Raw genomic sequence first — 144,179 nt, 5'->3', positions numbered from 1 at the left:
ATATAAATACATTTACTAAGAGGGAATCTCAAAAAAAAAAAAAAAAAGACTAACTAATGATAAACCCTATCTGTGATATCATATATGCAAAATGTATGTACCTATATTTAATATAAATGTACTAGCAAGATATTTATAATATATAATAAAAATGATAAGCCAAGAATAAAGTGTGGAATGTAATCAAAACCTAAAGCTATATCTAAATGACGTGCAGAAAGTATATATATAAATATGTGTAATCATTGGTCCAACATAAAGATACACTTGTATCCTATAAATAAGTCATCTGATCATGGTAATCTGATAAGTAATAATAATATTAAAGTGCTATACCGCTAATGTAAGTAGAAAAAAAAAAAAAATGTTACACATGGCGAAATACTAAACAACCACTGTGTAGGATAATGCAAAAACAATCAGCAACCCCTATCTATGTGTGATGTGATATTGGTGTGAAAAAGTGTCAATGTGACCTAGCCTAATAAAGGCCAAAAAAAAAAAAAAAAAATTACACAATGACTAACTAATGTTAAACCCTATCTGTGATATCATATATGCTAAATGTATGTACCTATATTTAATATAAATGTACTAACAAAATATTTGTAATATATAATAAAAATGATAAGCCAAGAATAAAGTGTGGAATGTAATCAAAACCTAAAGCTATATCTAAATGACGTGCAGAAGTATATATATAAATATGTGTAATCATTGGTCCAACATAAAGATACCCTTGTATCCTATAAATAAGTCATCTGATCATGGTAATCTTATAAGTAATAATAATATTAAAGTGTTATACCGCTAATGTAAGAAAAAAATATAATAAAAAAAAAATATATAATAAAAAAAAATTGTTACACATGGCGAAATACTAAACAACCACTGTGTAGGATAATTCAAAAACAATCAGCAACCCCTATCTATGTGTGATGTGATATTGGTGTGAAAAAGTGTCGATGTGACCTAGCCTAATAGAGGCAAAAAAATATATATATATATATATTGGTATTCAGAATGCTGCCATATCAAGGTTCTCATTGAGCCCATCTGGTTGGAGAGTACCTAATCTTTTAATCCAAAATGTCTCTCTTCTCCTAAGGGTCATTAGAGCATTGGGACAAGATTTTGAAATCATTTCAATAGGTGTTATTTTGATAGGGTTCTTATCTTTTTTTGGGATGAGATAAACAATGTCTGGAGACGCTGTGAGATTTGGCTTTTTTCTTAATGTTATAGGAGTGCTCTCCCCATCGTTTTTTTACCTTTCTGCAGGTGCGACCTAAATACTGGGCTCCACATTTACAGTCAAGGAGATATATCACAAAAGAAGTTTCACATGTCATGTGACTCTTAATTTTAAAAATTTCACCCGTATTCGAGGATCTAAAACTAGAAGTCCTATGACAAATATTGCTGCACATGCCACAGCGTTTCCTATAACATTTGGAGACTATATTCTTTTTAATTAAAGACCCAACATTAAAGATGTTGGAGCCTACATCTTTAACATCTTTAATGTTGGGTCTTTAATTAAAAAGAATATAGTCTCCAAATGTTATAGGAAACGCTGTGGCATGTGCAGCAATATTTGTCATAGGACTTCTAGTTTTAGATCCTCGAATACGGGTGAAATTTTTAAAATTAAGAGTCACATGACATGTGAAACTTCTTTTGTGATATATCTCCTTGACTGTAAATGTGGAGCCCAGTATGTAGGCCGCACCTGCAGAAAGGTAAAAAAACGATGGGGAGAGCACTCCTATAACATTAAGAAAAAAGCCAAATCTCACAGCGTCTCCAGACATTGTTTATCTCATCACAAAAAAGATAAGAACCCTATCAAAATAACACCTATTGAAATGATTTCAAAATCTTGTCCCAATGCTCTAATGACCCTTAGGAGAAGAGAGACATTTTGGATTAAAAGATTAGGTACTCTCCAACCAGATGGGCTCAATGAGAACCTTGATATGGCAGCATTCTGAATACCAATATATTTTTTATTTATTTTTTTTTTATTTTTTTTTTGCCTCTATTAGGCTAGGTCACATCGACACTTTTTCACACCAATATCACATCACACATAGATAGGGGTTGCTGATTGTTTTTGCATTATCCTACACAGTGGTTGTTTAGTATTTCACCATGTGTAACAATTTTTTTTTTTTTTTATTATATATATTTTTTTTTTATTATATTTTTTTCTTACATTAGCGGTATAGCACTTTAATATTATTATTACTTATAAGATTACCATGATCAGATGACTTATTTATAGGATACAAGGGTATCTTTATGTTGGACCAATGATTACACATATTTATATATATACTTCTGCACGTCATTTAGATATAGCTTTAGGTTTTGATTATATTCCACACTTTATTCTTGGCTTATCATTTTTATTATATATTACAAATATTTTGTTAGTACATTTATATTAAATATAGGTACATACATTTAGCATATTTGATATCACAGATAGGGTTTAACATTAGTTAGTCATTGTGTAATTTTTATTTTTTTTTGGCCTTTATTAGGCTAGGTCACATTGACACTTTTTCACACCAATATCACATCACACATAGATAGGGGTTGCTGATTGTTTTTGCATTATCCTACACAGTGGTTGTTTAGTATTTCGCCATGTGTAACAATTTTTTTTTTATTTTCTACTTACATTAGCGGTATAGCACTTTAATATTATTATTACTTATAAGATTACCATGATCAGATGACTTATTTATAGGATACAAGGGTATCTTTATGTTGGACCAATGATTACACATATTTATATATATACTTTCTGCACGTCATTTAGATATAGCTTTAGGTTTTGATTACATTCCACACCTTATTCTTGGCTTATCATTTTTATTATATATTATAAATATCTTGCTAGTACATTTATATTAAATATAGGTACATACATTTTGCATATATGATATCACAGATAGGGTTTATCATTAGTTAGTCATTTTTTTTTAATTTTTTTTTTGAGATTCCCTCTTAGTAAATGTATTTATATATTCATGTTGACACATCTAGTATTAATTACTTGTTATAGGTTATTCTTATTTGAGATTTGCTCAAAATGGTTTGTGTTACATATGAGAGCTTTTTTGTTAGGGCAGAGAAATAAATGTCACACTTTAAAGGAGGGTACAATGTAGATATAATACCAATTAAGGTCTATAATACTAAAGGAAAAATATAGATCTATTGTGATATAAAACATACATGTGGTCAGGCATATTATGTGATTATATGTAGAATAGAGACTATTAAAATACATGTATCCTGCTTATGTTTTTTATGTGGGTATATTATATTGTTGTACATATTGTGATTATTTTATTTTGAGGTGTATAACAAATGTTTTTATTGTGATTGTTATATTATTGTTTTCCATTTTTTATTTTTTAATCTTAATTTGAAGGGTTACAAGGTTATTGCTATTGTCTATTTTGGGTATGGCAATGGTATGGAGGTTAATACAGAGATATCTATTCTTATTTGGGATTTGCTCATAATGGTTTGTGTTACATATGAGAGCTTTGTATATAGGGGTTTCCATGCCTACCAACTGCTGACCTGTGCAACAGGTGTTCACACTTTAGAAATTAATTAGCCTATCAGATTTAGTTTTATGTGTTCTATTGTCTTTATAAAGCAAGTGTTGTTAACATTTTAACATAGCCTGAGGAAACAGCCTGCGGTGGCTGAGAAACATGTCGCTGTTTTTAAAATAAAAGTTTTTAAATATACACTTGCTTTATCACAATTATTCTGCTCCTGTTTGGGGGCAGAGTGTGTGTGCTAGTTCTATCTTCCAAAGTGGTGATTTTCTGCATCCTGCAAATTGGATTCCACAGTCCACTGGGCGGCTGAGAGGTCCCAGTACTGCTGATATTGCACCTGGTGGTGCTTTGTTTCCTGTAAGTACAACCTTGAATCCTTTTTTATCTGGTGTACAAACGTTACTGGGCTATGTGTGTGCCTTTTTTGCCCTTATAGGCATCATAGGATAGGCCCTCGCCAAGGATCATCTCTATCTGGCTGGAGACACCAGTGAGCTGGACCACTGTTTGATGTTCCAGGCTGCCACAATAGCACCATTTGGGTGCGCTACGCTTGTGAGTATATTTTCTATCCTGCTGATGTTTTGTATCTGACTGCCGTGACGTTACTAGGCCATGTTGGCGCCTCTGTGCTTCTTTCTCTTATAGATCACGCCACACCAGGATGACCGTCCTATGACAGAGAGCTGCCTTCTTTCTTTTGGATTATTCTTTGTGTGGACATTTTGTTATTTGATTATACCAATATAATCTGGGTCCACTTGTGAGCATATCATCTCTAATAATCTGATATAAGTGTGCTAGGTTTATTGTATATTCTCTTAATTATCTGTATATATCTGCTTACTGTTTGCTGCTTATTGTTAGCGCCCCCTAGGAGTGTGGTGTATGTTCTATATGCACCACCCTCCTTATATCTAGTGTTATACTGTGTATGCATTGTAAATATTTCACATTCCAATTTTCTACACATAGAGTATGTTCTATGTATTTATAAATAAATATATATATATATATATATATATATATATATATATATATATACTATAAAATTATCTATCTATCTCTATAGCAGTGTTTACCAACCGCGGGCCTCAAGTACCCCCAACAGGCCTGGTTTTCATTATAGCTGAACCAGTGCACAAGTGAAGTAATCAGCTGATCAGTAACCAACCTGCTCTCATCCATAAGCTGATTATTTCACCTGTGCTCTAGTTCAGCTATAATGAAAACCAGAAATGTTGGGGGTACTTGAGGACCGCGGTTGGGAAACACTGATCTATAGGTATAAATATATATTGTACCAAAAAAATTATATATATATATATATATATATATATATATATATATATATAAACATTTTTATGAATACATAGAACATATTCTGTTATGTGAAGAACATTGGAATGTGAAATGTTCATATTTTCATGTCGGTTTGCGCGAGAGTGGGGAGTTTTACCACCTCCCTTTTTTTTCTCCATTCACTTCTATTGGGGAATACGTGAATGCACACGCAATATTCTAAGTTTGTCTTTTTGCACTAGTCGGTTAAGCGCAAGAGCGAAAACATATTTCTTTCAACCCAACAAGCGCAAGAAGCTTACTTCTAGTGCAATTAACGCTCAAGCGGGAATGTTAATTAGTACTCCACTCGTAATCTGTCCCATAGAGTTTCCCAGACAGGGAGATGAGGGGACTTTTTGGGCAGTGACACATCAGTGTCATATGGGCGGAGCCATGACAGGAGGAATGTAGCTGAGCATGTATTGGGCGTGGTTAGGCTTATCATGGGCAGAGTCAGAGCAGGGCATTAGACCTGACAGGAGAAGCTGAAGAAGGAAAAATGGGCAGACCTCCCAACCTGTGACAATCCTGCAAATATTTGGGTCAGTTGAGCGGTATGGCAATAGTATTTGTTATATTACAGCATCCAACCTCAATGTTTCACAGATCATATCACCATTAAAATGTTTCACACAGTGTCGCTGATGTCACAATATCTTAGCACTAGAAATAGTTAGAAAATACAAGATTATTAAATTAACGTGACATATTACTCTTTTTTTCTTTTCTTTTGTGTGTATGAAAAATTGGAGTAAAATTGTTTAAATTAAAGCTGTTTGAATTGTTGAAAACTAACAGGAAATGCATGATTATATGCTCATTTGGCTGACATAAATGACTCCCGCTGAAAAAAAAGCTCTGTATTACGTTTTAATATGTTCTCTGTTGGATAGAGAGCATCTTTGAGTATCATGCCCCTTAAATAGAACTCAGGGCTGCACTATCAACCAGTAATAATATTTTATTTCTATTCTGCTTGTCAGAATCAGTCAAGAAGCCAGGAAATTATGCACAGTTCTGCTGTATTAGCATTTTACACAAAGGTAATACAAAATCACAGCATTTAATAGAATACAAATACTGTACTTTGCCAGAAACATTTTGTAATATTACAAAATGTTCCAGCAAGTTAGGGCAAGACAGTATTTTATATCTTTGTGACACCCATTAGAACCTTCCATATGAAATACATCCCCTTAGGCAGAACTGTTTTCACTTTCTGCAATGAGATTTTTTGATGAAAAAAAAAATCTGCAGGTGATTTTGAAATGAAATTTAAATTAAGCAGTTACATTAAAGCACCAGGTGTGTTGATTAACTAGAAAATAAAGCAAATTTTTAAGTTTTAGAATATATTGCAGCAGTTGAAAACTGCATTGCAAATTAGCTGCAGAGAAAAAAAAAGAAATTTTGTTACAGGGATAGTCTACTTGAAAAATGTTATTACCAATTCCCCAATTTTGCTTAACCAACACCGTTATATTAATATACTTTTTATGTATTTGGTTAACTTGTATCTAAGCATATACAGTCTGCCCCCTTATCTCAGTGCTTTTTACAAACTTTCAATTCAGTCATTTAGTGCTGGTTCATGCATAACACCACGGCAGTGAGCACAATATTATCTATATGGCACACATGAACTTGCGCTGTTTAGCTGTGAAAGGTAATAAAATGCACTGAGACAAGAGGCGGCTTAGAAATTAGCATATGAGCCTACCTAGGTTAAGCTTTCAACAAAGAATACCAAAGGAACAAATCAAATCTGATGATAAAATTGCATGCCCTATCTGAATCATGAAAATTTAATTTTGACTTTACTGTCCCTTTAAGTTTAAATAACTTGTTTCACTAGAGGCATATATGTGCAGCCACCAAGCAAACTGTTAGGTTTTATGTCCCTTTAATAAGAAAGCAATAAGATACTAATTTAAAATAAAAAAGCTAAAATATTGTTTGCAACATTTTATATATATATATATATATGTGTTTTTTTTAGGTCAGTTTTGGTAATGCATACCTCTCCATGTACAAAACAGACGGCTAGATTACGAGTTTTTCGTTATGAGCTGTGCGGTGCTAACGAGCAGATTGGTCTCACCACTCACTTACCTGCAGCACTGGTATTACGGGTTTTTACAAACCCGGCGTTATTAGGAAAGAAGTGAGCGTTGAGCAAAATTGTGCTCCTTACCGCACTCCAATACCAGCGCTGCTTAAGTCAGCGGTGAGCTGGTCGTACGTGCTTGTGCACGATTTCCCCATAGGAATCAATAGGGAGAGCTGGCTGAGAAAAAGTCTAACACCTGCAAAAAAGCAGCGTAAATCTCAGTAACTCAGCCCCATTGATTCCTATGGGGAAATACATTTTATGTTCACACCTAACACACTAACATGAACCCAGAGACTAAACTCCCCTAATTTTACACTTATTAACCCCTAATCTGCCACCCCCGACATCACCGCCACCTACATTATTCTTATTAACCCCTAATCTGCCGCTACGGACACCGCCACCACCTACATTATACTTATGAACCCCTAATCTGCTGCCCCCAACATCGCCGACACCTACATTATATTTATTAACCCCTAATCTCCCTCCCCCAATGTTGTAGCAATCAAACTACACTTATTAACCCCTAATCTGCTGCCCCCAATGTCGCTGCCACTATAATAAACATATTAACCCCTAAACCCGCCGCACTCCCGCCTCACAAACATTAGTTAAATATTATTAACCCCTAATCTGCCGTCCCTAACATACCTGCCACCTACCTACATTTATTAACCCCTAATCTGCCACCCCCAACTTCGCCGCCACTATACTAAATGTATTAACCCCTAAACCTAAGTCTAACCCTAACACCCCCTAACTTAAATATAATTACAATAAATCTTAATAATATTATATTATTACCTATTGGCTGTTCCAATCAGCCAATAGAATGCGAGCTCAATCCTATTGGCTGATTGGATCAGCCAATAGGATTAAACTTCAATCCTATTGGCTGATTGCATCCAATAGGATTTTTTCTACCTTAATTCCGATTGACTGATAGAATTCGATCAGCCAATAGGAATCTAAGGGACGCCATCTTGGATGACGTCACCTAAAGGTACCTTCATTCAGTAAGAAGACTCCGGATGAAGAGGATGCTCCACGTCGGATGTCTTGAAGATGGACCCGCTCCGCGTCGGATGGATGGAGATAGAAGATGCCATCTGGATGAAAACTTCTGCCTGTTTGGAGGACCACTTTACCCGGCTTGGATGAAGACTTCTCCCGGCTTCGTTGAGGACTTTGGCCCGGCTTGGATGAAGACTTCTGCCGCTTCCTTGAGGATGGATTTACGGTCTTCAGAACTGTAAGTCGATCTTCAGGGGATTAGTGTTAGGATTTTTTAAGGGTCTATTGGGTGGGTTTTATTTTTAGGTTAGGGTTTGGGCCTGCAATAGAGCTAACTGCCCTTTTAAGGGCAATGCCCATCCAAATGCCCTTTTCAGGGCAATGGGGAGCTTAGTTTTTTTTAGATAGTATTTTATTTGGGGGGTTGGTTGTGTGGGTGGTGGGCTTTACTGTTGGGGGGGTTGTTTGTATTTTTTTTTACAGGTAAAAGAGCTGATTTCTTTGGGGCAATGCCCCGCAAAAGGCCCTTTTAAGGGCTATTGATAGTTTAGGCTAGGTTTTTTTTTTATTTTGATAGGGCTATTACATTAGGTGTAATTAGTTAAAATATCTTGTAATTTGTTTATTATTTTCTATAATTTAGTGGGGGGGGGGTTTGTACTTTAGCTAATTTAAATTATTTAATTGTTGTTAATGTAGTTAATTTATTTAATTATAGTGTAGTGTTAGTGTAACTTAGGTTAGGTTTTATTTTACAGGTACTTTTGTATTTATTTTAGCTAGGTAGTTATTAAATAGTTAATAACTATTCTACCTAGTTAAAATAAATACAAACTTGCCTGTAAAATAAAAATAAACCCTAAGATAGCTACAATGTAACTTTTAGTTATAGTGTAGCTAGCTTAGGGTTTATTTTATAGGTAAGTATTTAGTTTTAAATAGTAATAATTTATGTAATAATATTAATTTTTATTTAGATTTATTTTAATTATATTTAAGTTAGGGGGTGTTAGGGTTAGGGTTAGACTTAGGTTTTGGGGGTGGCAGATTAGGGGTTAATAAATGTAGGTGGGTGGCGGCGATGTTAGGGACGGCAGATTAGGGGTTAATAATATTTAACTAGTGTTTGTGAGGCGGGAGTGTGGCGGTTTAGGGGTTATTATTTTTATTATAGTTGCGGCGATGTCCGGAGCGGCAGATTAGGAGGTTAAAAATTTTATTTTAGTGTTTGCGATGCGGGAGGGCCTCGGTTTAGGGGTTAATAGGTAGTTTATGGGTGTTAGTGTACTTTTTAGCACTTTAGTTATGAGTTTTATGTTACAGCGTTGTACCATAAAACTCTTAACTACTGACTTTTAAATGCGTTAGGTCTCTTGACTGGGTAGGGTGTACTGCTCACTTTTTGGCCTCCCAAGACAGACTCGTAATACCGGCGCTATGGAAGTCCCATAGAATAAAGACTTTACGAAGTTTACGTAAGTCATTTTGCGGTAAGGCCAAAAAAGTGTGCGGTTCCCCTAAACCTGCAAGACTCGTAATGCCAGCGGGCATAAAAAAGCAGCATTAGGACCTGTTAACGCTGCTTTTTAACCGTAAACACACAACTCATAATCTAGCCGAGAGTAAGCTGCTCCGAAGAAATCACTGAGAGCTTGCTCGCTCAGGGTGATTGACAGTCCCTTCTCTTGCGCGATTGGTAACGTATTTTACATGAACAGTATCAGATATATATATATATATATATATATATATATATATATATATATATATATATATATATATATATATATATATATATATTTCAGAATAAAAAGTACATTATTTTCTATGCGAGGAACATAGGAATGTAAAATTAGCATTTTGCACATCGTGTTTCTTAAAGGGACAGTCAACACTAGAATTTTTGTTGTTTAAAAAGAAAGATAATCCCTTTATTACCCATTCCCCAGTTTTGCATAACCAACACAGTTATAGAAATACACTTTTTACCTCTGTGATAACCTTGCAGCTAAGCCTCTGCAGACTGCCCCCTTCTTTAAGTTCTTTTAAAAGACATGCATTTTAGCCAATCAGTGCTGGCTCCAGGGTAACTTCACGTGCATGAGCTCAATGTTATCTATATGAAACACATGAACTAATGCCCTCTAGTGGTCAAAATGCATTCAGATTAGAGGCAGTCTTCAATGTCTAAGAAATTAGCATATGAACCTCCTAGAATTAGCTTTCAACTAAGAATACGAAACAAACAAAGCATAATTGGTGATAAAAGTAAATTGGAAAGTTGTTTAAAATGACATTCCCTATTTAAATCATGAAAGTTTTTTTGGACTTGACTGTCCCTTTAATTTAGATCTAAACGCGGTTGGTTTATCGCACATGAAAACTTAGTATTCTTAAGGCACGTTATTGAAATATTACATATAAAATATTTTTTAAAATGACTAAAAATGATTAAACATACTGTAAAATATTCTAAATAATCCATAAAATATATCTATTTAGTTTACTGTATGTTTAATCATTTTTAGTCATTTTTGCAGTTTTCCAAATATTCATTTGCTGCACTATTCGGTATTCTTTTAGTTTAAAAGAAACCCAATACGAAATATTCCGGGAACATTTACATTTGTTTCTTTGCTACACATGAAAATAGCCGGCTAATCCTGACCCTTCACAGATCCTTGGGCTTCGCAAATACAAAGCTTAGGTGGCGGATCCCAGAGCCTGTGCTAAAGGAAGCAGGGGCGGAACTACCATTGGTGCAGCGGAACCAGGGCCCAAGTGCTGGAGAGGGTTCATAGCAGCCAGTCTATACATAGGTGTGTGCAGAATGTGTACAATACTAATGCATAGGAGCCTTTTATTAGTGCAGAATGCAGGCTTATATATCTCTCTATCTATATCTCTGTATATCTATTTCTATTCTATATCTATTCTATCTATCTATCTACAAAATCATTATACTGAACAGCATGTATAATAATATTGCTTACTACTGGGTTGGCATGGCAGAGGGCCCAAAAAATATTTGTACCAGGGCCTTCTGTTGAGTATGTCAGCTACTGAATGGAAGTAAACTTCTTGTAGCCCAAGGCATAGCATGATACTTTATACATTCTGCTCTGGAGTCAGTCTCCCTAATATTAAATAATTGTCCTCACTTCTTGACCATTCCATGGTAATGGTGATTTCTGTTTAATTGAACTTCATAAACTTATATCTCAATACATTTTAAACCTAAGTACATCATGCATGTGGGCTCCAGCTGTTAACTTGTAAATGGCTGACAACTCCCCTTGGTCTGAATGACCATTATAAAATATTGGCTACATAACGTCAACCATATCTCTAACACATTTTATTACAAGGACAGAGACTCCTATTTTGCTAAATATCTTTTCACTTTACTGCAGACAGCATTTTAACGGACATTAAATTTAAATAAACAATAAAGACAAGAATGAATAAAACATATAAACCAATGAGAACAAATTTTGAAATGTAATGGACAAAAATTACCAATGAGAAGAGTCCAGCAATTCATAAAATGACCAGTAACTGTCAAATCTTCCTCTTTTCTCTTTGCTGCTCAAGAGATAAGTATATTGTGTTTTATTGCATTATCATAATAAAACTAAATGTATTTTTGTTATTTATTTCTGTTGTTTTTTGTTTTATTATCTTGTATATTATGACTCCTAATATTGATGAAAACATTAAAATTTTTAGGCAATAAAAATATGAATTTAAGAAGAGGTCCTGACAGATTTTTTAAATCTTGTCAGGATAAATTGTTAGATACCTTAGGTCCTGTAACTAAGCTCTTTGAACTATCCGAAGAGGCTATTTCATCTGATTCTATGCTAGATCCATACGTATCTAGGGAATGGATACAAAGATTGGTTTACCTTTTAGGGGATGTCAATACCTCATCTACTCAAAGGAGAAGACTTCTTTTAAGATGCCTTGATCCAAAAATTGCAGACTTTGCCCTCACTGAAATGGGCCCTAAAGCTGATGGCCTCTTATTTGGTGATGCTGGTTTACAGCAGCTTAGTTCTTACGTTAATACATTTAACAGTCTTAACAAAATTAAGACGAATACTAAAAAGATTTTCTACCAATCTCAACCTTACAATGTTTTCCCCAGGGCTGGAAAAAGCAGGGACCGCTTTTCCAGCCGCTATTCAAATATTTCCAGGTCCCACTTCCAGAATTCTGTCCCTTCCACTTCCTCACTTGCAAGCTTCTTTCCATCAAGAAGCAGAACATATTTCAACAGAGCTTCCAGGAACTTCAGGAATACTAGGAGACCATTCCAAGGTAAGTTCTCCCATCTGTATTTCCACAAATTTTTCCTATCTAAAAATAGGTGGCAGACTTATGTATTTTATAAAAGAATGGCAAAAAATTACATCAGACCCATGGGTTATTCAAGCTGTATCCGGCCTTCCATTAGATTTTTTTTTTTTATTTTTATTTTTTTTCCAGTTTAAGTGAAAATTTTATTTCTGCTGCTAGACTGGACAAATTTTATGTTTTTTTTTTTTTGTTTGTTTTTCTTTTTAAACCATTTTTATTGAAGGAAATAAATCAGTATACATTTAGATTTAGACAAATACAACTGGAGCATGTTATCAAGTCATGTATACAAAAGTCAAACATATTATAGTGGAAAACATTTCTCTATCTGACAATGCACGATATATTGATAACTGCATATGAGTACTACAAAAACTACTAATGTACCAGGATACCGGCTCTATCTCATGATATAAATATTTATAAAGGCTATGTACAGTCTAGGTCTGAGCTAACGTCGTATTCAAGTATTCCTCCCACAAAAAGTGTATGGAATGGTAATCATCTTTTCGATGTATTTGTGTGTAATGGTATTTTTCTAGCTCTAGATTATGTGTGACTGTTTGCCTCCAGACTTCTATTGTGGGTAGATCTGTTTTTTTCCAATGTAACGGAATTAATCTTTTGGCTGTGTTTACCATTATTGTTAGAAGTGCTAATCTTAACTTACATTTTATCTTAAGGAAGTGATTGAAGAGCAAAACTTTTATCTCGAAGGGTATAGATACATTCAGTACTCGTTCAACCTCCTTCCTAATTGCTTCCCAATAGTATTTAGCTTTCGGGCACTGCCACCAAATGTGGTGTGGGGTTCCAATTTCCTGGCAACCCCTCCAGCATATTGCTGGGGTGTTAGGGAATAGCTGATGCAAACGCGAAGGTGTATAGTACCACCTGCACATAAGTTTGAGGTTCATTTCCAGAATGGAAATCGAAGAGGAAGATTTGCTCATATATTTGAATATATCGTACCATGTTTGCTCTGGTATCGGGCTATCAAGTTCTCGTTCCCATTTGTCAACATAGGATGGTAGCGTTTTATAACTAGACAGTTGAAGTTGTTTATGCACTATAGAGAGTATGCCTTTATTTGGCAGTGGGTTAATGCACAAATTCTCAAAAGGGGTTAAGGGACGAACAAAATGCGGCTTAGATGCGTGTGTTGAGAGAAAGTGTGCTAATTGTGAATATGTTAACCAATTTTGCAGTCTGGGTCCACACCTGGCAACGAGGTCTGTTTGCGATTTAACCCTTCCATCCCCATACAAAGCATGGACCGGAAGGATATCATTGATAGTTACCAGTTGTGGCTCAAGTATACTAATATTGAGTGGGGATGTTACATTACCCACTATCGGAGTCAAAGGGGATTGCGCTGTAGAAATGCCTTTATGCTGTCGTATGATTTTGTCCCATATTTTATACGTTTCTCGGACTGAAAATGGGGTAGCATCTGAAAACTCTCTCTGGTTGGGGGTGAGCCAACAGTTCCCACATATATTATCATGACCTATTAAATGGTTTTCTAGTTGGACCCATTCTTTATTTAAAGCATGTTTACACCAGTCTACCACCCTGGACATAAAAGTGGCTATTCTATAGAGTTTTATATTGGGCGCTCCAATGCCTCCAAGTTCTCTTGGTCTATATAGTGTAGCTGTGGCTATGCATGGGCGTTTGTTTGCCCAGATAAAGGTATTTAATGCTTTCTGTAGTCTATGAATTAGTGAGTCAGGGAGGGGTATAGGTAAAGTTTGTAATATGTAAAGTATTTTGGGCAATATAATCATTTTGATTGCATTAAGTCTCCCCATCCATGATAGAAATGTTTTATTCCAGCTTCTTAACAATGAATTAATGTTTAAAATAAGGCTTTCGTAATTTAAAGTTACAACATCTTGGATGTTGGGGGTTATGTAGACTCCTAAATATTTAACTGCTTTGCTCTGCGCCTTATATTGAAACTGCTGCTGCAGGCGGGCTAAAGTAGTTGGGGTGAGGTTAATATGTAGCAGTTCAGACTTTGTAATGTTTATACTAAAATTTGAGTATTTCCCATATTCTTTTAAGGTATCCATGAGATAGGGGATTGTAGATTCTATGTTCGTAAGGGTAAGGAATATATCATCTGCATATAGTGTGATTTTGTATTTGGAGTCCTTTAATAGTGCTATTATTCCTTATATAAGATGCCAGGATTTCTATTGATAGGACAAAAAGGAGGGGTGAGAGGGGACAGCCTTGTCTGGTTCCGTTATTAATTTGAAAAGGGTAGGAGAAGGAGTCATTTAATTTAACTTTTGCTTGAGGCGCATTATATAGTGCAAACAGTTTCAAGATTAGTTCTTGGTCAAATCCAAATTTTAGTAGGGCTTGTTTCAGAAATGTCCAATCAAGCCTATCAAAGGCTTTCTCCGCGTCCATAGAAATGAACGCGGAGGGAACCTGATGTTTGTGTGCATACACCATAAGAGCCAAAATTTTTGTGGTATTTTCTCTGGATTCACGTGTAGGTGTGAACTCCCACCTTGATTTATATGTATCAAAGTTGGAAGGATCAGATTAATTCGGGTCGCAAAAATCTTTGCGTATAATTTAATGTCCACATTAAGTAGAGAAATTGGGTGAAAATTTGCTGGTGTGTTTGGTTGTTTGCCCGGCTTTGGGAGCACCGAGACCTGCGCCTCAAGCATTGATGGTGGGAACGGGTTTTCCTCTGAAACCTCATTAAAAAGTTGGACCAGGTGGGGGATAATGATAGAGGAAAAAGCTTTATAATATTTAGCTGATAGGCCATCTGGGCCTGGGCTTTTCCCATTAGGCAGGTCTGATATTACACGCTGAAGTTCCTGTGTGGTTATGGGCCTTTTCAGGGTTTGCAGCTGTTCTGAGGTAATCTTGGGGACCTGGCAGCAATCAATGTAGGTGTTGAGGTTAGAAAGGTGTTCCTCAGTCAGGGGGGTTTTGGAAATATTATAAAGTTCTGTGTAGTAATCTTGAAAGACTCGGAGAATCTCTCTAGTAGTGTAAAGAGGGGTCTTACAATTTGGTCTGTGTATTTCATAGATAAATGATTTGAGTCTTTTCTTTTTTAACGCTTGCGCTAGTAGCTTACCTGCTCTATTGTTCTCATAGTAAAATTTACAGTTAGTTTTTTTGTGTAGAGTTTGGTACTCAATTTCTAAAAAATTATCTAATGCTTTTCTGGCATCAAGGTAATCGTGCGCTAATAGGTGATCGTTGGGTTTGCATTTTAATGCATGATCTAATTTTGCAAATGTTTCTGTGAGTTCTGCATATTGTTGGCGAATGTGTTGTTGGTGCTGAGCCTTGAGCTTTATCAATTCTCCCCTGATTACACACTTATGTGCTTCCCATACTACATATTTGTTTGTTACTGAGTTGACATTATGTGTAAAATAGTCTGTTATAAGTGAGGATATTTTGTCGAGGGAGTTCGGGTTATTCAATAAGGTTTCGTCTAATTTCCAGCTAAAGGGTTCTGTCTGTGTTTCAGGCCATGAGAAATTTAGTGTTACTGCGGAGTGGTCCGACCACAAGGTTGGTGAGATCTCACAGCGGCGAACATTGGCCAGGCCCTTTTGATTAGTAAATATATAATCCAGTCTGCTATAGGATTTGTTAGGAGCAGAAAAAAAGTATAATCCCTTTTCTCTGTATGTATAAATCGCCATATATCATATAGATTGAGATCTTTCAAGTTTTTCCACAGAGTCATGGAGAGTTTTTTGGATACCAAAACTTTGGGGTTTGAACTATCTTTTTGTGGCTGTAAAGGGGTATTGAAGTCCCCAGCTAAATATATAGGGCCAACTGCTAGGTCCAATATTTTCTTAAATATGTTCTGAAAGAAAGGAGCCTGCTTGATGTTTGGGGCGTATACGTTTATCAATGTAACCGGTCTACCGTATAAAAGTCCCGTTATCCCTAGAAATCTGCCATCCCTATCTTTGTTTATGTTGGTTAGTGTGAATGGAAGATTTTTCCTAATTAATAAACTTACTCCTGCTTTTTTATTAGGCCCAGAGCTATGGTAATGCGTTGTAAATGTGTTCCCAAAATATTTGGGTTCCTTATTATACTGGAAATGCGTTTCTTGCAGGAAAAGTATATCAGCTCGTCTTTTGGATAAGTCTAGTATGGCTTTGGAGCGTTTGTGGGGTGAGTTTAGGCCTTTAGCATTCTGTGTCATTAACGTGAGTGAACGTGTATTTTTACTTACAACTGGCGACATCTTAACCTAAGTAACAAGCATAAGCACTTGGTGATTGGCACGGCACCTGGTACGTAGTCTGTGCGTTGTGTCATTAGGAGAACAGCTTTTCTGTAAAACAAATCCACTAATAAATAAACAACGTAAACAGTAAATACAAACAACATAAACAGGCAAACATGATGTTGAATTGTAACTTGAACATAAACTCGATACTCTCTTCCTAATATAGGGCATACTGAGAGTGATGTTGGGGGGTTTCAACAATAAATTGTAATTGCAAGCCCTTTGTCATAGCTAAGTGGAAGTTATCTATTCTGGCTAGTTAACATTATAGACTATAAAGTCACACAGTCTATAAACTTATGTAATCATCAGGTAGACAAACAGACAAACAAACAAACAGCATGGGTATTCAACATTTCAAGCATTCAATCCTCATTAGGCACATATGAATTTTGCATGCCCGTATGGGCTCAAGGTGTTGTACTGGAGTGACTTGGACTAGAGTCATTGTTCCTTTGTGGTGTAGTGGTTGCGGCTTTCCCTTTCTTGGCAGGTACCATGCGCTAAGCAGGAGTTTTTTCAGGCGGGCACCCAGCGGCAGGCAAGTTCCCACCTGCCGCAGAGACCGTCTCCACTGGATCGAGTCCCAGAGACAGACAAAAAGCAGAGGTGTCCCCCGGTGTCTTGCAGGTGAGTCTAGAATTGTTGCTGAGAACCCATATTTGTGTTGGAAATCCCCATCTATATGGGATCTTTTTGTTTCGCAGATACGTCGTAAGGGGTGCAAATTCTTTCCTTTTTTGCAGGGTTTCATATGATAAGTCTTGATAAAACTGAACAACTGTACCCCTGAATCTAATTGGCTGGTTCTTTCGGGACTGATTCAACAGCATTTCCTTCTCCAAGAAATTTTTAAACCTTATAATTATGTCCCTAGGTGGTGCTGTAGCTGGAGGCTTGGGGCGAAGGGACCGATGTGCTCTCACCCATTGTATGTCAGTGGTGTGCGATGATTCCTTAATGTGCTGAAACAATGCCTGTAGGTATACTGGGAAGTCACGGGGTAAAACATCTTCAGGTACTCACCTGATTCTTAAGTTTTTTTCTCCTACTGCGATTCTCCAAATCTTCTAACTTTTCCTGAAGGCTATATATAATGTCTTGCTGTGATGAGACTTGTTCAGTTAAGGCATGTACTTCCTCTTTTAGTTGATCATGATTACTTTCTAGTGATTCCATTTGAAATCCCAGAGTGTGTATGTCTTGCGCCATGGTGGCCAGCTCTTCTCTAATACATGTGCGCACTATGTTTGCTATGTCTTGCTTGGATGGCAAGTTATATAATAGTGAGGCCGAAAGTTGTGACTCTGGTGTTTGAGAATGAAGATTTTCATCTTGTAGAGAGTCTGGATTAGGGGATTTTCCCCCCCATGCTGGCGTGCGTTCGCACGTTGTCAGCCGGATCTGCAGCTTGTAAGAAGGAAGACATAGTCAAAGTCTTAGTGGCAGTGGGTTTAGTAGTCTTGTCAAGTCTAACTGTACGCCTAGACGCCATTATTTCCGTTATGGGTATTCAGTTTGTTGCACTATGTCTGCCCCAGAGTAGTTCTGCTGAAGCTGTCTAGTGCTCCACTGTTGTAGCTCCTTGCTGTATAAGAATATATCCACAACTGCAGTATGCAACAAAAGTTCGCTCTATAAGCAATTAGAGCAAAGTGTAGAAAGACTACAGCTGCCGTTAGAAATAAAGTTTCTGAGTCTCTCCTTGTATGTTTATGGCTGCACGGCCCCTCTAGTTCTCTCAAAAGGAATCGATGGACTGATCTGGGGAGTGTTCCAAATTCAGTTTAGTTGGGCCTATGCTGTCTTACTGTGCTTGTTCTAGGTTTTGTATCTTAAAGAGAGTTCAAGTGAATGAGGTACCATTTAAGCTGCGGTCTGCAACGCAGCCGCCAAAGATTTATAACAAGGATGTGTTGCGGCTCTCCCCCTCCTGATCGCTTTAATACTGTACTTGGTCAGGGTCAAGTGATGTAGATATTGCGGTCGCCACGTGGCGTGCTTACTTACCCTTCTATGTGGCTTCACTTCTCCTATGTCGGGTACCTCGCCTGTTCCGGTTGAACTCCAGAGTAGCCTGCTTGGCTAAAGGATGGCTCCGGTAAGCGAGAAGTAATAACAGGCTGTTCTCCTTCATTGCTCAAAAATTTCTCTTGTGGCTGTTGGGCTTCACTTCCGGTTGGGAGCGCTGTGAATTTGTTAAATCTGATAGTTACCACAATCTTGGCCGTAGCGTTATGTAAGTCACCTCATCGTGTACCTCAGAGGTTTAATATTTATATCCCATGCTGTGTCGTCAAAGTAGCTAGTGTGATGCCAGATTTTTGAGCTTCTCAGGGATGCTTGTACGGAGCTCCGGATTTACACCGCACTCATGGCGGCTTCCGGCTCCGCCCCCCTCCTTCCATTAGATTTTATTCAAATTCCCTTTCAAAACTTTCATCCTTTCCCAATAAAATTTTCTACAGAAGATCAATCCCTTCTAGATTTAGAAATTTCGGAGCTATTGGAGAAGAATGCAATAGAACTAGCACCTTCTCCAGTAGACTCTTTCATCAGCAACCATTTTCAATGATTCTCAGGACATTACTTTTTGTCAAACATCAACAGATCTCTCATCTAATAATATCCCCCTTTTGGCAAACTCAAGTTTGGTATTCTCCTAGAATTATCATTTCTTCATCCAGTTCTACTTCCATCCAGGTCAGATCTTCTAACAGATCCTTCAGACCAATTTCATCCTCTGGTCCTTCAAGACAAACTTCATTTAATCGCTTGGATGATTTCAGGGGATCCTGGTCTGGCGATGGATTATCGGAAGAAGCTAGACTCCTCCTTCAAGATTCCTGGGCCCCTGGAACCAAAAAATGTTATTTATCCTCCTGGCTTAAATGGTCTAGCTGGTGCAATTCTAGACACCTGGATCCCATTTCAGCTCCTTTAAATCAAGTTATTAATTTTTTATCTTCTCTTTTTCAATCGGGTTTAGCTTACAGATCCATTAATGTAGCTAGATCTGCTGGACATGAATTACTTAATAATATCCCTATAGGTCAACATCCTACTATCTGTAGACATTTAAAATCTACTTGCCTTAAACGTCCTCCTTCTTCTAAATATTCTTTCTTTTGGGACGTAGATTTAGTTATCTCTCTTTTTAATTCCTGGCCTAATAATGAAAGTTTAACTCTCAAACAACTTACAGTTAAATTAACCACTCTACTATGTCTTATCTTGTAAAAGAGTATCTGACGTTAAAGCTATTGATTTCAATTCCAAATCTTTTTCACCTCAGGGTGTAATTTTTTTCTATCTCTCGTAGAACTAAGACCCTATCTTCATCTATTTTTTATCCTTATTTTTATGAACATCCTAAGCTTTGTGTAGTTCTTTGTCTCAAAGAATACGAACAAAGAACTTCTTTTCTTAGGTCGTCCTCTCATAATCAACTTCTTATTTCTTATGCTCCTCCTCATTTACCCGTTTCTTCTCCTACTATCAGTAGATGGGTGAAATGGGTTATGAATCAAGCTGGTGTTGACAATAATTTTTCTTCACATTCAATAAGAGGAGCTTCTGCTTCTAAAGCATTTTCCAAATCTGCTTCCCTTCAAGACATTCTTAATGCTGCCAACTGGTCATCAGATTCAGTTTTTAGACAATTTTATTTTAAACCTATTCATTCTATTCCTTTTAATTTAGTTTCATAAGTTCTTTGCTTTAAACTAGCAAAATAGGAGTCTCTGTCCTTGTAATAAAATTCCGATTATCCTAGCTTTGTGAAGGAATAATCTAGATTTTATTAAAGAGACAGAGACGAGTATTTTCCCCCCACTATTTATTATCTTTGTGTTTGTATTATGATTTTACCCTCTCTATATTAAAAGCTTTTTATTATAATTATTAACATTGTTTTATTATGTTTTTGTTTTAGTGCAAAATTCCTCTTCAGGTTTTCTGGGAACCTTCAGATTATACTATACGAATACTGCAATCAACATCTCCAAGATTTGATTTATCTACAAGCAAGTTTTCTACTATTCCAGACTCTAGGAAGTTCTTCAATCAAAATTGTTTTTCTTCTGTGTTCCTGTTTTTATCCATCCTGATGTTTCTGGGAGTTTTGTATTACTTTTCTGACAATATTCTTAATGGTTTTCGCAAAACAAAGATCAAAGAGGAAGATTTGACAGTTACTGGTCATTTTATGAATTGCTGGACTCTTCTCATTGGTCATTTTTGTCCATTACATTTCAAACTTTGTTCTCATTGGTTTATATGTTTTATTCATTCTTGTCTTTATTGTTTATTTAAATTTAATGTCCGTTAAAATGCTGTCTGCAGTAAAGTGAAAAAGATATATAGCAAAATACGCGTCTCTGTCTCTTTAATAAAATCTAGATTATTCCTTCACAAAGCTAGGATAATCGGAATTGTATGCTGTTACTTAGTGTATCACAAAGCTAGTTATGTTAGAATGTTAGAGATCCTATTAAAATAACTCCTTCATACAAGTTTTTGCACATCTTTGGTACTTTTTTCCAGGTTTGAAATTTACCTGGCGTTTCACTTGTCTATGGTTGGGTGCACCAAAAAATGGAAGATTTAGGGACTCATTTGTAAGGAGATCACACAGTATGCTTTCAACTTTATTCACTAGGTATAATCCTCTTCAATGAGGTTTTTAACTGTTATTTCCCAGTATACTTGTCTCCACCCAGGCATCCAGACAGGATTCTCTCCCTCTTTGAGATAAAGCTGGAGAAACTCAAAGGAAGGGCACCACAGAGCTGACTTCCCCTGTCTTTTAAGGTTTTCTAAGTACGATTCTCCTTGTAGCCTTCCCCCCCCCCCCCCAAATGGTTGCTACCCCTATGGCCAGCTAATACTCTCACAGAGGCACAAAAAATATGTTGTGATCAGTGACATTTCTAGGGGGTTCTCAGGCTCCTACGCATCTTTATTGTTTACTTTAGCAACCCTGAAACATAAAGGTGGCAGCTATCTTAAACAGTGTAAATTTAAGCAACAAATTAATATGGGAGTGAAAGCTCATACTTACTGAATCAGACAGTTCCATAGGCTGGGTCAGCATTGGTGGGGTTAGGTTCACAGGTGTTCTTTGGGCAGAGCTTTGGAGCCCAGGGCATTACCAGGTGGTTAGGTTGTGGCTAGACAAGATAGAGATAACTGAAGATGAATGAAGCAGTGGTATGAATTTTGATTGGCTGCACTGCACATTTTTGAAAACAAAAATGCTTTGACAAATGAGCAGTGAGTTGAGCAGGGCAGTAGGCAACTTCAGGGGTATAAATAACCCCAGAAACAAATGGTCCTAGATTAGAAGTGGAGCACAAAAAACATAATTTATGCTTAGCTGATAAATTAATTTCTTTTATGGTGGTGAGAGTCCATGATGTATTACTCCTGGGAATTACTCTTCCTTAGATCTAGTTGGAGGCAAAGATTTCCAAATGCCAAGAGCTTTATAAAAACACCTCCCACCTCACATGTACCTCAGTCCAGTTAGCACTCAGCCTCCAGACTGGGCCAGAGGTGCCTTGTTTCTGAGTAGAGGAATTAACCTTTTGTTCCCAATTTTGATGAAAGGAGCTAAAACGATTGGGAGCATTAGATTTCCCTCTAGACTGCTTGTCTTTAGGAAGAAAAACCCCTTTACCACCAGTAACAGTAGATATTATAGAATATATATATATATATATATATATATATATATATATAAACCAGAACAAAACAGTTTCTTTCCCTGAAAAGAAAGACAATCTGAATTTTGACACCATGTCAGCAGACCAGGATTTAAGCAACTAGGCTCTCCTAGAAAAGACTGCTAAAGACATGCTTTTGATATTGATCTTCATAATATCAAATACAGCATCACAAATGAAAGAATTGGCGTCTATGAGCAAACCCAAAATATTCTCACTAGTAGAGTCATTAGAACGCTGTATAAGATGAAGCAGCAGCCATATCAGCAGTAAAAATAGCAGGCCTACGCAAATACCCTGCTTGTAATTTTTTTAGAAGTACAATTTTGTTTTTTGGAAGTATTATCTTCATTTTTGGAATTTTGCAAATACAATACATTTTTTTCTTTTGGAAGCACAATTCTTTTTTTGGAATTACACCTCTCACATGTGTCAAAACACTGTCAAAAATAAATCTAGTTCCCATTTTGCTAAATGACTTGTGATGTCACAGCACATTCCTCCCAACTGTCACGATTTCTGCGGGACAGTCCCGAATTTAGGGGTTTGTCCCGATGTAACAGCCTTCAGTTCCGCTTCTACTTCATTATATTCTTATCCTGCTGAGAGGAAGGTGGCCGGCAATCTGAGGACCAGTGGTGACTTACTCTCTGCAGGAGTGTTTTCAAAAGATATTCATTTTTTATTTAATTATTTATAATGTAAGTTTTTTTTAATTATTATAAGTGTATTTAAAAGTCTTCCCTGTGCGCAGGCTAGAAGGAAGAGCTGCTCATGGGCTTTTGAAGGAGGAGGAAGGAAGTGGGTGGAGCACATGCTGTCCCATGTGAGCTGAAGAGTAGGAGTCAGTTATGAGGCTAGAACATATTCTTATGCAGTTTTGTGGTAAGAAACTGATATTTTGTATGCTACTATTCTATTGCTTATTTGTTATGGGTTCCAGCAGGGTTCAGCTCCCTCAGAAGATGTTTGAATGCAGCAGCTGAGAACACTGCACTCCTGCATGCGGTCAGTGAGGGATAACTACACAATCCACAAATATACTGCTTTATACTGACTTAACAGCACTTATAGCAGCTAAACCTTGCTATCATGTACAAACAGAAAAAATACACTGTAAAAAGTAAAGTAGCAGCTTTAATTTCTTAGAAATATTCCTTCTGCTGTCAGAACGTTTGCTTCAAGCCGTCTGCACACATTACTAGTTGCAGACTGAGGGAGGAGGCTTGGTGGAGTTACCTAGGCAACTAGAAAGCGCCCCCCTGGAAACAAAAGTCAGTCCGTGTCTGCAGATCATCATGTGAGCAGATCTGCATGCAGTGAAGTTTGCTTTCTGTTCTCAGAGCAGCTGCATTGTATCAGCAACAAATGTAACCTAAAGTACTGCTTATCTCAGACTCAGTGTAAAAACAAATCTCACTGCATACAGATCTGCTCACTTGAACACTGCTCCTACGAACAAATGCAGGGTAGTTATTTTTGCTAGTTTCCTAAGGATGCCTTTCTGGGGTGTTTAACCCATTCGTCGCCGTCGACAGTTACACACGCATCCTTAAAAGAATGTTGGCTGCGCGTGCATGCCAAAAGAATCCACCTGGATGCAGCGTAGGCAAACGAAGCTTAAAAAAAACCTAAAACGCACAACCGCACGAAATAACGAAAAAACACGTAACCGCCCACAAGAAATAAAAAAAAAAACACATAACCGCCCACACGAAGTATAACAAAAAAAACTAACTTCCCGCACAAAGTATTAACAAACAGCTAAACCACCAACCCCCACACCGCTAAATAATAAAGTAATTAACCCCTAATCCGCAAATTAAACACAAATAACATAATTAAAATATTAACCCCTAAACCGCCAACCCCACATATCACAATAAACCTAATTAACCTATTAAGTATTAACCCCTAAACAGTCAACCCCCCACATCGCAATAAACCTAATTAACCTATTAACCCCTAAACCGCCAAACCCCCACATCACAATAAACCTAATTAACCTATTAACTTATAAACCGCAAGCCCCCCACAACGCAAATAACTAAATTACTAAGCCTCCTAACCTAACATCTTCTAAATTAACCCCAATACTAAGTTACAATTAAAATAATAAAACCTAACATTAAATTACAAAAAAAAATAATCTAAAATTACAGGAAAAAAATAATAAACAAAATTAAACCTAATACCTATGAAAATAAAAAAGCCCCCCCCCATATAAAAACACCCCCTAATCTAAACTACCAATAGCCCTTAAAGGGCCTTTTGTAGGGCATTGCCCTAAGTTAAACAGCTCTTTTACATTTAAAAAATACTAAGTCCCCCCTAACAGTAAAAAAACCCCATCCACTAAACCTCCCCAAAATAAAAAAACCGAACACTAAAAAAACCTAAAACTACCCATTGCCCCTAAAGGGGCATTTATATGGGCATTGCCTGTAAAAGGGCATTCAGCTCTTTTACAAGCCCATTTAATCCCTAATCTTAAAAAAAAACAAAAAAAAAATACCTAAGTCTAGCCCCCAAATAGGTACTCATCGTTCCAGAAGTCCGGTGGAGAAGGTCTTCTTCCAGGCGGCTCCACCATCTTCTATCTTCATCTAGAGCGAAGGCAGCGCGGAGGTGCAGAGCTGGCTTCCCTAATGCACGGATCCTCAGCGGCGGTCTTTAGCAGTGGCGGTCCTCATCTGCGTGGAAGCTCCTCTTCATGCGATCTTCCTTCACACACTGAAGATTGAATGCAAGGTACTCCATATTTATTGGAGGAATACCTTGCATTCCTATTGGCTGAAATTTTTGAAATCAGGCAATAGGATGAGAGCTACTGAAATCTTAATGGCTGATTTGAACAGCCAATAGGATTCACAGTAGCTCTAATCCTATTGGCCGATTTCAAAATTTCAGCTAAAAGGAATGCAAGGTACCCCAAATTGATTGCGGTACCTTCCATTCAACTTTTAGTGTACGCCGTAGATCAGATGAAGAGGAGCCTCCATGCCACTAAGGATCGCCGCCACTGAAGACCGCCGCTGAGGACCGCCACTCCGGATCTGCGCATCGGGGAAGACTGTGCCGCACCTCCGCTCCTCCTTCTATGAAGATAGAAGATGATGGAGCCGCCTGAACGTCGGACTTCAGGAACGGTGAGTACCTATTTGGGGCTTAGGGGTCAATTTATTATAGTGCGAGCGGACATGATACGATGTAGCATACGCTGTTGGCATTTATCATTGCACCAGCAGTTCTTGTGAACTGCTGGTGCAATACCGCCCCCTGCAGATTCGCTAGCAGGGTGTGTCAATCAACCCGTTCATATTCGATCAGATTGATTTCTGTCCGCCGCCTCAGAGCAGGCGGACAGGTTCTGGACTGTTGCTTCATAACTTCTGTTTTCTGCGAGCCTTCGCACGGGGCATCAAGTCAATTGCCCTTTTAAGGGCAGTAAAAGAGCTGAATGCCCTTTTAAGGACAATGCCCATACAAATGCCTCTTTAGGGCAGGGATAGGCAAGGTGTCCGTACACGGACACTGGTGTCCGTGACTAGCCCTTGCAGTGTGCGCCACAACCTTAGTATATCTTTTCTTTCTGATTAAATAATAGGAATTAAAAAAATATGTAGTGTGAATAAAGTTAGTGTCTTGTCAAGAGACTGCTAGCGATATTGGGTGATAAGTTATAGAATAAATAAAGCCTGAGTGAAATACTGGATGTGTATCTGCATCTGTATAATAACACCCGGCTTTATACAAAGACACAGTAGTGACACTGGCACATGCGTATAGCCAGACAAAGGCTGGTTATGGGGTCAGTGGTATCTGCATCAGTATAACACCCAGCTCTATATAATGACACAGTAGTGACACTGGCACATGGGTATAGCCAGAGGAAGGCTGGTTATAGAATCAGTAGTATCTGCATCAGTATAACACCCAGCTCTATACAAAGACACAGTAGTGATATTGGCACATGCGTATAGCCAGACAAGGGCTGGTTATAGAATTAGTGGTATTTGCATAAGTATAATAACACCCAGCACTATATAATGACACAGTAGTGACACTGGCACATGGGTATAGCCAGGGGAGGGCTGGTTATAGGATCAGTGGTATCTTAATCAGTATAATAACACCCAGTGCTATAAAATGACACAGTAGTGACACTGGCACATGGGTATAGCCAGAGGAAGGCTGGTTATAGAATCAGTAGTATCTGCATCAGTATAACACCCAGCTCTATACAAAGACACAGTAGTGATATTGGCACATGCGTATAGCCAGACAAGGGCTGGTTATAGAATTAGTGGTATTTGCATAAGTATAATAACACCCAGCACTATACAAAGACACAGTAGTGACACTGGCACATGGGTATAGCCAGAGGAGGGCTGGTTATAGAATCAGCGGTATCTGCATCTGTATAATAACACCCAGCACTATATAATGACACAGTAGTGACACTGGCACATGGGTATAGCCAGGGGAGGGCTGGTTATAGGATCAGTGGTATCTGAATCAGTATAATAACACCCAGCACTATATAATGACACAGTAGTGACACTGGCACATGGGTATAGCCAGGGGAGGGCTGGTTATAAGATCATTGGTATCTGCATCAGTATAATAACACCAAGCACTATATAATGACACAGTAGTGACACTGGCTCATGGGTATAGCCAGAGGAGGGCTGGTTATAGGTTCAGTGGTATCTGCATCAGTATAATAACACCGAGCACTATATAATGACACAGTAGTGACACTGGCACATGGGTATAGTCAGAGGAGGGCTGGTTATAGGGTCAGTGGTATCTGCATCAGTATAATAACACCGAGCACTATATAATGACACAGTAGTGACACTGGCACATGGGTATAGCCAGAGGAGGGCTGGTTATAGGATTAGTGGTATCTGCATCAGTTTAATAACAGCAAGCACTATATAATGACACAGTAGTGACACTGGCACAGGGTATAGCCAGAGGAGGGCTGGTTATAGGATTAGTGGTATCTGCATCAGTATAATAACACCCAGCACTATATAATGACACAGTAGTGACACTGGCACATGGGTATAGCCAGAGGAGGGCTGGTTATAGGATTAGTGGTATCTGCATCAGTTTAATAACAGCAAGCACTATATAATGACACAGTAGTGACACTGGCACATGGGTATAGCCAGAGGAGGGCTGGTTATAGGATTAGTGGTATCTGCATCAGTATAATAACACCCAGCACTATATAATGACACAGTAGTGACACTGGCACATGGGTATAGCCAGAGGAGGGTGGTTATAGGATCAGTGGTATCTGCATCAGTATAATAACACCCAGCTCTATACAAAGACACAGTAGTGACACTGGCTCATGGGTATAGCCAGAGGAGGGCTGGTTATAGGATTAGTGGTATCTGCATCAGTATAATAACACCCAGCACTATATAATGACACAGTAGTGACACTGGCACATGGGTATAGCCAGAGGAGGGCTGGTTATAGGATCAGTGGTATCTGCATCAGTATAATAACACCAAGCACTATATAATGACACAGTAGTGACACTGGCACATGGGTATAGCCAGGGGAGGGCTGGTTATAGGGTCAGTGGTATCTGCATCAGTATAATAACACTCAGCACTATATAATGACACAGTAGTGACACTGGCACATGGGTATAGCCAGAGGAGGGCTGGTTATAGGATCAGTGGTATCTGCATCAGTATAATAACACCAAGCACTATATAATGACACAGTAGTGACACTGGCTCATGGGTATAGCCAGAGGAGGGCTGGTTATAGGATCAGTGGTATCTGCATCAGTATAATAACACCCAGCACTATATAATGACACAGTAGTGACACTGGCACATGGGTATAGCCAGACAAGGGTTGGTTATAGGATCAGTGGTATCTGAATCAGTATAATAACACCCAGCACTATATAATGACACAGTAGTGACACTGGTACATGGGTATAGGCAGAGGAGGGCTGGTTATAGGATCAGTGGTATCTGCATCAGTTTAATAACAGCAAGCACTATAAAATAATGTTTTTAATTTCAAATGTACCTTGGTGTCCTTCACTAAGTTCTGTACTTTGGAAAATGTCCGCCACAGCCTTTGTCTGTACCTATCCCTGCTTTAGGGGCAATCGGTAGCTTCGGATATTTTAGTGTTAGGTTTTTTTATTTTAGAGGGGTTGGTTGGGTGGGGGGTTTTAGGGGGTAATTTGTATTTTTTTTTAAGCAAAAGAGCTGTTTATCTTAGGGCAATGCCCTGCAAAAGGCCCTTTTAAGGGCTATTGGTAGTTTAGTATTAGATTAGGGGGTGTTTTTATTTTGGGGGGGGATTTTTTATAGGGGTATAAGTTTAGGTTTAAATTTTTTTATTTTGGATAGCTTTGCTTATTTTTTTCTGTAATTTTTCATTTTTTGTAACATTAGCTTGGGGGTTTGTATTTGTTTAACATAGACTGCCCTCTGGGCGGGCTTATCGCCCAGTATTTACATACACACATATGCATACACACATATATATAAGAAACATTGTTTGCCTTAAAAATCCAGAGTGCAATTTAATTCCAGGACTGATAGATAGATAGATAGATAGATAGATAGATAGATAGATAGATAGATAGATAGATAGACAGTATGTGTGTGTGCACGTATGTACTGTATGTATGTGTATATATATATATTGGAAATAGATTGATTTTCTCTTTTTCATAAGAATTATTATTGATCACAATGAATAGCATCAAAAAGTTATGTATTAATTTAAATTAAGGCATATCATTTTGTCTTGCATTGTATTCTTTCTACTTCTGCTAAATCTATTGTTAGAGTCTGTTCTCTACTGGTCTGGTATTCAATAAAATATTTACATGAAAAAAATAATAATAATTAGAGCAGAAAAACAGCCAAAACTAAAATATGAAGGCAGCCATGTAGGAGTTAACATTCCTAGGGCTGGCCTTTGAACCGTGATGTAGTGATATTACTGGTTTGTTTGTTTTCACCACAGTTGAGTTGAACTTCTTCTGCAAAAAGCACAATGAATGCTTTTCTCGAACTCGTTTTGTTGCTGCTCACGATTATCTATTCATACTTAGAGAGTTTGGTTAAACTCTTTATTCCACTTAAGAGGAAATCTGTGAAAGGGGAAATTGTTTTGATCACAGGAGCTGGTCACGGCATAGGGAAGATTACAGCAAAGAAATTTGCCAAGCTACAAAGTGTGCTAGTGTTGTGGGATATTAACAAGGTGAGATGTATACTTTACTAAGACCGATATGATTTTTTTATTGTATAATACTAAAATGCATGCTCTTAAAAGGGACATGAAGCCCAAACATCATCTTTCATGATTCATGTGATTTTAACCAACATTCTATTGTAACATTTTCTTCATTCTCTTGGTATCTTTTGTTGAAAAGCAGGGGCGTACGCTCAAGAGCGTGCATGTTACTAGAGCACTATATGACAGCAGTTTTATAAGAATGTTATTCATTTGCAATATTCCTAGGTGGCAGCACTATTTCCTGCCGCATAGGGCTGCAGATGCCTACCTAGGTATCTCTTCAACAAAGAATATCATGGGAATAAAGCAAATTTGATAATAAAAGTAAACTGGAAACTTTTGTAAAATTGCATGCTCTGTCTGAATCACAAAAGAAAGTTTTTGCGTTTCGTATCCCTTTAACATTTGAATATTGTGTCCACACAATAAAATAGAGGGGGAAATCATTTTAAAGCACTAAAGGCAATACAAAATATGGATGACTGTCCTGAAGAGCTTACAATTTATAAAAGACGCAGAGTACTTAACTTACTTAAAACAATGCACAATCAATAGGGCATATAAAGAAATATATATTAGTTCTTAAAGGGTCAGTAAATGTAAAAAATAATGTTTTATAATTCTGCACATAGTGCAGGATTATGTAACATTATCTTAGCGACAGCTTTAAAACTCAAAAGATTTGATAGATTTTAGCCCTCAAAGTTGCACTTACCTGGTCTCCTCTCTAGGATCTTGTGATCGTGTCTTCTTTTTAAAAGTGGTTCGCCAGCGCGCTGTCCAATCACAGTGCGCCCAATCACGCTATTGAACTGAATGTAGTGCTCTGTTCTAGTAGCGGGAGCGAGCTACATTTAGTTAAATACTGTAGTTCTATGTTGCAGAATTATGTAACATTATTTTTTACATTTACTGTCCCTTTAAATACAATTTTAGATAGAAGGTAAAGTATTCTAAACATTATTAAACTATATTATTTTCTCTAAGATGTATTTGTTTGTCAGTACCTTGAATATGTCAGTTACACTAGATTTTGGAAATAATAATAAAAAAAAAAAACTTAAAGTCCTAGAAACAACTTCAATAAAAGATTGTTTGAAAACCCCCCCAAACAAATACAATTATATACAGTAGATGTAGTTGAATGGTGGCTAAATGAATGATTGACAAACTATTTCTTTATTCAGCTAACCTTTTTTATTCTAAAAGTAATACCATCACTTCTCTGTGATTTATATGTTTTATTTTATTTTCAAAGTTAAAAAGAGTTATGTTTTGGGACATGTATTTTTTTTCGTATCTAGCATTTCATACATATTCCCTTGAACTTTGAACATATGACATTGCTATACAGCTGTGGTTACAGCAAAGGCAATGAATTCAAGAGATAGACAGATATCATAATCTCAATAGCTGGATAACTAGATAGAAAGATAGATAATATACTTATAAAATAGACAGAGACAAGCTGGTACAGTAGACAGACAGATAAATGGATAGATAGATTTTGGGCTAGTTATAAACCTGTGATTATATGACTATGTGCTTAAAAGGACAATCAAGTCCAAAAAAAACTTTTATGTTTCAAATAGGGCATGCCATTTTAAACAACTTTCCAATTTATTTTTATCACCAAATTTGCTTTGTTCTCTTGGTATTCTTAGTTGAAATCTAAACCTAGGAGGTTAATATGCTAATTTCTTAGACCTTGAAGGCCCCCTCTAATCTAAATGCATTTTGATAGTTTTTCACCACTAGAGGGCATTAGTTCACGTATTTCATGTAGATAACATTGAGCTCATGCATGTGAATTTACCATGGAGACAGCTCTGATTGGTTAAAATGCAAGTCAGTCAAAAGAATTTAAATAATGAGGCAGTCTGCTGAGGCTTAGATACAAGGTAATTACAGAGGTAAAACGTGTATAATTATAACTGTGTTGGTTATGCAAAACTGGGGAATTGGTATATTACTGATATATGCTATGTATGTAGATTAGTGTTATATGCTATGTATGTAGATTACTAATATATTCTATGTATGTAGATTACTGATATATGATATTTATGTATGTATGTATATGCATGTGTGCATATATATATATATATATATATATATATATATATATATATATATATATATATATATATATATATATATAGGTAGAAATGTTTTGTAGTATATGCACTCTCACCAACACACTACAACTTGCCAGGGTACTGTAGCCAGGTATGTAGAAAGTGAAAATTGTAGAAAGCACTCACTGGACTGTAGACAGCAGTTCAAATCAAAAGTTTATTGTGACGTTTCGGGACTAACAGCGTCCCTTCCTCTGACCTAAGCTTGCTTAGAGGAATGTGGCTGCACCTCACCAATGAGGCCCAATAGGCCGAAACGATCGTCTGGGGTTGTCATGTTCCTTGTTCAAAGGAGAATTGCCTGGTATTTCGGGGCTGGACTGACCTTAACTGGCGGGATCAGACTGATATGCTTCAGGATAGTTTTCCAATGTGAAAGGCACACTGGTCTAAAAGAGGCTGCTCCAGGGGGTAAATCGCCAGAGAACTAGCTGATGAGCTGTTGTTCGTTCCTGTTAGAGCGCTTCTCTCTTCTGTATGCAAATTAATTATGACCCTGGGGAAGTCTCCCTATGGGTGTTAGGGGCAACCAGATATGGACCCCTTGGCCAGTGCTTGCTTAGAGGAATGTGGCTGCACCTCACCGATGAGGCCCAATAGGCTGAAACGATCGTCTGGGGTTGTCATGTTCCTTGTTCAAAGGAGAATTGCCTGGTATTTCGGGGCTGGACTGACCTTAACTGGCGGGATCAGACTGATATGCTTCAGGATAGTTTTCCAATGTGAAAGGCACACTGGTCTAAAAGAGGCTGCTCCAGGTGGTAAATCGCCAGAGAACTAGCTGATGAGCTGTTGTTCGTTCCTGTTAGAGCGCTTCTCTCTTCTGTATGCAAATTAATTATGACCCTGGGGAAGTCTCCCTATGGGTGTTAGGGCAACCAGATATGGACCCCTTGGCCAGTGCTTGCTTAGAGGAATGTGGCCTGCACCTCACCGATGAGGCCCAATAGGCCGAAACGATCGTCTGGGGTTGTCATGTTCCTTGTTCAAAGGAGAATTGCCTGGTATTTCGGGGCTGGACTGACCTTAACTGGCGGGATCAGACTGATATGCTTCAGGATAGTTTTCCAATGTGAAAGGCACACTGGTCTAAAAGAGGCTGCTCCAGGGGGTAAATCGCCAGAGAACTAGCTGATGAGCTGTTGTTCGTTCCTGTTAGAGCGCTTCTCTCTTCTGTATGTATATATATATATATATATATATATATATATATATATATATATATACACACACACAGATACACAGTATATATATATATATATATATATATATATACATACACACATACATACATACATATACATGCACATATATACACACAGGCAGTCCCCAGGTTACAAACAAGATAGGTTCTGTAGGTTTGTTCTTAAGTTGAATTTGTATGTAAGTTGGAACAGGCACTTTTTTAGGTGAAACTCTAGCCAAACATTTTTTAGTTTTGGATAGCATAGGGAAAAGTTTGTTTTGTTATCGGTGCCCCTGTTCAGAAAATTTCACATCACTTTCTGTCCTATATGATAGATACATTTCAGCCTTGTTCATCCTTTCATAATGTTAATTTTAAAGGGACAGTCTAGTCAAAATCAAACTTTCAGCATTCAGACAGAGCATGCAATTTTAAGCAACTTTCGAATTTAATCTTATTTATTTTTCTTTGTTTTCTTAGTATTTTTATTTGAAAAAGCTGGAATGTAAGCTTAGGAGGTGGCCTAGTTTTTACAACAATTAGCAAGCGCTAATCCAGGTCCTGAACCAAAAAAGAGAGAGAAAAAGAGAAAGAGAGACTTAGCTGAACACATCTGGTGTGACAGTGACAAGAGATTTCTCTGTAGCCTCCAATCACCAGCTAGCCCCCAGAAGTGCATTGCTGTTCCTTGGCATACTTAGGTATGCTTTTCAACTAAATATACCAATAGATAAAAGTAAAGTTAATAAGAACAAGTACATTTAAAAGTGACTGAAAATTGCATCAACTGAATCATGAAAGTTTCATTTTGGATTTCAAGTCCCTTTAATGATGTCACAGTACTAGTATATTAAAGGGACATGAAACCCACATTTTTTTCTTTCTTGATTCAGATAGAGCATGTGATTTAAAAAAAACTTTCCAATTTACTTATTGTTTTGTTCTCTTGGTGTCCTTTGTTGAAAAGGACACCTAGGTAGGCTCTGGAGCTATTGATTGTTTGCTGCGCAAATATGCCTCATGTTATTGACTCAAACAATGCGTACAGCTAGCTCCCAGTAGTAGATTGCTACTTCTTCAACCAAGGATACCAAGAGAATGGAGCGACGTAGATTATAAAAGTAAATTGGAAAGTTCTTTAAAATGATATGCTCTGAATCATGAAAGTAAAATTTGGGTTTCATGTCCCTTTAAAACAATTTAAGGCTAATGTTAGGTGCCTTTTCTTTCAGACCATACACAGAAAAACACTAATAATAAAAAAGGTATAAAATAGAAAAAAATAAATGTTAAACATAAATAAGAATAATTAGTAGAACAATAACCCAATCAGGGCTAAAAAAGGAAATTAAAAATGACCCATGCAAACACACATTTAGGGGCATATTTAAGATTGTGCGAGCGGACATGATCCGATATAGCTGATCATGCCCGCTGCACATCGCTAAATGCCGACACCATACGCTCTCGGCATTTATCATTGCACCAGCAGTTCTTGTGAACTGCTGGTGCAATGCCGCCCCCTGCAGATTCGCGGACAATCGGCCGCTAGCAGGGGGTGTCAATCAACCCGATCGATTTCTGGCGATTTCTAGCCGCGGCCTCAGAGCAGGCAGACAGGTTATGGAGCAGCAGGCTTTAGACCCTTAGTCTAAAAAGCATATAGCAAATTATATACATGCAGATGGGATAGTTATTTATCTCCTGAAGTGTAAGTGGCACCACCGTACTGCAAATTTTAGAAGCAGTGAATTTGATCATTTGGTGAAAAAAATGCAACTTAAAGGGACAGTACACCTTGTAATTAAGTTTCCGTGGTGTTGCTGCAGAATACCATATCAGCCAAGTCAACCTTTTTAAACCAAATTTACATCCTATTTACTGCAATTAATTCTTCTCAATAGCCAAATTCCACCCACTATTTGCCTTATTTGGAGGAGCCAATTTGGGCTTTAGCCTGCAGCCAACAAGGCTAGCCACAGTAATACATTTATTATAAAGTACTCTGTTTTGCAGTTGTTATCTGATGAGGCACAGCCACAGATATATAACAGAGTTAACCTTGACAGGTCAGCAGGGTGCTTTTCGTGGTCTTAGATAAATTACACAAGAAGGGGGCAAAATAAATAATGAAAATATAATGCAAAGTTGTTTCATTACACATAACTAAACATTATATATACAAATCTCATTGGGGCCTATGTATCAAGCTTCGAAAGGAGCTTGATGGCCCGTGTTTCTGGCGAGTCTTCAGACTCGCCAGAACAGCAGTTATGAAGCAGCGGTCACAAAGACCGCTGCTCCATAACCCTGTGGCGGACAGGAATCGCAACAATTCAACCTGATCGAGTACCATCGGGTTGATTGACACCCCCCTGCTGGCGGCGCTGATTGGCCGCGAGTCTGCAGGGGGCGGCCTTGCACCAGCAGCTCTTGTGAGCTGCTGGTGCAATATTAAATGCGGAGTGTATTGCTCTCCGCATTCAGCGATGTCTTGCGGACCTGATCCGCACTGTCGGATCAGGTCCGCAAGACATTTCTTAAATATGCCTCAATGTGTTTACTGTCCTTTAATTGTAGTAATGTGTTAAGAGAGTGCATCATCTGTATCCTATATAAACTTGAGTTTAAAGTGGGGAAGTGCAAGCAAACACAAATTTAAAAAAAAAAAAAAAACACACACAACTTGTCCAGTATTTATTGGAATAACCATTTTCAGTGGCTGCAGTGTCCAGTAAATTAGATGTAAAAAAGGGCTCTACTGTTTAGATCTGACTTGTGGTCTGATTGCGTGACTATAGCGATTCTGATTGTGTGACTATAGCGATTCTGATTGCGTGACTATAGCGATTCTGATTGTGTGACTATAGCTATTCTGATTGTGTGACTATAGCGATTCTGATTGTGTGACTATAGCGATTCTGATTGTGTGACTATAGCTATTCTGATTGTGTGACTATAGCGATTCTGATTGTGTGACTATAGCTATTCTGATTGTGTGACTATAGCGATTCTGATTGTGTGACTATAGCGATTCTGATTGTGTGACTATAGCGATTCTGATTGCGTGACTATAGCGATTCTGATTTTGTGACTATAGCGATTCTGATTGTGTGACTATAGCTATTCTGATTGTGTGACTATAGCGATTCTGATTGTGTGACTATAGCGATTCTGATTGTGTGACTATAGCGATTCTGATTGTGTGACTATAGCGATTCTGATTGTGTGACTATAGCTATTCTGATTGTGTGACTATAGCTATTCTGATTGTGTGACTATAGCTATTCTGATTGTGTGACTATAGCGATTCTGATTGTGTGACTATAGCTATTCTGATTGTGTGACTATAGCGATTCTGATTGTGTGACTATAGCGATTCTGATTTTGTGACTATAGCGATTCTGATTGTGTGACTATAGCTATTCTGATTGTGTGACTATAGCGATTCTGATTGTGTGACTATAGCGATTCTGATTGCGTGACTATAGCGATTCTGATTGTGTGACTATAGCGATTCTGATTGTGTGACTATAGCTATTCTGATTGTGTGACTATACCTATTGAGGTGTCATAATAAGTAATAACTTTATTATTCGGTTTCTCCATAATTAGAAAGGCGTGGAGGAAACTGCTGCAGAATGTAGAAACATTGGAGCAGTGGTTCATACATTTGTGGTGGACTGCAGCAAACGTGAGGACATATCCACAGCAGCTGACAAGGTAAAGATACAATATGTTAACATTTTAAATATCCATGTTGTGATCTTAGTCAAATATCGCCCAGCGCCCATACATTTTATAATATAGTAGATTGTTAACCGTATGACCCAACAATTTAAAGAGGATTCTGGGACAGGAAAGAGGACTTGTGGGTCACAAGAGGAAGTGTTTGGGTGTAATGGTAGGAGCAAGGCCACAAATGTTTCATGGGCAGAGCTGGAGAGTTCCTTAAAAAAATGGCACATTTACCCTGGTCAGAAAAGCTGCAGGATCAGCATTACAAAGAGCTTAAAGGGACAGTATACACCGATCTTCATATAACTGCATGTAATAGACACTACTATAAAGAATAACATGCACAGATACTGATATAAAAATCCAGTATAAAACTTTTTAAAAACTTACTTAGAAGCTCCTAGATCTGTTAAAAAGGTAGCTGGAAAACCCACTGCAAGTGGGAAATAGCAGACACCCCCCCCCCCCTCTTTTGCATATGAAAACACCCTTTACACAAACAGGAGCAAGCTGGAGTAGGTAGCTGAGGGTATTCTCCTAAAACTTTGGGGCTTGGTTAGGAGTCTGAAAATCAGAGCAATGTTATTTAAAAAATAAGCAAAACTATACATTTAAAAAAAAAAAAAACTGTATGGGCTATATAAATGGATCATCTACAAAACATTTATGCAAAGAAAAATCTAGTGTATAATGTCCCTTTAAAGGACCAGTAAATACAGTAGATGTGCATAATCAACAAATGCACAATAAAAAGACAATGCAATAACACTTAGTATAAGCTTCAAGGGGTCGATCCGATAAAAATCGTCGCCCGCAAAAGCCGGCGACGCCAATAATTGCGCGGTTTTGGTATCCTATATACGGCGTAGGCTAGAAGTTACGCGCGTATATTTCTGCCGTCGCCCGCAGTTTTTTGGGCCATAGGCAGGTATACCAAACCCGCGCAGTTTGGTATCCAATATGCAGCGTAAGGACTTACGTGGCGAAAATGGAGAAAACTTACTCCATTTTCACCTCGCCACAAAAAGCAGCCGTAAGAAGCCTTACGCTGACTATTGGAGCCCCGTAACTTCCTAAACTGGCTGCTAAAATAAACCTAACACCTAACGCATGCGCAATGTCTATCTCCCTGTCAACCGCGATCTGCTAAAATAAACCTAACACCTAACGCATGCGCAATGTCTATCTCCCTGTCAACCGCGATCCCCCCCCGAAATCCCTAATAAAGTTATTACCCCCTAAACCGCCGCTCCCGGACCCCGCCGCCATCTACATAAACTAACCCCCTACTGTGAGCCCTAAAACCGCCGCCATCTACCTTATCTATCCCCTAATCTGACCCCTTACACCGCCGCCACCTATATAAAAATTATTAACCCCTAAAAACACTCTATTAAAATGATTAACCCCTAATTTAATCTACCTACCCCGCCGCCAGCTATATTATCTATATTAACCCTAAGTATATTATAGTTAATATAGGTATTACATTATATATATTAACTATATTAACCCTAATATATTAGTTAATATAAATACTATAGTAACTATATTAACTATATTAACTCTATCTAACCCTAACTAAATTTATATTAAATTAATCTAATTCATTTATAAACTAAAATATTCCTATTTAAATCTAAATACTTACCTATAAAATAAACCCTAAGATAGCTACAATATAATTAATAATTACATTGTAGCTATGTTAGGGTTAATATTTATTTTACAGGTAAATTGTTAATTATTTTAACTAGGTATAATAGATTAAATAGTTATTAACTATTTAATATCTACCTAGTTAAAATAATTACCCAATTACCTGTAAAATAAATCCTAACCTAAGTTACAAATACACCTACACTATCAATAAATTAATAAACTACAAACATCTATCTAAAAATACAATTAAATTAACTAAACTAAATTACAAAAAAAAAAACACTAAATTACAAAAAATAAAAAAAGATTACAAGATTTTTAAGCTAATTACACCTATTCTAAGCCCCCTAATAAAATAATAAACCCCCAAAATAAAAAAAATTCCCTGCCCTATTCTAAATTAAACAAATTTCAAAGCTCTTTACCTTACCAGCCCTTAAAAGGGCCTTTTGTGGGGCATGCCCCAAAGAATTCAGCTCTTTTGCATACAAATACAATACCCCCCCCATTACAACCCACCACCCACATACCCCTATTCTAAAACCACCCAAACCCCCCTTAAAAAAGCCTAACACTACCCCCCTGAAGATCTCCCTACCTTGTCTTCACCACACCGGGCCGAACTCCTGATCCGATCCGGGCGATGTCTTCCTCCAAGCGGCAAAGAAGAATTCTTCCTCCGGCGATGTCTTCCTCCAAGCGGCAAAGAAAATTTCTTCTTCCGGCGTCTTCAATCTCATTCTCGCTCTTGATCGATCAGCCAATAGAATGCGAGCTCAATCTGATTGGCTGATTGGATCAGCCAATCGGATTGAACTTGAATCTGATTGGCTGATTCAATCAGCCAATCAGATTTTTTAACTTAATTCCGATTGGCTGATAGAATCCTATCAGCCAATCGGAATTCGGCGGACGCCATCTTGGATGACGTCATTTAAAGGTACCTCATTCCAAGTTCAGTAGTCGGCCGGGATGGATGCTCCGCGGCGGCGGAGCGAAGAAAGAAGATTGAAGATGCCGCCGGAAGAATGAAGACTTTGCTGCCGCTTGGAGGAAGACGTCGCCGGAGGAAGAATTCTTCTTTGCCGCTTGGAGGAAGACATCGCCGGAGGAAGAATTCTTCTTTGCCGCTTGGAGGAAGACATCGCCCGGATCGGATCAGGAGTTCGGCCCGGTGTGGTGAAGACAAGGTAGGGAGATCTTCAGGGGGGTAGTGTTAGGCTTTTTTAAGGGGGGTTTGGGTGGTTTTAGAATAGGGGTATGTGGGTGGTGGGTTGTAATGGGGGGGGGATTGTATTTGTATGCAAAAGAGCTGAATTCTTTGGGGCATGCCCCACAAAAGGCCCTTTTAAGGGCTGGTAAGGTAAAGAGCTTTGAAATTTGTTTAATTTAGAATAGGGCAGGGAATTTTTTTTATTTTGGGGGTTTATTATTTTATTAGGGGGCTTAGAATAGGTGTAATTAGCTTAAAAATCTTGTAATCTTTTTTTATTTTTTGTAATTTAGTGTTTGTTTTTTTTTGTAATTTAGTTTAGTTAATTTAATTGTATTTTTAGATAGATGTTTGTAGTTTATTTAATTTATTGATAGTGTAGGTGTATTTGTAACTTAGGTTAGGATTTATTTTACAGGTAATTGGGTAATTATTTTAACTAGGTAGATATTAAATAGTTAATAACTATTTAATAGCTATTATACCTAGTTAAAATAATTAACAATTTACCTGTAAAATAAATATTAACCCTAACATAGCTACAATGTAATTATTAATTATATTGTAGCTATCTTAGGGTTTATTTTATAGGTAAGTATTTAGATTTAAATAGGAATATTTTAGTTTATAAATGAATTAGATTAATTTAATATAAATTTAGTTAGGGTTAGATAGAGTTAATATAGTTAATATAAATACTATAGTAACTATATTAACTATATTAACCCTAATATAATTAGGGTTAATATAGTTAATATATATAATGTAATACCTATATTAACTATAATATACTTAGGGTTAATATAGATAATATAGCTGGCGGCGGGGTAGGTAGATTAAATAAGGGGTTAATCATTTTAATAGAGATGGCGGCGGTGTAAGGGGCTTACATTAGGGGTTAATAATTTTAATATAGATGGCGGTGGTGTTAGGGGCTCACTTTAGGGGGTTATAGATATAATATAGCTGGCGGCGGGGTACGGGAGCGGCGGTTTAGGGGTTAATAACTTTATTAGGTGGCGGCGGGGTACGGGAGCGGCGGTTTAGGGGTTAATAGCTTTTTTATTGTTAGGCTAGTGAGGGGGGATAGCGGATAGAGGGTTAGACGTGCGGGCTATGTTAGGGAGGCGTGTTAGACTTGTCGGGCTATGTTAGGGAGGCGTGTTAGACAGTGCGGGTGTTTTAGACTTTAGTCAGGTTTTATAGGCGCCGGCAGTTTCTAACGTGCCGCAAGTCACTGGCGACGCCAGAAATTTGTACTTGCGCAGATTTCTGGACATCGCTGGTTTGTCAGACTTACGGCACGTTAGCATCTGACGGCGACTTATATGGGATAGCTCGAGTTGCGAGCTGAAACTGCCGGCGACGCCGGTTCCCTCGCTTGCGCCGCAAACTGCGATCTATCGGATCGCGCCCCAAATGAGTAGTAGATTTGTTTCTGACAAATTCCAAACTCATGTCTTTTTTCCACTACTCCTGTATCATGTGACAGTCATCAGCCAATCAAAAATGCATATACAAATTCTGTGAACTCTTGCACATGCTCAGTAGGAGCTGGTGACTCATAAAGTGTAAATATAAAAAGACTGCACATTTTGTTAATGGAAGTAAATTGGAAAGTTGTTTAAATTTCATCCTATATCCCAATCATGAAAGTTTAATTTTGACTTAACATTGTACAGCAAAATGTGTGTTCTTAAAGGACCATAAAACTCAGCATTTTAATATTGTATAACGTTTTATTATTAAAAATGAAACATTATTGCAATATACATTTATCATTTATTTAGCTTCTTTTTGCTGTAAAATACATCTGAAAAATGTACTTGTTCCACTTTCTCCCATGGAGGGTTGAGTTAATACTTTTAGATAATAAATCTGTGAGGTTTTGTTGACGCCCCCGGGCCCTCCACATATTCTCTGTACCAATTTGTGAATTATCAGTTTTGCATCAATAATCATAATAGAAAAAGTATTATTTGCAGTACCAGTGAGCATACAAGGTAGTTTAGGTGTTAACATTATAGTGTATATATAAATACAGTATATATTTAGCTATTAGATAATGATTAAAAAGGAATATATGTCTATTTATTTTAAAACCTAAATACATTTTTTACTAGTTAATTAAACTGAATCAATGCTGAAACAAAGTTAGGGATTTTTTTTTATATATTACAAAAGTAAAAAGTTAAAAGGTTGAAGACAGCAAACTTGTCTACAAGAAAAAAAAACAAATAAGGTGCATTATCTCAGTGGTTTGTCCTTGTCAGGGTGTAAGCACAAATTTAGACGATTAATAAATAATTGTAAATAGAAACTAGTGCTAAACCCTGTATTTAAATCACACTTAGCTGTCTTACAAAAAAAATAGTAACTAATTATAAATCTGAAAACTAGCACATAACCCATGTACACCTGATATTATTAAAGGCCATGATAACCAAATGTTGAAACACTTGAAAGTGATGTAGCATAGCTGTAAAAAGCTGACTAGAAAATATCACCTGAACATCTCTATGTAAAAAAGAAAGATATTTTACCTCAAAAATTCCTCAGTAGCCACATCCCATTGTAAAGGACTTCTAAGCAGCAAATCAGTATGTCTGTCCCGTGACAGACAAGGAGTGAGCTTACGTGCACACTCATCTTATTTCCCTATTCAGTTTAAGGAAGTTTACTATGAAATCTCCTGAAGTTAAGTGAAATCTCATGAGATCACAGTAAAGTTCATGACCTCAGCACTGCTGATGCTGATTGGCTGCTGTTCATTTCTTCATTTTTTTAAAAATGTTTTACCTGCAGCTGGCTGCAGCTGAGTATAACTTTTTACACAGAACTTACTCTGCTGAGCTGAGGAGATTGTGAGGTAAAATATCTTCATTTTTTACATAAAGATGCTCAGGATATTTTCCTGTCAGCTTTTAACAGTTTACTGCATCAGTTTCAAGTGATTTAGCATATGAGTATTATTTCCCTTTAAGTAAACAGTCATACCAGCCACACAGGTAAAAACACTCTGAGGAAGCGTTATTGTGAAACGCGTCAGGGGTTTTTAGGAGAAGCTTTGTCTCTCCTTTTTAAACTGCTTACCTTCACTATGATAATGTAATACCTATTTTCTCTGAGTGTTGGAATAATTAAATATATTTCATTTATCTGCAGCAAGACTTGTAGTGTAACATTAACAGTAAATATGGCTCCCGGATTGTAGGAGTCTAGTTTATAGTAGTCAAAAAGCCAATGCAGTAATCATAATAGTGATAAAGAATATACACCCACTACAGAATAATATGTTGTTACTATGAATATGTATAGTATTCAGGTTTAAGTGTTTTTACCTGTGTGGCTGGTATGACTGTTTGTTTACTTAATAAATATCAGGTGTACATGGGTTTATGCTAGTTTTCAGATTTATAATTCATTACATAAACTGTATTTTCGTAAGGCAGCTAAGTGTGATTTAAATACTGGGTTTAGAACTAATTTCTCTACTTGTATGTCTAATAGAAGAGGGCAGGCTACCCCAAGTCTCTTTCCTTAAAGGGACATGAAATCCACATTTTTTCTTTCACGATTCAGATAGATTATACATTTTTAAACAATGTTCCAATTTACTTCTGTTATCAATTTTGCTTCATTCTCTTGGTATCTTTTATTGAAGAAGTAGCAATGCACTCCTGGAAGCTAGCTGAACACATTTGTAAGCCAATGAAAATGGGCATACAAGTTTAGCCACCAATAAACAGCTAGCTCAAAGCTCCTGAGCCTATCAAGATATGTTTTTCAACAAAGGATACCAAAAGAATGAAGCCTATTAGGCAATAGAAGTACATTGGAAAGTTGTTTAAAATTGTATACTGTATCTGAATTACGAAATAAAAAACATGGGTTTCATGCCCCTTTAACTGCACATGTGCAGAGTTCATGCTTTATCTGCATATTAGTTTTTGATTGGTTGGAAAGGGTTCTTTTGTTCTGGTGGACAGGGAAATCAGGGAAAAGAAAAAACATAAAATAAATATGCTCATTTGACAAAATAAAGCTACATTATTCATTGCAATAATCTTCTCAGATATAAAAGTCCATTCGTATGCAGCTTACAATTTGTGTTTAATGTTCCTTTCATTTCTCATCATAATAGCTGCAGAGGGAATCATACTCGGTCAAATGCATGAAGAGGAGGCCTTCTTATCTTATCTCTCTTTCTACACAAAAAAACAGTATCAGGGGCAGGCTATTATTATGCAGCTGGTGCAGTGGCACAAGGCCCCAAATGCTGGGGCCTATAGTAGCCAGACTATACATAGGTGTGCCTATGTAGTCATTACTTGTGTATAGATACTGATCATTCTTATACTGCGCAGCATGTTCACTATTAGGGGTATATTTATCAATGTGCGAGCGGACATGATACAATGTAGCTTATCATGTCCGCTGCACATCGATAAATTCCGACAGCATACGCTGTCGGCAGTGGCGTAGCGTGGCTTCTCAGCGCCCAGGGCAAGGCAAGAATTGCGCCCCCCTAATCCATTAGCACTGACTGAGTCTCTTCCACCAGTACAGTAGGGATTGGCAAATTTGCTTTGAATATAGGAGACAGCTCAACAACTTAGGAGACAGGTTTTTGTTTTAAAACAAACAAAGCTTTATTTTAACAACAAAAATAATACTAATATATATATATATATTATATATATATAATTCTAAACTCTACATTCATCCTTAAAAATTAGGATTCAATATGGTTGCAGGCAGCCATTACTTTATTATATACATTAAGTAAGTACATTATATAACTTAACAATTTACATTTTTTATGGTTTAATATTTAAACATGGGATTTAATTTTTAAATACATCTGAGCCAGCATGCCAGAGTGTGAGAGTGATCTATGCTGCTTTAAAGTGAAAGCCAGTTATTATTATTTTTTAATTCATTTTTAACCTGGGTAAAACATACAAGATGTAGATCATTTACATCTTGTATGTTTTATTTTACCCAGGTTAAAAATGAATTTGAAATAAAATAACCAGCTTTCACTTTAAAGCAGCATAGATCACTCTCACACTCTGGCATGCTGGCTGGCTCAGACTCTGGGTCCTTTGGAAGTTGGAATTTGGCTGGCTGGCTCAGAGTGACTCTGGGTCCTTTGGAACTTGGCTGGCTGGCCCTGCAACGTCACCTGGGTAACGGTAGAGGCTAAGCTGCATTTTGCGTGCGTTGCCATTTCCAATCCCTATTCCCCAGGGCCCAGGCAAAAACAGGGTCTATAATAATTTAATTATAATTCTGGCTGGCAGTGGCACTGGTGGTCTGGTTCTGATACGGACCCGGTGATGAGTTTGGTAATTTCTGTTGACACTACTTACCTTATCATTGCGGGCGCGGCGTACTAGTCAGTCTGACTCCACTCTGGATGTGCTGCTCTGACTTCTTCCTCCCTCCTTACATGTGCACTGGGAGTGGGAGTGGACCGTGCTAACTAGTGGCATAAACACTAGTCTAGCAGCAGGTAACGGTCGGATAGAATTACACTCATAAAATTATGATAATTAAATCATTACACAGCACGTCTTGACTTCAGAGTAGTAGACAGTTCACTTGAGAGACAGAACGGCTGGACGCAGGCGCCTGTCAGATTTTTTAGCCTCCCTGTAGCGCCGCTGGGAGTGGGACTGCGACTGTCTACTGTCTTGAGATGGTGGGGACTGGGGAGGCTGGGAGCCAAGCATTTTGCGCCCCCCAGAATTTTGCGCCCGGGGCAACCGCCCCTGTGGTCCCCCCCACGCTACGCCACTGGCTGTCGGCATTTATCATTACACCAGCAGTTCTTGTGAACTGCTGGTGCAATGCCACCACCTGCAGATTCGCGGGCAATCGGCCGCTAGCAGGGGGTGTCAATCAACCCGATCGTATTGGATCAGGTTGATTTCTGGCAGACAAGTTATGGAGCAGCGGTATTTAGACCGCTGCGTTATAACTTCTGTTTCTGGCGAGCATGAAGGAAATATGCCCCGTAGTGTACAGATATTCTGTCATTACACAGCACAGCATATTTTTAGAGTATACATTCTCAACATATTTATACAGATCAGTGTGCGCATTAGGGTATAGTGTATAGACATTCACATAACTATACAGCACAGTGTGCTCACAGCCAGTGTATACATACTGAGTATTATAAAGTGCAGCATGCTCACTATCAGTATATAATTATGTATATATACTCAAAATCATTATACATTGTACAAATCCCCAAATCCGGAATTCCAAAATCATTCAGAAATCCAGACTTTTTTAATTAAAGGGACACTGTACCCAAAATTTTTCTTTCGTGATTCAGATTGAGCATGAAATTTTAAGCAACTTTCTAATTTACTCCTATTATCAAATTTTCTTCATTCTCTTGGTATCTTTATTTGAAATGCAAGAATGTAAGTTTAGATGCCGGCCCATTTTTAGTGAACAACCTGGGTTGTCCTTGCTGATTGGTGAATAAATCCATCCACCAATAAAAAAGTGCTGTCCAGAGTACAGAAACCAAAAAAAAACTTAGATGCCTTCTTTTTCAAATAATGATAGCAAGAGAATGAAGAAAAATTGATAATAGGAGTAAATTAGAAAGTTGCTTAAAATTGCATGCTCTTTCTGAATTACAAAATAAAAAATTTGGGTAGTGTCCCTTTAATATTTAAAAAAAATCTATTACAAATTACAATATTCCCCCACCAGTAAGTCACAGTCTTCTTTTCCTCTGTCTTTGGTTTCGTTTTTGAGTTCTAAAATAAAAATGCTAGGCTATATTTATTTTAAAGGGACATACAATCCAAACATTTTCTTTTACGATTCATCCTTTTGAGGAAAAGCAGGACGGTAAGCTCAGGGGTGTGCACGTGTCTGCAGCAGTTTTGCAACAATGTTATACATTAGCAAGAACACTAGATGGCAGCACTATTTCCTGTCATGTAGTGCTCCAGGCACGTGCTACCTATCTAGATAGCTCTTCAACAAAGAATAACAAGAGAGCAAAGCAAATTGGATAATACAAGTAAATTGTAAACTTTTTTTTTTAAATGTTCTTCTCTATCTGAAGCAAGAAAAAATAATTGTGGGTTTTGTGTCCCTTTAAACAACCATTACATTTCTGATTACAATACTGTACTATTTTTTTGTTACTGCGATACATATATACAAATATTAAAAATGATTAAAAAAAACAAACTACTTTTAGGTTGTATGTAGAAGCTGTTTTATGACATGTAAACAACCTTCTGTTGTTGAAGTCTACTAGCCAGTACTTAGGTACTTAAGTTTTTATTATGGGTGGTGGTTTCAATAAGCAAAGAAGCAATATATCCATATATTTAATGTTACCCACTGCTGCTGCTATATCAAGCCATTGGCAACACATTGAGGAGAAAATAAATTACAGTAATATGTCCTATAAATAAAAGAAAATTAACTAGTTAATTTAAAGGTTCCATGTGCAATTATCTGCTTTATAATCAGAGCCTGACAGATTGATCCTAACTCTATTCTATATTCTACTTCATTTTGATGACAGAGTGATTTGAAACCATACCATGATGCATACAATGACAAAAATATATATATATTAGAAACTGGGCAAAAATGTCCTTGAAAGCCAACATGCTTGTAAGATGGCTACTCTTGTCTCATATTTTGTGCAAAACAGCACATTAAAAAGACCCAAATAATAATGTAATATCACACCTCCCAACATTATATTTTTAACCTGGTTGGAGCAAAGTCTTGGAGGTCTGGAAATGGACAGAGGGACGATTTATTATGATGCAGGCAGACATGATCCGCTCTAGCGGATCATGTCCGCCCAATATCGCTAAATGTTGACAGCATACGCTGTCAGCGTTTAATATTTCGCAAGCATTTCTAGTGAAATTTTACGGCATTACTGCCACACCTCTGAGTTGTTCCATCTCTGATTCGCTAGAGCTGAACTAATCGCTTGGCTCCGTCTTCTCACTCCCCTTGCAGCCAGCCTATGTAAGCTCAGCGTATCGGCGGGCGCCCCACCTTTGACAAAGCCGAACTGGTCTCTGTTTTTAAAGCAGTTGTTTGGATGTGCGATTGACTGGTAGTGCTATCTAACTGATCCGGAGAGCCTAACAAACCTAAATTGTGTGATAACTTTAGTTACGATCTAGAGCTGACATCTTTCGGTGGGACTTGTAATATTACAATTACTAGTAAATAGTATTCCATTCCACCAAACGGGCAAATTAGAGTAATTTGCGGTACCTTACCAATAAGCACTAGTGAATATCTCTCGTTAGACAGTGGCTATAATTACTATATTAGCTATCTAGTAGCTTTTTTACTATGTCCTGATATTAGAATGGACTATTAAATATAAAGCATAGGCTTATGTCAATCACAGGGGTCCTATGATAATACCAATTTAGGGTCTCTTTATAATATTCAGCTGGGCATACTAACATCATATATCTTCTTACATATGATTTAATATAGGCATTACGAATTGCCTTTAGTATTAAGAACTGTATTTCTCTTTTTAAGTGGATATCCAGTATTTGCCCAACCCTATTACTAAGTAAGATAGAGGAAAATTACTATTTTTCTGACCAATACATTGATTGATTCACTCTACTATCACGTTAACCAGGAATAGTGTTTTATCATATCTTTAATCCTGGGTGAGCATATATTTTTTGGATTCTATTCTGCAGTAATTTTGAACTCGGTACCAATATACAAGGCGATTGCCCCCTGATACTTTTGCATTAGTAGACTATTTGACCCCAATATAATCCTGATCATTTTTGGTCCTCTCACCAGGGGCATCATTATAAGTACACCACGTATAACCTCTAATTAGAGGATGTGGTAAGCACTACATTTAACTGACATACAGGACGTGTGTTTGCAGTTGGCGAATTAGTGAGTGGCGTGTCTCACCTCTTTTCAGATATCTTAACTTTATGTTAATTCAATAGATAGTGAATACACGCTTCTCAAGGTGACCACCAGCATTAGATTAATTTTAACTCTGACCTTTATCTAAGATAGTGAACCCTCTAGTCTTATTTCATCTCAATACTAGTAAAACTAGCTATTCCAGCTTAAATTACATACAGGCTCAGAGATCAGTAATTACTTGTTATTACTACCAGTTTAACCACATGGATGCTGCATCCTAAGACCATGATTGGGTTAAACAGGGGGGTCTGAATATTCTACAGATCACCTGACAGTACCTTGAGTATTACCTTATAAGTACACCACTAATACCCTCATCACTGAGGGGGTGGTAAAGCACTAAAAGTCACACACACACACACACACACACAGGATTTGTATCTATTAGCATTATACCAAGACATATAAGTAATTCTTTCCTAGTGTCTTCCACCCTAGTAACCTAATTTGTTCGTCTTGTGGTCCACAACTGTGTTTTTAATTTTATTTAGTATTTTTAACACTTTATATTAAAAGTTAAGTTTTAAAACATCCGCCAATATTCGGGGCTTTCCTCTACTAGTATATAGTGGTCCCACCGTCCAGTATTGGGGAGTGCTATTAAAGTACATTCTTTCCCTTTCGCTTCACTTGGTCCCCTTCTCTAAGTAATCTCCTTAATGTACAGCACCCCTGTCCTATCCCATATATTAGTATACCTTTCCCCAGTGAATATTACACAGGGAATCTCAATTGGGAATAATGACACAATACAATAGTGCCATCGAAATCTCTTCTTTCTTTTGTCATCATTTCTAGTGAAATGCTTGTGCAATGCCGCCCCCTGCAGATTTGCGGCCAATCGGCCACTAGCAGGGGGTGTTAATAGATATGATCGGGATGATTGCTGTCCGCCGCCTCAGAGGTCTTAAGGCCACTGCTTAAATTATGTTTCTGGCGAGCCTGGCGGGTTGCGTGGAAACTGCTGCATTTGCAGCATATTAAATTGCCTCCTAAGGGTGGTGTAAATACAGTCCAGAAGTCAATATGGTCTAGGGTGTGGCTAGTTAGTTAATGAATATTAGCCTGAGTGTGCTCTATATGATTATAAATAAGAGGAGTGAGGCAGCAAAAAAACATGTTTAATAAAATAGTATGTCCTGCCTCTAAAACTGGTAAACTAAGGATATTTTGACTCAATATTAGAGTATATTTTTCATATTAATGCTTTCTTTTCCAGGTTAAACAGCAAGTCGGAGATGTTACTATCTTGATAAACAATGCTGGGGTAGTTAACTGTGCTGACCTTCTTACACTTGAGGATCAACAAATACAAAAAATATTTGACGTGAACATTCTTGCTCACTTTTGGGTAAGTGTAAACAAATCTTGGGAATCTCAAAAGCATATGAAACACAAAATATAATGTTGCTAATAAATCGGTCAGTAAAAAGACTTGTAAAAAAGCAATTGGCATTCTATGGATTTTAAGGTACTCAGATTTTCAAACAGTTTCAAACTTATTTTTATTATCAAAATGACTTTGTTTTCCTGGTATTCTTTGTTGAAAGGAATACCTGGGTAGGCTCAGGAGGGTGCACGTGTTGTTTAGTAATTATATGGCAGCAGTTTTGTAACAGTGCGTTTAACAATGTTATAAACTTTTGTGTCCTAGATGGCATCAGGCAACCTATAACATTTTTTTAAATTACTGTTGAAAAATAGCTACTAAATATTGCTCCAAATTTGTATTTTATATAATATATACCATGGAGACTTAAACCCTTGTAACATTTACAAGAAAATTAATTTATATTAAATGATCATGGAAGCCAAAGTTTACCATTTACAATAGAGTATTACCATAGAGTAGCTGAAGTTGCTGAACTCTAAATCTCCCTCTACATGTTGCTTGCATAACATTTTCAACAAAGGATACCAAAAGAACAAAGAACATTTTGATGTTTTAATTGTTGCACAAAATATTATTGGTTTAGGCTGGACAGTTCCTGAAAAAAATATCTGCTCTGGCTGAGAGGCTGCAGGTAGGGGGAGAATCGGCTAGACCTTCCAACCCGTGACAACTCGGCAAGACCTGGGACTGTTGGGCGGTCTGAAAGAGTCTCAATGAGAAAGAAAGGACATACATTTTGGTTGCTATATTAATATAGTGATTATTAGGGCCCACATTTTTAGTTTTTAACCTATTTTGTTCCTAATAATTCATTTTTTTATGTTTCAAAGTCCAGGAAAATAAATATTTGAATTTGATGGGTTCTAAAAAAGAACCAATTTGGAGGTAAAGACCTTAAAAATCAGAATCCTAATTAAATGTTTCCTTTTGAACAAATAGCTGATACTCTTAGTTGTGAAAGCACCATTGTGTATGTGTTTGGAGTAAGTGCAGATAGGTACCTGGTTGCAATGACAGGATGGTTGGATGTTGGGACCTGTATATCAACTCTACCACACTGTCAGAGAGGAAAACCTTCACTCTTAAGCCACAGTCAGCTCTCACTGGATACAGCTCACTGGTATGTGCATTAAAGAATTTGGAAGGACCATCTCCCCAGTGATAGAAGCACCATCTCGTCCAGGAAGTGAGAGACAAAGTGGCTCCTGGATGAGTTGGGGCACACATTCGGCAAGAGGATGGAGACTGTTTTGGCAAGCAGCCCAAATTTCCAGCAGATGTAAGAAGTGTGTCAAGTTCTTGGCAGAGAGAAGGTTCAAGAAAGACTACCTCAGCTCTCAAGGAAATTGCACCTCATACCTTGTGCAACATGGAGCGCAGCTTTTCCACCTTCAAGAAAATGTTAAATTAAGACAGAAGAGAGTTTACTCTTGAAAATGTATCTAAGTATTTCATTATTCAAAGCCACACAAACCATATGTAATGATTGGTTTGAAGTTCTTATACAGTCATAGAGGCCCATTTATCAAGCTCCGAATGGAGCTTGAAGGGCCGTCTAAAGACCTCTGCTCCATAACCCTGTCCGCCTGCTCTGATTAGGCAAACAGGAATCGCCGCAATTCAACCCGATCGAGTTGATTGACACCTCCCTGCTGGGCCGGGAGTCTGCAGGGGGCGGCGTTGCACCAGCAGCTCTTGTGAGCTGAAGAAGTCTTCTATCCGGGCGATGTCATCTTCCAAGCGGGGTCTTGAATCTTCATCCTGCCGTCGCGGAACATCCTTCTTTACCGACGGACTACCAACGAATGAAAGCTCCTTTAAGGGACGTCATCCAAGATTGCGTCCCTTCAATTCCGATTGGCTGATAGGATTCTATCAGCCAATCGTAATTAAGGTAGGAAAAATCTGATTGGCTGATTGAATCGGCCAATCAGATTCAAGTTCAATCCGATTGGCTGATCCAATCAGCCAATCAGATTGAGCTTGCATTCTATTGGCTGATCGAAACAGCCAATAGAATGTGAGCTCAATCTGATTGGCTGATTGGATCAGCCAATCGGATTAAACTTGAATCTGATTGGCTGATTCAATCAGCAAATCAGATTTTTCCTACCTTAATTCCGATTGGCTGATAGAATCCTATCAGCCAATCGGAATTGAAGGGACGCCATCTTGGATGACGTCCCTTAAAGGAGCCTTCATTCGTCGGTAGTCCGTCGGTAAAGAAGGATGTTCCGCGTCGGCGGGATGAAGATTCAAGACCCCGTTTGGAAGATGACATCGCCCGGATAGAAGACTTCTTCAGCACCTCTTGGAAGATGACATCGCCCGGATGAAAGACTTCTTCAGCGCCGCTTGTAGGATCACTTCATCGGATGGAAGATTTCTTCAGCGACGCTTAGAGGATAACTTCTGCCGGCCGGGTCTCCTCTTCGGTTCCATCGCTGCTCGGCTGAGTGAAGACGACTCAAGGTAGGATGATCTTCAGGAGATTAGTGTTAGGTTATTTTAAGGGGTGTTTGGGTTAGATTAGGGGTATGCGGGTGGTGGGTTTTAATGTTGGGGGGGTTGTATTTTTCTTTTAAAGGCAAAAGAGCTGAATTCTTTGGGGCATGCCCCACAAATGGCCCTTTTAAGGGCTGGTAAGGTAAAAGAGCTTTGAACTTTTTTAATTTAGAATAGGGTAGGGCATTTTTTTATTTTGGGGGGTTTGTTATTTTATTAGGGGGCTTAGATTAGGTGTAAGTAGCTTAAAATTGTTGTAATATTTTTAAAATTTTTGTAACTTATTTTTTTATTTTTTGTAACTTAGCTTTTTTTATTTTTTGTACTTTAGTTAGTTTATTTAATTGTATTTAATTGTAGTTATTTGTAGGTAATTTATTTAATTAATTTAATGATAGTGTAGTGTTAGGTTTAATTGTAACTTAGGTTAGGATTTATTTTACAGGTAATTTTGTATTTCTTTTAGCTGGGTAGTTATTAAATAGTTAATAACTATTTAATAACTATTCTAACTAGCTAAAATAAATACAAAGTTACCAGTAAAATAAAAATAAATCCTAAGATAGCTACAATATAATTATTATTTATATTGTAGCTATATTAGGGTTTATTTTAAAGGTAAGTATTTAGTTTTAAATAGGAATAATTTATTTAAGTATAGTGTAGTGTTAGGTGTAATTGTAACTTAGGTTAGTTTTTATTTTACAGGTTAATTTCTCTTTATTTTAGCTAGGTAAGCTATTAAATTAACTATTTAATAGCTGTTGTACCTAGTTAAAATAAATTGAAATTTGCCTGTAAAATAAAAATAAATCCTAAAATAGCTACAATATAATTATTATTTATATTGCAGCTATATTAGGGTTTATTTTAAAGGTAAGTATTTAGTTTTAAATAGGATTAATTTAGTTCATAATAGAAATATTATTTAGATTTATTTAATTAATATTTAAGTTAGGGGGGTGTTAGGGTTAGTGTTAGACTTAGGTTTGGGGGTTAATAAATTTATTACAGTGGCGACAGTGTAGTGGGGGGCAGGATAGGGGTTAATAAATTTATTATAGGTGGTGACGGTGTAGGGGGGGGCAGATTAGGGGTTAATAAATTTAATATAGGTTGCGGCAGGGTCCGGGAGCGGCGGTTTAGGGGTTAAACTATTTATTTAGTTGCGGCGAGGTGCGGGATCAGCAGGATAGGGGTTAATAATTTTATTATAGAGGGCGACGGTATAGGGGGGCAGGATAGGGGTTAATAGGTATAATGTAGGTGGCAGCGGTGTCCAGGAGCGGCGGTTTAGGGGTTAATACATTTATCAGAGTTATGGCAGGGTCTAGGAGCGGCGGTTTAGGGGTTAATACATTTATCAGAGTTGCGGCAGGGTCTAGGAGCCGCTGTTTAGGGGTTAATATATTTATCAGAGTTGCAGCAGGGTCTAGGAGCGGCGGTTTAGGGGTTAATAACTTTATTTAGTTGCGGGGGGCTCCGGGGGTGCCGGTATAGGGGCTAGAACAGTGTAGATAGTGTGGGTGCTTAGTGACAGGCTAGCAATAAAGCTGGGAAAAAGCCGAAGAGCAGCGAGATCGGATGAGTGATAACTCTCACAGTCCACTGCTCATCGCCCCGTACTTGGTGCGTGGCTTTTTGACAGCTTTATTTGATAACTTAGGCGAAAATTTTCAGGTCCGTGGCGGTGATGTGAGGCGAGCTTAGGCAGGCGTATAGGGCCGGCGAAGGCAGGAAAGTTGACACGTTGATAACTACCCCCGAATGTCTGTTCCTCTCAAGTTACAATATAATGTAAGCTTTCTACTTCTGCACAAACACAAATGTATTTTTATTTACATGTATAGAATTACTAAAACACTCTACTGTTGATAAAGAATTTGTTCTGAACTTTGTTTATTTTTTTGTTGATCACACAAGACCACAAGAGCATTCCTCCCATCCATGATAAGAAAAAATCACGGACATATTGTCACCATTGCATCATCAGCTGGGCATATTGGAGTTGCTTTCTTGGTTGACTACTGGTATGTATGGCACTGTGTACTAAAACACATAAACACCAGGATATATCACTAGAAAATTCATGCAAATTTTTATTGGACATTTTTTCTCATTTTTATGTATTTTAATGCAAATATAAAATTAATACTCAAAAGGCAAAACCAATTGTAAAATATTACTTAAAGGGGCAGTAAACAGTATGAGATTTTAATATACAGCGATGAACTATATATAGAGGCCAATTTAACAAATGTCTTGCGGACCTGATCCGACAGTGCAGATCAGGTTCGCAAGACATCGCTGAATGCGGAGAGCAATACGCTCTCCGTATTCAGCATTGAACCAGCAGCTCACAAGAGCTGCTGGTGCAACGTCACCCCCTGCAGACTCGATCGGGTTGAATTTCAGCGATTCCTGTCCGTCTGCTTAGACCAGGCGGACAGGGTTATGGAGCAGCGGTCTTTGTGACCGCTGCTCCATAACTTGTGTTTCTGGCGAGTCTGAAGACTCGCTAGAAACACGGGCCATCAAGCTCCGTTTGGAGCTTGATAGATAGGCCCCATAGTATAAAACAACTTTGCAAAATACTTCTATTTATATATTTTCCCCTCTTTTCTTGTAATTTAAGTATTTTTTTTATATGTAACAACTAGAAGCACACATGGCAGGCATCACAAGCCTAATTCTACATTTCTGTAGCTAACTGGTTTCATCAGAGATTATCAAGCAAGGAAATCCAAAACAATGGTTTGCTAGCATAATGACCATGGGTAGCTGTGCCCATTATAATCCAGATAGTATCCTCCAAATTAGGCAATTGATGGATAGAGTTTGGCTATTGAAAAAAACATAATTTATGTAAGAACTTACCTGATAAATTCATTTCTTTCATATTAGCAAGAGTCCATGAGCTAGTGACGTATGGGATATACATTCCTACCAGGAGGGCAAAGTTTCCCAAACCTTAAAATGCCTATAAATACACCCCTCACCACACCCACAAATCAGTTTAACGAATAGCCAAGAAGTGGGGTGATAAGAAAAAAGTGCGAAAGCATAAAAAAATAAGGAATTGGAATAATTGTGCTTTATACAAAAAAATCATGACCACCACAAAAAAGGGTGGGCCTCATGGACTCTTGCTAAAATGAAAGAAATGAATTTATCAGGTAAGTTCTTACATAAATTATGTTTTCTTTCATGTAATTAGCAAGAGTCCATGAGCTAGTGACATATGGGATAATGAATACCCAAGATGTGGATCTTCCACGCAAGAGTCACTAGAGAGGGAGGGATAAAATAAAGACAGCCAATTCCGCTGAAAAATAATCCACACCCAAAACAAAGTTTAAATATTATAATGAAAAAAACTGAAATTATAAGCAGAAGAATCAAACTGAAACAGCTGCCTGAAGTACTTTTCTAAAAAACTGCTTCAGAAGAAGAAAACACATCAAAATGGTAGAATTTAGTAAAAGTATGCAAAGAAGACCAAGTTGCTGCTTGCAAATCTGATCAACCGAAGCTTCATTCTTAAATGCCCAGGAAGTAGAGACTGACCTAGTCGAATGAGCTGTAATCCTTTGAGGCGGAGTTCTACCCGACTCAACATAAGCATGATGAATCAAAGACTTTAACCAAGATGCTAAGGAAATGGCAGAAGCCTTCTGACCTTTCCTAGAACCAGAAAAGATAACAAATAGACTAGAAGTCTTTCGGAAATCTTTAGTAGCTTCAACATAATATTTCAAAGCTCTAACTACATCCAAAGAATGCAACGATCTTTCCTTAGAATTTTTAGAATTAGGACACAATGAAGGAACCACAATTTCTCTACTAATGTTGTTAGAATTCACAACCTTAGGTAAAAATTTAAATGAAGTTCGCAACACAGCCTTATCCTGATGAAAAATCAGAAAAGGAGACTCACAAGAAAGAGCAGATAATTCAGAAACTCTTCTAGCAGAAGAGATGGCCAAAAGAAACAAAACTTTCCAAGAAAGTAATTTAATATCCAGCGAATGCATAGGTTCAAACCGAGGAGCTTGAAGAGCCCCCAGAACCAAATTCAAACTCCAAGGAGGAGAAATTGACTTAATAACAGGTTTTATAAGAACCAAAGCCTGTACAAAACAATGAATATCAGGAAGACTAGCAATCTTCCTGTGAAAAAGAACAGAAAGAGCAGAGATTTGTCCTTTCAAGGAACTTGCAGACAAACCTTTATCCAAACCATCCTGAAGAAACTGTAAAATTCTAGGAATTCTAAAAGAATGCCAAGAAAAATGATGAGAAGAACACCAAGAAATGTAAGTCTTCCAGACTCAATAATATATCTTCCTAGATACAGATTTACGAGCCTGTAACATAGTATTAATTACGGAGTCAGAGAAACCTCTATGACTGAGAATCAAGCGTTCGATCTCCATACCTCCAAATTTAAGGATTTGAGATCCTGATGGAAAAAAGGACCTTGCGATAGAAGGTCTGGTCTTAACGGAAGAGTCCACGGTTGGCAAGTAGCCATCCGGACAAGATCAGCATACCAAAACCTGTGAGGCCATGCTGGAGCCACCAGTAGAACAAATGAACGCTCCTTTAGAATCTTGGAAATCACTCTTGGAAGAAGAACTAGAGGCGGAAAGATATAGGCAGGATGATACTTCCAAGGAAGTGACAATGCATCCACTGCTTCCGTCTGAGGATCCCTGGATCTGGACAGATACCTGGGAAGTTTCTTGTTTAGATGAGAAGCCATCAGATCTATTTCTGGAAGTCCCCACATTTGAACAATCTGAAGAAATACCTCTGGGTGAAGAGACCATTCGCCCGGATGTAACGTTTGGCGACTGAGATAATCCGCTTCCCAATTGTCTATATCTGGGATATGAACCGCAGAAATTAGACAGGAGCTGGATTCCGCCCATACCAGTATTCGAGATACTTCTTTCATAGCCAGAGGACTGTGAGTCCCTTCATGATGATTGACATATGCCACGGTTGTGACATTGTCCGTCTGAAAACAAATGAACGACTCTCTCTTTAGAAGAGGCCATGACTGAAGAGCTCTGAAAATTGCACGGAGTTCCAAAATGTTGATTGGTAATCTTGCCTCCTGAGATTCCCAAACCCCTTGTGCTGTCAGAGACCCCCAAACAGCTCCCCAACCTGTCAGACTTGCATCTGTTGAAATCAAAGTCCAGGTCGGAAGAACAAAAGAAGCCCCCTGAACTAAACGATGGTGGTCTGTCCACCACGTCAGAGAGTGTCGTACAATCGGTTTTAAAGATATTAATTGAGATATCTTTGTATAATCCCTGCACCACTGGTTCAGCATACAGAGCTGAAGAGGTCGCATGTGAAAACGAGCAAAGGGGATCGCGTCCGATGCAGCAGTCATAAGACCTAGAATTTCCATGCATAAGGCTACCGAAGGGAATGATTGAGACTGAAGGTTTCGACAAGCTGAAACCAATTTCAGACGTCTCTTGTCCGTCAGAGACAGAGTCATGGACACTGAATCTATCTGGAAACCAAAAATGTTACCCTTGTCTGAGGAATCAATGAACTCTTTGGTAAATTGATCCTCCAACCAGGTTCTCGAAGAAACAATACAAGTCGATTCATATGAGATTCTGCTAAATGTGAAGACTGAGCAAGTACCAAGATATCGTCCAAATAAGGAAATACCACAATACCCTGTTCTCTGATTACAGATAGAAGGGCACGAGAACCTTTGTAAAAATCCTTGGAGCTGTTGCTAGGCCAAACGGCAGAGCCACAAACTGGTAATGCTTGTCTAGGAAAGAGAATCTCAGAAACTGATAGTTATCTGGATGAATCGGAATATGCAGATATGCATCCTGTAAATCTATTGTGGACATATAATGCCCTTGCTGAACAAAAGGCAGAATAGTTACCATTTTGAATGTTGGTATCCTTACATAACGATTCAATATTTTTAAATCCAGAACTGGTCTGAAGGAATTCTCCTTCTTTGGTACAATGAAGAGATTTGAGTAAAACCCCAGCCCCTGTTCCAGAACTGGAACTGGCATAATTACTCCAGCCAACTCTAGATCTGAAACACATTTCAGAAATGCTTGAGCCTTCACTGGATTTACTGGGACACGGGAAAGAAAAAATCTTCTTGCAGGAGAAGGCTGATAAACTAACTAAAGTACAAAAAATAAAAAAGCTAAGTTACAAAAAATAAAAAAAATAGGTTACAAACATTTTAAAAATATTACAACAATTTTAAGCTACTTATACCTAATCTAAGCCCCCTAATAAAATAACAAACCCCCCCAAAATAAAAAAAATGCCCTACCCTATTCTAAATTAAAAAAGTTCAAAGCTCTTTTACCTTACCAGCCCTTAAAAGGGCCATTTGTGGGGCATGCCCCAAAGAATTCAGCTCTTTTGCCTGTAAAAGAAAAATACAACCCCACCCCCAACATTAAAACCCACCACCCACATACCCCTAATCTAACCCAAACCCCCTTAAAATAAGCTAACACTAATCTCCTGAAGATCATCCTACCTTTAGTCGTCTTCACTCAGCCAAGCCACCGATGGAACTGAAGAGGAGACCCGGACCGGCAGAAGTAATCCTCCAAGCGGCACTGAAGAAATCTTCCATCCGATGAAGTGATCCTCCAAGCGGCGCTGAAAAAGTCTTCCATCCGGGCGATGTCATCTTCCAAGAGGCGCTGACGAAGTCTTCTATCCGGGCGATGTCATCTTCCAAGCTGGGTCTTGAATCTTCATCCCGCCGACGCGGAACATCCTTCTTTACCGACGGACTACGACAAATGAAGGCTCCTTTAAGGGACGTCATCCAAGATGGCGTCCCTTCAATTCCGATTGGCTGATAGGATTCTATCAGCCAATCGGAATTAAGGTAGGAAAAATCTGATTGGCTGATTGAATCAGCCAATCAGATTCAAGTTCAATCCGATTGGCTGATCCAATCAGCCAATCAGATTGAGCTTGCATTCTATTGGCTGATCGAAACAGCCAATCGGATTGAATTTGAATCTGATTGGCTGATTCAATCAGCCAATCAGATTTTTCCTACCTTAATTCCGATTGGCTGATAGAATCCTATTAGCCAATCGGAATTGAAGGGACGCCATCTTGGATGACGTCCCTTAAAGGAGCCTTCATTCGTCGGTAGTCCGTCGGGAAAGAAGGATGTTCCGCGTCGGCGGGATGAAGATTCAAGACCCGGCTTGGAAGATGACATCGCCCGGATAGAAGACTTCGTCAGCGCCTCTTGGAAGATGACATCGCCCGGATGGAAGACTTTTTCAGCGCCGCTTGGAGGATCACTTCATCGAATGGAAGATTTCTTCAGCGCCACTTGGAGGATCACTTCTGCCGGTCCGGGTCTCATCTTCAGTTCCATCGGTGGCTCGGCTGAGTGAAGACGACTAAAGGTAGGATGATCTTCAGGGGATTAGTGTTAGGTTATTTTAAAGGGGGTTTGGGTTAGATTAGGGGTATGTGGGTGGTGGGTTTTAATGTTGGGGGAGGTTGTTTTTTTCTTTTACAGGCAAAAGAGCTGAATTCTTTGGGGCATGCCCCACAAATGGCCCTTTTAAGGGCTGGTAAGGTAAAAGAGCTTTGAACTTTTTAAATTTAGAATAGGGTAGGGCATTTTTTTTATTTTGGGGGGTTTGTTATTTTATTAGGGGGCTTAGATTAGGTGTAAGTAGCTTAAAATTGTTGTAATATTTTTAAAATGTTTGTAACCTATTGTTTTTATTTTTTGTAACTTAGCTTTTTTTATTTTTTGTACTTTAGTTAGTTTATGTAATTTTATTGCATTGTAGTTATTTGTAGGTAATTTATTTAATTTATTTAATGATAGTGTAGTGTTAGGTTTAATTGTAACTTAGGTTAGGATTTATTTTACAGGTAATTTTGTATTTCTTTTAGCTAGGTAGTTATTAAATAGTTAATAACTATTTAATAACTATTCTAACTAGCTAAAATAAATACAAAGTTACCTGTAAAATAAAAATAAATCCTAAGATAGCTACAATATAATTATTATTTATATTGCAGCTATATTAGGGTTTATTTTAAAGGTAAGTATTTAGTTTTAAATAGGAATAATTTATTAAAGTATAGTGTAGTGTTAGGTGTAATTGTAACTTAGGTTAGTTTTTAGTTTACAGGTAAATTTCTCTTTATTTTAGCTAGGTAAGCTATTAAATAGTTAATAACTATTTAATAGCTATTGTACCTAATTAAAATAAATTGAAAGATGCCTGTACAATAAAAATAAATCCTAAGATAGCTACAATATAATTATTATTTATATTGTAGCTATATTAGGGTTTATTTTAAAGGTAAGTATTTAGTTTTAAATAGGATTAATTTAGTTCATAATAGAAATATTATTTAGATTTATTTAATTAATATTTAAGTTAGGGGGTGTTAGGGTTAGACTAAGGTTTAGGGGTTAATAAATTTATTACAGTGGCGGCGGTGTAGTGGGGGGCAGGATAGGGGTTAATAAATTTATTATAGGTGGCGACAGTGTAGGGGGGCAGGATAGGGGTTAATAGGTATAATGTAGGTGGCAGCGGTGTCCGGGAGCGGCGGTTTAGGGGTTAATACATTTATCAGAGTTGCGGCAGGGTCCAGGAGCGGCGGTTTAGGGGTTAATACATTTATCAGAGTTGCGGCAGGGTCTAGGAGTGGCGGATTAGGGGTTAGTAACTTTATTTAGTTGCGGGGGGCTCCGGGGGCGCCGGTATAGGGGGTAGAACAGTGTAGTTAGTGTGAGTGCTTAGTGACAGGCTAGCAATAAAGCTGAGAAAAAGCCGAAGAGCAGCGAGATCAGATGAGTGATAACTCTCACTGTCCACTGCTCATCGCCCCGCGGCTTTTTGACAACTTTATTTGATAACATAGGCGAAATTTTTCAGGTCCACGGCGGCGATGTGAGGCGAGCTTAGGCGGGCGTATTGGGCTGGCGAAGGCAGGAAAGTTGACACGTTGATAACTACCCCCCTATCTGTCTGAAAAGAGTAAAGAAAGAAGAATACATTTCACCATTACTAAAATGTACCAACACTGAGGTCAACCACCAACAATAAAATAAATAAATGAACACATTAGTAGAATCACATACTTCATTAGCTACTAAAGTTTATTACCTTAGAAATAAAAGTCAGGAAAAATAAAATTTGAAGCCAAATCTGCTTCATCCAGGATCTCTTGAAGAGACCTTCAAGCTAAAAAGGCAGCAGAGGCAGCAGCCCCTCTATTAAAATTAACACCAAAACAATCTGGCAACCCTTCCAAATGTAAAACCCAAAACACTCAACAGGCAAGTGTGGGGGGTAGACACTGTCTAAGAAAGGGAGGTAAAAATAAATCAATAGCTTAGAAGCACCACAAGAAAGCAAAGAAGCTGTATGGTCCAAACAGACCTGCAAACAAGAGACCATGGACAACTGTGGTTCTGCCAAAAACTGTTAAAAAAAGACATAAAGGAAGAATATGTCTTCGTATGCCCATAAATAACAAAGGAAATTCCATCATGAGTAAAGTGTAAAGAGATCACTTCTAAAACTTGAACATAGAAAACCTGATGAAAGACACAAGACAAAACAAAACAGTCAACTTGGATTAAAGTTTTTTCAAAGATAATTTTGGGTTAGCAGGCCATGATTTAAAAAAAGACTAAGGAAGGATGCTGAAGTTTTAATACCATACCTTGTAATAAATGACACTAAAAAGTGTTGGCCCACAGAATTACTTTGCAGATCTATGAACATAATGGGTCTGATTTGACCTACATGAGGTAATTAATAACAGTTGCAACAGAGGCTGTAAGGAGATCCATGTACCATTCCAGATACTAGTGTAACCATCCTGCCCAAGCCAAAAGATAATGTATAAGTGGGGCCCTGCTATCTCCATCCTCAGACCTTACAAAACTGTACAACAAATAACAATATATATGACTTACGGCATCTCCATCGCACCACTGCAGGTCCGGTGGTTGCCATGGCAACTGGAAGTCGCAATTGCCTAATAAACAACAAAACAAAACAGTGCCGCATTTAGAATGACAGAATGGACATGGATATACAGTACAGCAATAATCTGGGACCCCAAAATTACGCTAAACCTATGCGTCTACTACAATACTAAGATGTCTACAATAGTGCCTTCAATCTATTCCATAATAAGGCCCATATAGAGGAAATAACTACATAAAAAGGCCTCCTATTTACTACACAGAAACAGTGTGTCTAACACAGGGATGATAAGAGCAGACTAGGAACAAACGATTTTTAGCTTTCTAAACAGACTTCTAAAAATCGTTACCATTCTGGGTGAATAAATGACTCTTGATTTGAGTCCCGGCAAGTGCTTCCTTTTTTCCTGTGTCTTTGTATGATGATTTGAATGCACCCCGGGCGGATTATATGTAAAAAGCGTGTGCAGTGCTCCCTCGACTATATATATATATATATATATATATATATATATATATATATATATATATATATATATATATATATATATATATCTGTATATAGCTATAACTATATAAAATTGTATATATATATTTATGTGATTAGGTTTGTGCGTGAGTAGGGTGTTTTTTTCCCACTTTTTTTGCTCCATTGACTCCTATGGGGCAAGTTTGGCTTTTTACGCCTGTCGGGTTAGTGCGAGTAAAAACTGTTTACTTTCAACTTGTAATACAAGTGCCACCCGACGTGTGCAAAAAGCTTACTTCTAAGCTCAGTTAACGCTCGAGTGGCAGCCTTAAATAGTGATCCACTTTTAATCTGGCCCTTAATGTGGTGAGCAGACTCCGCAACAGACCAAAATCCATCAGTCGCCTCCTGATCACAAACTGCTCCCCAGTCTACTGAGCTGACGCACCCTGTAAAATCAAAAGCTCCAGATGATGCTCTGATTAGCCTAAAGCTTCCAAAATCTTGCTCTTGGTTGATAGTATCCAATTGGAGCATAGACAGAGCAGACAAAACAGATTCTACCTCATATCCAAATAACTCTTATTTCCTGAATGGGAATCAGGGAAGATTTTCCAACATTGATAACAAAACCAGGAAGAAAAAGTCCATCAGAAGATGGACCTCTGTCTTGAAGTGGCGGTATCTGAAAAAACAATTAAGAGCCTTTAGACTGATTACTGGCTGAAAGTTCCCTGTCCTTTTGTGTATCAAAAACATAATGCTTACAAAACCTTGTACTGAAGCCCTCTCTACAGCTCTATTAAGAATTAACTTTTTTATCTCCTTGTTTGCAAGAAATGTATTTTTGGTATCATGTTGGGCACCTGAAAGGGCAGAGCAACAAATTCTAAATGAAAACCCTTGACGGTCTGTAGAATCCACCAATCCTGGGAGATCTTTTCCATTTTTGGGAAAAGAACACCAGTCCACTTGCAATAACCTGGGGAAAAGAAAGTAAAAGGGAAAGAATGGGAGGACAGATTCACCGGGTCCTGCTTGACCTCTGGTTGCAGCAGGTGCTCTTGGGGCTTTGGCTCTTCTTGGAGATGATACTCTGTCTGGTTGGTATTGGGGTGCAGGGGCAAGCCATAGACTGCTTTAGAAAGTGTAAAGCTGAATGTCTTGAAAAGCAGCCTTGATATATCCCAGCCCTCATCAAAACATGTTTGTGAATTACCTTTTTGATGATGGCATAAGCTTTAACCAGAGCAGCAAAATCAGAGACATATTTGCTGAGTTTTTATAAGAAAGCTTCTCCAAAGAGCCCAATTTAATGGCATAATTTCTAAACTTTGGATCTATTTTCATAAGACCTACTCCGCACCTAGCTGAGAGAGCCACATTACCCATTATACACTCACTAATTGCTCGAGTCTACAGAGGCACATCTGCCTTACAGGCATTATCAGAGAGCAAGATATTTATCTCCAAAAGACCAGTCAAATCCAGTAACTTATCTTGAACAGACCTCAAGAATTGTTCAAACCCTTGCTAGGGTCTTTGCCATTAATTGAAATTGCACCATAATATCATCAGACAGGCATCTGGCATTCTTTGCCCTGTAGGGAGGGGTGCAGGTATTTAGCCCTCTAATTATTATTCCACTTATTTTCCAAAAGCTTTATTATATGGATTGAATTCTAATTCACCTTGATTGTCATACAAGATGTCAGGATCAAAGGATCATCAGACATAGTAAAAAGAGAGTGAGTAATCTGAGGCTCATCATCAGAAAAAGGAGTCTGATCTACTATATATTCAATCTTAGGTGTAGTAGCGACCAAATTAGCATCAGGCACGTGTCTAGAGGAAGTCCCAGGAGGTTTGAAAGTGTGCGGGAGGTCATTCCATAACTGTGGTGCTCTGTAGGAAAAGGAGGATCGAGCTGCTTTCTTTTTGTATTGAGGCAAGCTAAATAATGTGCTGGTACTAGACCGGAAGTTAAAGGAGGTGAAAATAGCCGGGGAGAGCATTCTGTTCAGGTAGGGTGGGAGCTTCCCAGAAAGGCTCTTAAAGACAAGGCAGGAAAGATGGAGGGTGCGTCTGGATTCCAGCGTCAGACAGTTTAGTTCTTTTAGCATGTCACAATGGTGGGTCCTGTAGTTACATTGTAGCACAAAGCGGCAGAACGAGTTAAACAATGTATTAAGTTTATTAAGGTGAGTTTGCAATGCAGGTGCGTATACTACGTCCCCGTAATCCATGATAGGCATCAGCATTTGCTGTACAATCTTTTCCTTTACTGTAGGGATGAGGCAAGATTTGTTTCTGTACGGGGCACCTAGTTTTGGATAAAGTTTAGATGCAAGTTTTTCTATGTGGAGGCCAAAAGATAGATTGGGGTCTAACAACATACCTAAGTATTTAAAAGAGTGGACTGCGGTCACTGTGCAATTGGATTTTGTTTTGATGCGTAGATGGGAATTTCATAATTTGTGTAATTTAGGTCCCGTTCCAAAGATCATTGTGACAGTTTTGTCAGTGTTTAGGAAGAGTTTGTTTTTTTGAGATCCACTTTTCTACTTCTGTGAACTTCTCTTGGAGCACTGCTTCAAGCTGCGGCAGATCGGAATTGTTTGCATAGATTACCGTGTCATCTGCGTACATGTGTACAGTTGAGGATTTGCAGACATTAGGCAGATCATTTATAAATAATGTGAATAGTAAGGGGCTGAGAATGGAACCTTGGGGAACACCACACGTGACTGGGAGAGGGAGAGAGTCACTGTCAGAAATGGAGACTTACTGTGATCGATCCGATACATATGATCTAAACCAGGTTAACAGCCGATCGGCAATACCAGAGTTATTTAGTTTGAGAAGTATATCATGGTCTACTGTGTCAAAGGCCTTTGCAAAATCAAGGAAAATAGCTCCAGTTAGCTCTCCTTGTTCCATGCCAGTTTGGATGTCGTTGCAAACTTTTAGGAGGGCAATCTGAAAACCAATGAAATTCTGGATACTCAAAAAACAAAGGACATATAAACAAAATACAGAAGGGACAAAAACAAACAGAAAAAGAAGGGAAATATTATAATAAACAACCACAAGACAAAGTTAAAAGGACTTGAAATCCAAATTTTTTCTTTCGTGATTCAAACAGAGCAAACAAATTTAAACAACTTTCCATTGTACTTCTTCTATCTAATTTGCTTAGTTCTCTTGGTATCCTTCATTGAAAAGCATATCAAAAGCTGGGAGCTAGCTACTGATTGGCTGCTGCACATATATGCCTCTTGTGATTGTCTTACCAATGTGTTCAGCAAGTTCGAAAGTAGTGCATTAGTGCTACTTCAAGAAAGGATTTCAAGAGAATGAAGCAAAATTGATAATAGAAGTATATTGGAAAGTTGTTTACATATGTATGCTCTATCGGAATCATGGAAGAAAATGTTTAGATTTAATGTCCCTTTAATATAAAAGAAGTGCAAAATAAGCAATAACTGGAAAAACACTCATACTTCTATTTTTAAATGTGCTTTGTTCTCTTTGTATCCCTTGGTGAAAAAGAATACGCAGCTATCCTACACTAGTGGGAGTTAGCTGCTTTTTGGTACCTGCACAAATTTGTCTCTTGTGATTGGTTAACTAGATGTGTTCAGCTAGCTGCTAGTAGTCAAATGTTGTTCCTTCAGCAAAGGATAAATTGTTCTAAATCATTAAATAAAATGTTAGGGTTTCCTGGCCCTCTGAATCACAGGTTTTATACAGATATAAATGATATAATTCCCAGAATTCAAACTTCAGGCTGAACAACTGCAAAATCTCCAAATATAAACTTAGAGCAAAGGTTCACAAACATTTAGTTTTCTCAGAGTTCTTGGCATACATTTGGAATTCATGTGACGTCCCAAGCACAAATAATTGTCTACAGGCTGTATTAAACAGTATGTGTCTATAAAGCTTAAAAAAAATATATATTCTATGCCGAGATAAAAACAATTAGCAATTTGTAATATTTCCATTAAAACTATATATATATATATTTGTTTTAATATTTTGATTGCGCACAGCTGAAAGAATGTTTCAACACAGCAGTTGGCCCTATGTTAGTTATGAGTCTGACATAGAGAAGGGACATAGGGGAGGGAAAATGCGCCACTGATGTTATAAGACTGAGAAATCCATTTGAAGAGAATAGAAAATACTCTCTATGTCAGACTCATAACTAACACAGGGCCAACAGCTGTGTTGAAACATTCTCAGCTGTGCACCCCCAGTGCATCATGGGGCCTCTGGGGGTGTCCCTAGCCTGCCTCATCATAGGGACAAGCTAGGGTCACCCAATCTGAGCCTCCCACACCAAAACAAAAAAATCATAATAAAATATCCCATTTGTCTGATCAAGTCAATATTTGTAAATATTGACTCTGATCAGTGTGGATCTCCCTCCCTTTCCTCACTTGCGATTTTGTTGGAGAGAGAGAGACCTGTATTTAGCAGAGAGCGATTTATTTCTTTTGTTTGTTAAAAAATTAGAGAACCAAAGGCTCTTTTCAGAGCCATTAACCCCTAGCTTGCCAGTGATCACTATAAATCACTGGCAGTAGCATAGCTGCACTTTTTTTGCTGTCTGTGCATTTTTTTAGGGGTTCATTTTTTTTGTAGAATTTTTTTTTAAAAAACCCAAATGCTCTTTTTAGAGCCATTTAGCTAATTTAATTTCCAGAGTCATTAACCCCTAGCTTGCCAGTGATCGCTATAAATCACTGGCAGTAGCATAGCTGTACTTATTTGCTGTCTGTGCATTTTTTTAGGGGTTAATTTTGTTGTAATTTTTTTAAAAACCCAAAGGCTCTTTTCAGAGCCATTTAGTTAATTTAATTTTCAGAGCCATTAACCCCTAGCTTGTCAGTGATTGCTATAAATCACTGGCAGTAGCATAGCTGTACTTTTTTTGCTGTCTGTGAATTTTTTTAGGGGTTATTTTTGTTGTTGTCATTTTTTTAAAAACCCAGAGGCTCTTTTCAGAGCCATTTAGTTAATTAATTTAATTTAAATTTCAATTTTTTTAGTAATTTTTTTTCTGTGACAGATACAAAAATGTCACAGAAAACATATAGTGCTGAGGAGGCGTATGCCATCCTTGCGTCAGAGTCAGATGCCTCTATGTCTGACTCAGACCCCAATTTTGACCCTGCCATATGCTCATATTCATCACTAGATGCAGTCTTAACTGATAGTGATGTATCTGTGGCTGCTAGCCCCCCTGCTAGCCCCCCTGCCAGAAGGAGGCGTATTGCTTCCTTTGCCGCATAAGAGTGGGTAACGCCTCATCTCCAGAGGCCAGATATCCCACCCTTCACAGCAAATCCTGGCATAAATATAGATGTGGCAGGTATTAGCCCCCAACAGTTTCTGGAAGTTTTTCTGGGCGATGATGTATTGGGGAACATTGTCGCCCAAACTAAATTATATGCCCATCAGTTCCGTGCTGCAAAGCCTGGAACATATTTGGCAAAGCAGCAATGGGCCCCCATCAATGTGCCAGAATTAAAAAAACTTTGGGCATTGACTATGCTGATGGGCATCATAAAGAAAACCTCCATTCGCTCCCATTCGCTCCTACTGGAGCAGTAGCCCCATCTGCTCTACCCCCATTTTCTCCCAGACTATGTCGAGGAAGAGGTATGAAATGATTCTGCATTTCATGCACTTCAGTGACAACAGCCTGTGCCCCCCTAGGGAGCATCACCAATTTGACAGGCTGTATAAAATCCGCCCCCTGATTACCCACTTTTCTGCCAGGTTTGCAGAGGCTTATACACCTGGAAGGAATATATGCGTTGATGAATCCCTAATGAAGTATAAAGGAAGGCTGGGATTCAAGCAGTATATTCTTTCCAAGCGCTCCAGGTATGGGGTAAAAGTGTATAAGCTCTGTGAGAGCGAGACTGGGTATTCTAAGGCCTTCCGGGTGTATGAGGGAAAGGATAGCCACCTTGACCCTCCAGGTTGCCCAGAACATATGGGAACCACTGGCAAGATTGTCTGGGACCTGATATTACCCCTAATGAACAAAGGGTATCACTTGTACTTGGACAATTTTTATACAAGTGTCCTTTTGTTCAAGCTACTGTATTGCTTTGATACAGAAGCTTGCGGTACAATTAAAAAAAAAACACGCAGGTTTCCCAGGACAACTTGTACGCACCCGGCTACGAAGGGGGGGAGACCTCAGCTCTGCGCCAAGAGGAGCTGTTGGCACTTAAGTACAGAGACAAGAAGGATGTATACCTTCTTACCACCATCGATACAGAGAGGACGGTGGCGGTTTCTGTACGTGGCAGAGCTGAGATCATAAGGAAGCCAGTGTGCATCAAGTATTATAACCGGCATATGGGTAGGGTTGATCTGGCAGATCAGCTGCTGCAGCCCTACCTAATTATGCGGAAGACAAGGGCCTGGTACAAAAAGGTTGCAATTTACCTAATGCAGATTGCAACCCACAACGCTTTTTTGTTGTTCAAAAAAGCAAACCCCGGAGTTAAAAAGACTTTTTTACAGTTTCAGCTCCAGATTATTTCGGGGATTTTGTACCATGATGCACCTGCTCCCCGGGCGGTGATGGGAGAGAGCAGAGTTGGGGCTACCCATTTTATTTTTAAAATCCCCCCTACTGTCGCAAAGCAGAAACCACAAAAAAATGCAGAGTCTGTACCAAGAGGGGGCAGAGAAGGGACACCATATATCACTGTCCTGATTGCCCTGGACAGCCTGGACTCTGCATTGGGGACTGTTTCAAGCGGTACCATACAATGTTCAATTAAAAAAATTTAAAAAAAATTGCTGTTATTTTTTTTTTTAGTATGTTTACTGTTAGATGTTTTTTGTTGTTGTTTTTTTACTTTTACTGTGCTAGATTTCTGATTTTCTAAAATTGGGCCTGTTTTTTTTTTTTTTAACCAAAACCCCTGTCAAACCTATGCATGGGGGACATAGGTGTTCTCAGGGTGCCTTGCAGAAAACAACCTGAAGTATGTTTTTGCAATAACTTACAACAGTCTCTCCTAAATCATAGTCAAAAAGCAATGTGTGTGTAAAAATGAAAATTGAAAAATTACCATCATACACTTTTTTTTGGGGCTAAAACGGTTGCTTCAAAGGCATCAAAGCACACCATATACAATACCTTGGGGTGTCAACATTTAAAAAATATACACTTTCATGGCAATAAATAAAAGTGGGGTATGCTATAGACCCCAAACTAAAGATAGGCCTATCAGAAGAAATACTCTCATTTTTAATAACTAAAATCACAAGTCATAAAATTGTAACATAACCTTCCCAAAATCCTGGCAAACCTATGCATGGGGGCATAGGTGTACTCAGGGTGCCTTGCAGAAAACAACCTAAAGTATTTTTTTGCAATTACTTAAAACAAGCTCTCCTAAATCCTAGTCAAAAAGCAATGTGTCTGTAAAAATGAAAATTGAAAAATTACCACCATACACTTTCTCCAATTTTTTGGGCTAAAACGGTTGCTTCAAAGGCATCAAAGCACACCATATACAATACCTTTGGTTGTCAACATTTCAAAAATATACACTTTCATGGCAATAAATAAAAGTGGGGTATGCGATAGGCCCCAAACTAAAGATAGGCCTATCAGAAGAAATACTCTCAATTTCAACTCAAATTACAAGTCATACAATTGTAACTGAATCTTCCCAAAATCCTGACAAACCTATGCATGGGGAGCATAGGTGTACTCAGGAGGTCTTGCAGAAAACAACCTGTGGTGTTTTTTTGCAATAACTTACAACAGTCTCTCCTAAATCATAGTCTAAAAGCAATGTGTGTGTAAAAATGAAAATTGAAAAATTACACCATACACTTTCTCCAATTTTTTGGGCTAAAACGGTTGCATCAAAGGCATCAAAGCACTCATATACAATACCTTGGGGTGTCAACTTTTCAAATATAGCACATTCATGGAAAACAAATAAATTGGGGTATGTTAAAAGACCCCAAAAAAGACGATAGGCAAAGAAAATATGTTAAATGTGAAAAAAAAATCACAAACGCATGTCAGACATTTGGCATTGCACCCCCCAAACAAGCCAACAAACCTATGCATAGGTGGTATCACTGTACTCAGGAGATGTTGGTGACCACATATTGGGGTCTTCTTTGGCAGTAACACATAACAGGAGCTGTGAATCCATGTCTAAAGTACGTGTGTGAAAAATAACACAAATAAAATTAATGCCCAATAGTTTGACAAAGACTGGTGGTTGAATTAGTACATGGAAAGTGTTAAAATACCAACATTTGAAATACCCTAGGATGTCTACTTTTCAAAAATATATGGTTTGATGGGGGTAAATTACATTGGCCAGCTTCAGAAATGTCTTAAATAGGACATGGGTGCATGGGATGTCAAAATTCCAAGTTGAAAAACTGGAATGCACTTCCTAAAAATAAGGCCTTTTAGCCCCTAGAGAACCCGACACACCTATACATTGGTGGTATCACTGTACTCAGGAGATGTTGTTGAACACATATTGAGGTGTTTTTGGCAGTAACACAGGAACTGAGAATCCATGCCTAAAGTAAATGTGTGTGAAAAATAACACAAAAAATGACTACCCAAAAGTTTGACAAAGACTTGTGGTTAAATTAGTGCATGGAAAGTGTTAAAATATCACCATTTGAAATACCCTAGGGTGTCTACTTTTCAAAAATATATGGTTTGATGGGGGTAAATTCCATTGGCCAGCTTCAGAAATGTCCCAAATAGGACATGGGTGCATGATGACAGATGTGAAAATTCCAAGTTTAAAAACTGGAATGCGCTTCCTAAAAATAAGGCCTTTTAGCCCCCAGAGAACCCACACAAAAAACCACACCCAACCAGATAACAAGAAAAACAACCTATACATGGGTGGTATCACTGTACTCAGGAGATGTTGTTGAACACATATTGAGGGTTTTTTGACAGTAACACATAACAGGAACTGAGAATCCATGCCTAAAGTACAATGTGTGTGAAAAATAACACAAAAAAAATGACTACCCAAAAGTTTGACAAAGACTGGTGACTGAATTAGTGCATGGAAAGTGTTAAAATACCACCATTTGAAATACCCTAGGGTGTCTACTTTTCAAAAATATATGGTTTGATGGGGGTAAATTTCATTGGCTGGCTTCAGAAATGTCCCAAATAGGACATTGGTGCATGATGACAGATGTGAAAATTCCAAGTTGAAAAACTGGAATGTGCTTCCTAAAAATAAGGCCTTTTAGCCCCCAGAGAACCCGACACACCTATACATGGGTGGTATCACTGTACTCAGGAGATGCTGCTGAAGACATATTAGGGTCTTATTAATTAGGGTGATAATGTTACCCTTAACATTATCAGTAAATGTATTCTTAAATTGCTATTTTGTAAAAAATAAATAAATAATTCTTTCAAACTTTGGCATATATTGGTCGTAAAATGGTTGCATGAAAAAAGTCAAAATACCCCAAGTTTAATACCTTAGGTTGTCTTCTTTTAAAAAATATATACATTTGAAAGGTTATTCAGGGATTCCTGACAGATATCAGTGTTACAATGTAACTATCGCTAATTTTGAAAAAATAAATGCTTTGGAAATAGCAAAGTGCTACTTGTACTTATTGCCCTATAACTTGCAAAAAAAGCAAAGAGCATGTAAACTGGGTATTTCTAAACTCAAGACAAAATTTAGAAACTATTTAGCATTGGTATTTTATGGTGGTTGTAGATGTGTAAGAGATTTTGAGGGTCAAAGTTAGAAAAAGTGTGTTTTTTCCTCATATTTTTTATAAATAAAATTATAGTAAATTATAAGATATGATGAAAATAATGGTATCTTTAGAAAGTCCATTTAATGGCGAGAAAAACGGTATATAATATGTGTGGGTACAGTAAATGAGTAAGAGGAAAATTACAGTTAAACACAAACATTGCAGAAATGCAAAAATAGCCTTGGTCCCAGATGGTCAACAAATTGAAAAGTGTTCTGGTTACTAAGGGGTAAAAAGGACATTAAACATATTTTGCTTTTGTGTAAAAATTGTTCTTTGTCCCACGCTCCCTTAAGAACCCATACAGCAAATTCTGTAACCAGCAAATGCTGTAAATCAAATGGCTGGTTTAAACAATTTGCAGTAGTTTCAAAAACTTGGTTATAGATTTTGCTTTTTGACCCTATTAGAGGTTGTGGGATGAAGCATTTCCCAAAATGTCTCTTTAATATTCCTTAAATTTTTTTAATTATAATACATTTATGTACTTTAAAGGAACAGTAAACACCATGAGATTACAATATAAAATTTGTTTTGCATAGTAAACTTTGCAATATACTTTAATTATGTATGCTGCTTTTTTTCTAATTTACTTCTGAAGATTGTGGCTTTTCTACTTCTTAGAACTGGAAATGCTCCATGCAGACTTCTCAAGGCTAACCCTGCTACATAACTATCCCTAATTGACTTTAATAGATAACAACTGCAAACCAATTAACTTTGTTCTATTAATATCACTGTGCTAGCCCTGTTGCCTGCAGACTCAAGACAAGATTGGTTTCTCCAAATAAGGCAAGCTGTGGGTAGAGTTTGGCTACTGAAAAACAAATGCTGCAAAAAGAGGTGTTAATTTGTTTAAAAAATGTCTACATTTGGTTTTTCAGGAAATTCTTTCTCTGCAGTATTCTCTATTTATTCTACTCCAGTGGCTTTTCTCTAGGTTGCAGTTTATAAATCTAAAGATATACATATTTGTAACAGGACACACTAGGGATGCCCCTTATCCCCTCTTATGTTTGCTCTGTGCATTTAGCCACCAATCAGAAGGCACTACCCAAATGCTGAACCAAAAATGGGCCACCTCCTATCCTTACATTCCTGCTTTTTCAAATTAAGATAGCAAGAAAACGAAGAAAAAAAAATTATAATAGGAGTAAATTAGAAAGTTGCTTAAAATTGCATGCTCTATCTGAATCATGAAAGAAAGAAAAAAATTGGGTTTTGTGCCCCTTTAATGTTTGTTCTTATAATCATTTGTTTTCCTCTGTGAAACACATTGAACGCAAAACAATTTTACATTTTTTTTTTAATAAACACTATTTTATTTTTTTTACATTTGAATAATATGCTATTTTGTAGCAACATTACAGAAATGTATTGTAACTACAAAGTGTTTACTATCCCTTTAAAGGGACACTAAGCACTGAATAAATTTCATGCACCCCCCTCTAATCATGGGTACTGCCATTTTGGAACCTAGGTAACACTGCAGGTATCTGAAGGAGAGTTGCTACATGTGTGGAAGCAGGGGGAATATAAAGAAAGCTAGATTTCAACATGGCGGTACAGATGACTAGATATAGTTGTGGAATAACCTCAATACTATGCTTATACAATGTATTTAGTGTGCAATGTCTCTTTAATTCTCAGCTCCACCAAGTTTGCTGCAGTTGGTTATCACAAGGCTCTGACAGCTGAGTTATCAGTCCTAGGGAAAACAGGAATAAAAACCACATGCCTTTGTCCTGTCTTTGTTGACACTGGCTTTGTAAAAAATCCAAGCACAAGGTAAGGCATATGAAGAAAATATATACTGGGATTGTATGCTTTTGGGAGGTAATGTGATTTATATATGATGGTGCTAAAAACTTAGGAGAAACACTACAAAACAAAAATCATGGTACCTTCAATACCTTGAACAGGGGTGGTGAACAAATACCCAAAGTGGCACTCATAGCAAATATGTTGTTTGCACTAGGCCTCTAGTCTGCCACCATGTTGCTTAGTTTCATTGACTGTAGTGTTTTTTATGTAACCATTATATATATATTAGTAATCAAGCTATAACTGATATATATATTATGGATTGAAAATACATTTTTTTAAAGTTATTAAAAAAGTCACATGGGCCATCTAGACATTTTTTAGAAGAATGTCTCCAACTTGGGTACCTACCAACACTTTAAAGGTTCACTACCCCAACCAAATATTTAAACTGTGAGAATATTATACATTATGGTCTAGATTAACAGTGGAGCTCAACAATATTAGCACTATCATGAGGTAACATTGCTTGAGAGCAATCAATAGAGCTTCTATTTTTGTGCTCATATTATTGCTCTAGCGATAGTCTAGGCTGCATTAGCATCTGCATGTGAAATAGAAAACAGTAAAATTCATGTCGGATAGCGCTTGAGCACTAAGCTGCACAAGTAGTGGGGTTCTTCATGTAGTCCTGTGCTTTCGTGATTCAGATAGAGCATGCAATTTTAAGCAATTTTCTAATTTACTCCTATTATCAAATTTTCTTTGTTCTCTTGCTATCTTTATTTGAAAATGCCGGAAAGTAAGGTAAGGAGCCGGCCCATTTTTGGTTCAGCACCTGGATAGAGCTTGCTGATTGGTTTGCTACATTTAGCCACCAATCAGGAAACGCTACCCAGCTGATGAACCAAAATGGGATGGCTCTTTAAAGCTCTCATTCCTGCTTTTTCAAATTAAGATGGCAAGAGAAAAAAAAGAAAATTGATAATAAGAGTAAATTAGAAAGTTGCTTAAAATTCAATTCTTTATCTGAATCATGAAAGAAAAAAAAAATGGCTTTAGTATCCTTTTAAAGGGACATGAAATCCAAAAATGTTCTTTCATGATTTAGGTCAGCATACAATTTTAAACAACTTTCCAGTTTACTTCTATTATCAAATTTGCTTCATTCTCTTGGTATACTTTGTTGATAGAGCAGCAATGCACTACTGGTTACTAACTGAACACATGGGTGAGCCAATGACAATCTGTATATATATGCAGCCACCAATCAGCCGCTAGAACCTAGGTTCTTTGCTGCTCATGAGCTTTCCTGGATAAACATTTCAGCAAAGGATAACAAGAGAAGGAAGCAAATTTAATATTAGAAGTAAATTGGAAAGTTGTTTACCATTCTATGCTCTGACTTTACTGTCCCTTTAAGGTCTTAAAAAATTCTACAGTTATTTTGGAATTTTGCGCAACATTTAAGTGCAATAGTGCACTCTGTATATTAAAGTATAGGTTGTGCTATAAAGTTCTGGCTGCTTTAAGATACTTTAACCGTCCACTTGCAAAATCAGATTTTCTTAACAATGAGAGGTTCAAAATATGGATTTAAAAGGTTGTAGGAGATTCAGAGTTTAATTCTGATTTTATTTTTAAGGAACATAAAAGTGAAAATACTCAAATGTGATTGCGCATATATATTATTGGTTTGTTCCAAACACATAAATGAATAACCAAACTCAAGAGAAATGCAGTGTAGGGCTTAGTATAAGCCTGGAGCAGTCTAAGGGTTAAGGCTGTAGGAGAGTGGGTTAGAAGAGAGAGGGAAGGTGCTGGGTGCAACATTGTTGCAATTTAGGGTAGGCCCCTCCTTACCAGTAGATAAGCCAAGTTCTCCCTTGCAACTTCCTCTTCTTCTCCGGATCCTGGCTGAAGCAGTTTTTTCTTAGCAGTTCTGTCATCACCAGTGCAGCTATGCATCGTTCCAGGCGTTCCACTCTGCCTCCCAGACGTTACCAGTCGGAACAGGAACCTCCTGCACCTGCAAAAGAAAAAATAAAGATAAGTGTTCAATCTATTTCTGAGGATGATTTAGATATCATTCCCCCAACTCAATATACTACTGTTGTGTCAGCCCAGGTTCATAATGTGGAAGAGCAGGGACCTATTGATATTGAGTTAGCTCAGGAATCCCCCAGACCTCAAGCATTGCAGACCCAGCAGGCTAATTTACCCCTTGATAGTGTACAGGCCTCATTTTTAAGTGCTGTACCCCCTGCTGCTATGTCAGCAGTTTCTGACCTATTGAAAAACATAATATCCGCTATGGCTGCAGCCTCCCCAGGGCCCAGTGTGACACCAGCTGTTTTCCCTCCTGATCCTTCTAGTCAGGATCCGGATCCTGCTTTAACTACCCCCAGCAGGCATCGCCCTTTCACACCTCTCATTGAGGCACCACACGTGGCAACACGCGGTCCCCACCCGGCCGGAACATGGCCCCTGTAACGGCCCCTCAGCCCTCAACACCCGGACTTGCCCCTGGTCGCACCATACCCGAGGCCCATGCCATCCCAGGGCCTATGCTGCTCCCCCCGGGGCCTAGCGATCTCCTTCGCCAGCCGCGTGGTCCGGGTCCGACTTCCGGTGTCAACGCCATGTTAGTGACGTCACCGGAAGCGGACATCGGCACTTCCGGCTTGGCAGATTCCCGCGCGGTCACAAGGACATCGGCTCCCGGGGCAACGCCACTCGCAGGTGAGCACCGAGAGCCGTCCTTGGCCGTTGGCGGGTTATCAGTGGGGGGTCAGAGGGGCATTAACAGCGCAAGCAAACTGCGCAAGCGAACGGCACATTTGAACGTTAATCCTCAGGGGCATCAAAGGGGTCGCTCCATCATAAGAGGTAGTACCAGGCAGATAGCCAGTGATAGGGGTAGGGGGACACGCAGAGTTAACCCTTCCAGGGCAATGAGGCCATTACAGTTTATACAAATGGGAGATAACGCAAATGCCGTTCAGCAGGCCGCTCCCGATGTTATTAAGCCACACAGGGCTGATAGTGGTTTAGTGCAAGCGGCCGCTCAGCCGCATGATATTGTGTCTAATAATAGCCTGCATGTGAATCAAGGCAATGTTCAAAGTATGCATGTTAATCAAAACATTGAGCATCATTTACCGTCTCATCATTTACCATCCCCCATTGGTGTGAATGCGGCTTTGAATGGTGTGAACGTACAAGCAGCTCCTCAGGGATATAATACACCCCTGGTTGGCATACATAATGCGAATGGGCAATCTTTAAGCCAGCTACAACATCCCATTATGTTAGGCATACAAGGAGTACAACCCCTTGATCAGGGTATCCACTCCCCCATTGCAGCCACGCAGGGCGCTCATGCACACTCATTAAACCATGCACAATCAATAAGCCAGGCATGCCATAACCCTATTGTAGACCAGCAGGGTGTGAATGCTCAGACATCTGCGAATGGACAGTCAGTGAGTCAGGGATTTCATACACCACTTCATATAGCTCATCCACCCCTTGCTACTGATAATCCAGACACATCCATTGGGCAAAGTGCTCGCCAAATTCTTTCTCTTTTGCAGGGGGCAATTGGATCACAAAGTGCAGCAAAAACACGGACCAACACTCCCCACAGTCATGAGTGGGGCGGATGCAGAAGTTCCAAGCAGCATTACAGCAGGAGCAGCAGCCACCACTTCCACTGCACAGCAAGGGTCTTCAGGACTCGCCCTCCAAAACCAGCCAGCAGGCCAGCCCGTTTCCAGCATGGGTCAGGGACCTCCTGCCATTAGTCACGGTGAGAATGCTTTATTTACACACAATGACCATTCTTCCTCTGACTCATCCTCTTCTGACTCAGGGTCTGAGACTGACTCTTCCTTGGGTTTACAAGGGGCAGGTCAGAAGAAAATGTTTAGAATGATTAAGAAAATTTTAAAGAGGGGGTCAAGCCAGATACTAAGCAGGACAGCGCCAGTAACACCGCCCCGCAAACCCCATCTACAGAGGTGCCAGCTGAACCTCTCCCTACCAGGGCCATCTCCGAAAGGCGAGCAGCCCTTTACGGGGACGCAAGCCCAGGGAAAATATACTCATTGCATAGACACCTGCGCAAAAAGGTGGTCAGTAGAATCCACCGTGGAAAATATGTTAATATCTTTGACCTTTCGGTGGAGGCGTATAGGCAGAGAGAGAGGAGCGATGAGGGAACAGGGCCTAAAAAATTTAAACGCCCAGACACTTTTGATGAGTGGCTCCAGTGCTTCAGGGTTTTTTCCTCCTGTTATATCGAAAAGTACCCCTCCCAGAGTTTGCCTATCCTAAAATACACGGACACTATTCACTGGATTCAGCGTAATCACAGTGAAGGTGTGTGGAGGGAATATGATGCTGAGTTCAGGAGGAAAATGGCAGGAAATCCTTCCCTGACTTTTGACTCTACTGATAACCAGTTGTGGCAGCGAATGGACCCAAAAGGGGGTGCACCCGCTGCTGCAACTTCAACTCAGCAATCAGCGCAGCAGTCCTTTCGCAATACCAGAAGCAGGAAACGGGGGGGAACCTGCTGGCCCTTCCAGGACAAAAAATGCGAAAAGGGTAGCGCATGCACCTTCAGACATGTCTGCAGGTACTGCTCTGGTCCACACCCTGGCAGTGACTGCATCAAGCGAAGGGACCACACCAATAAGCCCCCTTCAGCAAACTTGGGCCAGAAAGGCGGAAACGCCAATTAATGTACATGCCATGGCACCATGGTTGTGGGCTTACCCAGACCAGGCGGCGGCACGTATGTTATGGGAGGGTTTTTCATTTGGTTTTCATATCCCCACATTTAGGCAAATCAAGGGTAAGAGATTTAATAGGAACCTTATTTCAGCATACCAACACCCCCAAGTGGTGAGGGATAAAATTAATAAAGAAGTGACTTTAGGGCGAATGGCGGGCCCCTTTGCTGCCCCACCTTTACCTGATTTGGTCATTTCCCCGTTGGGGGTGGTTCCCAAGAAAGAGCCAGGGAAGTTTCGCCTCATTCAGCACCTGTCGTACCCAAAAGGTAGCTCAGTCAATGATGCCATTGACCCCCAACTCAGCTCGGTGCGCTATCAATCCTTTGATAGCGCACTAGACCTGGTCAGGAGGGCGGGTCATGGTGCTCTATTGGCGAAACTAGACATTGAGTCGGCATTTAGGCTTCTTCCACTCCACCCCTCAGTTTTCCATCTAATGGGTTGTAAGTTTGCAGGTGTGTACTACGTGGATCGCTGCCTGCCCATGGGCTGCTCTTTGTCATGCGCCTTGTTTGAGGCGTTCAGTAGTTTCCTTCATTGGGTCGTAGCTTCAGAAGTGGGCAGCGATCCCATAGCACACTACCTGGACGATTTTCTCATTGTAGGGAGAGCAGGCTCCGATGATTGTTTATCCACAATGAACATCATGCGCAGCGTCATGAGACATTTCGGGGTGCCCCTAGCAGAGGACAAAACGCAAGGCCCCCGTCCTGTTTAGTTTTCCTGGGAATCGAAATCGACACCCAGGCTCGGCTCTGTAGGTTGCCACCTGATAAAGTTCAGGGCATGCTTGAGGCGGTCAGAGCGGCAGTCTCTAATGCAGTTATTTCCCTGAAACAGTTACAATCCCTGTTAGGTTTGCTTAATTTCGCTTGCAGAGTTATCCCCATGGGTCGGGTTTTTAACCGTAGACTGGAAAGACAGCTTAGTGGTAGGTCAAACCCGAAATCAAAGATAACCCTAGGGAGTGAATTGCTGGCTGACCTGGTAGTCTGGGAACAGTTTCTCTCACGCGATTTAACGGGATTCGGGTCTGGCGTACCCCTCCCATGTCTAGCCAGTTACTGCACCTTTTCACTGACGCAGCTGGATCGCACGGTTACGGGGCCTATTTCCAGGGAGAGTGGAGCGCGGAGCCCTGGCCGGAGTCCTGGGCCCCGGCGGGCCTTACTCGAAACCTGACTCTCCTGGAGCTATTCCCCGTGGTCTTGGCGGTCGAGCTGTGGGGTGGGAAGTTGTCGAACAGGACTGTTGTGTTCTGGACAGACAACATCAGTGTGGTCTTTGCGATCAATAACTTGTCAGCCACCTCAGCAAAGGTCATTACCTTGCTGCGCCACCTGGTGTTGCGCTGTCTGGACCTTAACATCCAGTTCCAGGCCCGTCATGTCCCGGGCGTCGACAATGTTGTAGCTGACGCCCTGTCACGATTCGAATGGGCGACATTTCGCAAGTTAGCCCCCACAGCTGCAGCCGTGGGCTTACGCTGTCCTGATTTCCTTTGGCAGCTCGTCCTTCCTGGATAGCCTTACTGCCGTTGGTCCGCTCCTCCTTAGCACCATCCACTTGGCACGCCTATGCCCGCATGTGGTCTGAATGGGACGATTTCTGTGCGTCCAGGGAGCCGACGCTGCTCAGGGGTCTAGGGACAACTTACATGATTGGCTGGTGAGTTTGCATGCCTCTGGGGCCCGTCAGGGGGCAATACAGTCCAAATTGGCCGCCCTCTCATTTTTCTATAGGGCATTAGCCATTCCTGACCCAACCAATTCCTTTTTTATTAGGCAGGTGATCAAGGGTTGGGGCAGATCGCAGCAGCGGAAAATAGACACGCGCGAACCCATCACCCGCGACCGCCTGGAGCGTTTGCTCTTGGCGCTCGACGTGGTCTGTAGATCAGATTTTGAAGCCCTACTCTTCAAAACTGCGTTTAATCTGGCCTTTGCCGCCGCTCTTAGAGTTAGTGAGGTAGTAGCACCCTCCAAGCAGGCGTCTGGGGCAGGTATACAATTGCAACATGTTAGAGCTGCCCCTGATTCCTTACTTCTTTTTCTGCCGCGATCAAAGACAGATCAGGAGGGTAAGGGAACCTGGATCCCCGTTCACCCTCAGGTGAACAGCGCATGCTGCCCGGTTAACTGCGTTAATCTTTACCTGGCTCAAAGGCCGCCTGGCCCGGGGCAATTCCTGGTCCATGCGGACGGCAGATCCCTTTCCAAATTTCAGTTCGGTAGGGTCCTAAAATTGGCGGCAGTCCAGGCGGGGCTGGACGCTAGCAGACTTGCCCCGCACTCTTTTCGCATAGGGGCCGCGACTAACGCTGCGCAAGCGGGCTCCTCGTGCGAGGACATAAAACGTATTGGGCGTTGGCGGTCCAATTGTTTCAGAACCTATGTCCGTCCAATTGTTTAATGTTTAGATGTTAATTCAGGATACTAAAATGTTTGTCTCCACAGGCACTACCCCCGGGGTGAAGCGAATCTGGATTGTGGGCCACTCCTTTGTCCACTGGGCCTCCCTACGCTGTGCGTCCCTCCCATTTGGCCAATCCCTAGGTCTCCCTACCAACAAGGCATCCGTTAGGTGGTTGGGTGATAGGGGGATGTGCTGGCCCCAATTAGCAGGAACCATATCCGAGGCCCTGGTACGCTGGGGGAAGCCTCACATTATTATTCTTCACCTAGGGGGTAACGATGTGGGGGCCATACCAGTTTTACAGTTGATTAAGGTTATGCAGGCAGACATTGGGTGGCTAAGAGTACGCATCCCGGGGGTCATGATAGGGTGGTCCCATATAATACCCCGTCTCCACTGGAGGCATATGTCGGCCCATACGGCGGCATACCGGGTTAGGAAGAAGATCAATGCGTCTGTAGCGAAAACCGTCACTGGGTCAGGTGGCTTCGTGGTACGGCACGAAGCCATTTCGGCTGATAGAACCGAGCTATATAGAAGGGATAAAGTTCACCTTTCTGATGTGGGGCTGGATTTATTCATAGGGGACATTCAGAGAGCTCTGTTACCCCTCCTGTAAATCGGGTTGTGGGTTGGCGGCAAGGGTACCATTAAAATGCTTCCTTGTGGCGGGAGATCCTCGGTCCGGTTGCGCAGGAGAAGGTCGCTAGGGGTGAGTGATGGCCAGACTTCCGGGGAGGAGGGTAGGCCCTCACGTGCACGTGACGGTAACCCTCCTTCCTCCCTTTTGAGGGATGGTCACGTGATCTCTGCAACCCCTCAGCGTCATCTCCTTTGGGCAGAGAACCCTCTGCTGCTGTTCCCGTTGGGCCGGTGATCTCCTGCTGTTCTGGGTATCTGATCTCTATGCCGCCATATATATTTTCAGTTCTATCAGTTCTATCTAGTTTGTTAGGTTAATAAAATTTTATGGCCTGTGACGGTCACAAAATTTTTCCCATAAAAGTTTGTCTGTGGTTATTTCGCACTACATTCTCATGTACATAGTTATTTAATTAAGTTATGTTAAATCCTCTCCTCTGTGAAGAAGGATCCGGTAAGCATTTAATCCCTTAATGCAGTGTAGGGCTTAGTATAAGCCTGGAGCAGTCTAAGGGTTAAGGCTGTAGGAGAGTGGGTTAGAAGAGAGAGGGAAGGTGCTGGGTGCAACATTGTTGCAATTTAGGGTAGGCCCCTCCTTACCAGTAGATAAGCCAAGTTCTCCCTTGCAACTTCCTCTTCTTCTCCGGATCCTGGCTGAAGCAGTTTTTTCCCTCCCTCCCTTCCCCTTTTGTAATGTTTTAATGATGTGTATTTTCGACGGCACCTTAATGGCAGGGCTATGGCTACTCACCCTAGGCCCAATAAGCCATTACTGTAGGATATGGATCTCCTCTCCCTGTTATGCGGTTTACACGGCTTGGTAACAGGGAATCCTTATCTAGGTGGAAGATCTTCTTTCACCCTGGCGGCGGGAGATCCTCGGTCCGGTTGCGCAGGAGAAGGTCGCTAGGGGTGAGTGATGGCCAGACTTCCGGGAGGAGGGTAGGCCCTCACGTGCACGTGACGGTAACCCTCCTTCCTCCCTTTTGAGGGATGGTCACGTGATCTCTGCAACCCCTCAGCGTCATCTCCTTTGGGCAGAGAACCCTCTGCTGCTGTTCCCGTTGGGCCGGTGATCTCCTGCTGTTCTGGGTATCTGATCTCTATGCCGCCATATATATTTTCAGTTCTATCAGTTCTATCTAGTTTGTTAGGTTAATAAAATTTTATGGCCTGTGACGGTCACAAAATTTTTCCCATAAAAGTTTGTCTGTGGTTATTTCGCACTACATTCTCATGTACATAGTTATTTAATTAAGTTATGTTAAATCCTCTCCTCTGTGAAGAAGGATCCGGTAAGCATTTAATCCCTTAGCAGCCTGGTATTAATAGCTATGCAGCATAGTGATGTCACTGAATCTTCCCTAGTTTATACTAATTTGGATGGTACTGTAGGGGGGTTTAAAAAGCTTAAAGTAGGGAGATTCAGTGAAATAAAATAATAATCATAAAGTAAATATAATAATACAATACTAAACAGCTATCATTAACAAGCTACCTCAACCTTAATGTCTCTGCACCTTTTAACCTATAGACTGTAATATTTTCGGAGCAGGTCCCTCCCCCCACTCCTGTACTAGTTTTATTTAGTATGTTATGTATTTGTATTATACAGTAAATCTTTGTTATTGTATCCCCAGACTTATAGAATTTGCACTATAAAATAAATTGTAATAATAATATTGTTATTAATCTTCTTAACTGGATCCTTTCTTAACTGGATCCTTATCCAATTATCCTCCACAACTAATAGCAACAGCATGTACAATCTTTCTGTTAACCCCTAGTAACCAACAGCACACTTGTAGCACAGTGTTCTGTCTGGAAAGCTCTTCATCGCACAGATACTGAGAAAGCAGCTGTATGTAGGCAAATCTCACCCCCTAGACCTAGAGCTTAGCTATCACACTCCAGGAGGAGTTGAATGATAGTGCAGGTTGGTTGCAAGAATTATAGATGTCTGCTACAAATATATTTGGAACTGTTAATATGTTGTGCCCTCTCTCTGACTGTCAGTTTTACCATGACAGACAGCTCAGGAAGGAATAGTGCTGACTAAACTCATTGAGGCTGGTGGCACAGTCACAGAGACATAAGAGCTAAACTTCCTATTACGTCCTTATGTTAACTAGAATGACTAATCAATAAACAAGCAACAACAGGTTTTGGGCTAAAGACCGGTTACAGTCACGTTTATTATATAAATAAACCCCTTAATTACGATTATATATGCCAATCCACGCAACTCTTTATTAACAAACATTGAACTGTATCAAGTTCTTAAACTGGTGGTGGCAATGAACTAATAGCTTAACCCCTACTGCCAGACGGCCAGGGCCCTACACGGTGTCTGCAGCGTGGCACGGATAGCACGCGCCCAAAATGGCAGAGAGAGCTGTAATTAGTAGAGCTATTTGGCCTACGATACCTAGCGGGCGTAACCTCCCCCATCCTAGGGAATCACTCTTCTCTCTCCCTGCCCGCTCTCTCTGGGCCCTGACCGACTGCGAGATAGGGCATAAACAACCAGCCTAGTAAGGCGACCTCCTCTAGCGGATCATAGAAACACGCTGGAAACAGGTGGAAGACTACAATTAAAACCTGGGCTTAGAGGGCTAGTTCATAGAAACCTACCCACACCAGGGTGAGCCCTAACCATTACCACTACAAGCCGCCACCTCTTTTTCCAGGGACGGGCAGGGGGGGAAGCTCCCTTGAAGTCTGGAACCAGGAACAAAAGAGGCCAGATCCACTGCAACCAGAACCTGTAAAGGTAAGCAGAAACACCCGCCCCCACACTTGCAACAATGTAACAGACCTTGTACACTCCAGACTTCAAGTCTGTTATCCCTTAATTTTGTTACAGGCCCACTAGAGGGCCCTCCAATTCCACAGGGGACAATAACCTTGCTACCAGGTTGTATTGTTTCTAAATAAAATAAAAGTGGACCTGGCTCCCTGCTCTTCAATACTAGTGTCTTGCTGTCTGTGCCACTATCCGCCACCTAAGCTCAGTTCCTTATTGTATAAGGTCTCTCAACAGAAGGGGGAGAAGTTCAATACGCAGGGTTTTAAATTCTCTGCTTGAGATTCTGCACCGCACATACATATGAAGGAACAAAACAGCAGATCCTTCCATCTTTGCCCCTCACCCTACAGAAGCCTGCAGGGTATAGGATTACAGCCCAAGCTTTAGTAATAAATAAATGGCCTTGACTCATTGAATAAATGCCCAGTATATCCAGTCCTCAATCCTGGCCTGGGCATTTCAGTATAACAGTTACCTTCCCCAATGCAAATTATTCTAACCATTTGTCTTGAACACACTACAAAATATTCTAACTGCAACCCCCCACCACCACAAAGTACTTGCACCACATTGTCCAGAATCCCCCAACCCAAAATATCATATCTGTGCTACCCTGATCTCCCACTATACTTTAACCCTAACCTCACTAACCCATATCCCCATTACAATTAACCCTAAACTGCAACTTTCTGCATCATTAATACTCTGCAGCAAGTTATCCCTCGGATACAGTGTAATTTAAAAGGGACAGTTTACTCAAAAATGTTCTCCCCTTTAATTTGTTCCCAATGATCCCATTTACCTAATGGAGTGTATTAAATTGTTTACAAGTATTTGCATTACCGTTATATTGGCATTTTAAATAGTTGATTTAGCATATGGTATCCCCACCTATCCTTAAAAATTTTTGGCCTTAAGGCCAAGCTGTGTAATGACAGCCAGTAGAAGCAATTACACTCCCAGTGGGGTATTGAAGCTAAGGTAATAAAATGTTAATTTTCCTTTGTATTGGTGATTGGTTTATGGACAGATATAAGATAAAACAGCAGGTATATGTACACAATGTGATAAAGTAATGAGATCTGATTATACCTACAAGCTAAACCTATTTTATTAGGTTGTGGCTTTGAAACACAAAAACAGCTAATTCATATACACAAATAAACCTTAAAAAGCAAAATCTCATACATTTTATACTCTGCAACTGGTAAGAAAAGTAATTGGAAACACATTAAGGGAAAAACTATTTTACAGTGTACTATCCCTTTAACTACTTGATAACTGCCATTATAAAACTGTTGCTATTAATAGCAGGTCACGTGGGCTCTAGTTCCAAATCTGTTCAAAACAGAAACCCTTGAGATTAAAGGGACATAAAAGTGTAAAATAAGTATAGCTTTATTGTATTATAGCAAAGGGGTTATACACATAGGCAAGTCAGCTGAAAACATCTGGTAAGCTAATGACAAGAGGCATATGTATGTAGGCACCAATTACCAGCCTGCTTCTAGTATTGCATAACTTCTCCTGAGACTACCCAGGTATGTTTTATCAACAGATGATACCAAACAAACAAAGTAAATTATATAATAGCAGTAAATAGAAAAATATCTTAACATTGCATGTGCTATCTGAACCATTACAATTTAATTTGGACTTTAATGTCCCTTTAATTTAGCATTTTCTTAGCTTGACTCTGCAGATATTATCTTGCTGCCTACTACCTATCTCAAACACCTGAGAATGCTCATCTCTTAAACCCCTAATACATTCTGATACTCTGCTTTGGATCTAAAAGTTTAAAGGGACAGTCAACACCCGCGGTAACTTAAGGCCATACCATAGATCTGGAATAGAAGATGCAGCTACACCGCATCGAAGTTGATGAGCTCTAACGGTATTTGAGTAGTCACCGAAAATACATAGGCTTATTCCTTGAAAATATGGCTGCCAAACTCTCCCCGCTATTACGTATAAACCTTCTTTTTAATTGAATCCTCCAATCGCAATGACACCCTCGGTCGGTTTGCGAGCGTGCAGAAGATAATGTGCATGCGCATTATCAAATCAGAACCATCACCCTTTGAAAAATTAACGATCTGAAAACATCAGAGAAGGGGACAAAGGAGGAGGGGGAGGAGTTTGGCAGCCATATTTTCAAGGAATAAGCCTATGTATTTTCGGTGATTACTCAAATACCGTTTAGAGCTCATCAACATTGATGCGGTGTATCTGAATCTTGCCAATCCTTTGTCTGTTTGCCGAGCATGCCAGCCACTCACCTTGAGGTTCCTCTCTTGTTGTCCTTACCTACCTCTGTTTCATCTGCTACATCTCTGCCCATTCTTCCATTAATTCAGTCCCCAGGCTTGAGGCCTACTGCACAACAGTATACAGACTAGAACGTGAGCACCACTAATCTGTGTGGTGAAAGTGAGGTACTGCAAGATAGCAAAACTCCATTAAAACTACAGCTGCACTCACCCCAGAGGAAGGGTCTTTCTCTATAAAACTCTGCAGCTCACTCTAACAAATTGCTTGGACATTGCTGTGAGTTTCCCAGCTCATGTTGCTCGTATCTGTGTTGCTCCTTTTGTATTGAAGAATTGTTTGCACTGCCTTTCTGTTAACTGGACTTTGTTTTCTCCCTTTGTATCTAAGCTTTTGTAGACTGATCTTTGGTGTATTACATAAACTGCTGTTCTAAACGGTCCTCTGCTTTTCTCCGTTACTTCTGCACAGTGGGACCATCACCCAACACCATAGGTGGCAATCACCTCAGCCTGACAATACCTGGGTTTTTTTCTTATAAGAATTGCTTTTGAAATCTAGTAAACAATTGTAGATGCATCCTTTTCACCTGAGGCCATTAACCCTTTATTTTAAGTTTCCGACTTGTAAAGCTCTAACTCCCCCCCCCCCCATTCCTTCTATGGCTGCATCTATATTAAGGTGACCAGATTTTTAAAATGATATCCGGGGACATTTTGTTTTTATTGGCAAAAAACTATTTTATTAGCATATTTTCCTTAAATTATATATGCAGTGTATTTGGTATGGATTTATGGAGTGATTGTATGATATATACGTTATTTCTCACATTTTCTCACACACACACACACACAAGCATACATATACACACATGCACATACACACACAAGCATACATATACACACATGCACATACACACACAAGCATACATATACACACATGCACATACACACACAAGCATACATATATATACACATGCACATACACACACAAGCATACATATACACACATGCACATACACACACAAGCATACATATACACACATGCACATACACACACAAGCATACATATACACACATGCACATACACACACACAAGCATACATATACACACATGCACATACACACACACAAGCATACATATACACACATGCACATACACACACACAAGCATACATATACACACATGCACATACACACACACAAGCATACATATACACACATGCACATACACAAGCATACATATACACACATGCACATACACACACACAAGCATACATATACACACATGCACATACACACACAAGCATACATATACACACACATGCACATACACACACACAAGCATACATATACACACATGCACATACACACACAAGCATACATATACACACATGCACATACACACACATGCATACATATACACACATGCACATACACACACAAGCATACATATACACACATGCACATACACACACAAGCATACATATACACACATGCACATACACACACAAGCATACATATACACACATGCACATACACACACAAGCATACATATACACACATGCACATACACACACAAGCATACATATACACACATGCACATATACACACACACAAGCATACATATACGCAAATGCACATACACATACACACATGCACATACACACACACACAAGCATACATATACACAAATGCACATACACACACAAGCATACATATACACACATGCACATACACACACACGCATATATTTACACACATGCACATACACAAGCATACATATATACACATACACAAGCATACATATACACGCATGTGTGCGCACACACACACAAGCATACATATACATGCATGCACATACACACACACAAGCATACATATATACACATATACACACACAAGCATACATATACGCACATGCACACACCTACAAGCATACATATATACACACACACAAGCATACATATACACACATACTTACATACAAGCATACATATACACACACAAAAGTAATACATATATACACATGCACATACACACACATACAAGCATACATATATACACATATACACAAGCATACATATACACACACACACACACACACAAGCATACATTTACACACATACACACAAGCATACATATACACACACAAGCCTACATACACACATACACACATATATATATATATATATATATATATATATATATATATATATATATATATATATACATACACACACATGCATAAATATGCACACATGCACATACACACTCATAAATATACACATATGCACATACACACACACTCATAAATATACACACATGCACATACACACACATAAATATACACACATGCACATACACACGCTGCCTGCCATATGCTGACAATCACTTCCGCTTGGCTGCAGTACAACAGGAGCCGGGGACATTTCCGGGGACATCATTTTTTTTAGGGGACTGTCCCCTAAAATCGAGGATGTCTGGTCACCCTAATTTATATCCACCTTTGATTTGGTAGAATGCAAGCTTTAACACTCATCATCTGCTGGAGCATTCCTAGAAGCAAATAAGCTGCTGTGAACTTAGTTGAAATGCAATGCCTGTGTTTTTGTCGCTAAACACTGATAAGGGGGATGGATCAGACTCCTCCAGACAGCATGGCTTTGTAACAAATTTTACTTATTTTGAACATTATTTTATACTTTTATACTTGCCAGCAAATTTTAAACATTTTTTTATGCAAACTATTTTTACTTAATTAGCCCTTTTAGGATATGCACATATCTCATCCTGTTTTATGGCACTTATAATTAGTTGTTTATTACGCTTTTTTTTTTTTTTTTATAAACGCAGATCAAATTTTTTCCTACAGTTTTAATTTTTTCTTTCTACCATATTTCTCTTTTTTATGCTGGAAAATAATTGGGTTGTGTTGCTTTCTTCCTCTTTATCTAATCTACTATTGGTTTTAGGTTTTGTATCCTATTTGCATTTTGTTATAACGTCAGGTTGATAAATAGCCATTATGTTTCCTAACGTACATGTCAAATGTCTTCACAGATGAGCTCTATGTTCAGAAAATGTTGCACCTGAGATTTCCTTAAATTAAAAGGATAGTAAATACATTGTAATTACTAGACATTTGTTTTTGTGTTATATTATTATCAACCAAGTAAAACAAATTAAAGGGACAGTATACACCAATTTTCATATAATATATATATAATATGCACAGATACTAATATAAAAATCCAGTATTAAACTGTTTAAAAACTTACTTAGAAGCTCCCAGATTAGCTCTGTTGAAAAGGTTAGCTGGAACACCCACTGAAAGTGGTTGTGTAGCCAAAAGAGCAGACACCCCCCTCCCCTCCCCCTTCCTCTGCATATGAAAAGACTATTTACACAAACAGGAGCAAGCTGGAGTAGGTATACATCAGTATACTTCTAAAACTTTGGGGCTTGGTTAGGGGTCTGAAAATGAGCGCAATGTTATTTAAAAGGAAAACTATAAAAAAAACTGTATAGACTATATAAATGGATCATCTAAAAAATATTTCTGCAAAGAAAAATCTAGTGTATAATGTCCCTTTTAACATCTTGTTTGCTGCAATTGTTTTTTAAAAGCTATACCTCCACCTCCACTTGCCTTATTTGGATGAGCCAGTCAAGGTCTACAGACAACTGTTCTGATGTAAAGGAATTGAAATCTCGCGATCGTGCACGTGATCACGAGAATTCAATGATGGGATCGTGTCAGGGGGTATCCCTATGATGCTAGGCAGACCCTCCAGACCGCGATCCCATCAGGGAAGTGCCAGTGGCTTCAGGAAAGCCAAGCGGTTAGGACGTTGTATTCCGTCCTTCGCTGCTAAAGCCTAGCAAAATTGGGACGGAATACAATGCCCTAACGGCGTTAAAAGGTTAGAAGCCAATTAGACAAAGTTATATAGCAGGGTTAGACTTAGAAATTAATTTTCAGACACTAAATTACATGAAAAGATGGCAAAATAAAGTTTATTTCAAAGTTGTATTACTATTCATAACTAAACATGTCATAATTACAATCTCAAGGTATTTAATGTCCCTTTAACACCCTTGTTTTCAAACCTGTCTTCAGGCCTCCCCAATCAGGCCAGATTTACAGGATTACCTTGGATGAGAGCAGGTAAAATAACTATGTTTACTAAACAGCTGATTATTTCACCTGTGCTCCAGTTCAGGGGCGCGATCCGATATCGATCGCAGTTTTGCGGCGCAAGCGAGGGAACCGGCGTCGCCCGCAGTTTTCAGCTCGCAACTCGAGCCATCCCATATAGGTCGCCGTCAGATGCTAACGTGCCGTAAGTCTCACAAACCAGCGATGTCCAGAAATCTGCGTAAGTACAAATTTCTGGCGTCGCCAGTGACTTGCGCCACGTTAGAACTGCCGGCGCCTATAAAACCTGACTAAAGTCTAAAACACCCGCACTGTCTAACACGCCTCCCTAACATAGCCCCGCACTGTCTAACAACGCCTCCCTAACATAGCCCGCGACTGTCTAACCCTCTATCCGCTATCCCCCCCTCACTAGCCTAACAATAAAAATGCTATTAACCCCTAAACCGCCGCTCCCTTTACCCAGCCGCAACCTAATAAAATTATTAACCCCTAAACCGCCGCTCCTTTACCCCGCCGCAACCTAATAAAATTATTAACCCCTAAACCGCCGCTCCCCGTACCCCGCCGCCAGCTATATTATATCTATAACCCCCTAAAGTGAGCCCCTAACACCCCGCCGCCATCTATATTAAAATTATTAACCCCTAATGTAAGCCCCTTACAACCGCCGGCCATCTCTATTAAAATGATTAACCCCTAATTTAATCTACCTACCCCGCCGCCAGCTATATTATCTATATTAACCCTAAGTATATTATAGTTAATATAGTTATTACATTATATATATATTAACTATATTAACCCTAATTATATTAGGGTTAATATAGTTAATAATAGTTACTATAGTATTTATATTAACTATATTAACTCTATCTAACCCTAACTAAATTTATATTAAATTAATCTAATTCATTTATAAACTAAAATATTCCTATTTAAATCTAAATACTTACCTATAAAATAAACCCTAAGATAGCTACAAATAAATTAATAATTACATTGTAGCTATGTTAGGGTTAATATTTATTTTACAGGTAAATTGTTAATTATTTTAACTAGGTATAATAGATATTAACTAGTTATTAACTATTTAATATCTACCTAGTTAAAATAATTACCCAATTACCTGTAAAATAAATCCTAACCTAAGTTACAAATACACCTACACTATCAATAAATTTAATAAACTACTAACATCTATCTAAAAAATACAATTAAATTAACTAAACTAAATTACAAAAAAAAAACAAACAACTAAATTACAAAAAATAAAAAAAAGATTACAAGATATTTAAGCTAATTACACCTATTCTAAGCCCCTAATAAAATAATAAACCCCCAAAATAAAAAAAATTCCCTGCCCTATTCTAAATTCAAACAAATTTCAAAGCTCTTTACCTTACCAGCCCCTTAAAAGGGCCTTTTGTGGGGCATGCCCCAAAGAATTCAGCTCTTTTGCATACAACAAATACAATACCCCCCCCCCATTACAACCCACCACCCACATACCCCTATTCTAAACCCACCCAAACCCCCCTTAAAAAAGCCTAACACTACCCCCCTGAAGATCTCCCTACCTTGTCTTCACCACACACCGGGCCCGAACTCCTGATCCGATCCGGGCGATGTCTTCCTCCAAGCGGCAAAGAAGAATTCTTCCTCCGGCGACGTCTTCCTCCAAGCGGCAGCAAAGTCTTCATTCTTCCGGCGGCATCTTCAATCTTCTTTCTTCGCTCCGCCGCCGCGGAGCATCCATCCCGGCCGACTGCTGAACTTGGAATGATGTACCTTTAAATGACGTCATCCAAGATGGCGTCCGCCGAATTCCGATTGGCTGATAGGATTCTATCAGCCAATCGGAATTAAGTTAAAAAAAATCTGATTGGCTGATTGAATCAGCCAATCAGATTCAAGTTCAATCCGATTGGCTGATCCAATCAGCCAATCAGATTGAGCTCGCATTCTATTGGCTGTTCCGATCAGCCATAGAATGCGAGCTCAATCTGATTGGCTGATTGGATCAGCCAATCGGATTGAACTTGAATCTGATTGGCTGATTCAATCAGCCAATCAGATTTTTTTAACTTAATTCCGATTGGCTGATAGAATCCTATCAGCCAATCGGAATTCGGCGGACGCCATCTTGGATGACGTTCATTTAAAGGTACATCATTCCAAGTTCAGCAGTCCGGCCGGGATGGATGCTCCGCGGCGGCGGAGCGAAGAAAGAAGATTGAAGATGCCGCCGGAAGAATGAAGACTTTGCTGCCGCTTGGAGGAAGACGCGCCGGAGGAAGAATTCTTCTTTGCCGCTTGGAGGAAGACATCGCCGGAGGAAGAATTCTTCTTTGCCGCTTGGAGGAAGACATAGCCCGGATCGGATCAGGAGTTCGGCCCGGTGTGGTGAAGACAAGGTAGGGAGATCTTCAGGGGGGTAGTGTTAGGCTTTTTTAAGGGGGGTTTTGGGTGGGTTTAGAATAGGGGGTATGTGGGTGGTGGGTTGTAATGGGGGGGGGGGGTATTGTATTTGTTGTATGCAAAAGAGCTGAATTCTTTGGGGCATGCCCCACAAAAGGCCCTTTTAAGGGGCTGGTAAGGTAAAGAGCTTTGAAATTTGTTGAATTTAGAATAGGGCAGGGAATTTTTTTATTTTGGGGGTTTATTATTTTATTAGGGGGCTTAGAATAGGTGTAATTAGCTTTAAAAATCTTGTAATCTTTTTTTTTATTTTTTGTAATTTAGTGTTTTTTTTTTTGTAATTTAGTTTAGTTAATTTAATTGTATTTTTAGATAGATGTTAGTAGTTTATTAAATTTATTGATAGTGTAGGTGTATTGTAACTTAGGTTAGGATTTATTTTACAGGTAATTGGGGTATTATTTTAACTAGGTAGATATTAAATAGTTAATAACTATTTAATATCTATTATACCTAGTTAAAATAATTAACAATTTACCTGTAAAATAAATATTAACCCTAACATAGCTACAATGTAATTATTAATATATTGTAGCTATCTTAGGGTTTATTTTATAGGTAAGTATTTAGATTTAAATAGGAATATTTTAGTTTATAAATGAATTAGATTAATTTAATATAAATTTAGTTAGGGTTAGATAGAGTTAATATAGTTAATATAAATACTATAGTAACTATATTAACTATATTAACCCTAATATAATTAGGGTTAATATAGTTAATATATATAATGTAATACCTATATTAACTATAATATACTTAGGGTTAATATAGATAATATAGCTGGCGGCGGGGTAGGTAGATTAAATTAGGGGTTAATCATTTTAATAGAGATGGCGGCGGTTGTAAGGGGCTTACATTAGGGGTTAATAATTTTTATATAGGTGGCGGCGGTGTAAGGGGTCAGATTAGGGGATAGATAAGGTAGATGGCGGTGGTTTTAGAGGCTCACAGTAGGGGGTTAGTTTATGTAGATGGCGGCGGGGTCCCGGGAGCGGCGGTTTAGGGGGTAATAACTTTATTAGGGATTTCGGTGGGGGGGGGGGATCGCGGTTGACAGGGAGATAGACATTGCGCATGCGTTAGGTGTTAGGTTTATTTTAGCAGATCGCGGTTGACAGGGAGATAGACATTGCGCATTGCGTTAGGTGTTAGGTTTATTTTCTAGTTAGTTTAGGGAGTTACGGGGCTCCAATAGTCAGCGTAAGGCTTCTTACGGCTGCTTTTTGTTGCAAGGTGAAAATGGAGTAAGTTTTCTCCATTTTCGCCACGTAAGTCCTTACGCTGCATATTGGATACCAAACTGCGCGGGTTTGGTATACCTGCCTATGGCCCAAAAAACTGCGGGCGACGGCAGAAATATACGGGCGTAACTTCTAGGTTACGCCGTATATGTGATACCAAATCGCGCAAATATTGGCGTCGCCGGCTTTTGCGGGCGACGGCTTTATATCGGATCGACCCCCAGATATCCTCAATATGTGGTCTGTTAGGGAGGCCTGAGAACAGGTTTGAAAACCAGTGCTTTAAAGGGATACCAAACTGCTGAGCACAACTACAATACAATAGTTACTACTCACTATGCTATTGTTTTATTCCTGTGCCTGTAGCACTCTCCATACCTGATCTTCTGTTTAAACACCTTAAAGGTGCCAGATATTGAAGCTCTCCCTCTTCATACTGGGTCATCATGGAGCTTAGGTATTCTAACACATCGTGACAGAAGCAGTGTGCGTTTACAGTGATTTTGACAACTGTTATTAAAGGGACACTGAACCCAAATTTTTTCTTTTGTGATTCAGATAGAGCATGAAATTTTAAGCAACTTTATAATTTACTCCTATTATCAAATGTTCTTTATTCTCTTGGTATCTTTATTTGAAATGCAAGAATGTAAGTTTAGATGCCGGCCCATTTTTGGTTAACAACCTAAGTTGTCCTTGCTGATTGGTGGATAAATTCATCCACCAATCAAAAACTGCTGTCCAGAGTTCTGAACCAAGAAAAAAAGCTTAGATGCCTTCTTTTTCATATAAAGATAGCAAGAGAACGAAGAAACATTGATAATAGGAGTAAATTAGAAAGTTGCTTAAAATTGCATGCTCCTGTCTGAATCACGAAAGAAAAATTTTGGGTTCAGTATCCCTTTAAGTGCTTTAGGTTAGCATGCACAGCTGGAGCTTTACATTTTTGCAGTTGCTGCATTGCTTTATATTATATTATAAATGGTTTAACCATTTGTTCCAGACATTGTTTTAACTTTATGCTTCTTATAAAGGCTTCTTTTAGCCGAAACGCGTTGAGCTGTATTTTAAATAAAACCTGGAGCTGCACCTGGAAGACACCTTTGTGAGGATTTTTTAATAAACCAGTTTGTGTGCCTACCACATTGTCTGAAACCTGCTACACTATTGTGAGCTCTTTTATTTGGAGGTGAAAGCAACAAGGTTTGACTCAGAGGACGTGGGTTCCCTGGAGGGTGACACAAGCGCCGCCATTTCCAACACTTTCTATATTAAAGGGATAGTCTAGTCAAAATGAAACTTTCATGATTCAGATATAGCATGCAATTTTAAGAAACTGTCTAATTTACTCCTATTATCAATTTTTATTTGTTCTCTTGGTATCTTTATTTGAAAAAAGCAAGAATGTAAAGCTTATGAGCTGGCCTATTTTTGTTTCAGCTCCTGGGTAGTGCTTGCTGATTGGTGTCTAAATGTAGCCACCAATCAGCAAGCGCTACCAAGGTGCTGAGCCAAAATCGGGCCTGGCTCCTAGACTCAATTTCATGTCCCCTTTAACATAAAATATAAGAAGAAAAAGGTTGCACAAGTCGTTAATTGAGTTAATTTGATTATAACAAACTGCTGGCAAGTATACAAAGCTGTCATAAGCGGAATGTATCAGTTTAGGATGACATTCTGTTTTTTCATTGGCTGCTTATTTTTGTATTCAGGGTAAATGTAGCTATGATAGTCTGCAAGAACTCTTGTTATTTATATGTATTTGTTTATTTCAAAAATGCAAATTTAGATTATCTGCAATTTATTATTACTAACTTACAAAGATGTTTGCAAAGAATGGAATTTAGTTTTTTAAGAATGGCAAAAATTAGCCCAATGGAAAAAAAATGTATAGAGCTTGCAAATTCTAAAAGGGCCATTATAGTAGAAAAATGACTTTCGGGAGATGGATTACAGCAATGCTTTAGTGAAGAAATTTATAGTTATATAGCTGTTCATTTTTGTTCATTTAAAAGAAGAAATAAAAAAATGTGAATTTGTAAATTCAAGCAATATAACAGTGTTTTGCTCCTCTTTTCTGAATATTAGGGGCGCTAAGATCGCAGTTTGCGGCGCAAGCGAGGGAACCGGCGTCGCCCGCAGTTTCAGCTCGCAACTCGAGCTATCCCATATAAGTCGCCGTCAGATGCTAACGTGCCGTAAGTCTGACAAACCAGCGATGTCCAGAAATCTGCGCAAGTACAAATTTCTGGCGTCGCCAGTGACTTGCGGCACGTTAGAAACTGCCGGCGCCTCTAAAACCTGACTAAAGTCTAAAACACCCGCACTGTCTAACACGCCTCCCTAACATAGCCCGCACTGTCTAACACGCCTCCCTAACATAGCCCGCACTGTCTAACACGCCTCCCTAACATAGCCCGACACGTCTACCCTCTATCCGCTATCCCCCCTCACTATCCTAACAATAAAAAAAGCTATTAACCCCTAAAACCGCCGCTCCCCGTACCCCGCCGCAACCTAATAAAGTTATTAACCCCTAAACCGCCGCTCCCGTACCCCGCCGCCAGCTATATTATATCTATAACCCCCTAAGTGAGCCCCTAACACCGCCGCCATCTATATTAAAATTATTAAACCCCTAATGTAAGCCCCTTACAAACCGCCGCCATCCTCTAAGATGGCGTCCGCCGAATTCCGATTGGCTGATAGATAACTTAATTCCGATTGGCTGATAGAATCCTATCAGCCAATCGGAATTCGGCGGACGCCATCTTGGATGACGTCATTTAAAGGCACCTCATTCGTAGTACAGCAGTCGGGCCGGGATGGATGCTCCGCGGCGGCGGAGCGAAGAAAGAAAATTGAAGATGCCGCCGGAAGAATGAAGACTTTGCTGCCGCTTTGAGGAAGACGTCGCCGGAGGAAGAATTCTTCTTTGCCGCTTGGAGGAAGACATCGCCGAGGAAGAATTCTTCTTTGCCGCTTGGAGGAAGACATCGCCCGGGATCGGATCAGGAGTTCGGCCCGGTGTGGTGAAGACAAGGTAGGGAGATCTTCAGGGGGGTAGTGTTAGGCTTTTTTAAGGGGGGTTTGGGTGGTTTTAGAATAGGGGTATGTGGGTGGTGGGTTGTAATGGGGGGGGGGATTGTATTTGTTGTATGCAAAAGAGCTGAATTCTTTGGGGCATGCCCCACAAAAGGCCCTTTTAAGGGCTGGTAAGGTAAAGAGCTTTGAAATTTGTTTAATTTAGAATAGGGCAGGGAATCTTTTTTATTTTGGGGGTTTATTATTTTATTAGGGGGCTTAGAAAAGGTGTAATTAGCTTAAAAATCTTTTAATCTTTTTTTTATTTTTTGTAATTTAGTGTTTGTTTTTTTTGTAATTTAGTTTAGTTAATTTAATTGTATTTTTAGATAGATGTTTGTAGTTTATTAAATTTATTGATAGTGTAGGTGTATTTGTAACTTAGGTTAGGATTTATTTTACAGGTAATTGGGTAATTATTTTAACTAGGTAGATATTAAATAGTTAATAACTATTTAATATCTATTATACCTAGTTAAAATAATTAACAATTTACCTGTAAAATAAATATTAACCCTAACATAGCTACAATGTAATTATTAATTATATTGTAGCTATCTTAGGGTTTATTTTATAGGTAAGTATTTAGATTTAAATAGGAATATTTTAGTTTATAAATGAATTAGATTAATTTAATATAAATTTAGTTAGGGGTATTAGGGTTAGATAGAGTTAATATAGTTAATATAAATACTATAGTAACTATATTAACTATATTAACCCTAATATAATTAGGGTTAATATAGTTAATATATATAATGTAATAACTATATTAACTATAATATACTTAGGGTTAATATAGATAATATAGCTGGCGGCGGGGTAGGTAGATTAAATTAGGGGTTAATCATTTTAATAGAGATGGCGGCGGTGTAAGGGGCTTACATTAGGGGTTAATAATATTAATATAGCTGCGGCGGTATAGGGGGATTAGATTAGGGGTTAATAATTTTTATATAGGTGGCGGCGGTGTAAGGGGTCAGATTAGGGGATAGATAAGGTAGATGGCGGCGGTTTTAGGGGCTCACAGTAGGGGGTTAGTTTATGTAGATGACGGCGGGGTCCGGGAGCGGCGGTTTAGGGGTTAATAACTTTATTAGGGATTTCGGGGGGGGGGGATCGCGGTTGACAGGTAGATAGACATTGCGCATGCGTTAGGTGTTAGGTTTATTTTAGCAGATCGCGGTTGACAGGGAGATAGACATTGCGCATGCGTTAGGTGTTAGGTTTATTTTAGCAGATCGCGGGTGACAGGTAGATAGACATTGCGCATGCGTTAGGTGTTAGGTTTATTTTAGCAGCCAGTTTAGGAAGTTACGGGTCTCCAATAGTCAGCGTAAGGCTTCTTACGGCTGCTTTTTGTGGCGAGGTGAAAATGGAGTAAGTTTTCTCCATTTTCGCCACGTAAGTCCTTACGCTGCATATTGGATACCAAACTGCGCGGGTTTGGTATACCTGCCTATGGCCCAAAAAACTACGGGCGACGGCAGAAATATACGGGCGTAACTTCTAGGTTACGCCGTATATGTGATACCAAACCCGCGCAAATATTGGCGTCGCCGGCTTTTGCGGGCGACGATTTATATCGGATCGACCCCTAGATGTGTTTGTGAAATCTGTAGGTGTTTAGTGACAAATATAGAGAGATGAAGTAGGAGGTGCCGGACAAACAGAACGAAACTACAAAGTAGTTAATTATATTAAAGGGACACTGAACCCAAATTTTTTCTTTCGTGATTCAGATAGAGCATGCAATTTTCTAATTTACTCCTATTATCAAATTTTCTTCATTCTCTTGGTATGTTTATTTGAAAAGCAAGAATTTAAGTTTAGATGTCGGCCCATTTTTGGTGAACAACCTGGGTTGTCCTTGCTGATTGGACAGCACCAATAAACAAATGCTGTCCATGGTTCTGAACCACAAATTTGATGGCTCCTTAGCTTAGATGCCTTCTTTTTCAAATAAAGATATCAAGAGAACGAAGAAAAATTGATAATAGAAGTAAATTATAAAGTTGCTTAAAATTGCATGATATATCTGAATCTGAAAAAATTTGGGTTCAGTATCCCTTTAAGGGTGTGAAAATGTATTATCAATTGCTGACACGTTCCTTTTGTAGCATAAGAAAATTGTTGCAGCAGCATTTTTAAACCGATGGCAGCTAAAAAAGCAGTTAATAAATGAGCAGTTTTACTAATAATATATACTTAGCAAAGCAAACTAATTATTATAATTTATTTTGTTGCAAGGCTACAGTGCTGACCTGTATTTCTTTAATTAATGTTTACATGACACATCTTTAAAAGATGAACCCATAATAACGCTGCTTAATCTATGTGACTGTCCCTATAAAAAAAATAATTAAAAAATCATCAACCCTCCCAAATGCGTAAGAAGGCACAACTGCCAATTAACACATCTCTTGTGCAATAATAGAAGTTCTGAAATAGAAAAAAGTAGCAGTGGCTGTGGCAGCATATTCTGCCCTCAAGACTAAGGGCTCCGTTTATTAAACAGCGCCGCGGATACTGCTTTGGAGACCCATAGTTTCAGGCTTGCATGAAACGGAAGTTGAGAAGCAGTGGTCATAAGACCGCTGCACCTGTACCTGTCCTCCACATTTTAGGTAGCGGATTTGAAATCAACCTGATCTGATCCGCTCAGGATGATTGACAGCCCCTGGTAGCGGTCGATTGAACTCCAGTGAACTATAGCGAATCATGTCCGATCGACATTTAATAAATCTATCCCTAAACCTTATCTATGTAGAAATGTTATTGTTTACATAAGGTATATAACTTATTCCCCACACCAGATGTCATATTATATTTTGACTTTAACATGTTAAGAGTTTAACATACAATCAGTTAAAGGGACGTTAAACCCAAAACTTTTCTTTCATGATTAAGATAGAGCATGCTATTTTAAACAACATTCCAATTTACTTCTATTATCGAATTTGCTTCATTCTTTAGATATCCTTTGTTGAAGTAAGAGCAATGCACAAAGGTGAGCCAATCACACGAGGCATCTATGTGAAGCTACCAATCAGAAGCTACTGATCCTATCTAGATACACTTTTCAGCAAAGGATATCAAGAGAATGAAGCAAATTCGATAAAAGAAGTAAATTAGAAAGTTGTTTAAAATTACATCTTCTTTATAAATCATGAAAGAAAAACTTTGGGATTCATGTCCCTTTAAATAAATTACACTAGTTACTGTTTGCAGTTTTCATTCCATGAAATCGAATCTGAAGTGCTGAAACTAATTGAACTTTCTCCTTAAACCTAAGTGAGCTAACAATACGAAAGAATTAAAATAGACGTATGACCCACTATGCGGTAACTGAAGGAGAAAGAAAAAAAAATCCTCTCCAGAAAAGGGTTAAGATTTAAAACCTTTACAGTCAAATTTCTATTCTAACTAATATCTTTATAAATTAAAGGGACAGTCAACACCAACATTTGTATTGTTTAAAAAGATAGATAACGCCTTTACTACTCATTCACCAGCTTTGTACAAACAACATTTTCATATTAATATACTTTATAACATTTAAACCTCTAAATTTCTGCCATTTTCTAAGCCACTACAGACAGCCTCTTATCACATACCTTTTTTATTTGCTTTTTAAAACAGGAGACTGCTAGTTTATGTCAGCCATATAGATAACATTGTGTTCAGGCCTGTGAAGTTGTTCACAACACAGCACTAATTGGCTAAAATGCAAATCAAAATATAATAAATAAATCATGTGATCAGAGGGCTGTCAGAAGAGGCTTATATACAAGGTAATCACAGAGATAAAAAGTATATTAATATATCCATGTTGGCGGTGCAAAACTGGGGAATGGGTAATAAATGACATGTTGACTATCCCTTTAAGGTAAATACATAATACAAAGACATAGACACAGAAAGAAAAAGGGGAAATATTGTCTGTGGGTCGGCAGCCCCCCTATTCTCCTCCTAGCATTTATACCTCTGCTAGATCTGAAAATGCCAATTGTTTAAATCCTCTTGCCTTGATACAACCTGTTCTTAATAACCTCCTTTAGTATCTAGTATCTACTATCAATTCTCCTCTCCCATTGTTTTTCTGGGGGTCTTACTAACTTCCCAAAAATATCCATGCCTTCCAGGTCTCCAAAAATTCTTCTCTAGTATCTAAGAGATTTGAGGAAATATCAGTTATCTGATAACAAAATCTAATTTTATTGAGAATAATGTTAAAGTGAAGTACATTTGATCTCCAGTGTACTGCTGTACAAATCCTAGCTAACAGTTTATTGGTCCATTGAATTTCACTACTATATGAATATGTAATAAAGATGCTCATGATTAAGGTTAATAGTCTTAATAAAAATGTCACTAAGCAATTTAAAAGTTTGATACATTATCCGTTTATCCTCCAGGCAAAGCCACCACATATGAAAATAAGAACCACTATCTTGGCAACCTCTAAAACAAGTAGATTGGGTGGCATTCATCTTGGACGGGTTAAAATGCCATCTATATGCAACTTTAATAAAGTTCTCTTTTAAATTTATGCTATATGTAAACTCCTGCCCTTTATATAGTACATCCACCCATTCCTTCAAGGGTTTCTGGGCCTGAATATCCTCTTCCCATTAATTCATAATATGGAGTTTCTGGGTATCTAAACCTATATTAAATGTAGATACAACCTTGAAATAGCGGCCCTGAAGCAATCAGGTGATAAGCATTGGATTTCAAAATAAGTTGTGGCATAACCCTTCTATTTACTTATTTCTCTTATTCTGGATGTCAGATAGTGAAACCAGGAATGTGCGGTGATCGAGGGGGGGAGGTAGAGCAGTATTGATCATAAGCTATAGGAGAATTATCTTTATGAACATCTGATATTCTGACAGCCCTTTATTGGCCCATATATTGGTGACCTCTGTCCCTATCAAGGTTGAAAAAGGTGCGGAGTCTCTGTTTCAAACTTATGATCTCTCCAGGTCTGATTTGTTCGCGTATTTCCAGATTCGTCATTTTATGTTTGAGCAAAATTGGGAGAATAGTATGTTAGCGGAATGTTCTGTCATCAAAATGCTAATTAAGAAATTCAGTTTGGGAAGTTCCTCGATCTCTTTAATATACGATATTATGCTTTCTAAACAATCTGATAAGCATCTGCATAGTATAAGTACCTGGTTGTTTCCGGCTATTAACGATATTACTGTAGAGAAGATCATCCAGAGTTGTAATATGGTCCAGAAATGCAGGGTTTCGGTGTCCTGGAAGGAATCGCATTGGAAGCTTCTGAATAATTTTTATCTGCATCCGCTTAAATTACAAACATTTTCTGATTCCGGATTAAATATTTGTCCCAGATGCTCAAATTCCAGGGCCGATCTATTCCATATGTTTTGGTTTTGTCCCAAAATTAACCAGTTATGGCATAAAGTGCTTCATTGGTTTAATTCGCTATTCGGGGTAAAGGTTGTGCTTACTCTGCAAGATGTGGTTCTACTTAGAACAGAAGTACATAGAAACTCGGCAGCTATGACCTACACATTGAATACGATTATTCTAGCAGTACGTCATCTTATCTTGCAGAATTGGAAAGCTAAGAGAGCTCCGAGCTTAGAGAGGTCTTGTAAAGAAATCCAAGGCCAAATTGTATTTGAGTCATATCACCTCTCGGAAGCTTCTGAGAAGAGAACTAAGGAGTTTTTTCAGGGATGGCTACCAATCATCTTGTCATATCCCCTCCAGATTCAAAAGCAGATCCTTGTCCCGGTCCGAAATACGGTCTGCTTTGCTGAATTAGTCGTAGCAGGGGTATTCCCAGTATCCTGGGTAAACGTGGTTGTATAATCTGGTAGCTGTCGGTTGCTCTGCTCGGGACGCACTGGCAGCGGTAAGGTATTGTGTTGCAGGGGGGATGGAGAGGGAGGGCGGCGGAGGTAGGGGGGCTTTTTCCTTTTTTTTTTTTTTTCAAAGAATTATATTATTTGTAGGCAGGTAGCCGTTGAGAATTATTTAGGCCGAACAAAGATTGGAATCAGTGTCTGTTAATTTTCATTAGGTTAATTCATTATTTGTGTTGAGGTATATGGAGTTACCAGATTTGTAGCGAGGTGGAGCTGTGTCTCCAGACATGATTTACGAAATGTCGTTTTTTTGTGTTGTTTTTTTCTATTTTCTCTTTTTTCTGTATGTGGTATTTTTTTTTATGTACTAAATAAATGAAAAAATATAAGTAAAAAAAAAAAAAAAAGGTTGAAAAAGGTGACCAATTTTTAAATAAATTACCCACTTATTAAAGGAAAATCTCTGTGTGATAAAGTCCCAAAGGTGTACTGAATAAGCTAATTGCAGCAAATTATGACATTTTGGGAAGTCTCCCTAAGTGTGATGCGGGAATCCAGACGTGGACCCGTTGCTCAGTGTGCCTAGAGGGATATGGCTGCACCTCACTGACGAGGCCCACAATAGGCTGAAACGTACGTCTGGGGTTTTGCTGTTTCTCTCGTTCAGAGAGGGATTGCCTGGTATTTCGGGGCTGGACTGTACTGTGAAGTCAGGATCAGACTGATATGCTTCAGGAAAGTTCTTCTCTGTGAAAGGCACATGTTGAGCAAAAAGAGGCTGCTTCTTGGGTGGTAACTAGCCATAGAGCAAGCTATTATGCTATTGTTCGTTCCCAGGTTGAGCGCTTCTCTCTTTTTATTTATGCAAATTATGACATTTTGGGAAGTCTCCCTAAGTGTGATGCGGGAATCCAGACGTGGACCCGTTGCTCAGTGTGCCTAGAGGGATATGGCTGCACCTCACTGACGAGGCCCACAATAGGCTGAAACGTACGTCTGGGGTTTTTGCTGTTTCTCTCGTTCAGAGAGGGATTGCCTGGTATTTCGGGGCTGGACTGTACTGTGAAGTCAGGATCAGACTGATATGCTTCAGGAAAGTTCTTCTCTGTGAAAGGCACATGTTGAGCAAAAAGAGGCTGCTTCTTGGGTGGTAACTAGCCATAGAGCAAGCTATTATGCTATTGTTTGTTCCCAGGTTGAGCGCTTCTCTCTTTTTATTTATGCAAATTATGACATTTTGGGAAGTCTCCCTAAGTGTGATGCGGGAATCCAGACGTGGACCCGTTGCTCAGTGTGCCTAGAGGGATATGGCTGCACCTCTCTGACGAGGCCCACAATAGGCTGCAACGTACGTCTGGGGTTTTGCTGTTTCTCTCGTGCAGAGAGGGATTGCCTGGTATTTCGGGGCTGGACTGTACTGTGAAGTCAGGATCAGACTGATATGCTTCAGGAAAGTTCTTCTCTGTGAAAGGCACATGTTGAGCAAAAAGAGGCTGCTTCTTGGGTGGTAACTAGCCATAGAGCAAGCTATTATGCTATTGTTCGTTCCCAGGTTGAGCGCTTCTCTCTTTTTATTTAATTGCAGTAAAAGTCTACCATGAACTAGGTTTATGCTCCCTCAAGGTCCATAGAAGCTTGTATATTGGAGTTATCGCAACCATATCACTCTCAAGGTCTACCCAATATTGTCAGATCTATTATGCCATAAGGCAATCTGGGCCATACTAGCTGATTAAAAGTAAGTTTGAACATTTAATCTTGCTCTTTTTTGGTTCCAAATAAAGGGTAAAAACTCTTGCTTTAAATTGATAATATCTGGTCATTTTATCACTATAGGAAGAGCCCAAAATAAAGTAATTAAAGTATCGTAATTTTATGATAATTTTGCCATAGAAAGAACATTTAAACATGTTGTTTTTTTTATTGCAATGTTGTTTGCATAAAACTGTGTTTAACCCCTGCAAAGGGACACGAGATGTAAATTGAAAAGTATCTTAAAATTGTATTCGGTGTCTGAACCATTGTGTTTATTTCGTTTACTTTTATGTCTACTTAACAAGTTATTTTTACATTTTTAGAATTGCTCCTACACTGAAAACAGAAGATGTTGTTAACACGTTAGTCGATGGAATTCTGACTAATAAGAAGATGATTTGTATCCCTCCCTTTGTGTCACTGACATCTTTTATTGAGGTGTAAGTATATTTTGGATCAGAAACTATACATTACTCAGACTTTCTATAGCACACAGCAGCAGACAGGCTCCCTGGTGACAGAAAAAATGGGCTTGATTTATCAAATGTTGAGTGGATATGATTCGCTATAGCTAATCACGTCCGCTGGACATCGCTAAATGCAGACTGGTGAAATGCCTGTGCAATGCCGCCCCCTGCTCACTGGCGGCCAATCGACCGCTAGCAGGGGCTGTCAATCATCCCGATTGTATTGGATCGGGATTAATTCAATCCGCCATCTTTTAGGTGGCAGAGAGGTAAAGGAGCAGCGGTCTTATGACCTCTACTTCAAAACTTCTGTTTCAGGCTAGCCTGAAATGATGGACCTCAGCAGCATCTGGTGCTTGATAATTGGAACCCATTGTCTCAAAAATATTTTCAGAGCCAGGGGAAGTAAAGTAGCTGTAGATGACCGATTTTGTTTCTTGAAATTGTCAGAAATAGAATGAAAATCAAATATTCAAGTTTAGAAATAACAAATATCAGATCTCAGAACCTTGGGCACAGGATTTTTTAAGATGTCTCATTTTGCAAAATGGGGATATTATTTTTTTTGTATCCTGTAAAGGTATGTCAAGCTACAAAATTAGACCCCCCCCCCTCACAGTAGACCACTATTTGCAAAAAGTATAACACGTGTCATTTTGACTGCATAATATAAAGTGTCCAAAATCTTACACGTAAGTGGTAAGGTCCTTTATAAGCCAACTTTCACACAGTAGTAGACTAGTAATACTGCTTATTAGAAGTAAGCTTTTTGCATGCTCGTATTACAAGTTGAAATTAAACTGTTTTTGCTTGTGTGCTAACCCGATGAGTGTAAAAAGCTGAACTTATATTGCATGTGAGATAATGGGGGATATCTATCAAGCCGTCAACCGCAAGTACGCCGGAATTCTGCAGCGTAATTGTTGCGAGCTTGATCCGACCTAGTTATCAAAGCCTACAGACCAGCAAGTGTTGAAATTTGTGACGTAACATACGATCCGCCGGTCTCAATCCGGTTCTATTTGACACTTTTTCCCATTTACCAAATAGTTAACAGGTACGCTCGCCGATATTCCGACCCAGCGTACCTGGTTTTCAATCCGCCACCCTGGAGGCCACGGATGCCATAGAAATCAATGGGAGTCGGAAAGCACTGAAAGCATATGTTCGATGCTGCCAGATATCCCATTGATTTAAATGGTAGAAAACAAGTGACGTTTACACCTAACAACCTAACATAAACCCCAAGTCTAAACACCCCTTATCTGCAGCCCCCGACATTGCCACAACCTCATTAAAATGTATTAACCCCTATTCCACTGCCCCCACTAAACTTATTAAGCCTTAAACCCCTGACCTCCCACATCACTACCACTAACTAAACCTATTAACCCCTAAACTGTCAGCCCCCCATCGCCATAAACTAAATTAAGGTATTAATCCCTAAACTTAACAACCCGCTAACTTTTAAATTAAAATTACAACATCCCTATCTTTAAATAAACTTAAACTTACCTGTAGAATTAAAATAAACTATTTTAAACTATTAATTAACCTACCCTAACTATTATACTACAATTAAATTAACTAAATTACATATTAAAACATACGATCCCTAACCCTACTCAAATTATTTAAATATACTATTAAACCTTATTAAAAGTACTATATTACAAAAAAAAAAAACTAAGTTACAAAAAAACAAACAAACAAACACTAAATTATGAAAAATAAAAAACCACATTATCAAAAATAAAAAAGAATTACACCTAATCTAATAGCCCTATCAAAATAAAAAAGCCCCCCAAAATAAAAAAAAAATCTAGCCTACAATAAACTACCAATGGCTATTTAAAGGGCCTTTTGTGGGGCACTGACCCAAAGATAGCTCTTTTACCTGTAAAAAAAATACAAACACCACCCCAACAGTAAAACCCACCCACCCAACCAACCAACACTCCCAAATAAAAATCCTATCTAAAATAACCTAAGCTCCCAATTGTCCTGAAAAGGGCATTTGTATGGGCATTGCCCTTAAAAGGGCATTTAGCTCTTTTACATGCCCAGACCCAAATCTAAAAATAAAACCCAGCCAAAAAAACCTTAAAAAAAAAACCAACACTAACCCCCGACAATCCACTTACAGTTTTTGCAGTCCCTCTTGAAGGATCCATCCAGCCGGAGAAGTCATCATCCAGGCGGCAAGAAGTCTACATCCGGGACGGCCTCTTCCATCTTCATCCAGCTGAAAAAGTCCTAATCCAGGCGGAAAGAAATCTACATCCAGACAGCATCTTCTATCTTCATCCATCCGGCGCGGAGTGGGTCCATCCTGAAGACATCCGGTGCGGAGCATCCTCTTCATACGGTCGCCGCCGTAAACTGGAACCTCAATGCACTCATTGCATTCCTATTGGCTGAAAGATTTCAATCAGCCAATAGGATTAGAGCTACTAAAATCCTATTGGCTGTTCCAATCAGCCAATAGGATTGAGCTCTAATCCTATTGACTGATTGTAACAGCCAATAGGATGAGAGCTCAATCCTATTGGCTGATTGGAACAGCCAATAGGATTTTAGCAGCTCTATTCATATTGGCTAATTGAAATCTTTCAGCCAATAGGAATGCAAGGGACGCCATCTTGAATGACGTCACTTGCATTGAATTTCCAGTTTACGTCAGCGACCGTATGAAGAAGATGCTCCGTGCCGGATGTCTTCAGGATGGACCCTTTCCGTGCCGGATGGAGGAAGATAGAAGATGCCATCTGGATGAAGACTTCTTGCTGCCTTGATGAGGACTTCTCCGCCTGGATGAAGATGGAAGAGGCCGCCCGGATGAAGACTTTTTGCCGCCTGGATGATGACTTCTATGGCTGGATGGATCCTTCAAGCGGGACTTCAAAAACTGTAAGTTGATCGTCGGGGTTAGTGTTATTTTTTTTAAGGTTTTTTTGGGTGGGTTTTATTTTTAGATTAGGGTCTGGGCATGTAAAAGAGCTAAATGCCCGTACAAATGCCCTATTCAGGGCAATGGGGAGCTTAGGTTATTTTACATAGGTTTTTTTATTTGGGGGGGTTGGTTGGGTGGGTGGTGGGTTTAACTGTTGGGGGGTGTTTGTACTTTTTTTTACAGGTAAAAGAGTAGTTTATTGTAGGCAAGGTTTTTTTTTATTTTGTTTTTATATTTTGATGGGGCTATTAGATTTGGTGTAATTCTTTTTTATTTTTGATAATGTGTTTTTTTATTTTTTGTAATTTAGTGTTTGTTTGTTTTTTGTAACTTAGTTTTTTTTTGGTAATGTAGTACTTTTAATAGGGGTTAATAGTATATTTAAATAATTTTAGTAGGGTTAGTGTTTTTTAATATGTAATTTAGTTAATTTAATTGGTAGTTTAAATTAATTGTAGTATAATTGTTAGTGTAGGTTAATTAATATTTTAAAATAGTTTATTTTAATTCTACAGGTAAGTTTAAATTTATTTGACGATAGGGATGTTGTATTTTTAATTTAAAGTTAGCGGGTTGTTAGGTTTAGGGGTTAATAGCTTAATTTAGTTTATGGTGATGTAGGGGGCTGATGGTTTAAGGGCTAATAGGTTTAGTTAGTAGTGGTGATGTGGGAGGCCAGAGGTTTAGGGGTTAATACGTTTATTTAGTGGCGGTCGGTGTCAGGGAGCGGCGTAATAGGGGTTAATAAGTTTATTTATGTTGTGTCGGGGTCGTGGAGCGGCGGGATAGGAGTTAATAAGTTTATTTATGTTGCGGCGGGGTTGGGGAGCTGCGGGATAGGGGTTAATACATTTATTTATGTTGCGGCGGGGTCAGGGAACGGCGGGATAGGGGTTAATAAGTTTATTTATGTTGCGGCGGGGTCTGGGAGTGGCGGGATAGGGGTTAATAACGTTATTTATGTTGCAGCGGGGTCAGGGAGTGGCAGGATAGGGGTAACATTTTTTTATAGTGGCTGCGTTTAGTGACAGAGTATAAATAAAGTTGGTAAAATGCTGAATAGACGCGAGATCGATGACTGCTAGTTAACAACAGTCCGATGCTCATCGCCCCGTACTTGGTGCGCGTCTTTTTGCCGTCTTTCTTATAAATAAGGAGAGCGTATTGATATCCACGGCTGCGATGTTGGGCGATGTTAGGTGAGCATATTAAAGCCGGCGAATGCAAGACAGTTGACGACTTGATAGATATCCCCCAGAGTATTCCCCTATAAAAGTCAATTGAGCAAAACAAGTGGAAAAAACACCCCACTTGCTAACATTCATTCGAATGTTAGAATGAATGTTATTGTAGATATTTGATTTACATAATATAATGTTGATAAGAACAAATATTCTTAAAAATTCGATTTTCAAATGTTATTTACAGTTTTCAAATGTCACGTTCGAATTTGAATGTTACATTCGAATATCACATTCAAATTCAAATATTACATTTATAAAACACAATTGTAGACTAGAAACACTATTTCGAATGTCACATTCGAATCGAATGTCACATTCGAATCGAATGTCACATTTGAATTCGAATATTACATTTATAAAACACAGTATTAGACTAGAAATACTATTTCGAATTCGAATGTCACATTCGAATCGAATATCACATTCGAATCGAATATCACATTTAAAACACAGTATTAGACTAGAAATAATATTTTAAATTCGAATGTGACATTTGAATTTGAATGTCACATTCGAATTTGAATATTACATTTCGAAATTGAATTAATACATAGCTAAACATTTTATTATTCGAACGAATATTTTCTAACTTTATTGAAAAATTCAAAAACGAAAATTCAAAAATAGAATGTTAGAATGTTATATAAACATTTGAAATTCAATTTGAACGAACGAATGTATCAAAATTCGTTTTAAATTTAGAATTTTTAGAAACATTCGCCCATCCCTACCACTCGCACGCTAATGTAATAAATGTCTGTATCTTGTATGGAGCAGAGGCCTTTATTCATTCTTTCCCAGTGCTTTTTCTATATTGTCTTTATATATTGTACAGCAATCTGTAATATTTGATAAATTTTATATATATATATATATATATATATATATATATATATATATATATATATATATATATATATAGGGAGTGCAGAATTATTAGGCAAGTTGTATTTTTGAGGATTAATTTTATTATTGAACAACAACCATGTTCTCAATGAACCCAAAAAACTCATTAATATCAAAGCTGAATAGTTTTGGAAGTAGTTTTTAGTTTGTTTTTAGTTATAGCTATTTTAGGGGGATATCTGTGTGTGCAGGTGACTATTACTGTGCATAATTATTAGGCAACTTAACAAAAAACAAATATATACCCATTTCAATTATTTATTTTTACCAGTGAAACCAATATAACATCTCAACATTCACAAATATACATTTCTGACATTCAAAAACAAATCAGTGACCAATATAGCCACCTTTCTTTGCAAGGACACTCAAAAGCCTGCCATCCATGGATTCTGTCAGTGTTTTGATCTGTTCACCATCAACATTGCGTGCAGCAGCAACCACAGCCTCCCAGACACTGTTCAGAGAGGTGTACTGTTTTCCCTCCTTGTAAATCTCACATTTGATGATGGACCACAGGTTCTCAATGGGGTTCAGATCAGGTGAACAAGGAGGCCATGTCATTAGATTTTCTTCTTTTATACCCTTTCTTGCCAGCCACGCTGTGGAGTACTTGGACGCGTGTGATGGAGCATTGTCCTGCATGAAAATCATGTTTTTCTTGAAGGATGCAGACTTCTTCCTGTACCACTGCTTGAAGAAGGTGTCTTCCAGAAACTGGCAGTAGGACTGGGAGTTGAGCTTGACTCCATCCTCAACCCGAAAAGGCCCCACAAGCTCATCTTTGATGATACCAGCCCAAACCAGTACTCCACCTCCACCTTGCTGGCGTCTGATTCGGACTGGAGCTCTCTGCCCTTTACCAATCCAGCCACGGGCCCATCCATCTGGCCCATCAAGACTCACTCTCATTTCATCAGTCCATAAAACCTTAGAAAAATCAGTCTTGAGATATTTCTTGGCCCAGTCTTGACGTTTCAGCTTGCGTGTCTTGTTCAGTGGTGGTCGTCTTTCAGCCTTTCTTACCTTGGCCATGTCTCTGAGTATTGCACACCTTGTGCTTTTGGGCACTCCAGTGATGTTGCAGCTCTGAAATATGGCCAAACTGGTGGCAAGTGGCATCTTGGCAGCTGCACGCTTGACTTTTCTCAGTTCATGGGCAGTTATTTTGCGCCTTGGTTTTTCCACACGCTTCTTGCGACCCTGTTGACTATTTTGAATGAAACACTTGATTGTTCGATGATCACGCTTCAGAAGCTTTGCAATTTTAAGAGTGCTGCATCCCTCTGCAAGATATCTCACTATTTTTGACTTTTCTGAGCCTGTCAAGTCCTTCTTTTGACCCATTTTGCCAAAGGAAAGGAAGTTGCCTAATAATTATGCACACCTGATATAGGGTGTTGATGTCATTAGACCACACCCCTTCTCATTACAGAGATGCACATCACCTAATATGCTTAATTGGTAGTAGGCTTTCGAGCCTATACAGCTTGGAGTAAGACAACATGCATAAAGAGGATGATGTGGTCAAAATACTAATTTGCCTAATAATTCTGCACTCCCTGTATATATAGTCATGCAGGTTTCAGGAAAAGCACTCCTCCGGATTTTAACAAACATAAACATTTATTGGTATAAACGTTTTCGGGGTTGCCCCCGTCCTCAGATACAATGTGTACATATTGTATCTGAGGACGGGGGCAACCCCGAAAACGTTTATACCAATAAATGTTTATGTTTGTTTAAATCCGGAACAGTGCTTTTCCTGAATCGTGCATGACTGTTATTTTATTTGAAGAGCACCACGGTGGTTGGAACTTTATAGTGTGCTGGGCTCATCAGCTTTGGTATATATATATATATACTTTTTTTCTTCCATTTGTTTCAAAATGACATATTTGCCTCTATATAGGAAACACCCAAAGGGCACAATAATCTAAAGATCTCCATTACAGCAAGAATATCTAAGAAATCTTGTCAATAGCTTGAGTAATGTTAATCTAATTTTTTTTTTCAAGATAAGCCACACAGACACAAAAAAAGGTAAAAGAAAAACCTTTATGTTTGCCCCCTTAGTGAAAGCACAATACAAAAAAAAATGTTTTGTTGGAAATCATAAAAAAAGTTTTTATTCTTAGCTGATAAATTCTTTTCTTTTTTGTTAGTGAGAATCCACGATTCCTTACTCTTGGGAATTACATCCCCTGGCCACCAGGAGGAGGTCAATACACCCCACCAGAGCTTTAATATATCCCTCCTACATCCCCTTCTCCTGGGATGTGGATGGCTGAAATGGTGCACTGATGCATTTCCGCATTGGCTAGGGAACTCCTTGTTCCTCCCTAAAGGTTTTTGTACACCCCTTGATGAGGAAAATAACTACTGGGAGAAAAGGTAAGTATGAGGGATATATTAAAGCTCTTTGCCTCCTCTTGGTGGCCAGGTGATGTAATGCCGAAGCGTAAGGAATCATGGACTCTCACTACCATTAGAAAGAAAAACAATTTCTTACATAAAAGTTAATACATTTATACATAAATTAGATGATGGGTCCTATGCAGTATCAATAGCAGCATTCTAGTGAGCACTGCATGAGAAAGATATATATATATATATATATATATATATATAGATGAAAGAAGGAGACACACTCACCGGGTCTTAACAAATTAAGTGTTTTAATACACCATAACAAGTGACGTTTCGGGGTAGTTAGCCCCGTCCTCAGACAATAATAAATACATAACAGTAGCAGAAATATATAGCCTTACCCTCCACCAAGATACGATACCGGAAATAGCCATGGCGTTCTCCCTGCACCACTGCGCAGGATCGGGGGTAGTCATGGAAACCGGTAAACACTATACTCACACAAATGACGTAGTATACTCCGGATCATACGGGCACGCCCATCTGCACTGTCAGTGCCAAAGGTTGCCTTAGTAACCGGATAGCATTTACTATGCTTACTACGGGGCTGCAAAAGAAATGATGTGATAATACATGATTCATCCTTAACAGTATATATCAAGCAATGCTTTAGACAGAGAGAACGAAATGCAGTTGTGTAAAGAGCATGGTAATCAATATACAAAATAGATAAGGTGCAATTGAAGAATAATGGTAAAAACCTATATAGTGATAATACAATTAGGGGTTACTGTAGGAAATTCGCTATGGATTAACAAATAACTGTCATCTATAGGAAACAGTGCCAATCTAGATTTACATTTAACCTATTAGGTGTTAAAGTGTTAAGTGTGTAGATCCATCTGGATTCTTTTTGTAGAAGTAGTTTGGCCCTGTCTCCCCCTCTACTAGGTCTAGGGACATGATCTATGATGACATACCGGAGGTTTGACACTGCATGGCCAGCCAACGCAAAATGTCTGGCAACTGGTTGGTCAGATTGTTTTTTATCAATTGCTGATCTAATTGCAGTGCGATGGTTGGCCATGCGCGTCCGCAGGTCATCAATGCTTTTGCCCACATAATATAACCCACAAGGGCAATGAATCAGATAGACTATATATACAGTGGTGCAAGTTACCCGGTGTCTAATGATGAATTTTTTGTTTGTATGAGGGTGTACAAAAAATTTAGTGGCACTAAGTCCATTACAAGTCATACATCCTAGACACCTAAAACAGCCTGGTTTTGGTGGATTCAACCATGTCTGTTTTTTTATAACAACCAACAGGATCCACCTTAATTAGAGTGTCCCGGATCGATCTAGATCTTCTAAAGCTGACTCTAGGTGGTACCGCATTGGTAAAGGGCAAAGTCTGGTCAGACTGCACAATATCCCAGTCCTTCCTTAATACTGCTGGGAGACCCTGTTTGTCTACTGTATACGTGGTCACGTATGTCATCCTGTCAATACTGGGTTTCCTTATAGTAGCCTGCAGAGCTTCTTCCTGTGACAGATCCCAAAATTCTTTCAGGTGTCTGTTTAGATGCTGCTCAGTATATCCACGTTGCAGAAATCTTGTTTTCATTTCTAGCAATTGCTTTTTTGTTTGCACCAAGTCACTATTATTCCTCACAACTCTTTTAAATTGTGAGATCGGCAAAGCCTTCTTTAGAGCCGGAGGATGGCAACTGGTGGCCTGGAGCAGAGAGTTCCTGTCAGTGGCTTTGCGGAATAGAGTGGTTGAAAGTTGATTGTGATCCTTGTGGATACGCAAATCAAAAAAATCTACGGATGTTTCACTGTATTGCATCTTGAATTGGAGATTGGGGCGTAACTCATTCAGCTTTTGGAACCATTGTTGAAGATCATATACAGAACCATCCCAAATTAGAAACAGGTCGTCTATGTAGCGACGAAACAACTTAATATTGGGATGGGTAAATAAGTCAGTCTGGTACTGTTCGAACTCTACCATGTATAAATTGGCGTATGATGGGGCCACACTTGACCCCATCGCCGTACCTAGAATCTGTAGATAAAATAGGTTCTCAAAGCAAAAATAGTTCATTGTGAGGCAATAGTGTAACATTTCCATAATCCACTCCGTATTTGGTCCTACAAAAGGATATCTCCTCAGGTGGTTACGGACAGCCTCCATCCCCTGGCTGTGTAGTATAATAGTATAAAGACTAACCACATCCAGGGTAACAAGAAGTTCAGTTCCCTTCAAATTGTTATGTTTTTTGAGTTCTTGGATAAGGGCCATGGAGTCCAACAAGAAAGAAGGCATGTTGCGGACCATCGGTTGCAAAAGGGAATCCAGATAAGTAGCGATAGGCTGGAGCAGAGACCCAATAGCCGAGACTATTGGTCTGCCAGGTGGTTGGGTGAGATGTTTATGCACTTTGGGTAACGTGTAGAATATGGGTACACGCGGGAATTGTACTGTTAAATATCCCCAAAGCTGTTCATCAATTAAGTTTTCCATAAGTGCACATTGTAACGTAGTGTCAATTTGTTTTTTAAAGGACCACACTGGATCTCCTGGTACTTGTCTGTAGGTAATATGGTCATTTAACTGAGCTAGTGCTTCACTGCGATAGTATGTATAATCTTAAATTACCACTAGCAGTGAAGCTAGTTAAATGATCATATTACCTACAGACAACTACCATATTCCCGCGTGTACCCATATTCTACACATTACCCAAAGTGCATAAACATCTCACCCAACCACCTGGCAGACCAATAGTCTCGGCTATTGGGTCTCTGCTCCAGCCTATCGCTACTTATCTGGATTCCCTTTTGCAACCGATGGTCCGCAACATGCCTTCTTTCTTGTTGGACTCCATGGCCCTTATCCAAGAACTCAAAAAACATAACAATTTGAAGGGGACTGAACTTCTTGTTACCCTGGATGTGGTTAGTCTTTATACTATTATACTACACAGCCAGGGGATGGAGGCTGTCCGTAACCACCTGAGGAGATATCCTTTTGTAGGACTAAATACGGAGTGGGTTATGGAAATGTTACACTATTGCCTCACAATGAACTATTTTCGCTTTGAGAACCTATTTTATCTACAGCTTCTAGGTACGGTGATGGGGTCAAGTGTGGCCCCATCTTATGCCAATTTATACATGGCAGAGTTCAAACAGTACCAGACTGACTTATTTACCCATCCCAATATTAAGTTGTTTCGCCACTACATAGACGACCTGTTTCTAATTTGGGATGGTTCTGTATATGATCTTCAACAATGGTTCCAAAAGCTGAATGAGTTACGCCCCAATCTCCAATTCAAGATGCAATACAGTGAAACATCCGTAGATTTTTTGGATTTGCGTATCCACAAGGATTACAATCAACTTTCAACCACTCTATTCCGCAAAGCCACTGACAGGAACTCTCTGCTCCAGGCCACCAGTTGCCATCCTCCGGCTCTAAAGAAGGCTTTGCTGATCTCACAATTTAAAAGAGTTGTGAGGAATAATAGTGACTCGGTGCAAACAAAAAAGCAATTGCTAGAAATGAAAACAAGATTTCTGCAACGTGGATATACTGAGCAGCATCTAAACAGACACCTGGAAGAATTTTGGGATCTGTCACAGGAAGAAGCTCTGCAGGCTGCTATAAGGAAACCCAGTATTGACAGGATGACATACGTGACCATGCATACAGTAGACAAACAGGGTCTCCCAGCAGTATTAAGGGAGGACTGGGATATTGTGCAGTCTGACCAGACTTTGCCCTTTACCAATACGGGACCACCTAGAGTCAGCTTTAGAAGATCTAGATCCATCCGGGATACTCTAGTTAAGGTGGATCCTGTTGGTTGTTATATAAAACAGACATGGTTGAATCCACCAAAACCAGGCTGTTTTAGGTGTCTAGGATGTACGACTTGTAATGGACTTAGTGCCACTAAATGTTTTGTACACCCTCATACAAACAAAAAAATCATTAGACACCGGGTAACTTGCACCACTGAATATATTGTCTATCTGATTCATTGCCCTTGTGGGTTATATTATGTGGGCAAAACCATTGATGACCTGTGGACCCGCATGGCCAACCATCACACTGCAATTAGATCAGCAATTGATAAAAAACAATCTGACCAACCAGTTGCCAGACATTTTGCGTTGGCTGGCCATGCGGTGTCAAACCTCCGGTATGTCATCATAGATCATGTCCCTAGACCTAGTAGAGGGGGAGACAGGGCCAAACTACTTCTACAAAAAGAATCCAGATGGATGTACACACTTAACACTTTAACACCTAATGGGTTAAATGTAAATCTAGATTGGCACTGTTTCCTATAGATGACAGTTAATTGTTTATCCATAGCGAATTTCCTACAGTAACCCCTAATTGTATTATCACTATATAGATTTTTACCATTATTCTTCAAATGCACCTTATCTATTTTGTATATTGATTACCATGCTCTTTATATAACTGCATTTCGTTCTCTCTGTCTAAAGCATTGCTTGATATATACTGTTAAGGATGAATCATGTATTATCACATCATTTCTTTTGCAGCCCCGTAGTAAGCATAGTAAATGCTATCCGGTTACTAAGGCAACCTTTGGCACTGGCAGTGCAGATGGGCGTGCCCGTCTGATCAGGAGTATACTACGTCATTTGTGTGAGTATAGTGTTTACCGGTTTCCATGACTACCTCCGATCCTGCGCAGTGGTGCAGGGAGAACGCCATGGCTATTTCCGGTATCGTATCTTGGTGGAGGGTAAGGCTATATATTTCTACTACTGTTATGTATTTATTATGGTCTGAGGACGGGGCTAACTACCCCGAAACGTCACTTGTTATGGTGTACACTGAATTTGTTAAGACCCGGCGAGTGCGTCTCCTTCTTTCATCTACATGCTTTTTTTTAGATGCACTGGGACTCTTTTATATATATATATGTTACACAGGCAAAGTGTAAAAAAAATATATATTTTTTTTATTTCAACAGAATCCTACCAGAACGTGCTTTGAAAGCTTTGGGCAAATTCCAAGATGTTAAATTTGATGCCAAAGTTCACTGCGCCAACAAGGAAAAATAGTTCCAGATAAAGAAAAGGAGAGTCTTCCTAGCACCATAAATAATGAACTAAACCAGTTTTAGAAATTAATGTTATGGAATGGTTAATTGTTCCATCTATTTTGTGAAGAAAGCAATAAAATTGTGAATTATTTTGTGAAAACCAAATTTTGATTTATTCACAGGGCCCTATTTATCAAATGTCTTGCTGACCTGATCCGACAGTGCGGATTAGGTCCGCAAGACATCGCTGAATGCAGAGAGCAATATGCTCTCCGTATTCAGCATTGCACCAGCAGCTCACAAGAGCTGCTGGTGCAACGCCGCCCCCTGCAGACTCGCGGTCAATGGGCCGCCAGCAGGGGGTGTCAATCAACCCGATCATACTCGATCGGGTTGAATTCTGGCGATTCCTGTCCGCCGGCGGACAGGGTTATGGAGCAGCAGTCTTTGTGACCGCTGCTCCATAACTTGTGTTTCTGGCGAATCTGAAGACTCGCCAGAAACACGGGCCATCAAGCTCCATTCAGAGCTTGATAGATAGGCCCCACAATCTTAATTCTTGTGTCCAGATTTTTAGACTTAAAGTGATTGTAAATCCTAGCGTTTGTGAAACGCTAGGATTTACAATTATCAAATAAAGGGGACTTTCATTCATGAAGTATAAAATACTTCATGCTGTAAGCTCCTTTATTTGTTACCAGCGTTCACCGCACTGAGCTGTTCAGGCAGCCCATAGCAGAACACTATTTGTTCTAAGGTGACGTGTCCACCTCTTAGCAAATAGCTGTGCGCTCCAACTGGTGCCTAGCCGGATAGCCTGCACGGCTATTGGCTAAGAGGTGGAAACATCACCTCTCAGCAAAATAGCGTTCTGCCATGGGCTGCCAGTTCAGTGCGGCGAACGCTTCCAACAAATAAAGGAGCTTTCAGAATAAAGTATTATATACTTCTTGATTGAAAGTCCCCTTTATTTCTTCCAATTGTAAATCCTATCATTTCACAAATGCTAGGATTTACAATCACTTTAAAAACAACTTGATTTTACTTTAAAGCTATTTGGTTTCAATGCATAATTAAAAAAATACTTCAAACTGAAAAACAAAATTCAATTGAGAAAATGTTACCAGCATTGTAGATCTTTATTAAAACGCTGATACTGCAGTGAAACATATTTTTTATATTTTGTTCCTTGTAATAAAATCTGACATTATACTTTGTGTACTGTCAGAACTAATTTTACTGGCATATACTTTGTGATTCATTCAACACTCTGCATATATTAGTTCAATATCATATATTAACAATGCACCTAAACTTAACAGAACAATCATACACCTAGATTACGAGTTTTGCATTAAACAGGGTGCGAAACTAACGCCAAAAAAGTTGCGTTATTTCACCCTCTATAGCGCAGACATTACAAGTTACTGAAAAGCCTCCTTTTGCATGCGATATGGTGGCGTTAAGCACCATACTGCACAAAATCCAAGGGCTGCTTTGATGTGTTCATGCACGCTTTCCCCGATAGACATCACCTGAGATGCAGATTGAAAATTCTCCGTAACGCAGCCCCATTGATGACTATGAGGAAAAAAAAGTTAAGTTTAAACCTAACACCCTAACATAAGCCCCAAGTATAAAAAACCCTAATCCGCCACCCCCGACATCGCCAACACCTAAATAGTTATTAACCCCTAATCTGCTGCTCCCCGACATCACCGCCAATATAATAAAGTTATTTTACCCCTATTGCGCCACTCCTCGACACTATAATAAAGTTATTAACCCCTAAACCTCCGGCCTCCCACATCTCAGCCACTAAATAAACCTATTAACCCCTAAACCTCTGGCCTCCCACATCTCTGCCACTAAATAAACCTATTAACCCCCTAAACCTAACACCCCCTAACTTTAAATGAAACTTACAATATAACTATATTTAAATAAATAAAAACTTACCTGTGAAATAAAAATAAACCTAATATTAAACTATAAATTAACCTAACCTTACTATTCAAATAAAATAAAAAATACTACCAATTAAAAAAATCTAAATTAAAAATTAAAAAAAAACCTAACACTACGAGAAAAATAAAAAAAACCTAAAATTACAAAAAATAATAAACACTAAATTATGAAAAATAAAAAACACTAAGCTTACAAAAATTAATAAACAAAATTATCAAAAATAAAAACAATTACACCTAATCTAATAGCCCTATAAAAATGAAAAAGCCCCCCCAAAATAAAAACACCCCCTAACCTACAATAAGCTACCAATAGCCCTTAAAAGGGTCTTTTTGTAGGGTATTGCCCTAAGTTAAACAGCTATTTTACCTGTCCCCCCAAACAGTGAAACCACCACCCAACCAGCCCCACAAAATAAAAAAACCTAAATCTAAGCTACCCATTGCCCCTAAAGGGGCATTAGTATGGGCATTGTCCTTTAAAGGGCATTCAACTATTTTTCATTGCCCTTAAAAGGGCATTTAGCTCTTTTTCAAAAGCCCAAACCCTATTCTGAAAAGAAAACACCCCAAAAAATAAAAAAAATCTTTTTTATTTTATTAGAATAGTAAGGTTAGGTTAATTTATGGTTTAATGTTAGGTTTATTTTTATTTCACAGGTAAGTTTTTATTTATTTAAATATAGTTATATTGTAATTTTAATTTAAAGTGGGGTGGGGGGGGTTTTAGGTTTAGGGGTTAATAGTTTTATTTAGTGTTTTGCGATGTGGGGGGCCGGCGGTTTAGGGGTTAATAGGTTTATTTAGTGGCGGAGATGTGGGAGGCCGGAGGTTTAGGGGTTAATTGGTTTATTTAGTTGTGGAGATGTAGAAGGCCGGAGGTTTAGGGGTTAATAACTTTATTATAGTGTCGGTAATGTTGGGGAGTGGCGGAATAGTGGTTAATAACTTTATTATAGTAGCGGGGATGTCGGGGAGCAGCGGAATAAGGGTTAATAATTTTTTTCAATGTCGGCGATGTTACGAACGACAGATTAGGGGTTAATAGGTTTAATATAGTGTTGCAATGCGGGAGGGCGGCGGTTTAGGGGTTAATAGGTAGTTTATGGGTGTTAGTGTACTTTGTAACAGTTTAGTTATGAGTTTTGTGAAACATTTTTGTTACACAAAACTCCTAACTACTGCTTTCAGATGGCGGTATGGATCTTGTCGATATAGGCTGTAACGCAAGCTTTTTAGCCTCACCGCACAACCTGTAATACTGGCGCTATAAAAATCCCATGCAAAAACTGAATTTTTTTGAGTGCGAGATGGACGTTGCGTTACAGGCTAAAATGCTTGTGTTATAGCTATACCGACACGACTTGCAATAGCTGCGTTAATGCCATTACGCTGAAATTGCCATTTTTTCAGCGTTAAAAGCTGTAATGCAAAACTCGTAATCTACCTGATTGAAACTAAATAATGCTATATAAATCCTATCCTAATCTATAGCTGAAATAATACCCTACCCGCTTTATTCCACCTCATTCATTACCATCTCATATAAAAGCATCATTGCACATAAAATATCATAATCAAATTTATACAAATTTAAATTTGCTAAATAATATAACAATGTTTTAGATGGGGTTTTATTTGTCATCTAACAACTGCGTTTGTTAAAGCCTGTGTCCTTACAAAAATAGAAGCACAAAAGGAGCACCGATATCCAATGTCTCTTTCCTTGTCTCACTTTATTGTGTATATTTACAACAGGAACAACCACACTCGGTTGTAAAAATAAAAAGGCTATGTTAGTGATACGATCACAAAGATTAACCTAACATAACAGGAACAAAAACTGTCAGCACTAGATGATGGTGGAAGCCCAATGGGAGGGGGAAACTCCAGCCTATGCCCTACCTACATGAACAAAAAAACAGATTTTTCTAATACAATTCAAATCAAGAATGTATATGTGATGTCATTCTCAATGTCATAGAGCCCAATTATCTAAAGCTCTCTGCTCAGATGAAATTATCTAAGTTGAGTCCTCACAAATTTCTAGAAAGGCAAATTTTGCTGTAAAGGGATGTTACCTGCATTTCTGGATGTGAAGGAGAAACAAGCCATATGACATACGTTTTGTTATATTTACATATTGTGCTTTTTGTTTTTTAATTTACTTTAGACTTAAGAATTTGTCATTTAAGCTTTCATTACATTTATACTTTGTACTTTCTCTTTTGTATTTCAATGCATTTACATTTTGGATACAGCAGTACATTTAGGATTGTGATTTTTACAAATTCTGCTCATGGTATGAAAATTTCTATGTTTCTATGATTATACTCTCTATATTTCTATATGCATTACACTGCATTTTTATATGTAAAATAAGCCTGTCAATGTCAGAAAGTCAGTAGGACAGGAGAGTTCCCTAGCCTGGACAGAGGCATTCCTGGGTGTGTCCGAAGCTCTCTCACAACTGTCATTAAGGATGTTACACTTGCAGATCTCACTGTTTTTTTCTTGTCTGCTTAAAATTCAGAATACTCTGGATCTAATAAACTATGAGAGATAGGATCTAATAAACTATGAGAGATATTACATTTTAAGATGTAAAACAGAAAATGAGAAAAGTCTGGTTGGAAATGAGATATACCTGTAATACCGGTACCAAGAAACCTAAGATACTTCTCTAATTATTTTCTCCTACTTATCATACCTTTAGGTTGTTAAAAGCCTTTAATTATTCTATGTTAAATGTTATTTGTTAATCCCACTTCCAACTGTTTCATATGTATAACCATCGTAACATGATTAAGCGGCATCTTATGTTCACACTTGATTCCCTATGTATGTCGATTTATTGTTCTTTTTTTTTTTCTGTGAGCTATCTCAATAAAAATTATATATATAAAAAAAAATCAGAATACTCTATATTAACTGACATAAAATATGTATTAAACTAGAAGCAAATGCAAAGTATTTGAAAATTTATTACATTCGACACAAGGTATCATAAAATATAAAAAATAAAAATAATTATAATTATATGCATGGATCCATGTAGACAGTAACTAATACTGTATAAAATATATCCTGATCTGTCTAAAACAGATTACGCTATTAAAAGAATTCAAATTCGATTTGTGTGTGAGCCTCACACACAAATCGAATTCGAATTCTTTTAATAGCGTAATCTGTTTTAGACAGATCAGGATATATTTTATACAGTATTAGTTACTGTCTACATGGATCCATGTATATAATTATAATTATTTTTATGGTTTATATTTTAAGATATCTTGTGTCGAATGTGATAAATTTTCAAATACTTTGTAAACAAATCTGTGGAGTTTTTATGATATCTATACATAAAACCTAAAGTTTGTTCTTGTGCTATACTTCTACCTGAGACTTGTCCCCACATTAATACACGATCTATTGACTTTTACCTACAGTCTAGTATCATATTTCACACTACTATTTTACAAGACCTTGCCTACGTTTGGCGCTCCTATCTAACTATTCTTATATTCCTTTACCATCCAGTGGGTATTTGGGGGACCCACCATAGACAGGAGCTAGAGGTCACCGCAAGCAGCGCTATAAGATTACACCATTATTTAAGCAAATATCATAATCAACTAAATTTCTGGAAAAATAATGCAAGTATGGTATGAATAAAAAGGAGATCAATAAGATAATAAGGTCCCACTCTTAACAATATAGCACCACAATTCAAGAGTCTGTGTAGCTCCAGGAAGAGCAAGATTGCATTTGTGATTCTTATAGGTAATAAAACCTTTGCCCAGGACAAAGTGGCACCTCCTCCCTTACTAAAGGAATGTGTAGGTATTTGTCTGACACAGTTCTCTCTACTTTAGAACAGGAGGAAAGAGACGACTTGGACAAACCATTTACCTGTCATGGGGTCTTACAGGCTATCTCTGACCTTGCCAAGGGCAAGACCCCAGGCCAAGATGACATCACAGCCCATTATTATTATGCATTCAACGAGCTCCACACTACACATTTAACTGACCTTTTTAACTCGATAGACAAATCAACCCCATTCCCAAGTGAGATGTTAGAGGCATATATTTCAGTCTTCCAGGTCGAGAGGCTAGGGACAACACTATCAAAACACTTAATATAATTAGCCACATCGAAAAGGAAGAGAAAGCAGTGGTGTTATCACTTGTTGCAGGAAAGGCCTTTGATAGGGTTTATTGTCAATTTATGGCATCTGTTCTGTCAAGGTTTGGGTTTAGCTCAGACTTCACAACTTGCATCTTTGCAATTTAAAATCAACCTAGAGTATGGGTGAATGGGGAATTCTCAGACCCGTTGAGCAGGGCCACCACTAAAAATGTTGGCGCCCCTTACCAAACCATTGATCGGGCCCCCCAACACACACATTTATACATACACAGAGATACTAACAAATACAGTAACAGAGACACACACTAACACATGCAGACAGACACAATTATACGGACTAACACATACACACAGACACCAACACATACAGAGAGACAGTAACAGACAGACACACACACTAACATATACAAACAGTTCTTAGTCTAAAGAAGGGGAGGGAGCTTGGTCTCCAAAACATCACTTTGTTACACATTAAAGTGTGAAGTTTATTGAAAATCCATTGAGTACCTGCTCATATACTGTATATATAAAGTTACTTAGTTATACTAAGTTATAGTAAGTACTTAGAAGGAAGCCTCTTTTACAGTGGATACATAATAGATACACATCAAAAGTGTATGTATCTATTATGTATCCACCGTGAAAGAGGCTTCCTTTTCTAACTACTTACTATAACTTAGTATAACTAAGTAAAATTTCAATTGCTGCCTCTCTCACACCTCTGGCTTAAAACGTAAGCCACAAATTTTCCACCATTATTCACAGTTAGTAATGTATAAATATAAAGTGCTTATTAAAATTGTTATATCATACTTATCTATTATAAGTATATAATTGTTATATAAAAATATCTTCAGCAGCACCAACTTGCATTAACTATTTTTTTTTAATTATGTTATTATATCCATTTATTTATATGGTTAATAGGCAAAGAAATCTTGTATGCATACATTCAGCACATTGTCAATTTCATGGAGCAGACTAAGGCCTAGATTTAGAGTTTGGCGGTAGCCGTCAAAACCAGCGTTAGAGGCTCCTAACGCTGGTTTTTACCGCCCGCTGTTATTTGGAGTCAGTCAGGAAAGGGTCTAATGCTCACTTTGCAGCCGTGACTTTTCCATCCCGCAGATCCCCCTACGCCATTTGTGTATCCTATATTTTCAAGGGGATCTTCCTAACGCCGGTATTTAGAGTCTTGGCTGAAGTGAGCGTTAGAAATCTAACGACAAAACTCCAGCCGCAGAAAAAAGTCAGTAGTTAAGAGCTTTCTAGGCTAACGCAGGTTTATAAAGCTCTTAACTACTGTGCTCTAAAGTACACTAACACTCATAAACTACCTATGTACCCCAAAACTGAGGCCCCCCCACAACGCCGCCACTCTATTAAAAATTTTTAACCCCTAATCTGCCGCTCCGTACACCGCCGCCACCTACGTTATCCCTATGTACCCCTAATCTGCTGCCCCTAATACCGCCGACCCCTATATTATATTTATTAACCCCTAATCTGCTGCCCCCAATGTCGCCACCACCTACCTACACTTATTAACCCCTAATCTGCCGACCGGACCGCACCGCTACTATAATAAATGTATTAACCCCTAATCCGCCTCACTCCCGCCTCAATAACCCTATAATAAATAGTATTAACCCCTAATCTGCCCTCCCTAACATCGCCGACACCTAACTTCAAGCATTAACCCCTAATCTGCCGACCGGAGCTCACCGCTACTCTAATAAATTTTTTAACCCCTAAAGCTAATTCTAACCCTAACACCCCCCTAAGTTAAATATAATTTTTATCTAACGAAATAAATTAACTCTTATTAAATAAATTATTCCTATTTAAAGCTAAATACTTACCTGTAAAATAAACCCTAATATAGCTACAATATAAATAATAATTATATTGTAGCTATTTTAGGATTAATATTTATTTTACAGGCAACTTTGTATTTATTTTAACCAGGTACAATAGCTATTAAATAGTTAATAACTATTTAATAGCTACCTAGTTAAAATAATTACAAAATTACCTGTAAAATAAATCCTAACCTAAATTACAATTAAACCTAACACTACACTATCAATAAATTAATTAAATAAAATACCTACAATTATCTACAATTAAACCTAACTCTACACTATCAATAAATTAATTAAATACAATACCTACAAATAAATACAATTAAATAAACTAACTAAAGTACAAAAATAAAAAAGAACTAATTTACAAAAAATAAAAAAATATTTACAAACATTAGAAAAATATTACAACAATTTTAAACTAATTACACCTACTCTAAGCCCCCTAATAAAATAACAAAGCCCCCCAAAATAAAAAAATGCCCTACCCTATTCTAAAATTAAAATAGAAAAGCTCTTTTACCTTACCAGCCCCGAAAAGGGCCCTTTGCGGGGCATGCCCCAAAGAATTCAGCTCTTTTGCCTGTAAAAAAAAACATACAATACCCCCCCCCAACATTACAACCCACCACCCACATACCCCTAATCTAACCCAAACCTCCCTTAAATAAACCTAACACTAAGCCCCTGAAGATCTCCCTACCTTGTCTTCACCACGCCGGGTTCACCGATCGATCCAGAAGAGCTCCTCCGATGTCTTGATCCAAGCCCAAGCGGGGGGCTGTAGATGTCCATGATCCGACTGAAGTCTTCATCCAAGCGGGAGCTGAAGAGGTCCATGATCGGGCTGAAGTCTTCTATCAAGCAGCATCTTCAATCTTCTTTGTTCCGACTCCATCTTCATCGCGCCAACGAGGAACATCCATCTTCACCGACGACTTCCCGACGAATGAGGGTTCCTTTAAGGGACGTCATCCAAGATGGTGTCCCTCGAAACAGCTGATCGGAACAGCCAATAGAATGCGAGCTCAATCTGATTGGCTGATCGGATCAGCCAATCGGATTGAACTTGATTCTGATTGGCTGATTCCATCAGCCAATCAGAATTTTCCTACCTTAATTCCGATTGGCTGATAGAATCCTATCAGCCAATCGGAATTCGAGGGACGCCATCTTGGATGACGTCCCTTAAAGGAACCGTCATTCGTCGGGAAGTCGTCGGTGAAGATGGATGTTCCGCGTCGGCGGGATGAACATGGATCCGGAAGAAAGAAGATTGAAGATGCCGCTTGATTGAAGACTTCAGCTGGATCATGGACCTCTTCAGCTCCCGCTTGGATGAAGACTTCAGCCGGATCATGGACATCTTCAGCCCCCGCTTGGGCTTGGATCAAGACATCGGAGGCTCTTCTGGATCGATCGGTGAACCCGGCGTGGTGAAGATAAGGTAGGAAGATCTTCAGAGGCTTAGTGTTAGGTTTATTTAAGGGGGGTTTGGGTTAGATTAGGGGTATGTGGGTGGTGGGTTGTAATATTGCGGGGGGGGGGTATTGTATGTTTTTTTTTTACAGGCAAAAGAGCTGAATTCTTTGGGGCATGCCCCGCAAAGGGCCCTTTTCAGGGCTGGTAAGGTAAAAGAGCTTTTCTATTTTAATTTTAGAATAGGGTAGGGCATTTTTTTATTTTGGGGGTCTTTCTTATTTTATTAGGGGGCTTAGAGTAGGTGTAATTAGTTTAACATTGTTGTAATATTTTTCTAATGTTTGTAAATATTTTTTTATTTTTTGTAACTTAGTTCTTTTTTATTTTTTGTACTTTAGTTAGTTTATTTCATTGTATTTATTTGTAGGTATTGTATTTAATTAATTTATTGATAGTGTAGTTTTAGGTTTAATTGTAGATAATTGTAGGTATTTTATTTAATTTATTTATTGATAGTGTAGTGTTAGGTTTAATTGTAACTTAGGTTAGGATTTATTTTACAGGTAATTTTGTAATTATTTTAACTAGGTAGCTATTAAATAGTTCTTAACTATTTAATAGCTATTGTACCTGATTAAAATAATTACAAAATTACCTGTAAAATAAATATTAATCCTAAAATAGCTACAATATAATTATAATTTATATTGTAGCTATATTAGGGTTTATTTTACAGGTAAGTATTTAGCTTTAAATAGGAATAATTTATTTAATAAGAGTTAATTTATTTCGTTAGATTTAAATTATATTTAACTTAGGGGGGTGTTAGGGTTAGACTTAGCTTTAGGGGTTAATACATTTATTAGAGTAGCAGTGAGATCCGGTCGGCAGATTAGGGGTTAATTATTGTAGGTAGGTGGAGGCGACATTGGGGGCGGCAGATTAGGGGTTAATAAATATAATATAGGGGTCGGCGGTGTTAGGGGCAGCAGATTAGGGGTACATAGGGATAACGTAGGTTGCGGCGGTGTACGGAGCGGCAGATTAGGGGTTAATAATAATATTCAGGGGTCAGCGATAGCGGGGGTGGCAGATTAGGGGTTAATAAATATAACATAGGGGTCGGCGGTGTTAGGGGCAGCAGATTAGGGGTACATAGGGATAACGTAGGTTGCGGCGGTGTACGGAGCGGCAGATTAGGGGTTAATAATAATATGCAGGGGTCAGCGATAGCGGGGGCGGCAGATTAGGGGTTAATAAGTGTAAGGTTAGGGGTGTTTAGACTCGGGGTACATGTTAGGGTGTTAGGTGCAGACTTAGGAAGTGTTTCCCCATAGGAAACAATGGGGCTGCGTTAGGAGCTTAACGCTGCTTTTTTGCAGGTGTTAGGTTTTTTTTCAGCTCAAACAGCCCCATTGTTTTCTATGGGGGAATCGTGCACGAGCACGTTTTTGAAGCTGGCTGCGTCCGTAAGCAACGCTTGTATTTATAGTTGCAGTGGTGGTAAATATGCTCTACGCTCCCTTTTTTGGAGCCTAACGCAGCCCTTCAGAGTACCCTAAATACCAGCAGTATTTAAAAGGTGCGGGGGGAAAAAAGCATGCGTAGCTAACGCACCCCTTTGGCCGCAGAACTCTAAATCTAGCCGTAAGTTAAGTTCAATCCATTTATTATGCAAAGTAACACTAACATTTTTGCATTCAGCGTGCTCAATACAGCATATACTCACTGACCCTATAGCGTCATCTGACATGTTTCACTTGTGCTTTGTCAAAAATGACTTTTCAACTTACCTCTCATCCATGAGATTGACAATGTGCTGAATGTATGCATAAGATATTTATTTGCCTATTAACTATATATATATATAACGTATGTATGTCTGTGACATGGATCCTTGTCAAAGGGAAGTGTTTGTACCTGCCATGGTGGACCAGGTGGTATATGATTAAATATTGGCACAACATTGCTTTGGATTAAGTTTTTATAGTACAAGAACTGCAATTATTTTATGTTTTGTTGATTACATATCCCTTTATTAACATGATTTTCAGCCTGCCCCACTTTAACCCCATTCCATGCCATCCTAAAAGTGCTTGGCTTAAACTTCCTTAGGACGCCATGAAACGTTCTTAGGACGGCATGAAACATCCTAACTATTCTGGTGTTCTGCACCCCTCCTCAAGTAAATGCCACTGGATTTGACTGGGCATGTTCCTAGCTAAGCTAGGAGACAATCAGCATCTTTTTGAGTCACATGATCGCAGTGGTGATAACGGGACTTCCAATTTGGCCCTTTGTTGATGTTCATTCGTCTTGAAAGGGTTAATACATAGAGGACACAAACTACAGTTGATGCTCTTTTGCCCATGGGGTTAAGGCTAGTCAAATCAATCCCAAATCCATAATAAGCCATGTCCACCACAGCATAATACTGGTCACAAACTTGGCTTCTATACACACACACAATCATTATATGGAATATGTGTATAAATCCTCAGAGAGAGAGAGAAATTTCAAGTGGTGTGGAAATTAAAGTGAAAGGCACTGCAGAAGGACACCTACACCTGCAAAAGAGACTGCTTTCATGCTCTAGCATAACATGAATATCCCTAATGCGAAGAACTACTGTTTTTTACCCTTTGTGTACTGTATATGTTTCACATGTGTGATCAGCATGTCCATTCTCTGGTGTCTGGGGGTATTTAAAGTGTGAGTTATTGTGTTATTTGCTGAACAGTTCCTATTACACTCTTTCAGTAATTTCCTCACAGTATGTTAAGGCAGTTGGTGCATCTCACTCACCTCAGTGGCTCCCTATGTCCACCAGTTATAACATAGTGTGAGAACCTGTGCTCCTTTAGCCCCAGTCAAACAAACTTCCTCATTCAATATTGCCATGGTCAACCGTTGTCCTTACTCATTATAATTTTGTCTGTGTTTCCCTCTCTTTGAGTTTCTCTGCCCCTGGACCATTCCAATTACTCTACTGCTCTCAGCCTCCTTATTTTACTGTGCTACTCCACCTCCCAAGTTTCCATGCTCTGTATTCATATCAAGTACTTGGGAGAAAATAAAAAGTTGCCATATATATATATATATATATATATAAAATATTGTCCTGAACTGGCTCCTTAAGGAAAATATAATTTAGCATGCCCCTCTTCCCCCTGCACTCTGCTGTAGCATACTTGCTGTAATTTAAAAAAAAAAAGAGGCCCATGTAATAGAGCACTCTTGCTCTGCCACAATTAAAAAAAACCACATACCAGACTCCTGGGAAATGGAAACCTTATCTTAGCGTGGCCTGGGGCCCACCGGGGCGCTGACGGCAGTGACCCTTTCACCCCTAATGGCGACCCTGCAATTCAGTAATAATAATGGTAAACGGCAAGGCTGACCACTTTCTCCCATTCTATATATCCTCTCGGTTGAAATCCTGGTCAGCAGAATCTTAACTAATTATAATATTAAAGGTATCAGAATTGCTTCAAGTGAGTACAGATTTTCCCTCGTTATATCCTGCTCACCTTATCCTCACCATTATTATCTATCCCACATCTAGAGAGAGAGCTATGAGACATGGTAAATGGTCAGACTTGATGATTAATAAATCAAAATCCGAAATGTTGCAAATTCATATATCCCCTGAGACCCAAAATCAGTTATCCCATAATTCAGAATACCGATGTGCATAGAATTAAATTCGATATTTAGGAATTAAAACAACAAAATCCTCTCTTTAATGGTAATTATACCTATTTGTTTAGAGAAATAGCTTCAGAATTGAACTCCTGGAATTAAAACATCTTTTAGGGATAGGTCAAATACATGCTACTAAAATATTTATTACTTTCAAACCTTGCAGAGATTAGTCACTATCAGATATATTAGAAATCTGTAGGGACTATAAGACAACTTATTTGCAAAGTCAAAAAACATAATTTATTCTTGCCTAATAAATTCCTTTCTTTCTTGGTGGTGAGAGTCCATGATTCGTTAGCATGCCCCCACACCAAAAGGCAAAGACACCCCACACCAAAAGAATGAATATCCCTCCTACTTCCCTGACTATGCCAGTATTAGGTATAGCCAAGTATAGAAGGAAGAAGAAAGAAAGAAAGTAGGGTAAAGAAGTGCAAACGAAACCTGTCGACACTAAGAAAAAATTGGGCGGGTTTGTGGAATCTCACCACCAAAAAAGAAAGTTATTTATCAGGTAAGAATAAATAGTTTTCTTTCTTATGGTGGGAAGAGTCTATGATTCCTTACTGTTGGGAACTAATACCCAAGCTATGGAGACCACGAAAAAATGGGTAGGATAAAAGAAAAGGCAGGCACCTATTTACCAGGAACCACAGCCTGAAAAACCTTCCTGCCAAAAGCTGCCTCAAATGAGGCAAACACATCAAAGTAAGAAAACTTAGAGAACTTGGGCAAAGATGACCAAGTTGCAGCCCTGCAAATTTGCCCTACCAAATCCTCATTTGTGAAGGCTCAAGAAGTAGACATAAAACAAGCTGAATGATCTGTACGATGTGACTATCCCACCTCAAAGTGATGTCTCTGAGAATTAGAGTCATCAACCAAGGAGCTAGAAGCTACCTGCTGACAAACAAACTGGAAGAAATGATGACAGCCAATGTCCTGACTACATTTATTGTTTCATCATTTCTCTGAAAGATTGTGGACATAAGGACGGCACTACAATATCCAGATAAGTATGCTCTGAAAGTATAACCTTGACAAAGAATCACGCCAATGTGGTGCTGCTGCAGCAAACAAAAGACACCTTTTAAAAACATGGCAAGTGTTACACTCGTGCCCTGGAATGACCCTGTATCTATTACCCATAGGCTCTCTGAAAGAATGCTTGCCTCCAAAGGTAGCATAGTTGTTCTCACCAAAGGAGAGATGGTTCTATTCACTGAGAATAAGTTTCCCAGAATTCTGTGTTAACAGATTTTTCTGTGTTACTGGATACAATAATATTATTACCTAAAGGCTGGGTCTGAATATATTTAATATAACACTGAGTACACGTACTGACTTAATTTTGTAACGATCACACAGCCTGGTTATTTCTGCTATATTATATTATTCTTTCTGCTGTTGTTGTATATAAAAGAAATCGTACATACTAGGTATATGATAGGATTCTTCCATCTGTGAGGGTGTCATGTAATCATAAATCATGGTCATTTGTCACTAAGTATTGAAAATGTATATTTATCTGCAGAAATGAATGATAAAGAAAGAAGGCGCCACCATAGTGCACAATCAGATGTGTATAACACGCCAGTTAAAAAAGTAAGACCGTACTTACAAGCTGTCAGACACTTGAGAAGTGTCACAAACGCCTTCTGGACTATTAGTCGAGTCGTCCAGCTAACTCCCACTGGTAAATCTCAGAAGTCCTCTGATGTCCTCTGGAGTGTGAGGGTCGTGGTGGCAGACAAAAAACCAGCACCCAGCAATGGCAATTACCACAGAGCCGGCTTGAACTTATACTATCCACTCTTGGTGTAGATACAATGTATCAGATGGATAGATAGAAAGAATAAATAAAAGATACTTCGTGGCAAAAGTCTTGTAAAAGCATACAGACTTTATTTGGGGTACATAAGCACAACGTTTCTCGGTCTCTCCTGACCGTTTCCTCAGGTGCAATATACATAATAATAAAAACCACAAACTTTTATTGCCGTATTCTCGGCGTTCTCTAGATTGAGCAGCGCATGCGTGTGGGTGTGACCACCAGTAGAGCTTCCATTGGTGGTTGGTTATCCAATGGTATGCACAGCATTCGTGCCTCAGGGTAAGATCAAAACATTAGCGTAACTAAAAAGCTACTATTGATAGTAAACAGCCTTAATAAGGCCGTGCTCCGATCAAACATCAGAGCATTTCAAAAAGGTTATCTATGTATATCTTGAAATATATTATATCAAGAATATGAATATACTAGTTCTGTAAATATATGCATATATCGGGTAAGTTAAATAAATGTTTAGCCATATTAGTGGTAACACCCGCATCGCTCCTCCAAATCTAAAACTAAACAGAGGATAAAGTCTCTATATCAAAACACATGTAGTGTAAATAAAACAGTATAAAAACTCATAATATAGAGCTATAAATTAAAACCTCATATAAAAAAACTATAAAATGCAGTGTTGTGGTCGTATTCTTAAAATAATTGCATAGTGTCGGACTGAATGAAAATATGTAAATATAAATATTGCTCATCCACAAAACATATATAGATAAATGTGCATATATAGATCTGCACATACACACAAAGGGTAATTGTATAAGTATAAACCCAGCTAATATATCCGTACATGCATATATGTATATGCAAACTTCACATTCCTCTTGAACATAAAAGAATTAATAATACACATTGCATCAACAGTGAAAATACAATATGCCCGTCAGGTGATAATACTATAATGCAACTGTATGTTTAACTATTAATGTAGTCAACGTCCTAAAGGGCCAATGGTGGTGGAGAAAATTCCACCAGAAACCCTATATCATGTGGTCTGCATATATAGAAATGTATTATAGTATAATTTAAGAAATATATATGTTAAGAAATAATATGTGATAATGTATATGTATAAAAAATATATATATAAAAAAATATTATAAAGATATATATGACCATGAAGTTAAAAATTAGTTAAAAGCTGCCATATCAATGTTGGCATTGAGTCCACCGGGGGACAAACTTTGGAGTTTCCATATCCAAAAAGTCTCTCTTTGTCTCAGATGCAGAAACCTATTTCTGCCCCATTTTGGTAGGATCTGTTCTATTGGAAATATAGAAAAACAATCGGATGATGTGGATTGGCACTGACTAGCATGTTTGGGGACACTATGATTTTTTATATTGTTCTCTATATTTCTTTTGTGTTCGCCCCACCTCTTTTTTATAGGCCTGGAGGTCCTCCCCACATATTGGACCCCACACACACACTCCAAGAGATATACAACGTAAGGAGAATCACACGTAAAGTGTGAATTAATATTGAATTTTTCTTTGGTGGTAAATGAAACGAATTCAGTTCTATTTGGATTTGTAAAGGCACACAGGCCACATTGTGCCCGATTGCATTTGAAAAAACCTGGTTTACCTAGTATTGTAGAGTCCCTATTCCCAAGACTACATCCCTTGGCTTTATGTTTCGACTGATGTACTTTCATGACTACTTTGCTGGGCGCCAACTTATTTTTTAGAGTGGGAGCTCTTCTGAAAGTACACACTGGTTGTTTACTTAGTGTGTTTGTAAGAAATGGATCGTTCTCCAGGATGTACCAATATTTTTGTAAAATGCCTTTAATCTTATTGTGATTATTATTGTATTGTGTAACAAATCTAACCCCAGCGTTGTTTTGATTTATAGGAGTTTTTGGATTGTCTTCTTTATTAGTTTCTTTGTTTGCCCCTGCGTATTTGATAAAAAAGTCCTCTCTGCATTTTTTTCTCGCTTCAAGAAAACTAGTCTCAATCAAACTGATAGGGAAATTCTTCTCTAGAAATCTTTCCTTTAGGAGGTTTGCCTGTATATCAAAAGTTTTCAAATCAGTGCAGTTTCTGCGCAACCTGCAGAACTGGTTGTAAGGTATATTCTTTTTCCAGGGTAAATGGTGGTTGCTTTTAAAGTTAAGATAGCTATTAGCATCCACTGATTTGAAAAAAGTTTTGGTGGAAATGTTACCTAGATTGTCCCATTCAAGTATTAAATCCAGGAAGTCAATACTCGTTTCTCCCATTCAAGTATTAAATCCAGGAAGTCAATACTCGTTTCTCCCATTCAAGTATTAAATCCAGGAAGTCAATACTCGTTTCACTGGGGTTAGATTTGTTACACAATACAATAATAATCACAATAAGATTAAAGGCATTTTACAAAAATATTGGTACATCCTGGAGAACGATCCATTTCTTACAAACACACTAAGTAAACAACCAGTGTGTACTTTCAGAAGAGCTCCCACTCTAAAAAATAAGTTGGCGCCCAGCAAAGTAGTCATGAAAGTACATCAGTCGAAACATAAAGCCAAGGGATGTAGTCTTGGGAATAGGGACTCTACAATACTAGGTAAACCAGGTTTTTTCAAATGCAATCGGGCACAATGTGGCCTGTGTGCCTTTACAAATCCAAATAGAACTGAATTCGTTTCATTTACCACCAAAGAAAAATTCAATATTAATTCACACTTTACGTGTGATTCTCCTTACGTTGTATATCTCTTGGAGTGTGTGTGTGGGGTCCAATATGTGGGGAGGACCTCCAGGCCTATAAAAAAGAGGTGGGGCGAACACAAAAGAAATATAGAGAACAATATAAAAAATCATAGTGTCCCCAAACATGCTAGTCAGTGCCAATCCACATCATCCGATTGTTTTTCTATATTTCCAATAGAACAGATCCTACCAAAATGGGGCAGAAATAGGTTTCTGCATCTGAGACAAAGAGAGACTTTTTGGATATGGAAACTCCAAAGTTTGTCCCCCGGTGGACTCAATGCCAACATTGATATGGCAGCTTTTAACTAATTTTTAACTTCATGGTCATATATATCTTTATAATATTTTTTTATATATATATTTTTTATACATATACATTATCACATATTATTTCTTAACATATATATTTCTTAAATTATACTATAATACATTTCTATATATGCAGACCACATGATATAGGGTTTCTGGTGGAATTTTCTCCACCACCATTGGCCCTTTAGGACGTTGACTACATTAATAGTTAAACATACAGTTGCATTATAGTATTATCACCTGACGGGCATATTGTATTTTCACTGTTGATGCAATGTGTATTATTAATTCTTTTATGTTCAAGAGGAATGTGAAGTTTGCATATACATATATGCATGTACGGATATATTAGCTGGGTTTATACTTATACAATTACCCTTTGTGTGTATGTGCAGATCTATATATGCACATTTATCTATATATGTTTTGTGGATGAGCAATATTTATATTTACATATTTTCATTCAGTCCGACACTATGCAATTATTTTAAGAATACGACCACAACACTGCATTTTATAGTTTTTTTATATGAGGTTTTAATTTATAGCTCTATATTATGAGTTTTTATACTGTTTTATTTACACTACATGTGTTTTGATATAGAGACTTTATCCTCTGTTTAGTTTTAGATTTGGAGGAGCGATGCGGGTGTTACCACTAATATGGCTAAACATTTATTTAACTTACCCGATATATGCATATATTTACAGAACTAGTATATTCATATTCTTGATATAATATATTTCAAGATATACATAGATAACCTTTTTGAAATGCTCTGATGTTTGATCGGAGCACGGCCTTATTAAGGCTGTTTACTATCAATAGTAGCTTTTTAGTTACACTAATGTTTTGATCTTACCCTGAGGCACGAATGCTGTGCATACCATTGGATAACCAACCACCAATGGAAGCTCTACTGGTGGTCACACCCACACGCATGCGCTGCTCAATCTAGAGAACGCCGAGAATACGGCAATAAAAGTTCGTGGTTTTTATTATTATGTATATTGCACCTGAGGAAACGGTCAGGAGAGACCGAGAAACGTTGTGCTTATGTACCCCAAATAAAGTCTGTATGCTTTTACAAGACTTTTGCCACGAAGTATCTTTTATTTATTCTTTCTATCTATCCATCTGATACATTGTATCTACACCAAGAGTGGATAGTATAAGTTCAAGCCGGCTCTGTGGTAATTGCCATTGCTGGGTGCTGGTTTTTTGTCTGCCACCACGACCCTCACACTCCAGAGGACATCAGAGGACTTCTGAGATTTACCAGTGGGAGTTAGCTGGACGACTCGACTAATAGTCCAGAAGGCGTTTGTGACACTTCTCAAGTGTCTGACAGCTTGTAAGTACGGTCTTACTTTTTTAACTGGCGTGTTATACACATCTGATTGTGCACTATGGTGGCGCCTTCTTTCTTTATCATTCATTTCTGCAGAACATAACATCTTGGGACACCGACAAGAAATTCGAAGAAGCAGCTTGCCACCCGCTCCAGATTTCTGGATTTGGAATTGGACCCCCTTCACTTGTATCTATGGTTTGATTGAACTGGGTTTACAACCACATTGTTTTTTCATTTGTCACTTTTGTTTTTACATATACAGGCGTTTTTACTTTGATGCACTATATGTTCATAGATTTCCTATATATAGGTATTTGGCGCACTGATTTTTTCTATATATATATATATATAAAAATGTATATTTATACCTTTAACATTTAGGAATAAATAAGGGAGTGGACGGATCCACAGGTATGCAGTGACCAAGTGCACATGTGCATGAAACGCGTCTGCAGGTGTGTCGGTCTACCTGACCATGTTTGATTTTATGTGTACTGAATTTTTGGATTTGTTTTTAATGTGAACAATACATTTTTGGATATTTTACTCTTCGTGTGGACGATCTCCTAATGTTCCAGTGCTCCATTCCACTTGGTTTAATTCAAAATTAAAACTTGGAACAAGAAAAAAAACCTAGAGATTCAGGAGACTGAGCAATTGAAACTGACTTAGTTTTGACTTGGAAATAATATATAGTTGTTTTGCAGATTTATCCTCCATAAGCTTTTGAAAGATTGTCAGCTTCCTGATATGTAATTGAGGACAACTCCTTGCACGAGCACTAACACAACGCGAACTTCGAATATCGTGCCCACATTAACATATTCCCTCGTAGACTTCAATAGAGCATGGAAAGTGAAAAAACCTAACACACTTACTCGCATGCAAACCCAACTGCATTTTCTCAAGTGTTCTAACCCAACATGGAATATTAATATTTCACATTACAATGTTTTTCACATAATAGAAAATTATCTATTTATTCTTAAATGCATATATATATATATATATATATATATTATTAGTTTTTTTTTGGTAAAATATACTTTATATATATCTATAACTTTATATATATATATATAGATAGATAGATAGATAGATAGATAGATAGATTGATAGATAGATAGATAATTATATATACAGATATATAAGAATAGATATTTAAAAATACTTAGAACATATCCCCCTATGTGAAGAACATTAGAATGTAAAATATGTAAATACCTAGTTAAACACTTTATTAAATATGAATATGATTTTACATGTTTTTCAGCTACTAGACTGCAAAGGGCTCCAATGCACTTATATGCAGTATATGTCTATATATGTACACATATGTATTTATGTGTTTATATGTGTATGTCTGTAAATACATATATACACATATAAATACATATGTACACAAATGTATATGTATATATACATACATATGTATAGAGACATGTATATGTATACATATGATATAGACATGTATATGTGTATATCTCTATGTTAAAACCCTTTGCCTGCCTTTTTTCTAACACCGGAGACCTCATATCTTTGAGCCCTTATAACTTTTTTAGCCAATATTTTTTTTATATTTGTATTAGACAATGATATTATGAGGATAACTGCACTTTTAAATGTAATTTTTATATGTTTTGTGCAATTTGTTTGCCTCGCGTAACAGTTAGCCAGTGCTCTGAAGTCACGCTATACTGATGGACGTTAAATTCAATTGTACTCCGTTAAATTCAATTGTACTCAAGCAAACGTGTTTGCTTTCAACTTGTAATTCATGCACTATTTCTGACCCATGCAAAGAGCTGCGATAAACCCCTTAACGCTTGTGAGCAACATTTAACAAGGCACCTTAATTGCTATGACCGAGTCCCCCATTGCTCTTAATATAGGGTCTTACCCCTCCGATGCTCCTCTAGGATATTGAAGAGTTTTCCCCAGTAGCGTGCAAAGCCGTAGTAGCAGGGGGAAGAAAGAGAGTGCGCCAAAATGCAACCGGCACAAAATGGCCATTAACATTTTCCCCTCCGGGAAAAGAAGTGTCTAGCGCTCTGCGTTTTCTCCCTTCCCGCCACAAATGCCACTCCCGGGTCCTTCTTAGCACTCCTGCAGTGACCTATCAGAGTGAGGAGCATTATGAATGGTTGCTGCAATGTTAAAACAAAGCTGTTCAATGGGTCAGTACCTCATAAATACATGGTGCAGAAATCACAACAAAACAGTACCTAACCAACATAAAAAATGTATAAGCACTCTGGTACGGCGGTAAACTGTAAATTATGTCAGAAAAGTGAAGGATCTTAATAAAAGAAAAAATATTCATTCTTATGTGCACTAACAGTCTAAAATTAGTAATATTCTGCTGAGAAACTTTACTGTAGCTGTATGATAAAACTGTCACATAGTGTGCCAAGCTACTGGGAACTGGCTATGTAGTAACTGTACCCTTTGTAACCGTTGTAGCCTGAGGGCTGTGTGAGCCATGCAGATACTTACTAATTCCTTCTCTTCCAGGAACAATCCTATGAGGGGAGTTTTGGGATTAATATCCCTGTAATTCTTGAATAAAATATCTCTTTCTTCGCATACTCCTAGACTAGGCAAAGAAAATACAGGGTACAGGGAGAGTCAGGGAAGTAGGAGGGATATTAAAATTTTGGTTTAGGGAAGAAAGCCAAGTAATATTTAATTCTCTGAACATAGGAGGCTTAGGTACACCAAATTTGTTACTTTATTATTATGCAACTTATTTGGGGAGAGTAGTACATTATTATCTTGCAACTAACAGCAAACAATGGGTTCAGATGGAGAATGACCTTACACAAACAAACAGATTGGGGGTTCAGTGCTGGTTAGATAAACAATATAAGAAGTCTACTTGTTCAACAAATCTCCTGATCAAAAAGATCCTAACAATTTGGGATTAAATAATCAAGTAAAAAACACAAGTATACACTGTATCAAACCCCCCTTAATGCCTTTACTAAACAATCCCATTCTCCCCTTTTGCTCACTTCCAGCACCAATAGAACTCAATGGCTCACTCACCAACCTACCAATCAACCTTATTTTTTTATGAGGATGGTCTAAAGGGCTTAAATTCTCTCAAGGCAGACTTTCCCTTCCCATTCAAGCATTGGTATACTATCTTCAAGTAAGGAACTTTTTTTAAATCACATTCTGAGAAAAATATCTTTAGCAGACCTTTAATGCCCTTCTAGAATCTCTGCCTTAACAATTCCTCTACTCATGGAATTCTATCAATCTGCTATAAATTGTTAATGTCCGCATGGGAAGGAGATCTGAACAAGTCCATCCAGAACAAGAATTGGAGTAAGATATTCCTTGCTGTGCATAAATCTTCAATTTTAGCAACAGTGGTATAAACCAATCTCAAATGTATGACTAGGAGGTACCTTACTCTACAGAGTTTGCGTCATATCTATCCGACAAGCTAAGATAGATGCTAGAGAGGTTCTGGCGAGTAAGGCTCCCTCCAACATATCCAGTGGGAACGTAAAATAATTGAAACTTGCTGGTCCTTGGTAATTGATGCTATGCAACTGGTACTCACATATCTACTCCAACGTGAGGTTATAACAATTCTCAAGCATGGTAATATCAAGATAAAGTGCAGATTGAAATAAACATTATTTAATGTCGAATTATGCTAAGGGACCTATTTAACAAAGCTCTGTTTAAGACCTCGCTTAATGCGGAGATATATTAGAAATCTGTAGGGACTATAAGACAACTTATTTGGAAAGTCAAAAAACATAATTTATTCTTGCCTGATAAATTCCTTTCTTTCTTGGTGGTGAGAGTCCATGATTCGTTAGCATGCCCCCACACCAAAAGGCAAAGACACCCCACACCAAAAGAATGAATATCCCTCCTACTTCCCTGACTATGCCAGTATTAGGTATAGCCAAGTATAGAATGAAGAAGAAAGAAAGATAGTAGGGTGAAGAGGTGCAAACGAAACCTGTCGACACTAAGAAAAAATTGGGCGGGTTTGTGGAATCTCACCACCAAAAAAGAAAGTTATTTATCAGGTAAGAATAAATAGTTTTCTTTCTTATGGTGGGAAGAGTCTATGATTCCTTACTGTTGGGAACTAATACCCAAGCTATGGAGACCACGAAAAAATGGGTGGGATAAAAGAAAAGGCAGGCACCTATTTACCAGGAACCACAGCCTGAAAAACCTTCCTGCCAAAAGCTGCCTCAAATGAGGCAAACACATCAAAGTAAGAAAACTTAGAGAACTTGGGCAAAGATGACCAAGTTGCAGCCCTGCAAATTTGCCCTACCAAATCCTCATTTGTGAAGGCTCAAGAAGTAGACATAAAACAAGCTGAATGAACTGTACGATGTGACTATCCCACCTCAAAGCGATGTCTCTGAGAATTAGAGTCATCAACCAAGGAGCTAGAAGCTACCTGCTGACAAACAAACTGGAAGAAATGATGACAGCCAATGTCCTGACTACATTTATTGTGTCATAATTTTTCTCTGAAAGATTGCGGACATAAGGACGGCACTACAATATCCCGATAAGTATGCTCTGAAAGTATAACCTTGACAAAGAATCACGCCAATGTGGTGCTGCTGCAGCAAACAAAAGACACCTTTTAAAAACATGGCAAGTGTTACACTCGTGCCCTGGAATGACCCTGTATCTATTACCCATAGGCTCTCTGAAAGAATGCTTGCCTCCAAAGGTAGCATAGTTGTTCTCACCAAAGGAGAGATGGTTCTATTCACTGAAAATAAGTTTCCCAGAATTCTGTGTTAACAGATTTTTCTGTGTTACTGGATACAATACTATTATTACCTAAAGTCTGGGTATGAATATATTTAATATAACACTGAGTACACGTACTGACTTAATTTTGTAACGATCACACAGCCTGGTTATTTCTGCTATATTATATTATTCTTTCTGCTGTTGTTGTATATATAAGAAATCGTACATACTAGGTATTCAAAGTATATGATAGGATTCTTCCATCTGTGGAGGTGTCATGTAATCATGAATCATGGTCATTTGTCACTAAGTATTGAAAATGACCTATCAGAGTGAGGAGCATTATGAATGGTTGCTGCAATGTTAAAACAAAGCTGTTCAATGGGTCAGTACCTCATAAATACATGGTGCAGAAATCACAACAAAACAGTACCTAACCAACATAAAAAATGTATAAGCACTCTGGTACGGCGGTAAACTGTAAATTATGTCAGAAAAGTGAAGGATCTTAATAAAAGAAAAAATATTCATTCTTATGTGCACTAACAGTCTAAAATTAGTAATATTCTGCTGAGAAACTTTACTGTAGCTGTATGATAAAACTGTCACATAGTGTGCCAAGCTACTGGGAACTGGCTATGTAGTAACTGTACCCTTTGTAACCGTTGTAGCCTGAGGGCTGTGTGAGCCATGCAGGTACTTACTAATTCCTTCTCTTCCAGGAACAATCCTATGAGGGGAGTTTTGGGATTAATATCCCTGTAATTCTTGAATAAAATATCTCCTTCTTCGCGTACTCCTAGACTAGGCAAAGAAAATACAGGGAGAGTCAGGGAAGTAGGAGGGATATTAAAATTTTGGTTTAGGGAAGAAAGCCAAGTAATATTTAATTTTCTGAACATAGGAGGCTTAGGT

At 38.6% G+C, this 144,179-nt stretch overlaps 2 protein-coding genes across 3 annotated transcripts; both read left to right on the top strand.

Moving 5' to 3' along the window:
* The first annotated feature begins 29,449 nt into the window (after positions 1 to 29,449).
* LOC128649791 (17-beta-hydroxysteroid dehydrogenase 13) lies at positions 29,450 to 120,427 on the top strand. The gene is made up of 7 exons (XM_053703253.1): positions 29,450 to 29,715; positions 36,691 to 36,798; positions 49,893 to 50,024; positions 54,495 to 54,601; positions 74,519 to 74,656; positions 106,466 to 106,582; positions 119,111 to 120,427. Exons 1-7 carry the CDS (start codon positions 29,506 to 29,508, stop codon positions 119,199 to 119,201), a joined length of 903 nt encoding a protein of 300 aa, XP_053559228.1. The 5' UTR covers positions 29,450 to 29,505; the 3' UTR covers positions 119,202 to 120,427.
* LOC128649790 (uncharacterized) lies at positions 77,107 to 83,695 on the top strand. 2 transcript variants are annotated; one of them, XM_053703252.1, is made up of 2 exons: positions 77,107 to 78,443; positions 81,891 to 83,695. In XM_053703252.1, the coding sequence occupies exons 1-2, from the start codon at positions 78,284 to 78,286 to the stop codon at positions 82,466 to 82,468; spliced, it is 738 nt and encodes a 245-aa protein (XP_053559227.1). In that variant the 5' UTR covers positions 77,107 to 78,283; the 3' UTR covers positions 82,469 to 83,695. The 2 variants fall into 2 exon arrangements, with proteins under 2 accessions (XP_053559227.1, XP_053559226.1); XM_053703251.1 differs by lacking the exon at positions 81,891 to 83,695 and adding an exon at positions 80,943 to 81,056.
* Positions 120,428 to 144,179: the final 23,752 nt, after the last annotated feature.

The sequence above is a fragment of the Bombina bombina genome, chromosome 2 (assembly GCF_027579735.1).
Source record: "Bombina bombina isolate aBomBom1 chromosome 2, aBomBom1.pri, whole genome shotgun sequence".
NCBI lineage: Eukaryota > Metazoa > Chordata > Amphibia > Anura > Bombinatoridae > Bombina > Bombina bombina.
This window is presented reverse-complemented; position numbering and strand designations above follow the sequence as displayed.

What these genes read in the sequence shown, in the direction of transcription:
- LOC128649791 (XM_053703253.1), top strand. Translation starts at nt 29,506, where the DNA reads ATGAATGCTTTTCTCGAACTCGTTTTGTTGCTGCTCACGATTATCTAT. An exon ending in GTAAAAAATCCAAGCACAAG is followed by an intron (nt 74,657 to 106,465) that starts GTAAGGCATATG and finishes TTACATTTTTAG; the next exon opens with AATTGCTCCTACACTGAAAA. An exon ending in CTGACATCTTTTATTGAGGT is followed by an intron (nt 106,583 to 119,110) that starts GTAAGTATATTT and finishes TTATTTCAACAG; the next exon opens with AATCCTACCAGAACGTGCTT.
- LOC128649790 (XM_053703251.1), top strand. Translation starts at nt 77,113, where the DNA reads ATGGCCCCTGTAACGGCCCCTCAGCCCTCAACACCCGGACTTGCCCCT.